The sequence below is a fragment of the Ornithorhynchus anatinus genome, chromosome 17 (assembly GCF_004115215.2).
Source record: "Ornithorhynchus anatinus isolate Pmale09 chromosome 17, mOrnAna1.pri.v4, whole genome shotgun sequence".
In the NCBI taxonomy this organism is placed as follows: domain Eukaryota; kingdom Metazoa; phylum Chordata; class Mammalia; order Monotremata; family Ornithorhynchidae; genus Ornithorhynchus; species Ornithorhynchus anatinus.
This window is the reverse complement of record NC_041744.1, coordinates 40,143,887-40,268,639: the sequence shown is the minus strand read 5'-3', so window position 1 is coordinate 40,268,639 and position 124,753 is coordinate 40,143,887. Positions and strand designations below refer to the sequence as shown.

The following is a 124,753-nucleotide window of genomic DNA, read 5'->3' as shown; positions in this document are numbered from 1 at the left end:
TCCACTCAACCATGGGGAAGCTTTTCTTCATCCTTGACCTGTTCCTGACTGGTACTTCTCACTGGGTACTATCTCACTGTAGAATAGTACTTCTACACTGTTCCTTCTCGCCATCACTGAAACCTGGCTCTCCCATTCATTGATTCATTCAATAGTATTTATTGAGCGCTTACTATGTGCAGAGCACTGTACTAAGCGCTTGGAATGAACAAGTCGGCAACAGATAGAGACAGCCCCTGCCGTTTGATGGGCTTACAGTCTAATCGGGGGAGACGGACAGACGAGAACAGTGGCAATAAATAGAGTCAAGGGGAAGAACATCTTGTGAAAACAATGGCAACTAAATAGAATCAAGGCAATGTACAATTCATTAACAAAATAAATAGGGTAATGGAAATATATACAGTTGAGCGGATGAGTACAGTGCTGTGGGGATGGGAAGGGAGAGGTGGAGGAGCAGAGGGAAAGGGGGAAAAGAGGGTTTAGCTGCGGAGAGGTAAAGGGGGGGTGGTAGAGGGAGCAGAGGGAGAAGAGGAGCTCAGTCTGGGAAGGCCTCTTGGAGGAGGTGAGTTTTAAGTAGGGTTTTGAAGAGGGGAAGAGAATCAGTTTGGCGGAGGTGAGGAGGGAGGGCGTTCCAGGACCGCGGGAGGACGTGGCCCAGGGGTCGACGGTGGGATAGGCGAGACCGAGGGATGGTGAGGAGGTGGGCGGCAGAGGAGCGGAGCGTGCGGGGTGGGTGGTAGAAAGAGAGAAGGGAGGAGAGGTAGGAAGGGGCAAGACTCTTGAAGCCTAGAGTGAGGAGTTTTTGTTTGGAGCGGAGGTTGATAGGCAACCACTGGAGTTGTTTAAGAAGGGGAGTGACATGCCCAGATCGTTTCTGCAGGAAGATGAGCCGGGCAGCGGAGTGAAGAATAGATCGGAGCGGGGCGAGAGAGGAGGAAGGGAGGTCAGAGAGAAGGCTGACACAGTAGTCTAGCCGGGATATAACGAGAGCCTGTAGCAGTAAGGTAGCCGTTTGGGTGGAGAGGAAAGGGCGGATCTTGGCGATATTGTAAAGGTGAAACCGGCAGGTCTTGGTAACGGATAGGATGTGTGGGGTGAACGAGAGAGACGAGTCAAGGATGACACCGAGATTGCGGGCCTGAGAGACGGGAAGGATGGCCGTGCCATCTTATCTGCTTCAATTCTTCACTCTCGCCTGACAATAATATTTCTAATTCACTCTTATACCCACTGCCCCCACCAGCTGTTCCTGACACTGAACTCCCTCCTCAAACCTCCTGTCGCCCTGCCTTCATCATCCCTTTCCCCTAATGACCTGGCTACCCACTTCATCAACAAAATTGAAACCCCCCTAAAATCTCCCCCTCGTCCTCTCCAATTCCCCCCCACCACACACACACCCCTCAACTCTCCTTAATTGGTGCAGTAACTCTCTTCTCTTTAAATCTACCCCACCACCTGTGCTTCTTCCTAGTAATAGTACAGCACTTTGCTCACTGACTCCAATGCTCACCATTTCAAACCATTAATTTCCTTCTGAAAGGTCCAGTGCCCCTACCTCCTCCTCCCTCACAAATACCTGAAACCCAGGACAACTACACTGTTGTTCAAAAAACAACAACCCCAAACTCTTCACCTCTATGCTTCATTTCCCACATCAACATGCTCCTCTTTTCCAGCTGCATCTGAAAAGGAAGTGTCCCTCCTGCTCTTCTAATCTAGCCCCAGTATCGGTGTCTTGGACTCCACCACCCTCATTTAATGATGATGATGATAATAATAATAATAAATTGATAAGTGTTTAATCTGGCCAGATACTGTATTAAACTGTAGTCCTCTAGACTTTAGCTAATTTTGGGCAAGTAACATGTCTCCTAATTCTGTTATATTGTACTTTCCCAAGGGCTTAATATGGAGTTAACTGCAAGATACTCAGGTCAAACACTGTACCTGTCCCACATGGGACTCACAGTCTAAATAGCAGGGAGAACAGGTATTGAATCCTCATTTTACAGATGTGGACACTGAGGTACAGAGAAGTGACTTGCCTGAGATCACACAGCAGGCAAATGGTAGACCTGGTATTAGAACCCAGGTCTTCTGACTCCCATGATCATTTTCTTTCCGTTAGGCCATGCTCTTAAAAACACTTGTCCCTAGTTTTCCAATACTTAATAATAATAATAATAATAATGCTGGTATTTGTTAAGCGCTTACTATGTGCCGAGCACTGTTCTAAGCACTGGGGTAGACACAGGGGAATCAGGTTGTCCCACGTGGGGCTCACAGTCTTAATCCCCATTTTACAGATGAGGTAACTGAGGCACCAAGAAGTTAAGTGACTTGCCCAAAGTCACACAGCTGACAAGTGGCCGAGCCGGGATTCGAACCCATGACCTCTACTTCCCTTCTGCTTTCAAAAATGGTTATGTTTCTCCTCTTCTAAACCAGCCTTCTCTGGATGCCACAGCTCCCTCCAATGTTGCTCCATCTCCTTGCTCCTATTTCTGTTGTATTCTGTTGAATGCTTTCAATTCCTCCTCTACCAACCTCTTTTTGATGCACTGCATTCTGATATGCATCCCCTTCACTTTACTGAGGTTTCAACTCACCAAGATTCCCAGTTACTTCCTCTTAGCCAAGTCCCAATCCTCTTTGACTTCTTGGTTGCTTTCAACATTGCTGACCACTCTCTTCTCCTAGAAATGCTAGCTGATGTTGGTTTCACCAACACATGCTCATCTTCCTTTTTTCCCCTGGCCTTTTTTCTGCCTCTCATCTTTGATTATATGCTCTGTTTGGGGCTATTATTATATTCATTAAGGGCTCTGTACCAAGCACTGTACTAAGTGCTGGGGTAGACACATGATCAACAGGTTTTTTTAAGGTACTTGTTAAGCACTTAGTATGCACCAAATACTGTACTAAGCACTGGGGTAGATACAAGATAATCAGGTTGAACACTGTTCATGTCCCACATGGGATTCACAGTCTTAATCCCCATTATACATGTGAGGTAACTGAGACACAGAGAAGGCAAGTGACTTGTCCAAGGTCACCCAGCAGATAAGTGGTAAAGCCAAGATTAGAAGCGAGGTCCCAGGTCCAGGATCTTTCCATTAGGCCATACTGCTTCCTTACACTCTCTTGTAGAGCTCCTCAGCTCACATGGCTTCATCAACCACCTCTACATGGAGTTCTCTCAGTCCCAACCAACCGCTCACCTGCTTTACCATCTCATTCCTCTTCTTGCCTCCAGGATATTCATTCATTTATTCATTCATTCAATAGTATTTATTGAGTGCTTACTATGTGCAAAGCACTGTACTAAGCGTTTGGAAAGTACAATTCAGCAACAGATAGAGACAATCCCTGCCCATTGATGGGCTTACAGTCTAATCAGGGGAGACAGACAGACAAAAATAGCAATTAATAGAATCAAGGGGATGTACATCTCATTAACAAAATAAACAGGGTAAAAAAATACATACAAATGAGCAGATGAGCACATTGCTGAGGGGAGGGGAAGGGAGAGGAGGAGGACCAGAGGGAAAGGGGAGGAAAGGGAGCTTAGCTGAGGGGAGGTGAAGGGGGTGCAGAGAGGCAGCAGAGAGAGCAGAGGGAAAAGGGGAAGCTCAGTCTGGGAAGGCCTCTTGGAGGAGGTGAGCTCTCAGTAGGGCTCTGAAGAGGGGAAGAGAGTTAGTTTGACAGAGGTGATGAGGGAGGGTATTCCAGGACAGCGGAAGGACGTGGGCCAGGGACAGACGGTGGAATAGGCGAGAATGGGGGACGGTGAGGAGGTGAGCGGCAGAGGAATGGAGCATATGGGGTGGGCAGTAGAAAGAGAGAAGGGAGGAGAGGTAGGAGGGGGCAAGGTGATGGAGAGCCTTGAAGTCTAGAGTGAGAAGTTTTTGTTTTGTGCGAAGGTGGATAAGTAACCACCGGAGGTTTTTAAGAAGGGGAATGACATGCCTAGAGCGTTTCTGCAGGAAGATGAGCCGGGCAGCGGAATGAAGAATAGACTGGAGCGGGGAGAGACAGGAGGAAGGGAAATCACAGAGAAGGCTGACACAGTAGAAGAAGAGTAGAGTAGAGAAGCAGTGTGGCTAGAGAAGCAGTGTGGCTCAGTGGAAAGAGCACGGGCTTTGGAGTCAGAGGTCATGGGTTCGAATCCTGGCTCGGCCACTTGTCAGCTGTGTGACTTTGGGCAAGTCACTTAACTTCTCGGTGCCTCAGTTACCTCATCTGTAAAATGGGGATTAAGACTGTGAGCCCCACGTGGGACAACCTGATTCCCCTGTGTCTATCTCTTACCGATTTGTACATTCCAAGCGCTTACTATAGTGCTCTGCACATAGTAAGCGCTCAATAAATACTATTGAATGAATGAATGAATGAATACCCCAGCGCTTAGAACAGTGCTCGGCGCATAGTAAGCGCTTAACAAATACCAACATTATTATTATTATTACAGTAATCCAGCCGGGATATTATGAGAGACTGTACCAGTAAGATAGCCATTTGGGTGGAGAGGAAAGGACGGATCTTGGCAATATTATAAAGGTGAGACCGCAGGTCTTGGTGACGGATTGGATGTGTGGGGTGAATGAAAGAGCTGAGTCAAGGATAACACCAAGATTGCGGGCTTGAGAGACAGGAAGGATGGTCGAACCATCCACAGTGACAGGGAAGTCAGGAAGAGGACAGGGTTTGAGAGGGAAAATAAGGAGCTCAGTTTTGGACATGTTGAGTTTTAGGTGGTGGGCAGACATCCAGGTAGAGACGTCCTGGAGGCAGGAGGAGATATGAGCCTGAAGGGAGGGGGAGAGGACAGGGCAGAGATGTAGATTTGTGTGTCATCTGCATAGAGATGACAGTTGAAGCCGTGGGAGCGAATGAGTTCACCAAGGGAGTGAGTGTAGATGGAGAACAGAAGAGGGCCAAGAACTGACCCTTGAGGAACTCCTACAGTTAGAGAATGGGAGGGGTAGGAGGAGCCTGCGAAGGAGACCGAGAATGACCGGCCAGAAAGATAAGAGGAGAACCAGGAGAGGATGGAGTCCGTGGAGCCAAGGTGAAATAAGGTGTGGAGGAGAAGGGGATGTCTATAGTGTCAAAGGCAGCTGAGAGGTCAAGGAGGATTAGGATAGAGTAGGAGCCATTGGATTTGGCAAGAAGGAGGTCATGGGTGATCTTTGAGAGAGCAGTCTTAGTAGAGTGGAGGGGATGAAAGCCAGATTGGAGGGTGTCCAGGAAAGAATTGGAGTTAAGGAATTCTAGGCAGCGAGTGCAGATGACTCATTCTAGGAGCTTGGAAAGGAAGGGTAGGAGGGAGATAGAGCGATAACTGGAAGGGGAAGTGGGGTCGAAAGAGGGTTTTTTTAGGATGGGGGAGACATGGGCATGTTTGAAGGCAGAGGGGAAGAAGTCATTGGAGAGTGAGCAGTTAAAGATAGAAGTTAAGGAGGGGAGGAGGGAAGGGGCGATGGTTTTTATAAGGTGAGCGGGAATGGGGTCCGAAGCACAGTTGGAGGGGCTGGCACTTGCGAGGAGGGAGGAGATCTCCTCTGAGGATACTGCAGGGAAAGATGGGAAAGTAGGGGAGAGGGTTGACGGGGGGGAGGCAGAAGGGGGAGGGGTGACTTTGGGCAGCTCAGACCTGACTGTGCTAATTTTCATGTTGAAGTAGGTGGCCAGATAGTTGGGGGTGAAGAATGGGGGAGGGGGAGGAACAGGGGCCCTGAGGAGAGAATTAAAGGTCCAGAACAATTGGCGGGGGTGACGGGCATGGGTGTCAATAAGGGAAGAAAAGTAGTTTTGCCTGGCGGAGGAGAGGGCAGAGTTAAGGCAGGAAAGGATACAGTTGAAATGGATGTTTGTCTTGGTGCTTGGACCTTCGCCGTAGCGCTCAGCAGCTCGAGCATAAGAGCGTAGGAGGCAGACAGAGGCAGTGACCCAGGGCTGCGGGTTAGTGGAGCGAGAGCGGCGGAGGGAAAGGGGGGTAAGTGAGTTGAGATGAGTAGAGAGGGTGGAGTTGAGAGCGGTAACCTGATCATCGAGAGTGGGAAGAGAGGATAGAGAGGCAAGGTGGAGAGAGATGCTTTTGGAGAGAGGGATGGGATAAAGAGAGTGGAGGTCTCTGTGGGGGAGTAATACAGATTTGCAGGGGGAAAGAGTGTGAGAGAAGAGGCAGGTGAGAAGGTTATGGTCTGAGAGAGGAATTTCAGAGTTGGTGAGGGAGGAGATAGTGCAGTGGTAGGAGATGACGAGATCAAGGGTGTGACCAAGTTGGTGAGTGGGCAAGGTGTGGTGGAGCAGGAGGTTGGCAGAGTCAAGGATTGATAGCAGGAGGCCGGCAGAGGAGTCACTGGGTACATCCATGTGGATGTTGAAGTCTCCGAGGATCAGAGTGGGCAGAGAGAAGGAGAGAAGGAAGGTGAGAAAGGGGTCAAGGTGGTTGAAGAAGTAGGTGGTGGGACCAGGAGGGCAGTAGATGATGGCTACAAGTATCTGGAGGGGGTGGTAGAGGCGAATTATATGGCTTCAAAGGAGGGGAAGGAGAGGGAAGGAGGGAGAGGGATAGTGTGGAAGCGGCATCGGGTGAGAGAAGGAAGCTGACGCCTCCTCCCTTTTCGGTGAGTCTGGGGGAGTGGGAGAAGGAGAGGCCTCCGCTGCAGAGAACAGAGGTGGAGACCGTGTCTTCAGGAGTGAGCCAGGTCTCCATAAGGGCAAGGAGGAGGAGAAAGTGGGAAAGGAAAAGGTCAAGGATGAAAGGTAGTTTACCTGTAATGGGGCGGGGAGTCCAGAGGCCACACTTGAAAGTAGCTGTGGGTGCGGGGGGGAGGGAGGAAGGAGCGCGGGGAGGGGAGGGTTTGGATGGGAATGAGGTGGTGGGGCCCTGGACGGGGAGAGGGAGAAGAGGGATGGGGGTGGGACAGGAGGACTGGGATGGGGCGTGAGTGGGGAAGAGGGAAATGGGAGGGTGGGAGGAGGGAGTTTGGTGGGGAGGAGCGGAGGGGGAGGGGGAAGAGGGGTGGCGCTGGTAAAGTGGGGTTCTAGGGCGGGGGAGGGGAGGAAGGGAGGAGGCAGAGGAGAGAGTGGGAAAGAGCTGGCCGAGAGAGGGGAAGGGGAAGGAGAGGATTGGGAGGGGCAGATGGGAGGAGGGGGGGGTGGAAGGACATGGTGAGGCCAGAGAGGCACATGAGTGTCCTCATCTCCCCTCCGAAACCTAACTCTTCCTAACTTCCCCACTTCTATTAACAACACTACCATCCCCCACCCCCAAATCCACAACTTTGATGTCTTCTCCATTTGTCACTAAATCCTGCTGTTTTTTCTCCCTCCACATTTCCTTAATCTGCCTGGTCCCCTTCAACCAAAATGACATTACCCTGGTCCAGGGTCTCTTGACAACACTTCTGAATCAATCTCTTTACTGTGTCTTCCAATCAATCACTCAACCATTTATTCATGGTACTAAGTGCTTTAGAGAGTTCAACAAGAGCAAGATTGCCCTCTGCCCTCAAATGGGGGAAAAAGACAAAAGTATTTAAGATAGTAAATGCTGAAGGAAAAACAAGTATAAAAAAGGAAGCAGTAACCTCAACAGAAACAGCTGAACAAATAATGGCATGTACAGATAGATTTATAAATATATACATTCTTAAATGAGTACTGATAATAGAATCAATCGGTGTAATTTATTAAGCACTAACTGTGTGCCGAGCACAGTACTAAGTATTTGGTAGAGTGCAATACAATAAAGTTGGTAGATATGTTCCCTGTCCTCAAGGAGCTTACAATCTAGCTGGGGAGACAGACATTAAAATAAATTACAGCTAGGGGAAGCCACGTAACACTTCGATGTTACATTCGATCGCATTTACTGATTCAATCGTATTTACTGAGCGCTTACTATGTGCAGAGCACTGTACTAAGCGCTTGATGTACATAAGTGCTGTGGGGCTGGGGGACGGCTGAGCATCAGTGTATTCAAGGGATACAGGCCCAAGTGCATAGGTGATGCAAAGCTGAGGGAGAATAGGGTGGGGAGATGAGGTGTTAGGAACGATTTCTTGAAAGAGGTATGATTTTAGTAGGGTTTTGAAGATAATAATAATAATGTTGGTATTTGTTAAGCGCTTACTATGTGCCGAGCACTGTTCTAAGCGCTGGGGTAGACATAGGGGAATCAGGTTGTCCCACGTGGGGCTCACAGTCTTAATCCCCATTTTACAGATGAGGGAACTGAGGCACAGAGAAGTTAAGTGACTTGCCCACAGTCACACAGCCAACAATTGGCAGAGCTGGGATTCGAACTCATGAGCCCTGACTCCAAAGCCCATGCTCTTTCCACTGAGCCACGCTGCTTCTCCTGGGGAGGGTGTCAGTTTGTCAGATATCAATCAATTATTTATTGTGTTAATAATGTTGGTATTTGTTAAGCGCTTACTATGTGCCGAGCACTGTTCTAAGCACTGGAGCACTGTTCTAAGCGCTGTGCACAGCCTTGTACTAAGCAGTTGGGAAAATACAATATAACAGACATGGTAGACATATATCCTACCCACAAAAACCTTACAGCCTAGGGGGAATGGGAGAGAGTTCCAGGCCAAGGGGAGGATGTGAACAAGGAGTCAGTAACGAGAAAGGAGAGATTGAGACACAGAGAGTAAACTGGCATCAGAGAAGCAAAGTATGCAGGCAGGGTTACAGAAGGAGATTAGCAAAGTTAGCTATGGTAGAACTGATTGGGGGCCTTAAACACAGTGTTAAGGAGATTTTGGTTGATGAGGGGCGTGATGGTCAACCACTGGAGATTTCTGAGGAGTGGAGAGATGTACAAAGCTCTAGACTGTAAACCCATTATGGGCAGGGGCTCTCTCTCTTTACTGCTGTACTGTGCTTTCCAAGAGCTTGGAACAGTATTCTGTACACAGTAAGCACTGAATAAATACAATTGAATGAATGAATAAAGCAGTCTTTTGGGGAGCAGATTCTACAGCTGTGAAAGAAGGATGAGCAAGATGTGGTGACACTGAATAGGTGGGTTGAATGAGAGTGATGAGCCAAGAATAATGCCAAGGTTATGGGCCTTTGGGACAGGGAGGATAATGGTGTCTACACTGATGGGAAAGTCAAGGGGAGGACAGAGTTTGGATTTGTTTGGACGTGTTAAACTTGAGGTGTTCATGGGACAACCAAGTAGAGATGTCTGGAAGGCAGGAGGAAATGTGAAATTGCAGAGATCAAGGCTGGAGAGGTGGTTTTGGGAATCGTCTATATGGTAGTTGAACATATGGGAGTGAATGAGTTCTCCAAAGGAGTGAGTATAGATGGAGAATAAGAGGGGACCCAGAAATGGATCTTGAGGGATTCTCACAGTTAGGGGGTGGAGGAAGAAGGGGAGCCAGTGAAATACTCAGGAGTGGCCTAAGAGACAGGAGAACTAAGAGAGGATAGTTTCAGTGAAGCCAAGGTTAGGTATGTTTCTAAGAGAATGGGGTGGTCCATGGGGAGCTCTTTTGGGAGGGGATGGGATTTTAGGAGGGTTTTAAAGAGGGGGATAGATGTGGTTTGGAAAATTAGGAGGGAAAAGGGGAACAGCATGACCTGGGGGTTGGAGTTGGGAGTTACTATGTACCAAGTACTGTTCTAAGCACTGGAGTAGATACAAGTCAATCAGGTTAGACAGTCCCTGTTCCACACTCTTAATCCCCATTTTTACAGATGAGGTAACTTAGGCCCAGAGAAGAGAAGTGACTTGCCCAAGGTCACAGAGCAGACATGTGGTGGAGCCAGGATTAGAACCCATTACCTTGTGACTCCCAAGCCCATGCTGTATTCATCCCACGTGAGCGTGGCTCAGTGGAAAGAGCCTGGGCTTGGGAGTCAGAGGCCATGGGTTTGAATCCTGTCTCTACCACTTGTCAGCTGTGTGACTGTGGGCAAGTCACTTAACTTCTCTGTGCCTCAGTTACCTCATCTGTAAAATGGGGATTAACTGTAAGCCTCACGAGGGACAACCTGATTAGCCTGTATCTACCTCAGCGCTTAGAACAGTGCTCTGCACATAGTAAGCGTTTAACAAATACCAACATTATTATTACACCATTTACTCCTAGAATGGCATTTGGACCATTTGTCAGCTGGTCTGCCCCCTGTCCAGTACAAATAAGAAACTGGATGTCTTCATATCCTGTAATTTGATTTTCAGCACCTAGCCTCCCTCCACCTCAACTCTTGAAGTCGAAATCCCCAGTTCGAAAGTGCTTTCCGATAAGGCAATACAGTGGCTCAGGGGTGCCCCTGCAGAAACATCCTCGATTTAGCTGGATATCAAAATGTTGTAGATGGTATCCTTAGGCTACACTTGGTCCACAGCGTAACACACACAGCATGACCAACCAGGGTTATGATGTCCTGGTATTTTTGTAAATTGTCACTGTCCACTCTATCCACCCCTTCCAAGTTCACTTTCTCAATATGAGAAAGAGGGAGAGAGAGGGAGGGAGGGGGAGGGAGGGGGAGGGAGAGAGGGGGAGAGAGGGAGAGAGAGGGAGAGAGAGGGAGAGAGAGGGAGAGAGAGGGAGAGAGAGGGAGAGAGGGAGAGAGGGGGAGAGAGGAGGAGGGAGGGGGAGGGAGGGGGAAGAAAGGGGAGGGAGGGGGAGGGGGGGAAGAGAGAGGAGAGAGAGAGACGCATGTGCAATGGGCGTCATATCTCCCGGAAAGAAAAGCGCATGCGCGATAAAGCTGTCTCCCTCGCTGGAGAAGCGGCGCATGCGCTCACCTAGGGCGGTCCGAGTAGTTGATACTCGGTTGAAGTGGGGTGGAGCTGCGGGAGTATGGCGGCGACCAGGACCGCATTGTTTTGGAGGGGACGGAGCCGCTGGGACTGGGCAGCGGGGTGTTTCGGGCGGCATCCTAGCGTGCTTTTTTCCCGGAGCCCCGGGGAGCAGCTCCGGCCACTCCCAGGTCAGTGACTGGGACCGGGGACCGAGAGCCCCGCCTGCCCGTGCTCCCCAAGGACCGGCCTCAGCGGCTCCCTGCCCCCGTCGATGCCCCCGCCCCCGTCCCCGCCCAGCCCCTCAGGGCGGCCCCGCCCCCAGGCCTCGTCGCGGGCCCGCCCAGGTCCTCCTTGCGACCCCGGGCCCCCACCCGGTCCCTCATCGCGGCCTCACTCAGCCCTCGGCCAATCCCTCCTTGTGACTCCGGCCCTGACCCTGTCCAGTCCTTCGTCGGGCCCCCTTCCCCCGGCCTCCACCCCTTCTTCGCTCCTCGTTGCGGCCCCTCCGCCCAACCTCTCCTCGCTGCCCTGTCTTTGTCTAGCCCCTCGTCGTGGGCCCGCTGGCCCGTGAACTCCTTCCAGTCAATCCAGCAGGGATATTGCTGGAGTATGAGATTGATGGAGTGCTTACTGTATGCAGAGCACTGCACTAAAGCCCCTGGGAAATAACCGTGCTATCTCTGCCCGCGAGGAGTTTACAATCTAAAGGGGCCGACAGACTATCCAACCTGATTTGCTTGTATTGACCCCAGTGCATAGTACAGTGCCTGGCGCTTAGTAAATGCCCAACAAAATGCCACATTACAATCAACTAATAATAATAATAATGTTGGTATTTGTTAAGCACTTACTATGTGCCGAGCACTGTTCTAAGCGCTGAGTGGCAGAGTATGAATAATAATAATGATGGTGTTTGTTAAGCGTTTACTATGTACCATGAATTCTTCTAAGCTCTGGGTTAGGTAATGAGGTTGTCCCACGTGGGACTCACAGTCTTAATCCCCATTTTACAGATGAGAAAACTGAGTCACAGAGAATTTAAGTAACTTGCCCAAAGTCACACAGCCGATAAGTGGCAGAAGTGGCATTAGAACCCATGACCTCTCACTCTCAAGCCCATGCTCTTTCCATTAAGCCATGCTGCTTCTCACTTAACTTCTCTGGACCTCAATTACATCATCTGTAAAATGCGGTGTGACCTTGGGCAAGTTACTTTACTTTTCTGGGCCTCAGTTACCTCATCTGTAAAATGAAGATTGAGATTGTGCGCCCCAGGTGGGTCAGGGACCGTGTCCAATCTGATTTGTTTATATCCACCCCAGTGCTTAGTACAGTGTCTGGCACACAGTGAGTGCTTAATAAATGCCACAATTATTTTTCTTATTATTATTATCACTATTATTATGAATCCCCATTTTGACAGTGAAAAACAGGAGAGAAAGAACATTGATTCTTTTGAAATGTGGTGTTGGAGAAGACTTTTGTGAATACCATGGATTGCCTGTAAAACAGATGAATGGATTTTGGAACAAATTAAACTGAAAGGTCTTTGGAAGGCCAAATAACTCGACTTAGATTAGCATGTTTTGGACACTTAATCCGGAGGACTAATTCACAGGGGAAGACACTAATGCTAGTAAAAGTCCAGTGAAAACAAGGAATAATACTAATAATATTAATAACAACAGTATTTGTCAAGTGCTTACTAAGTGCCAAGCACTGTTCTAAGTGCTGGGGTAGATACAAGGTAATCAGATTGTCCCACGTAGGGCTCATGGTCTTAATTCCCATTTTATAGATAAGATAGAGGAAGAGGCAGACCAGCAGCCAGATAGAAACCATAACAATGATAACGAAAGAACCATTAGAAAGGTTGCGGATTGTGGCAGAGGACAGGACGTTCTGGAGAAAGTATATCAGTGGAGTCTCTATGAATCGGAAATGACTTGATGGCACTTAGTAATAATAAATAATAATCCCCATTTTACAGATGAGGTAACTGAGGCCCAGAGAAGTGAAGTGAGGCCCAAGGTCACACAACAGACAAGTGTCAAAGCTGGAATTAGTACCCAGGTCCTTCTGACTCCCAGGCCCGTGTTCTATCCACTAAGCCAAGCTGCTTCTCTGTGGGTGTGAACCCCATGTGGGACAGGGACGGTGCCCAATCTAACTATTCTGTAGCTACCCCAACACTTAGTACAGTGCCTGGCAAGACTGAAGTGAAGAGGTGACACAGACTGAGGGCAAATAGGGGAAGTGAAGGCTTAACTGGGAAAGCCTTCTTCCCCTTAGTCTTTAATCATTTTGATCCCTTTCTCACATTCCTTCTCTCTTTCCCCATGCCCACATTGATCCTTGGGGACTTAAATATCCACATAGATGTTCCTGATGAGCCTTCTACTGACTGCCTACTATCATTCCTCAACTGCATTGACCTCCTGCTTCACCCCACCTCCCCCACTAACCAACTTAGACACCCGCTAGAGCTCATCATCTCTATTGCAAAATCTCTACCCTCACAAACTCTTAAATCCCTCTCTCAGACCATAACCTTCTCACTTGCCTCCTCTCCCATGTACCTTCTCCCCATAAATCTGTACTTTTCCCCATCAGAGACCTCTGATCTTTTAACCCCATCCAATTTTCTCAACTCATCATGCCCCAGTTAGCCTCCATACCCAAACTACCCTCTCTTGATGGCCAAGTAGACACTCTCAACACCACCCTCTCTACTGAATTCAAATCACTCGCTCCCCTATCCCTCCATCATTCTTGTACCATTAATCCACAGCCCGGAATCACCTGCATGGTTCCCCTCCTTCACTCTTGTGCTCGAGCCACAGAGCGCTGCTGGCAGAAATCTAAATATCTGGCTGACATCATCCACTTCAAGTTTGTCCTCATGTACTTTAACTCTGCCCTCTCTTCTGCCTGGCAAAACTATTTCTCCACCCTAATTGGCCCCCCATTCCCTTTGCCAATTGTTCCAGACATTAAACTTGTTCCTCAGGCCCCCGTCCCCCTGCCTCCCTCATCCCTTGCCCCCAGTGACCTGAACACCTACTTTATTGAGAAAATTGACAGGCATGAGCTCCCTAAAATTGCCCCTGCCCCTCTTCAGTCCCTCCCCCTTCTGAACCCCTCTTCAACTTTCCCATTCTTCCCAGCAGTATCCCTAGAGGAGATCTGCTTCCCATCCAAAGCCACTCCCTCCACCTGTGCATCCGACCCCATTCCTTCACACCTTATCAAAACTCTTGCCCCTTTCTTCCCTCCCTTAGGCCATCTTCAGTTGTTTGCTCTCCACTGGCTTCTTCCCCACTGTTTTCAAACATGCCCATGTCTCCCCTATCCTAAATAAAAAGTTCTCCCTTGACCCCATGGCTCCCTCCACTTATCACCCCATCTCACCCCTACCGTTCCTCTTCAAACTCCTTCAACAAGTTGTCTACACCCACTATCTCAAATTCCTCTCCTCCATTCCCTCCTTGACCCCTGGCCCAATCTGGCTTCTGTCCCATTCACTCCACAGAAACCACCATCTCAGAAATCACCAATGATCTCCTTCTTGCCAAATCCAATGGCTTCTACTCCATCCTAATACTCCTCGACCTCTCAACTGCTTTCAACACTCTGGACCACCCCCTTCTCCTGGAAATGTTAAACAACCGTGACTTCACCGACTCTGTCCTCTCCTTTTCTTACATTCATTCTCTCTTTCCCCATGACCCATGTGAGATCAGGACTGGAGGTGGAGATTTGGGTATCAACCACATAGAGGCATGCGGAGGCAAGAAGGAGATCATTGGTGATTTTGGAGAGGGCGGTTTCTGTGGAGTGAAGGGGACAGAAGCCAGATTGGGCCAGCGGTCAAGGAGGGAATTGGAGGAGAGGAATTTGAGATAGTGGGTGTAAACAACTCGTTCAAGGAGTTTGAAGAGGAATGGTAGGATGAAGATGGGGTGATAACTGGAGGAAAGTAGGATGGGCTCTACTCTTATCCTTTGTGGGCTCCTCCTCTGCCTCCCATCCCCTAATTGTGGAAGTCCCTCAAGGTTCAATTCTGGGTCCCCTTCTATTCACCATCTACACCCACTCCTTTGGAGAATTCATTTGCTCCCTTGGCTTCAACTACCACCTCTATGTGGATGATACCTAAATCTCCACCTCCAACCCTTATCTCGCCCTCTCTGCAGTCCAGCATTTCCTCTTGCCTTCAAGACATCTCTACTTGGATGTCTTCCAGTCACCTCAAGCTTAACATGTCCAAAACAGAACTCCTTATCTTCCCACCCAAACCCAGCTCCTCAAAAAACTCCAGTGGTTGCCCATCCACGTCTGCATCAAACTAAAACTCCTCACCATTGGCTTTAAAGCATTCCACCACCTTGCCCCCTCCTACCTCACCTCACCACTCCTTCAACAACCCAACCCGCATACTTCACTCCTCCAGTGCTAACCTTCCCAACTGTGCCTTGTCGGTCATGCCTGTATCACTCCCGACCCCTGGCCCACACTCTGCCTCTGTCACCCCAAATCTCCCTCCTCAAATCTGACAGACAATTACTCATTCCCCACCTTCAAGGCACATCTCCAGGAGGCCTTCCTAGTCTAAGCCCCCCTTTCCTCTTCCATTCCCTTCTCCATCACCCTGTCTTGCTCCCTTTGTTCTTCCCCTTAGCCCCACTGCACTTATGTACATATCTGTAATTTATTTGTATTGATATCTGTCTCCCCCCACCCCCAGCCCCAACAGTGTAAGCTTGTTGTGGGCAGGGACTGTGTCTGTTTATTGCTGTATTGTACTTTCCAAAGCATTTAGTACAGTGCTTTGCACAGTAAGCATTGAATCAATGCATTTGATTGAATTGATTGAATGGAAGACCTCTTGGAGGAGATGAGATTTTAATAAGGCTTTGAAGGTGGGCAGAGTGATATGGAGGGGGAGGGAGTTCCGTGCCAGAGGCAGGATGTGGGCAAGAGGTCAGCATTCATTCTTTCAATAGTATTTATTGAGCATTTACTATGTGCAGAGCACTGTACTGACTGCTTGGAATGTACAATTCGGCAACAGATAAAGACAATCCCTGCCCAATGACGGGCTCACAGTCTAAACGGGGGAGACAGACAGCGAAGCAAAACAGAACAAAACTAAAAACAATATTATCAAGATAAATAGAATCAAGGAGATATACACCTCATTAAAATAAATAGGGTAATAAATAATACATACAAATGAGCACAGTGCTGAGGGGAGGGGAAGGGGGAAGAGCCGAGGATTGCAGAGGGAAAGGGGGGGCTCAGTCTGGGAAGGCCTTCTGGAGGAGGTGAGCTCTCAGTAGGGCTTTGAAGAGGGGAAGAGATTTAGTTTGGCGGATGTGAGGAGGGAGGGCATTCCATTCATTCAGTAGTATCTATTGAGTGTTTACTATGTGCAGAGCACTGTATTAAGCGCTTGGAATGTACAATTCAGCAACAGATAGAGACAATCCCTGCCCAATGACGGGCTTACAGTCTAATAGGACAGCAGTAGGACATGGGCCAGGGATCGACGGAAGGATAGGCATGAACGGGGGACAGTGAAGAGGTGAGCGGCAGAGGAGCCGAGTGTACAGGGTGGGCAGTAGAAAGAGAGAAGGGAGGTGAGGAAGGAGGGGGCAAGGTGATGGAGAGCTTTGAAGCCAAGAGTGAGGAGTTTTTATTTCGTGCTAACATTGATAGGCAACCACTGGAGGATTTTGAGGAGGGGAGTGACATGCCCAGATCATCCGTTTCTGTAGGAAGACGATCCGAGCAGCTGAATGAAGAATAGACTGGAGTGGGGAGAGAGACAGGAGGAAGGGAGATCAGGGAGAAGGCTGACACAATAATCCAGTCAGGATATTATGAGAGCTTGTACCAGCACGATAGCCATTTGGATAGAGGGGAAAGGGCAGTTCTTAGCAATACTGTAAAGGTGAGACCGGCAGGTGTTGGTGACGGATTGGATGTGTGGGGTGAATGAGAGCTGACTCAAGGATGACACCAAGGTTGCAGGCCTGTGCGACGGGAAGGATGGTAGTGCCGTCCACAGTGACAGGGAACTCAGGGAGAGGACAGGGTTTGGAAGGGAAGATAAGGAGCTTAGTTTTGGACATGTTGAGTTTTAAGTGGCAGGCAGACATCCAAGTGGAGAAGTCCTGAAGTCAGGAGGAGATATGAGCCTGAAGGGAGGAGGAGAGAACAGGGAGGAGATGTAGATTTGGGTGTCATCTGCGTAGAGATGATAGTTGAAGCCGTGGGAGTGAATGAGTTCACCAAGGGAGTGAGTATAGATGGAGAACAGAAGAGGGCTAAGAACTGACCCTTGAGGAACCCCTAAAGTTAGTGGATGGGAGGGGGAGAAGGAGCCCACAAAGGAGACCGAGAAATAAAGGAGATCTAGGTAAAGTGAGTAGGTTGACAGGGAAGCAGAGTGTTCAGTTTCTGGGTTGTAATAGGAAATCAGTGAGGTAAACTAGGAGGGGGAGAATTTATATGCAGAATTCCATTGACAAGAGGACTTTTGCTTTTGAGGAAGCTCTAAACGACCTAAATCAGAATAGAGGAACCAGGTACCATCCTTAATCGAATCCATTAGGCATCTTGCCTCTGGTTATTGAAAGCTGTAAGCCTCCATCCGTCCCTCTTTTGTTTGTAAATCAATTACTCAATGATATTTATTGAGTACTTACTGTGTGCAGAACACTGTACTAAGCTCTTGGGAAAGTACAATGCAATGGAGTAGGTAGAAACTGTCCCTGCTCACAAAGAGTTTACAGTCCAGAGGGGGAGACAGACATTAAAATAAAGATAGGAGAAATGATAGTTTTAAAAAATATGTTTCATAAGTGCTGAGGTTGGGCTGGCTGTCAAAGTGCTTAAAGGGTATAGACCCAAATGCTTAGGCGATGCAAGAAGGGAGGGCAAATAGGGCGATTTAGGAGCAAAGTCAGGCAAATCCTGTTGCAGGAGATATGGTTTTAGAAGCACTTTGAAGATGGGGAGAGTATTGGACTATAGGATATGAAGTGGGAGGGTGTTCCAGGCTAGAGGGAGAATGTGAGCAAGAAGAGAAGCAGCATAGCATAATGGTTAAAGCATGGGCCTGGGAGTCAGAAGGACCTAGGTTCTAATCCTGGTTCCTCTGCTTGTCTGCTGTGTGACCTTGGGCAAGTCCCTTCACTTTTCTGTTCCTCAGTTACTTCATCTTTAAAATGGGGATTAAGACCTCATGTTGGAAGGTCCCTCAAGGTTCAGTTCTGTTCCTTGTATTCTCTTCTATTCTCTATCTACACCCACTCCCTTGAAAAACTCATTTGCTCCCTTTGCTTCAACTACCACCTCTATGCGGATGATACCCAAATCTACATCAACACCCTGATTTCTCTCCCTCTCTGTAGTCTGACATTGCCTCTTGCCTTCAAGACATCTCAACTTGGATGTCCTCCCGTCACCTCAAGCTTAATATGTCCAAAACAGAATTCCTTATCTTCTCACCCAAACCCTGTCCTGCCACTGACTTTCCCATCACTGTAGGCAACACCACCATTCTCCCTATCTCACAAACCCATTACCTTGGCGTTATCCTTGATTCATCTGTCTCATTCAACCCACATATTCAGTCCATCACTAAATCCTGTCAGTCCAACCTTCACAATATTGCCAAAATCTGCTCTTTCCTCTCCATCCAAACTGCCACCACGTTAATACAGTCACTCATCATGTCCCCCCTAGATTACTGCATCGGCCTCCTTTCTGACCCCCCAGCCTCCTGTCTCTCCCCACTCCAGTCTAAGGACTGCTACCCGGATCTGCCCGGATCATTTTTCTACAAAAACATTCAGGACATGTTACCTGGCTTCTCAAAAAACCTCCAGTTTTTCACTTCTGCATCAAACAAAAACTCATCACTGGCTTTAAAGCACTTCATCACTTTACTCCTTCCTACCTCACCTTATTAATCTCTTACTACTACAGCCCAGCCCGCACCCTTCACTCCTGTAATGCTAACCTTCTCACTGTTCCTCGCTCTCACCTCTATCACTGCTGACCCCTGACCCACATCCTGTCTCTGGTCTGGAACACCCTCCCTCCTCAAAAATGACAGACAGTTACTCTCCCCACCTTTAAGGCCTTATTGAAGGCACATCCCCTCTAGGAGGCCTTCCCTGACTAAACCTCCCCTTTCCTCTTCTCCCACTCCTTTCTGCCTCACCCTGACTTGCTCCCATAGTTCTTCCTCCACTCCCAGTCCCACAGCACTTATGTACATATCTGTAATTATATATATTATTTTATATAATAAAGCGTGGCTCTGTGGAAAGAGCATGGGCTTTGGAGTCAGGGCTCATGAGTTCGAATCCCAGCCCTGCCACTTGTCGGCTGTGTGACTGTGGGCAAGTCACTTAACTTCTCTGTGCCTCAGTTCCCTCATCTGTAAAATGGGGATTAAGACTGTGAGCCCCACGTGGGACAACCTGATTCCCCTATGTCTACCCCAGCGCTTAGAACAGTGCTCGGCACATAGTAAGCGCTTAACAAATACCAACATTATTATTATTATATATTATTGTCTGTCCCCCTTCTAGACTGTAAGATCATTGTGGGCAGGGAATTTATCTATTTATTGTTGTATTCTACTCTCCCAAGCACTTAATACAATGCTCTGCACACAGTAAGCACTCAATAAATACGACTGAATGAAATGAGTGAATGTGAGCTGTGGACACAGTTAAAAAGTGGGAATGCACAGTGAACGTGTCTACCAGCTCTGTTATATTGTACTCTTCCAAGTGCTTAATACAGTATTCTGAACACAGTTAAGTGGTTAGTAGGTGAGATTGATTGACTGGTTGAAACCGAGGAGGAGCCAGTGATAGGCACCGGGAATTAGCTGTCAGAGAGATAGGAGAACCAGGAGAGGACAGTGTCAGTGAAGCCGAAGTTGGATAATGTTTCCAGGAGAAGGGGTGATCCACAGTGTTGAAGGCAACTGAGAGGTCAAGGGAGATTAGGATGGACTAGAGGGCAGTGTATTTGTCAGAAAGGTCATTGGTGACTTTAGAGAGGGCCATTTCTGTGAAGTGGGCAGGATCCAGATTACACAGCGCTGAGAGAATTGGAGGAGCAGAAGTGGAGGCAACAAGGGTAGACAACTTGTTTGAGGAGAATTTGGAGAGGAATGATAGGAGGAGGATGGGGTGCTTAAGTAGAGGGAGCCATGGTGTCAAGGGAGGGGTTTTTTTAGTGTAGAGACAGATACATGGACAGGCTTGAAAGCAGTGGGGAAGGAGCCTTTGGAAAGTGAATGATTGAAAAAGGAGATCAGCGAGGGAAGCAAGAGGGAAAATTATAGTACAAGGGTCATTATTGTTTTTTACAAAAGAGCCAAAGAAAATGAAGACTTTGAGCAATTGCAACAATCGTACCAGTTAAGCATGTGCTAATCAATGATATTTATTGAGCACTTATTGTATACCAAACCCTGACCTATGCCTTTGGGAGATTCCAATACAACAGTTATGATATAACTTGCTTCATTATAGAGATGTAATAATAATAATAATAATAAAAATAACGGTATTTGTTAAGCGCTTACTATGTGCAGAGCACCTTTCTAAGCGCTGAGGGAGATACAGGGTAATCAAGTGGTCCCACAATGAGGCTCACAGTCTTAATCCCCATTTTACAGATGAGGCAACTGAGGCACAGAGAAGTAAAGTGACTTACCCACAGTCACACAGCTGACAAATGGCAGAGCTGGGAGAGAGAGAGAGAGAGACCCCTTAATTTGGCTGTTTTGTTGTTTTTATTGTGGATGTCAGAGTTGCAAAGCAAGCTATTTCTCTGTTGAACAGACTTGCGAAAGCATTGCTGTTTAGGTGTTACCTCTAACAACTTCAATCGGGATTTTGCTGTCATTTTGCCGGCTTTAATTTGAAATAACATCCGAAGCCCTCAGTGGGAGGAGCAGGGGTTGCTCCACTGAATGGGAGCTGGAGGGGAGGCACAGCCTTGGAAGGTTAGGTTATAAGGGTGCAGAAGAACCTATCAATCACAAACACCTCAAAGCAGTGCCACATGGTGATGGGGGCAGAGGGAGGGAAGGATATAATTCCTTGGAATTGAATGCTTCCTTTCCCTCCCCAGGGAATAACTGGAAAAGTTATTGCCCAGCTCCTGCTGTCCCTGCACATGCCTGCCAAGCTCCAGTGTCTCTGCCTTGCGGAGACTATTGAGCTCAACAGCTTGGGCCCTGGTATGTGCTGGGGAGGGCATGGGAAGGGCAGCATACCTTTCTCTTCACCAGCCCCTGTGGAGACTCCCAGTTGTGCACCTGGCACAAGGGATGCCTTTGGAATAAGCTATGCAGTCTGTTGGAAAGAGCCCAAGACTGGGAGTTGGGGGAACTGTATTCTAATAATAATAATTGTGGTATTTGTTAAGCACTTACTGTCTTTCAGCCACTGTACTCAGTGCTGGGATGGCTACAAGCAAATCAGGTTGGATGCTATCCTTGTCCCACATGAGGCTGACAGTCTCAATCCCCATTTTACAGATGAGGGAACTGAGACCCAGAGAAGTGAATTGACTTGCCCAAGGTCACACAGCAGACAAGTGGTGGAGCTGGGATTAGAACCCATGACCTTCTGACTCCCAGGCCCATGCCCTATCCACTACGCCATGCTACTTCTCTAATCCTGACTCTCCACTTCCCTGCTGTATGACCTTGGGCAAGGCACTTAACTTCTATGTGCCTCACTTTTCTCATCTGTAAAATGGGGATGAAATATTTGTAATCCTTTACCCATAGATTGTGAGCCTCTTGAGGGACAGGGACTACATTTGTTTAGATTGTGTTGTATCTGCCCAAGTCATTGGAGCATAGTAAGTGCCTAATAAATGCTATTATTATTATTACTCCCAGCCCCAGCACCTTTGGGATTGAGCAGCCTCTTTATTATGACAGTATTTGTTTAGCACTTTCTATGTGCCAAGCACTGTACTAAGCACTGGGGTAGATAGAAGATCATCAGGTTGGACCCAGTCCCTTTCCTTCTGGGGCTCATAACCTAAGCAGGTGGGAGAATGGGTATTGAATCCCCATTTTACAGATGAGGAAACTGAAGGACAGAGAAAGTTCAGTGACTTACTGAAGGTCACAGAGCAGGCAAGTGGCAAAGCTGGGTTTAGAACTCAGGTCATCTGACTCCAGGCCCATGTTCTTTCCACTAGGCCACACTGCTTCCCTGCCTCACCTGGAAAGCCAGCCACAGCACTGTTGCCACCTTCAGATAGCGCAGTGGTTGGGAAGGTGAAGGGTGAGGCAGGAGACTGCTTACCACTGAAGACAAGGATTGGTTGCCTTCAGATAGGCAGTCAAGAGATGGCTCAATCTGCTGCTAGTGCAGACATTTGGAGCCCCACCAGTCCCTGGGCCAGTGGAGCTGGGTTCTTAAATCAGAGAGGAGTGAAGTCTTTATCTTGGCTTCTCCAGCCCAGGAAGTGGCCCAAATGTTGGTGGTGTTGCCTTGACCCTGGGGGCCTGAACTCCAGCACCACATTTGCTTCTGGGAAGTGCCAGATTTGGTTCGGCCCCTGCGGTCAGTCATCTATTAGGGCACTTAGAAAAGACATTGATGTTTGAAAGCCAACTGGCTTCATTTCAGCACAGTAGTTTGGTTCAATAAAGTCTGGTGAACTAATGGCAATTCAGACAATCAATGGTATTTACTGAGCACAGAGCATTCTCCCCAAACAGAAGGAAGCAGTGTGGTTCAGTGGAAAGAGCACGGGCTTGGGAGTTAGAGCTAATGGGTTCTAATCCCAGCTCTGCCTCTTGTTTGCTGTGTGACTTTGGGCAACTCACTTAACTTCTTTGTGCCTCAGTTACCTCATATATAAAATGGGGATTAAGACTGTGAGCCCCACGTGGGACAACCTGATTACCTTATATCTCCTCCAGCACTTAGAACAATGCTTGGCACATAGTAAGCGCTTAATAAATACCATTATTATTTTTTAATAGAAAAAATGACCAAAATACCTTGGAGAAAATAATAATAGTTGATGATACAGTATTTTGATTTCCCTTTATTAAGTTGAGTATTTATCTATTATAAACATTGTGTGTCGTATGTGCTAAACCATTGACTTTGCCCTCACAGCTTTTTGGACAGACCTCCCCGTGCCATAGGTACCAGAAAGGTACCTCCATCTCCACATCTTGCCTCTGATAGAAAAATTCCCCCCTGGTCCAGCCATGGGGCAGGAGCCTACTCCCACCTCAACCCCACTGTCTATTTGGGAAAACCTCCTGGAGGCTATTTCCATTGGCATAAAACAGTCAGTCAGTAAGCCAGTCATTTAATATCATCCTCAATATTGTACTCTCCCAAGTATTTAGTACTGTGTTTGGCACACAGAATATATGATTGGTACCAGGAGGCGGAGGGACCCAGGGGCAACTCTTGTCACCACAACCTTGCCTTCTCCTCCCATGCAGTTTGCACTTGTGAGCCCTGATTGTGTCTTTTGAGCCCGGGGTGTGCTGCATCCAAACACACTCATGTTGTTGGATGAACATTCCTGAATTCCCTAATCATAGTCCATCTGAGATGCAAACCGGGGGTACAGATTATGGCCGAACTGAGTATTCCTAGATGTTCATAAGCCATATAAATCCATAGCCAGATAATATTAGTCTCATCAACTCACTTTCTGACATCTCAGAATTCCATTTATATGTGTAACTCTTTTCAGGGGTCTTGAGAGCCCTTTGTCACGATGTGTTTAAATGTTTTTTATTGCTTTTTTCTCTAGTTGGCAAGCAGAAGGCAACGTTGTCTTTCCTTAGTCGACCAGATTTGCCAAACCTGGCATATCAGAAACTAAAGGGCAAGAGCCCTGGACTTATTTTCCTTCCCGGCTATATTTCAAATATGAGTGGTACCAAAGCCCTGGCACTTGAAGAGTTTTGCAAATCTCTGGGCCATTCCTATGTAAGGTAGGAACAAAAAATGTGTGTTAAATTTCTGTGAATATTTTGGTTAGTGATGGCCACATGATAATGTTGATTACAATAGCAATTTTGCAAGCATAAATTGAAATAAGATCCACTGCTTCTTTGTCCATTAATTTCAACAGATCAGCAATATAGAGGTTTCATCATGTGAGCTAGAAGGGTCAGCATCCTTTGCAAAGGGAAGAATGGGTTGAGCTAAAGTTCATTGAGCCAAATAATTTTCTCCATTCACCAGTCTCAATATTTAAATAGTGAATGCAATAGCTCTTAACATTGCATGTTGCCTTGTGAAATATAATGAAGGCTCTCCTGGCTCTTGGGACACTGCACTTTATTAAGTCATTTGATCCTCAAGTGCTTCAAGTCAAATCTGAAACCAGCTGGGTGTAGAGAGTGTATGGGGACAAAGTTTCTATTGGCTAGAAATCAGCTTCTGGTATTATAATCTGGCTCTGTTAATATGGGATCTCACTAAATGGTAATGGAGGTGTGCCTCCATCTAAATATTTGAAGTACATTATCCCCCCTCTTACTCTGTCTTTGAGCCCCATGTGGTTCAAGAACTGCACTACCTAATTTAACTTGATTTAACTAATTTAACCCCAGTGCTTAGAACAATGTCTCACACCTAGCATTAAACAAATAACACCGTAATAATAATTCCAGTGCTCCTTGCAGGTAGGGCACATGCATTCTGTTTCCCTTGTACTTTCCCGAATGCTCAGTATGGAGCATTGCACTCAGGAGGGTGCTAAGCAAATACGGCTGCTACTGTTTCACTCTCCAGGATTACACTAAGAACCAGAATCTGCCTTCTGATCCATTATAGAGTACTAAATTTGAGGATATTGGACCTACAGTTTTTGTCTCCTGTCAATACTTTCTCTTTTTCCACTGTACTTGTATTTTACTGATTGCCAAGATAAAAATCGCACCTATTTATAGTCTGGTAACTTTTCATATGCAAATCAGTATTAGTAGTGATGAGTAGTGCTTTGTGATGTCTAATACATTTTGGGGCCTCACTAGGAAAAGAGGGATTTGAAATTAGTCTCTGACTCTGAAGAGAGTCTCCTGCTGCATTTTGTTAAAGGACTCCTGGCCCATGAAGGTCAAAAAATAATGAACTGGTACTTTTTTGATGACTTTCTTTTTGACCGAGAATGAATCTCTTTGTCTTGAAATGATTAGATACTGCATAACTAATCTTTCAAACAATTAGATCCAGATATCCTTCCACGAGGGGATTGTGTTCTGGTGAAACCGTAGGTTCAGGATAATTCATGCTGTAGTCCTCAACTTTTCCAACGCTGTATGTGCATTCATAGAAACAGTGTCTTCCAACACATGATGCCCTAGATCCAAACAGGCTCATGGTGTCAGACAGATGCTCCCCCAAATCCTCTACATCCATCTAGCCAAAATGCAAAGTGACAGTGTGTTTTAGGGCAGAACTGAGTGAATTAAATTGAAACCAACCATGGAAGGCTTTGAGAACCAATCATTTACTAATGCTGAGGGAAGACCTTGACAAGGTTTTGAAGGCGTGTAAAACAGATTTCTAGATCAAACAATTTTCACTATTGGGTTTTTTTTTTACAAGAATGGTTTTTCTATAGGCCTGTATTCCCAGAATGTATCACAACCATTTTAATTATGTTTACATCTCATTTTACTATGAGGCACATAATACAGTGCTTTGCACTGTATGAACTCAATAAATATGATTGAACAGGGAAATTGACTGTCATAAAATAAAATAGTGGCAGAATTTCCAAAGAATTTATTTGAATGCCTTCTGTGCATAGAGCACTGCACACTCAGTTCATCCATATTGTGTGTTTTCACTGTGTGTTTTACGATGAATAGGAATGTATCCAAATTAGGAAACTTCAGAATTAGACACAGGTTGTTGACAGAACAGTCCCTATTTGGATAGAATTCTTGCTATATCTATTAAGTAGTTGCATATAAAATGAGTTTTCCTTAATATCGGGTGTGTCAAAAATTTAACACCTACATTATAAGAGAGCTGACTGGACTAAATCTGAGGGGATATAAAGAAGTCAGTTGAGATCTCTGTCCTCAAGAAATTTAGAGTGTACAGGCATATTCCGGGTTCCAAACACCCACAGTATGTAAAATCTGGCGTTCGTCATCATCATCATCGTAATTGTGATAATCTTAAAACACTTACTGTGTGCCAAGCACTTTACTAAATTCTGGGTGGATACAAGATCATCAGGGCACACACTGGTATCACAGTTTAAGTAGCGGGAAGCAAAGTACTGAATCCCTATTTTACACATGAGGAACCTGAGGCACACAGAGGTGAAGTGACTTGCCCATGGTCACAGAGCAGGCATATGACAAAGATGGGATTAGAGCCCAGGTCTCCTGACTCCTAGGCTCATGCTCTTTCCACTAGGCCTTACTGCTCATACATTGATCACTCGTGTGCCCCAGGATTTGCAAGTCTTCCTTGCCCCCCAACATTACATGCAATTACAACCCATATGTTACCTAAAGCCGTATGCACCAGCACCATGGCTCCTTTTGACTCTAAAAGTCACACACGAATGCGGCCAGGTTGAACATACTTCCACCCTCAGCTCTATGTGTGAGCGCCAGCCCTCTCGCTGTGATCACCCGCTAAGTGGCCTCATCTCCCTGTTCCCACTTGCAGCCCCATCTTCTTCGCTTCCCAGTTCCCAGGGACTGGGAGTGATAGACTGGGACAGACTGGAGGCAATAGCTGTTGCTGTGGTGCAGCTGCCAGTTGTTGACAGGCTGCCCTTGCCCAACCCTCCCATTTTCCTTATCCTTCCCAGTTGGGGTGAGCAGTTGGGGAGAGCAGAGGAAATGTGATGAAATTAGCCATGTTAGCAGGAAGGGGTTGGAGAGATGGAAGATGGAGGAGGGGGCCATGCACAAGCAGAAGGACATTCCCGAAAAACGGGGGAGGGAAATAAACATGGGTGGAGGAGAAGGATTTATAGGGAAATTTTTTATTTATTTCTAGAGTCTAGCCATCATGTCAAGATTGGTTCTGGAAAGGAGCCAACAAATTGCATGTAAGGCTTTGAGATAATGTACAGCCATTTATATTACATCCTATACACACTCTCTCTCTCCCTCTTTTTCTTTCTCTCTTCCCCCTCCTCCCTACCCTTTACGTGGCTATCTTGCCAACACTTCCAAAACTGAACTCCTCGTCATCATTCCTAAACCCCCTTCTCCCCCAACTTTCATTTCACTGTGGACAACACAGTCACCCTCTACATACCAGAAGCCTGCAATGCCTCTTTCTCCTTTAACGCAGATATCCAGTTGTTCTCTAAATCTTATCAATTCTATCTCTACAACTTTTCCATAATTCACCCCTTCTTCTACAACCAAACTGCAACCAAGTTGGTTGCAAGCTCCTCTCTGACCTCACTGCCCCCAGCCATCCAATCCATACTTCACTCTGCTGCCCTGGTCATTTTTCTAATGCATCTTTCTGCACATCTCCCCATTCCTCAAAAATTCCAATGGTTCCCCATCCATCTCTGCATCCAGCAGACCCTCCTGACCAGCTTTAAGGCACTTAGCTCTCTCCCTACCACTTACCCTCTCTCCTCTTCCACTACAAGTCAGGTGGCACACTTTGTTTCTTTCAGACTAACCTCCTATGTTTTTATTTCTCTCCAACTAAGCTCTTGCTCACACCCTCCCTCCTGCCTAGAACTCTCTCTCCTGTCGCATCTGACAGACCACTGGTCTCCCCATGTTTAAGGTCCTTCTAAAGTCAGATCTCTTCCACGAGGCCTTCCCTGATTAACCTCTCACCTCCCCAACCTATTTATCCCACTATTGCCAATTCAGCACTTTTATGTCCTTTTTTTATGGTATTTGTTAAGCACTTACTATGTGCAATACATAGTACTAAGCCCTGGGGGAGATACAAGCTAATCAGGTTGGACACAGTCTATGTCACACATGGGGCTCACAGTCTTAATCCCCATTTTACAGATGAGGTAACCAAAGCACAGAGAAGTTAAATGACTTGCCCCAAGTCATACAGCAGGTAAGTGGCAGAACTAGGATTAGAGCCCAAGACCTTCTGACTCCCAGGAGTATGCTCGATCCATTAGACCATGCTGCTTTTAAGCCCTTGGGAACTTACCATTCCTCCTTCCCATAGCACTTATGTACTTATCTTTACATTTTATTGCTGCCCCTACTTGTAGTTTGTTTTAGTGTCTGTTTTCCCCACTTATTTTTTTAATGGTATTTGTTAAGCACTTAATGTATGCCTGGCACTGTTCTAAGTGCTAGGGTAGATACAAGATAATCAGGATGGACACAGTCTGTGTCCTTCATGGGGCTCAAGGTCTTAATTCCCATTTTACAGATGAGGTAGCTAAGGCAGAACGTAGGTGACTTGCCCCAGGTCATACAGCAAACAGGTGGCAGAGCTGGGATTGGAACCCATGTCCTTCTGACTCTCAGGCCTGTGTTCTATCCACTAGGCAGTGCTGCTTCCCACTAAACTGTAAAATTCTTGAGGACAGGGATTCTATCTACTAATTTACTATACTCTTAGTACGGTGCTAATCGCGTTTCTCTCTGTAGAGCAAGCGCTAAATAGATACTACTGATTGAAGGTAATAGTGATAGTGAAATTCACCTACAAATGTCTGTGAAACCAACAAGTGTTAGCCCCTCTGGTGCCAGTAAGCTAAACTCAGTGCTAGTCAGCTAAGCTCATTAGCCTGGCCAGGGTGTGACCAGTCATCAATAGATTTCTTGTCTGTCTGTCTCCCCCGATTAGACTGTAAGCCCGTCAGACGGCAGGGACTGTCTCTATCTGTTGCCGACTTGTTCATCCCAAGCGCTTAGTACAGTGCTCTGCACATAGTAAGCGCTCAATAAATACTATTGAATGAATGAATAGATGGACAGAGTATTTGTCCTTTGGACTCAGAGACACAGCAGCCTGAAATTTTTTTTATGTCTGGCAAAAGTTGGGGCCAGGTGAAGTTTGAGACACTAGCAAGACACCCAGATGGGTTGTCCTGATGGCAGAAGGAAATATGAAATTATAGAGCCAGTGAGATATCCTCCCATCACCTCAAACGTAACATGTCCCAAACTAAACTCCTTATCTTCCCACCCAAACTCCATCCTTCTGCTGACTTTCCCATCACAGTAGATGGCGCCATCCTTCCAGTCTTCCTGAATCACAAACCCATAGCCTTGGCATTATCCTTGACACCTCTCTCTTATTCAGTCCATCACTAAATCCTGTCAGTCCCACCTTCACAACATCACTAAAATCCACCCCTTCTTCTCCATCCAACTCTACCAAGTTAATACAGTCACTCACCCTATCCCGCCTGGATTACTGCATCAGCCACCTCGCTGATCTCCCAGCCTCCTATTTCTCCCCACTCCAGTCTATGTACTGTTGCCCGGATCTGCCCAAATCATTTTTCTACAAAAACATTCAGGATGTCAGTCTGCCTCTCAAAGAACTCTAGTGGTTGCCCATCCATCTCCAAATCAAACAAGAACTCCTTACCATTGGCTTTAAAGCACTCCACCACCTTGCCCCTTCCTACCTCACCTCGCTACTTTCCTTCTACAACCAGCCTGCATACTTCGCTCCTCTAGTGCTAATCTTCTCACTGTGCCTCGGTCTTGCCTATCTCACCACCGACCCCTGACCCACGTCCTGCCTCTGGCCTGAAATGTCCTCTGTCCTCAAATCTGACAGACAATTGCTCCCTCCCAACTCGCCTTCAAAGCCTTATTGAAGACAAATCTCCTCCGAGAGGTCTTCCCAGACTAGGCCCCCCCTTCCTCTTCTCCCACTCCCTTCTGTGTTGCTCTGACTTTGTCCCTTTGTTCTTCCCCCTCCTGCTCCACTGCACTTATGTACATATCTGTAATGTATTTGTATTGATGTCTGTCTCCCCTCTCTAGACTGTAAGCTCGTTGTGGTCAGGGAATGTGACTGTTTATTGTTGTATTTTACTTTCCCAAGCACCTAGTACAGTGCTCTGCATACAGTAAGCACTCAGTAAATGATTGAATGAAGGAATGAATGAATGAATATCCTGACTGGAGATGTGATCTTAGAGCCATCACTGAAGTGTGGTAGGTTGAAATAATGTGAACAAATGAAAGAGGGATTGTAAAAGTGAGAAGAGCAGACAACCCAGAACTGAACCCCTGTGCAGCTCTCCCCCACTCCCACCCTCCCACAGTTAAAAGATAAAAAGAGGCAGCAAAGAGACTGAGAAGGGGCAGCCGGAGAAGTAGGGTGAAATTCAGGAACAGGTCCGGTGAGCCTTGGATATCTTTACTGATCACCTGAAACATACTGGAGTTGTCTGCCCCAAACCAGCATGTTTTTGAAATCTGTTTGCATCAGGATATTAGATTTTGTGCCCAAATCTGTATGGAACAAATCCTACTCTGTGTCAATTGGCAGAGATTTTTTTTTTAATGGTATCTAAGTGCTCAGTATGTGCCAGGCTCTGTACTAAGTGCTGGGGGCGATACAAGATAAGCAGGTTGGATGTATCCATGTCCCACATGGAGCTCACAGTCTTTAAAGCCTGATTTTACAGATGAGGTAACTGAGACACAGAAAAGTGAAGTGATTTGCCCAAGGTCACACAGCAGACAAGTGGTGGAGCCGGCATTAGAACCCAGGTCCTTCTGACTCCAAGGTCACACTGCTTCTCAATTTTCAATCTCTTCTTGGAGAGATACCTGCAAGCCAAACAAGCCCAATGTCTTCAGAATCACAAACCATGAATCGCCCCACTGAGTCCATTTGGAAATGCTGATTTTCATCCCATTCAGGCTTTTCCATCCCTCCAGCCCATTACCATCCCGAGTGACTTCGGGGTAAGTTCAGTATCCAGGCCAACTCACCATTGTGAGGTTGGGAGCCCAGGATTGCCAATATCTCCTGGACAGGAGCCATCACCTGGGGTAGCTCCAAGTTAGTCAGGAAGCACAACCTTAGAACTCAGTCCTCAACCATACAGCTGTCTGAAAAATACCAACTGATCATATGAATTGCAACAAACAAGACAAAATAACAAATCTCCCTATCATAGTTGCCTGTAAGGCCAGTACCATTAGTATCACGGTTACCATGAAGATTCAGGCTGACTCTCTGGCTTTTACCAACTGTAGTCTGGTTTGCTCCATGAAGTCCTGTGTGCTGTATGTTAACTGTCCAAGGCATCTTGGAGACAAAAGTGCTTTTGCGTATTCCTGAAATGAGAATCAGAACCCATAGAGTTTGTTTCCAGTTTGGCTGCAATTTGCTGAGTGAATTTGAGTTTTTCTACAGTGGGAAGAGCATCAGTGCTTCTGTATTTGCATTCCAAGGCAAATTATTGAATGGAAAAGTGGAAAAGAATAATTAAAGCTCTTTGAGATCTTCAGAGATCTGTTCTATTTTCAGTAGGAAGAAGAGGAGGGAGATTTGTCAAAATGTATTTTTAGATTATCCAGTCATAGCCTTTTTATTTAATGCTTTCACATCGAAATATTGTAATCAGTAAGATTAGTCATGGCAACTAAATTCTTAAAATGCAGTACAGTGTCACTAGGCTCTATTAGTGAGCTTAAGTTTTAAAATGAGAGTTGTACAGTTTCTAACCCCATCTTTTTCTCTGCCCCAGTCCCCCAGTCCTCCATTTGAGTCCTGGAAAAGCATATTCTAAGTGAATCCATTTATGAGGAATTATTCTCCTGGCCACAATAACCCCCAAAGCCTTTGTAGAAAGCTTCATTTACCTGAAAATGTCCACAGGATCTTCAAGCCTTCAGATTTTTCCTTATGGTGGTCTGCATGTATATGAGCAATATGCACGTAATGTGGATGCAGTTATTCATTGTTTCATTCCTGAGAAATTTTAGATAGCTACACTCATTTTATAATTGAGAATTTGAAAAGTGATTGACGGTAACTTGAAATTCCAAGTGATCTGCATTGTTAATTAATATCAGCATTCTGCCCAGCGTATTATGGAATTAGCCTAGTGGTTAAATGAACCAATAAGAGAATTAATAATGTGGGAACATGAGTTAATATCCAATTCTTTGATCTCAAAAGAAACTGGTTATTAAATTGTAACTGTAGAAATGATCCTCGGAGACTTCAACATCCACATGGATGGTACCCAGTGACTCTGCCACCCGCGTGCTATTGCTCCTCCACTCTGCCGACCTCCTGCTCCACCATACCTCACCCACTCACCGACTCGGTCACACCCTCGATCTCGTCATCTCCTACCGCTGCACTGTCTCCTCTTGCACCAACTCTGAAATCCCTCTCTCAGACCATAACCTTCTCACCTGCCTCATCTCTCACATTCCCTCCCCCTGCAAATTTTTGCTACTCCCCCATAGAGACCTCTGCTCTATTGATCCCATCCATCTCTCCAAAAGCATCTCTCCCCACTGTTTGCCCCCCATCCTCTCTTCCCACTCTCGATAATCAGGTGCTCTCAACTCCACCCTCTCTACTCATATCAACTCTCTCGCCCCCATTTCCCTCCGCCGCTCTCGCTCCACTAACCCACAGCCCTGGGTCATTGCCTCTGTCCCCCTCCTACGCTCCTATGCTCGAGCTGCTGAGCGCTGCTGGCGTAGGTCCAAGCACCAAGCCGACCTTATCCATTTCAACTTTATCCTTTCCTGCCTTAACTCTGCCCTCTCCTCTGCCAGGCAAAACCTCTTTTCCTCCCTCTTTGACACCCATGCCCGTCACCCCCGTCAATTGTTCCAGACCTTTAACTCTCTCCTTAGGCCCCCTTTTTCGCCCCCTCCCCCATCCCTCACCCCCAGTGATCTGGCCACCTACTTCATCACAAAAATTAACATAATCAGGTCTGAGCTCCCCAAAGTCACCCCTTCCCCTCCTGCCTCCCCCCTGCAACCCTCTCCCCTACTTTCCCATCCTTCCCTGCAGTATCCTCAGAGGAGATCGCCTCCCTCCTCGCAAGTGCCACCCCCTCCACTTGTGCCTCGGACCCCATTCCCGCTCACCTTAAAAAAACCATTGCCTCTGCCCTCCTCCCCTCCTTAACTTCTATCTTTAACCACTCACTCTCCAATTGCTTCTTCCCCTCTGCCTTCAAACATGCCCATGTCTCCCCCATCCTAAAGAAAGCCCTCTCTCGAGCCCACTTCCCCTTCCAGTTATCGCCCTATCTCCCTACTACCTTTCCTTTCCAAGATCCTAGAACGAGTCGTCTACACTCGCTGCTTAGAATTCCTTAACTCCCATTCTCTCCTGGACCCCCTCCAATCTGGCTTCTGTCCCCTCCACTCTACTGAGACTGCTCTCTCTGAAGTCACCCATGACTTCCTTCTTGCCAAATCCAATGGCTCCTACTCCATTCTAATCCTCCTTGACCTCTCAGCTGCCTTTGACACTGAGGACCATGCCCTTCTCCTCCACACCTTATCTCATCTAGGCTTCACGGACTCCATCCTCTCCTGGTTCTCCTCTTATCTCTCTGGCCGGTCTTTCTCGGTCTCCTTCGCAGGCTCCTTCTCCCCCTCCCATCGTCTAACTGTTGGGGTTCCCCAAGGGTCAGTTCTTGACCCTCTTCTGTTCTCCATATACACTCACTCCCTCGGTGAATTCATTTGCTCTCACGGCTTCAACTATCATCTCTATGCGGATGACACACAGATCTACATCTCTCCCCCTGTCCTCTCCACCTCCCTTCAGGTTTGTATCTCCTCCTGCCTCCATGAGGACTCTACTTGGATGTCTGCCCGCCACCTAAAACTCAACATGACCAAAACTAAGCTCCTCATCTTCCCTCCCAAGCCCTGTCCTCTCCCTGACTTCCCTATCACTGTGGATGGTACGACCATCCTTCCCGTCTCTCAGGCCCGCAACCTCGGTGTCATCTCTGACTCGGCTCTCTTGTTCACCCCACACATCCAATCCATCACCAAAACCTGCTGGTCTCACCTTTATAATATCGCCAAGATCCGCCCTTTCCTCTCCACGAAAATGGCTATCTTACTGTTACAGGCTCTCGTAATATCCCGGCTAGATTACTGTGTCAGCCTTCTCTCTGATCTCCCTTCCTCCTCTCTCTCCCCACTCCAGTCTATTCTTCACTCCGCTGCCCAGCTCATCTTCCTGCAGAAACGCACTGGGCATGTCACTACCCTTCTTAAAAACCTCCAGTCGTTGCCTATCAACCTCTGCACAAAAAAACTTCTCACTCTAGACTTCAAGGCTCTCCATCACCTTGCCCCCTACTACCTCTCCTCCCTTCTCTCTTTCCACTGCCCACCCCGCACGCTCCGCTCCTCTGCCACCCATCTCCTTTCATTCATTCAGTAGTATTTATTGAGCGCTTACTATGTGCAGAGCACTGTACTAAGCGCTTGGGATGAACAAGTCGGCAACAGATAGAGACAGTCCCTGCCGTTTGACGGGCTTACAGTCTAATCGGGGGAGACGGACAGACAAGAACAATGGCAATAAATAGAGTCAAGGGGAAGAACATCTTGTAAAAACAATGGCAACTAAATAGAATCAAGGTGATGTACAATTCATTAACAAAATAAATAGGGTAATGGAAAACTCACCTATCCCGCTGTCTACCCCTGAGCCACGTCCTCCCGCTGTCCTGGAATGCCCTCCCTCCTCACCTCCACCAAACTAATTCTCTTCCCCTCTTCAAAACCCTACTTAAAACTCACCTCCTCCAAGAGGCCTTCCCAGACTGAGCTCCCCTTTTCCCTCTGCTCCCTCTCCCGCCCCCTTCACCTCGCTGCAGCTAAACCCTCCTTTTCCCCCTTTCCCTCTGCTCCTCCCCCTCTCCCTTCCCATCCCCTCAGCACTGTACTCGTCCGCTCAACTGTATATATTTTCATTGCCCTATTTATTTTGTTAATGAGATGTACATCGCCTTGATTCTATTTATTTGCTATTGTTTTAATGAGATGTTCGTCCCCTTGACTCTATTTATTGCTATTGTTCTTGTCTGTCCATCTCCCCCAATTAGACTGTAAGCCCTTCAGAGGGCAAGGACTGTCTCTATCTGTTACTGATTTGTACATTCCAAGCCCTTAGTATAGTGCTCTGCACATAGTAAACGCTCAATAAATACTCTTGAATGAATGAATGAAATGATGTGATAGGCTTCTTTGAACAAATATGAAGAGCAGTTTCTCTGCCTGTGCCCCAGGTTTAAGGAATTAAACTGTCATTCAAGTGGTCTCTGTTAGCGAAAATAGGGGTGCATATTCCTTTGATTTGCCTTTTGGGGCTCCATATGGCTTAAATCTAATGCATTCATATGCCTACTTAGTTTCAAAGGCTGAAGGTTTCAGACCAGTGAAAATTTTTAATGCTTTCAGTTCTGGGGTAGAACTGAAGGGCCAGTACTTATAATAATAGCAGTAATAGTAACTGTGGTATTTGTTAAGCGCTTATTATGTGCCAAGTACTGTTCTAAACACTAGGGTAAGTACAAGGTAATTGGGTTGGACACACTCTCTGTCCCAAATGGGGCTCACAGTTTTAATCCCCATTTTACAAATGAGGTAACTGAGGCACAGAGAAGTGAAGTGACTTCCTCAAGGTCACACTGCAGATGTGTCAGAGCTGGGATTAGAACCCACGTCTTCTGACCCCCAGGCCCATGCTCTTTCCAACAGGCCAAGCTGCTTATCTAAGGGGGTTGCACCCAGGTCCCAAGCCTCTAGCCTAGGATTGTCACTTGTCCCTGAAGTCAATATGGCTTCTAATCCAGCTGTCCCAAATCCACAACCACTGTCCCCTCTGCACCTTGTCTTTGCTCAGAAGAGCAGGGTACCAAGCTTTAGTAGCCTTTGGTGGGAAAGCGGCACATGTGGAAGCAGAAACACCATGGAACCCCTCAGCTGTAGGAGGCGGGCAGCTTCTGAGTAGCAACATAAAATTGGTTCTCTGTCACTGGCCCATGCCCCTTCTCCAGCCCCCTGCCACTGTAGCCCCTCCACTTACAGCCTGTTTGCAATTGTCTAACAAGAAGCAATTGGCCTAGTGGAAAGAGTACAGACCTGGATTCTAATCCTGGCTCTACCACTTGCCTACTGAGTGACTTGGGGTAAGTCACTTCACTACTCTGTATCTCAGGTTTCTTATCTATAAAATGAGAGTCAACACCTGTTCTCCCTACCCCTTACACTGTGAGCTCCATATGGGTGAGAGAGTGTGTCCAACCTAGTTATCTTGTATTTACCCGGTGCTTTGGAACAGTGCTTGGACCATAGTAAACCCCTAACAAATACCCCAATTATTATTATTATTATCGTTATGAAAGTTGCTAATGCCTGCTTTAGAAAGTTTTCTCCTTTACAGATGCCTTTTTGGTGCTTACTTTGTCTCTCCCTAATTAAGGACTACCAGGAAACGTACTAAATTTGTGTGCATCTTTCAGTGCCAAAACTTATTCAGTTGTAGGATATATGTGTCCTAAAACAGTGTAGGTTTAATTGTCCATCTAGAAGCAGATTTCTGAAAATTCCATCTTTGAATTTTACCTCCCCTTCACCTTCTTCCCTGTGTTTTCCCTCTTCTTTCTGAGTCACCTCCATTTCCTCTTCTTGAGGCTCCTTCACCTCCCCCCCCACCCTCCAACTGGGTCCTCTTTCTCTCTCTCTCTAACCCCTATCACTTTCCTTCTCTGGTTTCTTCCTTATTATTTTTTCCCCTCATTCTTTTCCTCATTGACTTTTTTTCCATTTTCTCCACCAGTTCCAATAGAGTCATCAACTTGAACAGAGAGCACCTGTTCAAGTTCTCTCTTCTCACTAAGAGATTCAAATGCACATAGGTTTGAATTTTGACACCTATTCCATTTTGTGACTGGCAGTGAGAGTTGATTCCCTGTCCTGTAAAGTTTTTAAAAGAGATTAGGAGAAGAAATAAATACTTGGTTCCATTAATCTGCATTGTAGTTCAGTAAATGCAGACTATTTTTTCTTCATTTTAGAGTGATATCTGCTGCATCCTACAATTCCCCATCTAGTATTAATTTGAAAAAAAGGTCTTCTTTATAGACTTTTTTCACCCTAGTTCCTCTTGCTATTGCAAAGGAGAAAGAACAGAGGGCCTCTCAGTTGGAATTTTCACAAGGAATCCATTTATTAAATATGTTCTGCCAACCCAAATATGCCCTTTCTTAATAGGTTTCATCATTGAATATTCTTATTTTCATGCATTCAATCATATTTATTGAGTGCTTACTGTATGCAGAGCACTGTACTAAGCGCTTGAGAGAGTACATTCCAACAATAAACAGAAACGTTCCCTGCCCACAATGAGCTTACCATCTAGAGAGGGGATACAGACATCAATGCAAATAAATAAATTACAGGTATTTACATAAGTGCTGTGGCACTGGGAGGGGGGAACAAGAAAGGGAGCAAGTCAGGACAGTACCGAAGGGAGTTGGAGAAGAGGAAGTGGGGGGCCTAGTCTGGGAACATCTCTTGGAGGAGACGTGTCTTCAATAAGGCTTTGAAGGCCGGGTGGACAGGGAGGAAGTAATTGTCTGTCAGATTTGAGAAGAGAAGGCATTCCAGGCCAGAGGCAGGATGTGGGCCAGGGGTCGGTGGTGAGACAGGCAAGACAGAGGTCCAGTGAAAAGATTAGCACTAGAGGAGCCAAGTGTGCAGGCTGGGTTGTAGAAGGAGAGTAGTGAGGTGAGGTAGGAGGGGGCAAGGTGGTGAAGTGCTTTAAAGCCAATGGTGAAGAGTTTTTGTTTGATGCGGAGGTGGATGGACAACCACTGGAGTATTTTGAGGAGTAACATGTCTTGAATATTTTTGTACAAGGTGATTAAAAGTGAAGTGCTTTGAGGCAAATGGTGAAGAGTTTTTGTTTGATGCTGAGGTGGATAGACAACCACTGGAGTATTTTGAGGAGTGGGGTGACATTTCTTGAATCTTTTTGTAGAAAGTGATCCAGGCAGATCCTTGCAGGGGAGAGACAGGAGGCTGGGAGGTCAGCAAGGAAGCTGATGGAGTAATCCAGACAGGACAAGATGAGTGATTTATTAAGGTGGTAGTTTGGATGGAAAGGAAAGGGCAGATTTTAGCGATGTTGTGAAGGTGGCACTGACAAGATTTAGTCATGGATTGAATTTTTGGGTTGGATGAGAGAGACGAGTCAAGGATAACACCAAGGTTACGGGTTTGTGAGCCAGAAAGGGTAGCGGTGTTGTCTACAGTCATGGGAAAGTCATGGGGAAGACAGAGTTTGGGTGAGAAGGTAAGGAGTTCAGGTTGGAAACCATCTCCTTACCTCAAGTAGAGAAAGAGAATTGCTCTTGTATTTGTGAGTGACAAATTATGGGGGTGGGGGAGAAATAACATGATTAATCTATGGTATTTATTAAGAAAAGTACATTAGAATAAGTAGACAAGTTTGCTGCCCTCAAGGAGCTTACATCTAGTGGGTACAGTCTAGAGACATTAAAATAAATTACAGGTAGGGAAAGCAAGCAAGTACAACAATATGTACCCTAAGCGCTGTCAGGGTGGTGAGTTGAATGGGTGCCTAAGTGCTTAATGAGTTAATGACCCAAGTGCATAGGGGACACAGTAGATAGGGAAATGAGATGGGATGTTGAGATATTAGTCCAGGAAGGTTTTCTGGAGGAGATATGATTACACTCAATCGATCACTGGTATCTGAGGGCTTAGTGCCTCCAAAAACTGTAATAGATACAATACTGCAGTAATTATTGTATTTTATTATTTTATTTTATTTTGTTAATGTGTACATCCCCTTGATTCTATTTATCTTGATGTTGTCTTGTTTTTCTTTTGTTCTGTTTTGCTTTGCTGTCTCTCTCCCCCGTTTAGACTGTGAGCCCATCATTGGGCAGGAATTGTCTCTATCTGTTGCTGAATTGTACATTCCAAGCGCTTAGTAGAGTGCTCTGCACATAGTAAGCGCTCAATAAATACTATTGAATGAATGAATTAATGAAGTACAATACAATAGAGTTGGTCCCTACCCACAAGGAGTTTAGAATGTAGAAGGGGAGACATAGAGAGGGGGAAACAGCAGCTTGTAAGGTTATATACCTAAGTGCTGTGGATATTTCAGGAGACGTTCTGAAGACATAAAGTGGAATGGAGGCAGGAGGCAGACTGTAGGCAAAAGAAGTAAAAGTAAGGCTCAGTGAGGGGGTTGGTATTAGAAGCAAACAGGCTTATTGGTCAGAATGCATTCAGAGTTTATCCATGTGTGTCCTGCAAACTCTCACCACATCACCATGGTGTTCCCTGGAGGCAGCCCTGCCCTGTGAAGGAGCAGGGGTTGCATGGCTGTACAAGTCCACAGGGTTTCCACCGCATTGCTCAGCAAGTTTCTGGGATCTGCTCTGTCAATTTCCAATTCCCAATTTCCATTCATGGAAAGCACCTCAGAGACACTAAGGACCCTTCTTTCAGATAATTATCCTTGCATGTACCTGCAACAGCAAAGTGGCCAACCTAATGCTGGATATATCAGGAAAGGGAGAGGAAACAAAACAAAAAACAGGGCAGAATTCTGCAGCCAGGACTGCAGAGGTTAGGGATTATTAGAAAGTTCATCTGTAAATGTTAGATTGTCAAGAAAGTCAACCATCAAGCTCCATTCTGTTGCCACTGTTAGAGATATAAGGTCTTTCATCTGACCTAGTAAATGCCACCATCATCCCAGCTCTGCCACTTGTGAGCTATGTGACTGTAGGCAAGTCACTCAACTTCTCTGTGCCTCAGTTACCTCATCTTTAAAATGGGGATTAAGACTGATAGCCTCACGTGGGAAAACCTGATTACCCTGTATCTACCCCCAGTGCTTAGAACAGTGCTCTGCACATAGAAAGCGCTTAACAAATACCAACATTATTATTATTATCATCATCACTACTCCTACTACTCTCCCCTGTCCATGCCTCCCAGTAAGTGGCAGGGGCACATGAGAAGCAGCAGATGTCCCTGTGCTGGTCATGGGAACCTAGGGAATGTGACAGATTGGTGCTTTAGGAACTCCAGACATCCACCCCCTTTTCCTGAGTCCCTGTGGGCCAGAACCCTGGAGTTGATGGAGCCCCTGAAAACAACACCAAAATCCAGGATTCTTCCCACCACTTTATTTGCCAAGGGTGGAGAAGCAGCGTGGCTCAGTGGAAAGAGCCTGGGCTTGGGAGTCAGAGGTCATGGGTTTGAATCCCGGCTCTGCCACATGTCAGCTGTGTGACTGTGGGCAAGTCACTTCTCTGTGCCTCAGTTACCTCATCTGTAAAATGGGGATTAAGACTTTGAGCCTCATGTGGGACAACCTAATCACCCTCTATCTACCCCAGCGCTTAGAACAGTGCTCTGCACATAGTAAGTGCTTAACAAATACCAACATTATTATTATTATTTAGCAGGAGGAAATCTCCAGAAATCTGGGTAGATGGTATGATTAAATCAATTGTATATATTGAGCGCTCACTGGATCCAGTAAATCAATCAATTGTATATATTGAGCGCTCACTGGATGCAGAGTATTGTACTAAGTGCTTGGGAGAGGACAATATAACAGATTTGTTAGACACATTCCTTGCCCACAACAAATGCCCTTCTGTTTAACCACAATTAAGCAGTGTAACGTGGAGAAGGAAGAGGAGAGTTCCTTTGAAAGGTCACATTATAGAGTGTGTTCATGTTCCTTCATTTTAATAAGTGGTTTTCTGTTTATATTTGAAATTAGTCCAAAGTATAGTGAAGGACTTCAGTGTTCCTAATTATAATCAATCAATTAGTGGTATTTATTCAGCACTGACTGTGTGCAGAACACTGAACTACCCCTTGGGAGAGTACAATATAATAGAGTTGGTAGACATGATCCTCACCCTCAAGAAGCTTACAATCTAGTAAGCATTGGGGCTGGTCAAGTCACTTAACTTCTCTGTGTCTTAGTTACCTCATCTGAAAAAAAAAATGGAGATTAAGAGTGTGAGCCCAAAGAGAGGACAGGGACTGTGTCCAACCTGATTAATTTGTATATTCTCCAGCACTTAAAACAGTACTTAGCATATAGTAAGTGCTTAATAAGTACAATAATAATAATAATAATTTAGTGGGGGAGATAGACATTAAAATAAATTACAAAAAAGGGGAAACAACAGGGCATAAGGAGAAATATATAAGTGGTCTGAGGCCAGAGTGATAATTGCTTAGATCATCATGGAAGCAGTTTGGATGGAGAAGAAAAAGCAGATTCTAGAGATGTCAGGAAGATAAAAGTGACAGGATTTGGTGACAGGCTGAATATGTGGCTTGAATGAGAGAGAGGAGTGGGATACTGCCAAGGATCATGGGCTTGTGAGACAGGATGGTGATGTTGTCCACAGTGATGGGAAAATCAGGGTGAGGAGATGGTTTGGGTAGGAAGATGAGGAGTTCTAACACTAAGTTCTTGATTTTAAAGCTAACGAACTTTTATAAATCAGGTTTCAAGAAGGGAAATCAGGTAAACCAGGGTTTAAATATCAAAAACAGCTGTGAAAATGGGAAAGATCTGGCAGATAGATGACATCTGACTAATATTTTTGTTTTGGTTAGTTATTCCTGCATTTGTTGAGACTTTGTGCAATAAAAGAACATTAAATACCTATTTGATGTGGTCTCGAGCCTTCCCATTTGAACATTTTAGGAAATATTAATATGTCCTGCTTCTCCTGAATAAGAAATTGTCAGCTCTGCGCCATGTCAAGTAATGGCTAAGAGCCGATTTTTAAGTCCAAGGAATAAATTTTAGTTCACCAAGCACTTGAGTTGTTTAGTTCAATAAGGTAGGAGTTTAATATATTATATGCCTTTTATATTTTGGCATGCTGAATCAGAGTTGCCTAAATGATATTTATACCCACTTTCATCTTGGTTCCTTTTCAGATTTGATTATTCTGGCTGTGGAAGTTCAGATGGTAATTTTTCAGATTCTACAATAGGAAAGTGGAGGAAAGATGTCCTGTCTATAATTGATGATCTGACAGAAGGACCACAGGTTATCTTGTGCTAATTCCATTTTGTATATAGATTGTATTGAAACTCTGTATTGCCTGGTTTTTGGAACATGATTTTTCCCCTAGACCTCCATTCATGTTCCCCTACTCCTGGCCTTCTGCAGAGGAGGAAGCAGAATAAACTAGCAGCTCGTGGGAGATTTCCCAACAGGCTGAATTTAATAGTAATTAACAGAAGGGGGGCCCTCAGGGAGTGCTGTGTGAAAGCCATCTGGGAGCAAGTCCTGCTGAAGAAAACAAATTAAGCTGCTCCTGGGGCCTGCCCCTGATCAGACTCCTCTTTCTCGAACTTTGGCCACCACCTACAGTCAAAGAAGCAGGCTTTTGCCCACCCTGTTTCCCTCACCTCTAGATCAGGGATACAGAAATCCCAGTGCCCTCATTTCATTTTTCACATTCAGTCCCTTATTTTAAAGGCACCTGTTTTTTAAGTAATAGAATACGTGTCAGAGTGTTCATTCCCACCAGATTTAAACTAACATTTGGCTCTTCATTCCTTTCACAACTGCTGGAGGTGTCAGTGGTTTAAGAAAAGGTAACAGTTAAAGTATCAGTTTAAAATTCAGGAGTGACCATTTATATCAGAGAAGGACCAAACAAATCTGTTTCCTTGGTGGAAAAAACAGTAAATCTCCTTTTCTCTCTCTCTTTTTAAAACTGTAGATACTAGTTGGATCTAGCATGGGAGGCTGGCTAATGCTTCACGCTGCAATTGCACGCCCCGAAAAGGTCGCTGCTCTGGTCGGTGTGGCTACAGCTGCAGATTGTATAATAACCAATTTTAATCAGCTTCCTACTGAGGTAAGTCCAGAGTAGGTCTATCCAATCAGTGTAAATATGAGTGCCTTTATTTAAGCTTACCTTGTCATGGATATGACTACCACCTCCTCTCTTCTTTCCTTTCATGTTTTCATAGATATAATTGTTCTCAGTAATAGTAATGGTATTTGTTAGCTGCTTACTGTGGGCAAGCTCTATACTAACCACTGGGGTAGATACAAAGTAATCAGATGCAGTTACAGTCCCAATCCCTCATCAGGCTTCCAGAGGGAGAGAAGAGCAAACATTGAACCCCCATTTTACAGATGAGGAAACTGAGGCACAGAGAAGTTAAGTGACTTACCCGAGGTCACACAACAGGCAAGTTTCAGGAACCCTTGAATCCATCCCTTCCTTTCTGCCTTGATAACTATAACTCCTGAATGTGTGTGAACTAGCTTTTTCTGCAGTGATTCCCTCCTTGTTCCTTAATCTTTTTTCTTTACTTTTCCAAACTTTCCTGCCCAAATCATCTTCTTCTAGGCCCACCCCCATCAAATTTCTGCCATGTCATCATTCTTTTTCCTACCAATCAATCATCTTTTATGGTCATATTCCTTATGCCTCCTCTTATTTCTTTGGGCCTTTTCTATTTTACACAGGATGTTGTCTGAGCACCTTCTGACCCCTTTCCTACTGAAGTTCTACCTGATTTCTTATTATCTACTTGCTATATTTGTGATGTATAAGCTATTTTGCAGGCCTTAGTTAGGCAGACAAGAGGAGAAGATCTGGGGGAAGGCAAGTCCATTTTCAGATCCCAAGGTGCTTTTCCTCATTATCCTTCCTCAGGTGGGTGGTTTCCACCACTATCAGATTAGGGAGGTTATAGCCAGGGCCCCTTTTGGCAGCAGCCAATTCTGGCTGGACCAGGAAGCCACCCAGGGCTGAAGTCAATGGGACAGAGGTTTATTCATCAATTCAATTGTATTTATTGAGCACTGTACTAAGCACTTGAAGCTTAGTTCGGAGCCTCTGGCATGCACCAAGGCATTTGTCATAGCAAAAGAGTTTCATTCCATTTGGGATCCTTGAGGGGATCCCAGGTGCTACCATTCTCAATGAGGTGTAACGAAGAGTTGGGAAAGTCACTTTACTTCTCTGTGCCTCAATTTCCCCATCTGTAAAATAGGGATTGAGACTGTGAGCCCCACATGGGACAGTAACTGTGTCCAAACCAATTTGCTTATATCCATCCCAGTGCTTAGTACAGTGCCTGGCACATAGCGCTTAACAAATATCGTTATTATTATTATTATTATTAAAACACAAAGACCATATCTCACTCCAAGTCAGGCACCTGTAATCCTCCTCCCTCCCAGGAAGTGTCAGCACATGACCACCAGTCTAAGGAATGAGCCATCCAGGTGTTGAGTGTGGGCCACTTCCCCAGGTCGGTTTTAATACATTCGCTTATTTGTATCAGCCCTCCCCTGACTGGCACAGTCAGCTCCCCTTGACCGTCCCAAAGATGCTCCTTATGAGTGAGCCCTTATTAGTCCCCAGAGCTGCCAGTCAGGTCCCATGGCTTCCTGTTGGTAGCTGAGCAGGAAGTTGGCATCCCTCAGTCTCCAAATGGTCCCTGTTCATCACTCTTAGTCTCTCCTCCAATCGTTCGTTGGTCTCTACTTCATGGCTCTATCCATTGCCTGGTGGGGGAGGCAGGGGACACCCCCAAAATGCCAAGCCACTGGGGAAACACGGGGCATTAGGGTCAGTCCCAAGATGAGCTAGGGCAGGGCTTGGAGGTATCCCGCAGGGGCAGCAGCATCAGGAGCCACTGTGGGCTGCACTCCGAGACTAGGGCTGGGAGAAGCATTGTTAAACCTTCGTGTTGAGGTGTATGTGAGAAGCAGGTGGTGGTCCTGGGCCTTAAGCCGGTCAGACAGAGGAGCCAGGCTGTAGGACTGGTAAGGGGTGGGAGAAGGAGCCACTACATGTGGGCACAGAAGCACCTACTGTACACTGCAGAGGCTCTCCGGAGTGACTGCTACTCCGATTCTCAGTAGAAGGTGCAGATAGGATGGGGGAGGGGAGAGGCAGTGTCAGCTCACGGCCTTCTCTGGGCTGAGGGGCCACTTTGGACTACGGGGACAATGACAAAGCTTGAATCTCCCACCTCATACTGTGGGGTTCAACCCAGACCATGGTTTGGAGCCATGGAGGGGAAGGAGCAGAGGAGAGCATCTTCCATGGCAGCAGAAGCATTTTGAGTGGGGCTCCAAGTTAGAAGTAGCTCATGGCTTATCTCTCTGCCACAGAGACCGAGCCCCTGGAAGGCAAGGATAGCACCAGGTTCTTTCGAAGAGGGACCCCATCTGTGACAGACCCCTAATCTAATGAGGTTTCTTCTGAGATCTTGGGAGCTAGGGATGACTGAGGCCAAGTTATTGTGATGGGCAGAGTCTCCCGATATGACATCAAAGCTCTGCCGATCCCATTCCAGACCAAATGGAATGTGAGCAAACTGGCCCAACCTTAAGTGGTAGTGAATTAGAGAGACTGAATAACTTTTAGCACAGTGCTTTGAACTCCCCAAGAGCCAAGTTAGCTGTCTCTGTCCTGAAAGAGAGGAATCAATTTACGGAGCTCCAACCTCATGGGATCTATTACCTGCTCCCTCCTTTGCTCTGACTGTCCTTGGCTCCTAACCTGGCACAGGCAAGGGCCAATGATGGTGGCATTTCATTGATCATCCCTAGTGATTGATCATTTTAGGATTAGAGCCCCAGCATCCCCAAGTCACTGTACATGAAAATAGAGTACCTCCATCCTAATCTTTAGAGTGGATTTCAGCCTCAGCCCCAAACCCTAATCCACAAGACTATGTGGTTAACAGGAATGTTCATTTCTGTTGCCACAATTTCAAGCAACGATAGGGGAAGGTGCAACAGGAACTCAACTCATGTACTCTGTTTATGAGGATAATGAAGATACTGGGGGTCAGAGGGATTGACATTGGGTCCCAAGCTGCAAGGGTAAAGATGGGGAAAGTTGCAGTCCTTCAGTGCTCTACGAATTACTGGGTGACAGTCAGGGATTCCCCTCTTCTTCCTGCCCAATTACTTACAAGCCTCTCTAGGCATCCCTTTTTGAGCATCTGACTGGAACTCTGCCATTTGTGCTGAACCCTTGCCGGCAGCTCCTGGTTTTCTCTTGGTACAGTGAACTCCCAGTATACTGAGAGTAAGTCCTTAGGAGTTCAGTGTCTCCTGGCAGTGATACCTGGTGCTACCCATTTTCAGCATTTTGGAATACTTCTAGATGTTTCTTCTCACTGTACCTCGATCTCCTCTATCTGGCCGCTGACCTCTCACTCACATCCTCCCTCTGGCCTAGAATGCCCTCCTCCTCATATCGGCAGATAATTGCTCTCCTCCACTTCAAAGCCTTAATGAAGGCACATCTCCTCCATGAAGCCTTCCGTGACTAAGCCCTCCTCTCCTCTTCTCCCACTCCCTTCTGCACAACTCTTACTTGCCCCTTCATTCATATTCATCCTCCCTCCCATCCCCACAGCACATATGTAGATATCTATAATTTATTTATATATTTATTTATATTAATGTCTGACTCCCCTTCTAGACTGTGAGCTCATTGTGGGCAGAAATGTGTTATTCGCTGTTATATTGCACTCTCCCAAGCACTTAATACAGTGCTTTGTACACAGTAAGTGCTCAATAAATACGATTGAATGAATGAATGAATGAATGTTTTTACTATAAAGCCTTCTACAAGGAAACTTCCCAGTTTTCTCTATGGTCCTGAAAAAACATTACTCAACTAGAAAGTCCTAATAAAAACTTCTGGGATATGGGTGCGTTACACTGGCATCATTTCAATAAAAAAAATACTTAGTATAACTCCTCCCACCTCTTGTGCTAATGAACCATGAGATTAAATCCTTGCCCCTGGATAGTGGATTTAGAATCAGGCATAGAGGGGTTTTTCACTAGTGAGGCTTTTACCTGGCTGTAAAACATCAACTGATAGATCAGGCTTTTAAATTAGAGTTTCTGAGAAATTAAAAACCCCAGGTGTTAGAAGTTTTTGGACAATTCCGTTCACATATTGAAGAGAAATATTTACAGTTGAAAGTATGAATTCTGTATCTTTCTACTCAACACTGTAGACTACCCCCTTCTCCTGAAAACATTATGTAATGTCATTTTCACCAACACTGTCCTCTTCTGGTTCTCCATCTATTTCTCTAGCCGCTCAACCTCAGTCTCTTTTGCCAGCTCCTCCTCTGCCTCCCAACTGTGGGAGTCCCTCAGGGCTCAGTTTTGGATTCCCTTCTATTCTCCATCTATACTCACACCCTTGGAGAACTCATCCAATCCCATGGCTTCAACTACCACCTCTATGCATATGACTCCCAAATCTACTTCTCCAACCCTGATCTTTCTCCTCTGCAGTCTTGTATTTCTTTCTGCCTCCAGGGCATCTTTATTTGGATGTTGCACTGACATCCTAAACTGAACATGTCCAAAGCAGAACTCATCTTTCCACCCAAACTTTGTCCTCCCCATCTTTCCCATCACTATAAACAGTACCATTATCCTCCTGATCTCACAAGCCCTTCACCTTGGCATTATCCTCAACTCCTCTCTCTCATTCAACCCACATATTCAGTCCATCACTGAATCCTGTTGGTTCAACCTTCACAGCATTGCTAAAACCTGTCCTTTCCTCTCCATCCAAACTGCTACCATATTAATCCAAGCACTTATCCTATCTCTCCCACTTTGATTACTGTATTAGCCTTATTGCTGACCTCCCTGCCTCCTCTCTCTCCCCACTTGAGCCCATGCTGCCGGGATCATTTTTCTACAGAAACCTTCAAGCCATGTTTCCTCACTCTTCAAGATGCTCCAATGGTTCCAATCCATCTCTGCATCAAACAGAAACTCCTTTCCATCAGCTTTTAAAAAAATCAATCACCTTGTCCACTCCTATCTCACCGTACTACTCTCCTACTACAACCTGGGCAGCACACTTCGTTTCTCTAATGCCAGCCTACTCACTGTACCTCGATCTTATCTATCTCACTGCAAACCTCTTGCCCACATTCTGTCTCTGGCCTGAAATGTCCTCTCTTATCATATCCAACAAACAACTACTCTCCCCTCCCTCAAAGCCTTATTGAAGACACTTCTCCAAGAGGCCTTCCCTGAGTTAAGCCCTCATTTCCTCTTCTGCCACTCCCTTCTGCATTGCCTAGCCCAACAGCACTTACATATCCATTAGTCTGTCTCCCCCAATAGACTGTAAGCTTGGTGTGGGCAGGGAATGTGACTGTTATATTGTTGTGCTGTACTCTCCCAAGCGCTTAGTTACAGTGCCTTCCACACAGTAAGTTCTCAAGAAATATGATTGATTGCTTTACCTCAGTCAAGCCATTGACTATTGAAGGACATACTAACATCCACATACTAACATCCTGGATTAAATTTTCAATTTTTTTTCCTAGCCTCTCATCTTCAAATATTATGCTATTTAGGTAGCAGAAGCCAGTGATCCTATCTCTTGTATGGTAAATGGAAACCTCTGTGTTCAGAACTTGCCATCCACAGAATGGAACTTAACCTTAGCCTTCTTTAGGTTGTCCATCTGAGACACTTCAAAATCATTTGCAAGCCAGGTGTGCTTCTTGAACTTAGTCTATACTCCTTAAGCACTTATATTCATTCCACCCCCCATTTTCCTTCCCTCTAATATATTTGTATGCCAGTCAAACAAGCGTATTGAGCACTTACTTTGTGCAGAGCATTGTATGAAGCTTTTGGGAGAACTTGGGATAGTGCAACAGAATTAGCAGACACATTCCCTGCCCATAATGAGCTTACCGTCTAAGGGGGGAGACAGACATTAATATGAATAAATAACATAATATATCATTTAAAGTACAAACCAGATTTTGACAAGAGAACAGAATATATATATTTTTTAAATCTGATATGATGAAAACCTTGCTCAAGGGACCAGAAAAATGTTCTCACAGCAACTTCCAAGGTTTCTATTGCAACCCCAGTGCCAGCAGTATTGATTATGGAGAACTCTTTCAATTCATGCCATGTTACATCCTCCAGGAACTTCTATGTGCTGATGACAGTCATAATCAATCAATGGCATTTTGACTTGCCCCTTTGACTTGTCAAAAGCTTGTTTTTGTTCCCCATTCCTTTCCTATCAGTCAGTCAATCATATTTATTGAGCACTTACTGTGTATATAACACTGTACTAAGTGCTTGGGAGCGTACAATATAACAGAATTGGTAGACGTATACCCTGCCCACAAACAGCATACAGTATAGAGGGGTAAACAGACATTAAAATAAATTATGGATATATACTTGAGTTCTATGGGGCTGAGGGTGGAATGAATAAAGGGTACAGATCCAAATGCAAAGGTAATAGGAGAGGGGAAAAAAGGGCTTAGTTGGAGAAGGTCTCTTGGAGCATATGTAATTTTAATAAGGCTTTGAACTTGGGAAGAATGATGGTTTGTTGGATATGTAGGAGGTGGGAGTTCCAGGCCAGAGGGAGGGCATGGGTGAGGGGTTGGTGGCCAGATAGATTAGATCAAGATACAGTGAGTTAGTTGGCATTAGAGGAGTGAAGTGAGTGTGCTGGGTTGTAGAAGGAAATCAGGAAGGGAAGGTAAGAGGGGTCAGGGTGATTGAATGCTTTAAAGCCAATGGTAAGCAGTTTCTGTTTGATTTAAAAGGAAAGTTCTTGAAGCATAGGGAAACATTGACTGAACTGGACTGCCTCAGTTGGGTTGATATAGTAAAACAGTAACTTCCTTCCACTGCCCTGCCCTATCACTTTCTCAGGTCCACAATACTTCTTCTGCCAGTTGACACATGAATGTACATTTTTCTCCTTTATCAATTTTTCTCCAACAGGCCAAGAAAGAAGTGGAAAAGAAAGGTGTGTGGAAGATGCCAACCAAATACAATGAAGATGGATATCATTATTTCCCATACAGTTTCCTTAAAGAAGCAGAAACTCACTGTTTACTGCATAGCCCCATTCCTGTCAGTTGCCCAGTCAGACTCCTCCATGGCATGAAAGATGATGTCATCCCATGGCAGGTTTCCCTGCAGGTAGCCGACCGGGTGGTCAGCACAGATGTTGATGTCATCCTCCGTAAAAATGGAGATCATCGAATGAAAGAGAAGGATGACCTCAAACTTCTGGTGTACACTATTGATGATTTAATTGACAAACTTTCAACCTCAGGGTCACTGGCATAGGGGCTCAAACACGTAAGCTTTGTCATTCCACCCACTTGACTGATTTAACCAGCACCCCCACCCCCCCATTCAGAATTGGGGTGGGGATCCACTGAACCAAGGACATGAGGAGTCCCAAGGGCAGACCCTGGAGTTTTTCTGGCTTTTCTCCTACCTCTATTTGGAAAATTGCCCATATTTTTCTACTTTGCTCATAAGGTAGAAATGAGGGGGAAAATGAGTGCTGCTATTAGTTTGGAAACAGTTTTCTCTTTCTACGCAAACCTCTAGTCTCTTTGTTTCTCTGTAATATGTTTCTGACTATTTTTTTTATCAAGAGAAGTCTATCTTTCATATATATTGATGCCAATTGTTCCTTCTATTTCTGTTTAAATTGTATTTTGGAACTTGGGTTTTCCTTTAGCGCTTGTTGGTAGCATATGCAGGTTTGTAAAAGCACCAGAAAGGGCTACTAGTTGAATTGAGTGAAAATGTCTCTAGCCTAAATAAAAATGATCAAAATATATAATATTGTGGTTTCTACCAGCCCTGGGCCTTCCCTGTGGTCTTTGTAGATCATGGGATGCTTTTCTGCTTTAGTTTCCCCAGGTATTTTGAGGTTATAGGTAAGTGTAGTTTTTGTATGTACAGTGTAGGTCAAATGTAATTTTTTTATTGACATCTCATTTGTTTCATAAATATTTTTTTCTCTTTCATTTTATCCGCTAGGTTAAGAAGTAAATTTTCATCTGAGTTTATATGAAATGAGTTTTTAGAGAGGATTTTTTTCACTTTTGTTTTCCTTTGTACCCTGAATCTGCACCAGCCCAATCTAACACCTGGCCCTGATTCATTCCCCGGGAAAGCTTGTGTAGTCATGTTCTGCCTGTTCTGTCTCTGACCTGACACTCACTCCCCCCTCCCCACGTGGTACCCCTCCCATCAGGCCACCCCAGGGAACAGTTTATATTGCAAGCTCTTCCATCCCCTCCCCAATCAATTAGAGACCTTTCACTGATCAGTGAGGGAGGATGGGTTCTGACCTTGGAGACAGCTGGCAACCGAAAGCTACGAGCATCTCCATCTGCAGATATCAGTTAGTCCCAGAAACCCTCACTACAACAGACTGACACACAGTTTCCAGCCCACTCCAACAATTACAACATAGAAAAATGGTTTTGAGTTCAACCCTGGTTTGCATCTATTGCGTGAGGCTGCTTTATTCTTACTGTTTGAATTTGGAATGGCTTTGAACCAAGTGAGTTTTTGATTTTCCCCATACTGACTTGGTTGTTGTGGATTTTAAGGCAGTACATTTAGTCCTTTGAGATCATTGTACTATAAGCAAGTAAATGAAATTCAGAGAGGAATGAATCTAGTACCATTACCAAAGCATTAATTTAAGACCAATCAGTACTCCTCTGTAGAGAATTTCATTTTCAATTCAGTAAGTGTTCAGGACAGTACATTCTCAAGTATGTTCTTAGGCAAGTATTAATGAGTTCAAAGGTAACAAAATCTTTATCCTTTTCACCAGTAATGATTAGAAAAGCAGCCATGAGTAAGCAGTTACCAAAAGAGTAATCCTTTATGGTTAAAATGCTTTTTTAAAATAGCAACCAGAAAGTATCAATTCTAAACTTCATCACAAATAATTTGTTTTTCCTTGCTTGTTCTATTCTCCAACCCACCATCACCTTTCTTCCATTCCAAATTTAGTGTAACATTTCAGTTTGAAGAATTCTTCTTTGGTGAAAAGGCTTACATTACTTCAGCTTTGAGCTTGCCCATCTTGCAGCAGTTTGGATTATATATCCTTGTGCTCATTCATTATTGACTACACAACAGATTTACTCAGGCAAGAAGGCTGTTCTGTTCCAGCTGTCCCTATCCAAACACACTTGGGACCTTTTCCTGGAGAAATGCAGCTGGGAGACCCTGCTGGTTGAATTAAAATTTAATAGCTGCATTAAGAGCACTACATAGGCTTTCTTTGGGATATCCTCTGACATGAAATTATTTATAATTTGTTCCCTAATCAGAAGACATTTTTCTGTCCTTAAAGATAAAATTAAGGATAAAAATAAAATAAATACAATAAATAAACTTTAAAAATAAAAGTTTTTAAAAATCACCAAACAGCTTAACAAAATGGGCAAAACAACAGCGTTTTGGATCTGTGCACTGCAGCTCTGACTTGACATGGCTTCACATGCATTGCTCATTTATTGAATAATTCAAAATTTTAAGTTCTCACCTAAGCAAGAATTATCAGCCATGTCTGCATGCCTCCAGAAGTTGGCTATGGGGGGATGTGAAGAAGTAAACCAAATTCTGAATCAGTGAGTTCTGGGAGTCTAGGAAAAAAACTTCCATAAAAACCAAAAAAAAAATGTTTTCAGGTATGGGTAAAGCATAAAACTCACTCTGTGGGTTTAGAAATGGCAACTCTAGAGCAGAAAACTACAAGCCCTACTCAGGGTGAATGAGATGAGCCAGGCAAAAATAATCTTTCCATGTTCTGTGTGGTGTGGATCATCAGTCACAGAGTTCTTTCCAGGCTGATTACAAGCGTAAGTGCATCTCACTGACTGATTGTATGTATAGTATGTCCTGGATCTTTTGATCGGTAGGAAAGACACCAGGTAATAACTGAATAGACATATTTAAGGGGCTTTTCTTAGATGGACTTTTCTAAAGAGGGGAATTTGTAGAGGTGATAGGAAGGAGATAAAATTTATTTCCTATCAATCAGTGATATTTATTGAGTGCGCACTGTGTGCAGGATACTCAGGATACCCCAGCAGTCTGCAACGGTCAGCTTTAGTGAATGCCCTAGGGCCGACAGATCCTGGCCTGAGTGGGAGAGTGCATTTCTAGAAACAAAAAAATCAAGTGAATGTCCTATTGACAATAGGATAGTTCTTCAACTCTGCCACCTTCAAACTTAAAAGTCCTCCTCACACAGGCTATGTTTATGGACCCTGAAGAACTTAGAGACAGTATTCCAAACTAGTCATGGTCACAACTCCTGTAGGCAGGCTGTGTGTGTCTAAGCAGTGTTGCTCAATGGCAATAGCCAGGGCTTGGAAGTCAGAGGTCATGGGTTTGAATCCCGGCTCTGCCACATGTCAGCTGTGTGACTGTGGGCAAGTCACTTAACTTCTCTGTGCCTCAGTTACCTCATCTGGAAAATGGGGATTAAGACTGTGAGCTTTACATGGGACAACCTGCTTTCCCTGTATCTACCCCAGCGCTTAGAACAGTGCTCTGTGCATAGTAAGCACTAAACAAATACCAACATTATTATATTAAAAAAAGCAGTTTAAAAAGAAGCCACCTGTATAAGTTTTTTTTGCTGTTGTTTTTTCACTGGGAGCAATGGCTTGGTGGCACCCTTATGAAGCCATGCACTTTTGGTACATGCAACGGTTGCCCCAGGGGAAGTATTATTTTTGAGAACTGCTAATTACATTGATTCAGAAATGTATTTTGATCCATTTATTCTTGGCCTTCAAGTTTGAAAACAATGCAGCTTAATGATGAAAATTTCATCATTGAAATCGTGGCCAAAGAGACAGTTTCTTCTAAGTTGTCCACTTGTAAAGACAGCAAGGCACTTTTCCTAGCGTTTGTTTGATGTGGGCCAAAGGGGGCGTTTTTAAGGAGGCTAGGTGTTTAGTACAGTGCTCCCCACATAGTAAGCACTCAATAAATACCATTGATTGATTCATGAGCTGAAGGTACTGCTGTCTCTAGCAGTGGAGGGCTAGGTGGTGCTGCTGCCTGTGTGTGGAGGACTTTTAAGTTTGAAGGTGGCAGGGTTGAAGAACTATCCTATTGTCAATAGGACATTCACTTGATTTTTTTATTTCCAGTAATCCACTCTCCCACTCGGGCCAGGATGACGGCCCTTGGGCATTCACTGAAGCAAACCATTGCAGACTGCTGAGGACAGCGTAGGTTTCTTTGGGTCCCCCTGTACCTATTGGCTGTCTCTGAATTGGGGAATGCTGGTCTGAACTTAAATTGCACCCTTTATTCACCCCTCCTTCAGCCCCATAGTGTTTATGTCCATAGTTTATATTAATGTCTGTCTCCCTCTCTAGACTGTAAACTTGTTGTGGAGAGGAAACATGTTTACCAGCTGTTAAAGTGTACTCTCCCAAGCGCTTAATTGTATTCTCCAGTAAGCACTCAATAAAATTATTGCTAGTGGAGGCACATATGGATGCAGAGGTGTGTGTGGGAGGGAGTGATGCAGCCAGCTAAACCATGCCACCTCACAGCAGTGAGCCACCTCAGAACAGTGACTTGGGTCTCCAACACCACTGCAGCCCAACCCTCTCAGAGTCATGTGGGCTGCTGGAGATCCTTCCATTCTGAATTATGGGGTTTAGTAGAACCGGGACCTTTGTAGAAGGAAACTTTATTGTACCAGGAGTCCCAGGGTCTGCAGGGTTGCTTGGTACCCGGTCCAGCCTTGCTGCTCCCTGCCACAGTTCAGAAGCCACATTCCCTGCCTTTGGAGCATTCCCACCCTGAGCGACAACAGCAGCAGGGACCCTATGCCCCACCTAGCTTGGAAACTGTCTCTAGATGTGATGTTCAGAATGGCTTAGAATGGGCAGAAAAGTCTTTTCCTCTTTCTTGAGGAAAACAATGAGAAGCAGTGTGGTCTAGTGGATAGAGCACAGGCCAAAGAGTCAGAAGGTCATGGGTTCTGATCCCAGATCCACCACTTGTCTGCTCTGTGGCCTTGGGCAAGTCGATTCACTTCCCTCTGCCTCAATTCCCTAATCTATAAAATGGGGATTAAGACTGTGAGTCCCAAGTGGGACAGGGACTGTGTCCAACCCTATTTGCTTGTACACATCCTAGCCCTTAGTGCAGTGACTGGCACATAATAAGTACTTAACAAATGCCACAATTATCATTAATAATAATAATCTCCATTTTACAGATGAAGTAATTGAGGCACAGAGAAGTTAAGCGACTTGCCCAAGATCAGACAGCATACAAGTGGTAAAGCCGGTACTAGAACCTAGATCCTTCTAACTCTCAGGCCTGTGGTCTATCCGTTAGCCCAGGCTGCTCCCCGCCCCCCCTCCACCCCGCCCCCCCCCCCCACTTGCTGCTTCTCTTCTTCTGGTTGTTTCCAGGGGCAGTATACAGGGGGAACTGGTGAAAGAGATGACAAGACACAGCCTCTGGACTGGGTAGATAAGTCAGTCAATCAATTAATGTTATTTATTAAGCGCTTACTGTGTGCAGAACTCTGTCCTAAGCGCTTGAGAGAGTGCAAGACAATGGACTTGGTAAGCACTATTGCTGCCCACAAGGAGTTTACAGTCCTGAGTGGAGATAAGATGGAGTTAAAGTGGGCTGAGTGAGAGTGGGCCAAGGGTTTCCATCTGGAGGGACTAGGGGAGATTTTTTTTTTTTTTTTTACTGGGCTTGGGGGTTGTGTCGCTTTGTTCCAGGATGGCCAAGATCTCTGTCCGGCCCGACCAGTTCCCCTCCTTCCTTCCCTACCTCCCTCCCTGCCTGTCCCCTGTCCCTGCCTCCTTGGCTGGTTCTGCCCCTGCCGCCGTCTCTCCCTCCCTGTTCTCGACCCTCTCTCACCGCCTGCCCCCGCCCTCCCCTGCCTGTTCCCACTTTCTCTCTCTGCCTGCCCCCACCCGCTCCTCCCTGCCCCTGCCCCTGCCCCTGCCCCTGCCCCTGCCCCTGCCCCTGCCCCTGCCCCTGCCCCTGCCCCTGCCCCTGCCCCTCTCTCGCTGGCTTGCCCCGCCCTCCCTTGACGGCCCCTGCCCCTCTCTCACCTCCTGCTCCCTCTCTCCCCTGCCTGCTCCGGCCCCTCTCTTTCAACGTGACCATCCGCCCTCCCTGGACGCCCCCCGCCCCTCTCTCGCTGCCCGGCCTCGCCCCTCCCGAAGTCCGGAGCTAATCTCCCCGGGGATGACGCGGGTCCTCCCCCCGCCCTCTCCTCTCCGCCCCCCTCCCCGCCCCCGCCCCGGCTCCAGCCGCAACCGTCGTCATTCCTGGCTCCTCCGGGCCGGGCTGGGCTGGGCTGGGCTGGGCCGGGCTGGGCTGGGCTGTCCGCTCGAAGCTGGGGCGGTGCGGGGCGGGGCGGGGCGGGATGGCGAACCGCGGTCCGAGCTACGGGCTGAGCCGGGAGGTGCAGGAGAAGATCGAGCAGAAGTACGACCCGGAGCTGGAGTCGCGGCTGGCGGCCTGGATGGTGCTGCAGTGCGGGGAAGGGGCCGAGCCACCGCCCCCCGGCCGGGAAGCCTTCCAGCGCTGGCTCATGGACGGGACGGTGAGGGCGGCCGGGCGGCCGAAGGACGGAACGACGGACGGGACGACGGACGGATGGGGGAGGCGGGGGCGGGGGCCTTGGCGGAGCAGGGTAGGGCTGGGGTAGGGTGCGGGGGCTAGGGGGGCCGGCCCAGCCCCTGGACGCGGTCGGTCATGGAGGCGGGCAGCGGAAGGTCGCTCTCCCTGGTCCTGAACCTGACCAGGCCCCGCTCGGGTCCGTCCGTCCCTCCCTCCCACCCAGCCTCCCCTCTCCCCTAACCCTCTTCCTTCTCTATCCTCCCTCTTTCTTCTCCCCGTCTTCCCCGTCCCTCCATATTCTTCCCCTCTCCTTACTCCCCCACCCCTTCTCCATCCGCTCCCATACTACCCTTCACCTCCTCCTTCTCCGCGTGATTCTCACTGTTAGCCCTCCTCTAGCTCCCTCCCCATCCTCTTCCCACTCCTTCCTTCTTCTGCCCCTTTAACCCTCATCCGTCTATACTACCCCCATTCCTCCCCCGCCTTATCCTCCTCCATACCCTCCTCATCTTCCCCTGCTCCTCCCACTCTTCCCCCTTCCCAATCAATTCTATTTATTGAGCCCTTATCCTCCTCCATATCCCCTCTCCCCTCCTTCCCTCCTTCTCCCATTCCTCCCTCCTCTTCCTTTACTCCCCCTTCCCCTTCCTCCACATTCATCCCCTCCCCACCCACACCCCCCCAATCTTCCCCTCATACTTCCCTCCTCTCCGCCCCCGGATCATGAGTCCACCTACTGAGCTCGGGGGGTTTGGAAGTGAGGTGCGAAATCCGGACCAGGCTTGCCCCTGCCCCACAACTCCCACGGCCTCCAGGTGGGAATGACTTTATCGGGGGGCGGGAGGGATAACCCAGGGATGCACCCCCTCCCGGTGGGGGTGTCCGGGGGAGCAGTGCCCCGGAAAGGTTAAAGGGCGGCTGCACCTCCCACACTGGACCAGGGTCCCCGGGATCCAGTTCCTAACAGAGACACCCCCTCCCCCGGACGGCCAGCCCACTCTGATCCCCTCGGGGCAGGGGGGGAGGTCTTCAGTCCACTCCTGCAGCCTCAGCTTGGCGTTCAGTTCCACTGACCAGGAGCTAATGACCTCAAAGACAATTCTCCTCCTCCTCCTCTCCCTCCTCCTCCCTTCCTCCCCTTCCTCCTCCTCCTCCTCTTCCTCTTCTCTTCCCCTTCTTCCTACTTCTCCTCTTTCTCCATCTCTTCTCCTTCTTTTTCCCTTCTCCATCTCCTTCTCCCCTACCGGCCCCGACCATCCATTCCTTCTTTATCCTCTTCCTTCTCTCTATCCTCTTTATCTCTTTCTTTTTCTCCTCCTTTTTGCTCTTCTTTCCTTCTCCATCCTTTCCATTCTCCTCCATGTTTGCCACTTTCTCTTTTTTCCTCTTCCTCCTCTTTATATATCGTCTGCATTGCCTATGTACTTGGATCTGTACCCTTAGGCACTTAATATTCACGTCACTCTCAGCCCCACCGCACTTATGTACACATATGAAATTTATTTATATTAATGTCTGTCTCCCCCTCTAGACTGTAAGCTCGTTGTGGGCAGGGAACGTCTCTACCAAATTCTGTTGTGTTGTACTCTCCCAAGTGCTTACTACAGAGCTCTGCACACAGTAAATGCTCAAAAAATAGCATTGATTGATTGATTAATCTTCCTCCATTTCCTTGTTCTCTTTCTTTATCTCTTCCTTCTCCTTATTTGCCTCTTCTTCCGCTTTCTCTTCATTCTCATTTCTCTCATTTTCTCCCTTTCTTCTCCTCATTCTCTTCTTTCTTTCCTTTCATCGCCCTCTTCATCATCCTCTCTTTCTCTTTCTCCACCTCCTCCTAATTCTCTTCTCCTCTTTATTCTTCTCCTGATTCTTCTCTACCTTTTCTTTCTTCATCTACTTATTCTCCTCCTCCTTTCTTTTTTTATTCCTCCCCGCCTTATTCCCATCTTTCTTCTCCTTTCTTCTTTTCTACTCCTTTTCTTTGTCCTCCTCTTCCTCTTCTTTATCCCCCTTCCTCTTTTTCTCTTCTTCCTCCTCCTTATTCTCCTCTTCCTTATCATCTTTTTTATTGTCCCATTCTTCCTTATTCTCTTCCTTAATTTCCTCTTCCTCTTCTTTCTCCTCCTAATTTTTCCTTTCTCCTCCTTTCCCCTTCTTTTTCCCCTTTCCCTCTTCCTCCTTTCTCTTATGCTTCATCTTCCTCCACCGCATTCTCCTTTTCCTCTTGTTTCTCCTCCTCTTTATATTCTTCTTCCTTTTCATCCTCCTCAATCTCTTCTTTCTTCTCTTTCCTTCTCCTTTTTCTCCTTTTCTTTATCCTCCTCATCCTCTTTATTCTCTTTTCCTTCTTTTCCTCTTCCTCCTCCTCTTTATTCTCTTCCTTAATCAACCATATTTTCTTTATCTTCCTCCTTATTCTCTTCTTTATTCTCCTCTTCCTCCTCTTTCTCCACATTCTCTTCTTTCTTATTCTCCGTTTCCTATCTCTCCTTCTCTTTCTCTTCTTCCTCTTCCTCTTTCTCCTCCTCATTCCCCTCTTCCTCTTCTTTATTCTTCTCCGAATTATCCTCTTCCTCCTCCACTGCCTCTTCTTTTTTCTCCGCCTCTTTATGCTCTTCCTCCTCCTTCTCATCTAAATTCTCTTCTTTCCTCCTCCCACTCTTCCTCCTCCTTCTTCTACTTAACCTCATCTTCCTCCTCTTCATTTCCTCTTTCTCCTCGTTATTCTCCTCTCTCTCTTTTTCCTCCTTTTCTTTATTGCCCTCTCCTCTTCCTCCTGCTTATTCTCCTCTCCCTCCTCCTTTTCCTCCTATTTATCCTCTTCCTCCTCCTCTGTCTCCTCTTCTTTATTTTCATCTTCTTTCTCTTTTCCCTCCTCATTCGTTTTCTCCTCCTCCTCTTTTCTCATTTCAGATATTGTGCAAGTTGATAAACAGTTTGCACCCAACAGGACAAGAACCTGTCCCGAAGATCTCAGAGTCAAAAATGGCTTTCAAGCAGATGGAGCAGATCTCTCAGTTTTTAAAAGCGGCTGAAACCTATGGAGTGAGGACGACAGACATTTTTCAGACAGTGGATCTTTGGGAAGGTAAAACAGAGTGGTGAGGACAGTTTCCTCATTTCTCTCTGGATCTTGTGCATGCTAACCCCCTTCCCCTCTGGACTCCCAGAATATCACTTGGGGACTGACTGTGGCCATAACCTGGAGATTCCTGGTTGAAAGGTAAAGCCAGAGAAGTTCTCCAACACATCTTTACTCACCAAACTAGGAAGGGGCAGGCAGAGCTAAAATGGACATGAGATTCCTGAGGGGGCAGGCCTGAGAGTGTCTGGAGGTGAGGAGGGTTTGAGGTTTGATTATGTTTGTGAGGTGGTGGTGTAGAACATGTGTTTGTGGATGTGAGATGAGGAGGTAGAGGGTGTGTGGGGAGGTAGAGGATGGAGTTGTATAAGTGTGTAGGGAGGGGTAATGATAATTTTGTTTAAATTGAAGGCAAGAAAATCAGCTCTGCCCTTGTCCCTGTCCCACATGATGTTCCCAGTTTAAGAGGGAGACCATGTATCTTACCCCATTTTACAATGAGGAAGCTGAGGTCCTGAAATTTAAGTGATTTACACAGGGTCCCACAGTAGACCTATGCCAGAACATAGACTATAACCTGTGTCTTCTGAGTCCAAGTCCCATGCTCTTGCCACTATGCCACACTGCCTTCCAATGGTGTCTGAGTACGCGTGTGCGACGGATGAGGTGGGTGTACAGAGTTGAGTTTGGTGGTGATGGTGGATGTGTGTACAGCAAAGGCAGTTTAGTCAACCACCCACTGATGGTTGTCTCCTGAAGGAAATCCTGTGTACAATTTATATCTTCTGCTGCTGTACTTCAATCCTCCATTTTCCATCACAAGATCCTGCCCCAGCCCCATCCAGCCAACCTTCAGCCCAAGATCTAGCTCAGCACCTGCCTAACTCTCTAACCTAGCCACAGCCCAGCCACAGTCTTAGCCAGAGCCACAGCCATAATAATAATAATCATATTTGTTAAACACTACATGCCAGCCACTGTTGTAAGTGCTGGGGTAAGAAGCCATAGCCATAGTTGCAGTCACAGCCACAGCTACAGACATAGTCAAAGCCACAATCACAGCCACAGCCACAGCCCATAGTCATAGCCCAGGCAAAACCATAGCCATAGTCACAGCTATGATCACAACCACAGACAAAGTCACAGCCCAATCACAGTCACAGCCACAGCCATAGTCACAGACACAGCTATGACCATAGTCACAGCCATGATCACAGCCACAGGCACAATCACAGCCCAGTCACAGTCACAGACACAGCCATAGTCACAGCCACAGCTATGACCACAGTCACAGCCACAACAGCCATATTTATAGTCACAGCCACAGTCACAGTTCAGCCAGCTCTAGGCAAAACCTCTATTCCTGGCCAATACAACTTGCTCAGATCCCACAGAGTCCTCCAAATGCCTGTAGATGATCCAGGAGAGATTGTTCAGTCTCTGGATCTCCAGATGGATGCTTGTTGGCCTGCAGTGTTGGTCGTGCCAATGGGAGAGCTTACTCCATGGATTCTGGGCTGGAGTGTCATGTTTGGGGTTTCCCACTCAGAGTGTAGTATATGGGCTGATTCTCCCACGGTAGAGGAGAGGCAGAGCAGTTTGGCAAGCCTGTCAGTCAAGGAAGAAGGACTCAACGTCTCACATAGAAGCTTTCACTTAAGGAGGTTTCTCTCCTGTAGGTATCAGGCTGGACCACTCCCCTAAGATAAGGGGATGAGGACTCCACCACAGTGAATCACCCAGCTTGGGGTGAGGGGAAACCCAAATCTTCCTCCTTCTCCATATCCCCTTTCCACTCTTTATCCTCTGCCCACTCTCCCTCCTTCTCTTTTCCCCAGGGTCCTGGAGCAGCTGCAGTGACCTCACTGGGGGTATGGGATAGCCGGCCACAGTGACTCAATCTGAGGTCTGGCTGGGGGTAGCTACAGTGGTCCAGGAACCAGTGCAGTGACCCAAGCCAAAGTATGGATGCCACTGCTCTGGCCCTAGCAAAACCATAGTCACAGCTATGATCACAACCACAGACAACCAGACAACAAATTGATATGAATTGGCTGTGACTATGGCTGTGGCTGTGACTGTGATTGGGCTGTGATTTTGTCTGTGGTTAGTCCAGGGGTTGGCCTGGAGCAGCTGCAGCACACTGGGAGAGAAAACTGGGTGGACCAAGCCAGATCCTTGTGCTTGGAGCAAGGACGCAGGCCAGGGCTCAGGGTCTGACCATCACGACTGTCCCAGTCCAGACCCCAGGAACATTTTCCTACCCCACTGGTGATGGCTGTACACAAATTTGGGTGGACAACCACTGCAGGGGTGAGCAGGGGAGACAGCAAAGTGAGGACTGAGACTGGGGACCAGCCAGGAAATGAAAATGCTCAGAACAGGGGGAAGTAACAGGGAAAGTGAAAGTGGGAGTGGAGTAGTGCAAGGGGATAAGGGATAAGGAATTGATTTCTCAGCAATTACTGGATGTAACTTTGGGGGTGGGATTTGCAATCCTGGGGCAGGTCAGCAATTATGCAGGATCTATCTCTGGTTTGGGGGTATCTAGGATGGCTGAAGTCACACTAGAGAATCATTGCCTCCCTAATTGAGACCTTTCCTCTCCCCTCCCCACCAGCCCTGGGCTCCCATCCAAACAGACCCATGACCAGCTGTGTCCTGGTGGCCCTGGGATGGGGCCTGAGCTCAGAATTGTCCATCGAGACAGGTCCCTCCCGGCTTGCAACCCCTCAGCCACTAAGTTGGTCAATCAGTTAGCCAGACCGGGCTGCCACTCTGCCACTGACACAGTGATCTTTTCCACTGGGTCAGAGCAGGTATGAGACTGACAGTCCCTTTCTCCCTGCCCCCACCACCCCGGGGCCATTTCCCAACTGGTTTCCATTGCAGGGAAGGACATGGCAGCAGTACAGCGGACCCTGATGGCCCTGGGCAGTGTGGCAGTCACCAAGGATGATGGCTGTTATCGAGGGGAGCCCTCCTGGTTTCACAGGTGACCTCCAGACCTGAGTCCACAAATCACCCACCTCCCAGATCCAACCCCACCACTAGCAACCACTCTAATAGTATATTCACCAGTACCAAGCTCCTGACCCCCAATTTTACACAGCCACTGACCCCAGCCATCTCTCCAGCCCTTAACCTCCCAATTCCCAATCCCCCTGATCCCGGTGGAAATATGGCTTCTCAGAGGGGAGGTACTTGGAAGTTTTGGTTCTGTGAATGTCCTGTTGGTCTCAAGCAAACCAACTCTCTGTCTGGATGGAGGAAGGGCCCCTCCCAACTGGTTAGCCCTGAGGACAGGCACAGCTCACATCACCAGGCCACCAGGGCTGTTTTCCAAATGAAGGCTAGGTGAGTGCGTAGGGGAGAGGGGAGCACCTAGGTAGAGATTGGCCAAGGGAGGGGGGAATTGTGGGTGGGGACTGGTGGGGAGGCAATGGACTGGGGCAGCTGGGAACCCTTTGGACCCAGGGACTTCCCAGAAGGAAGAGAGATTGTCCAATTATGAGTCTCCAAGTCATGGGTATAGGAGGTGGCTAGAAGGGTTTAGCGGATCACAGCCAGCTCCCAGGAGTGAGGAGGTATATGGCAGGGGTCAGCTGTCACTGAACCACCTGAAGACTAGACTGGACTATCATTATTATCCTCCTCCTCCTCAATGGTATTTTATTGAGCACTTACTATGTGAAGAGTACAGTACTAAGTGCTCGTGAGAGTACAATGCCACAGAGTTGTCAGACACATTCCCTGTGCCCAGTGAGCTCACAGTCTAAAGGGGGAAATACATTTAAATAAATAAATAATATATAAATTAAAGTGCTATGGGGTTGAGGATGGAGTGAATAATCAATGCCCAAAGGTCACAGATCTGGTTTCTCCTCACCCAGGAAAGCCCAGCAGAATCGGAGGGGATTTTCAGAGGAGCAGCTGCGGCGTGGGCAGAGTGTCATCGGCCTGCAGATGGGTAGCAACAAGGGAGCATCCCAGGCCGGCATGACTGGCTACGGCACCCCCCGGCAGATCCTGTGAGCTGGCCCACCTCATCCACAGCCACGGAAATAGCTAGTCACCTTTCAACCCTTCTCCAGCCTAGCGCCATCCCCTTTCCTGCCAGTATTGTCGGATTGCAACATTTCAGCAGGCAGTGGGCCTGCCTCCTCTCTCCCCACTGCTATCTCCCAGCCTGACCTTAGTGCACACTGTTGCCACCTAGTGTTCGCGCTAAACTATGCAAATATCCTGCCCCCAGCCCCACCCTGTCCCATTCTCCCCCTTCCTAGCAGACCTTCCCCATACTCTCTAGCTCTCCATCTAGCCACCTACATATTGGCCAAATTCACCTCCTGACCTGACAGTGCCAACTAATAAAAACTGACCTGCGCCTCACGAGGCAGCTCACTCTATCACAGGGAGGTGGGGGGTTGGAGGGCAATGTTGACGTGGGAGGAATTTGGGGAAGGCATAAGGAAATACTTCAAAACAATGATAGAACACTTTTGACCCTGACTACCTCACTCAACCCCATATCATGAACATCCACACCACTCTGAAGCGGACCTAGTAGAGCCTCCTCCAGCTGCTGGTGGTAGTAACAGATTTGCCATTACTCCCTCTATCAGTTAAATAGGTGAACTTCAGGAGGGGTGCAGGGTGACTTGACTGCTGGGGGCAGAACTGGTGAGTTTCATAAGATGGCTAGATGGGATACCAGAAGTGGGCGAGGAAAGAGTGGTATTTGTTGTCCTCGTTGGTATTAGTGATATAGGAAGGATTATCATTGGAATCCTGGAGGCCTGAACTTAAGTGGTGAACACAAGATGAAGATAAGGAGTGGTTAGTAGCATCCTCTAAAGAAGTGTCCAATTCCCTGCACAGGGTCTCAGTGATGGCATAAACGCAGCATCTCAGTGTGTGGGTGAAAGAGTGGTCCAAGAAGGAAAGTAAGATATCCCACGATCTGGGGGACTGGGCCTCTAGTAGCAGGTGGAAATTTGTAAATAATGGACAGGGATCACTTGAATAAAAATGGCATCATTTGCAAGCCCCTAAGATGAAAAAGAGTACTTTCTAAACTAAAAATTGAGGGAAAGTCAAGAAGTGAAGAAAAACATGAGACCCAGATAAACTCAGCTTTTGGGGAAGTCAGGGTCAAGGTCAAGATCTGGAGAGTGGCTCAAAGTCAGAGGGAATTGAAGGGATCACTGCAGGAAAAGGATACAACCACTGAGATGGTCCATTAAATAGGGAGGCTGAAGGATGAGGAAATTGGCATTAAAAGCCAAAGCTGTTTATATCAACACTTCTCACTTTTGTAGTACTTTTAAGTTAAAGCTTGTGAATCCTTACTGACTAGTAGGAGCCTTGACATAATTGGCATTTCTGAGATTTGATGAAGAAAAAACAAGAATTAATAGCAGCAGCAGCAATAGTAATATAGAAATAGTAATGGGATTTATTAATTGCCTAATGTGCTGCACAAAGCACTTTGGAAGTACCACATAAGCACAAGACACATCTCCTACCCATAGGAGCTTATACTCTGTATGGAAGATAAATATTGCTCAATAAAGATGATTGAATGAATGAATATAGAAATACAAGCAGTGAAATTAAAATAAATAAAATTGAATGTTCACTTTAATGTCCATATATGCATAGGAACTGAGGATAGGCATAAATAAATTCATAGCCTGAAAAACAGTCTACTGGAAAGAGCATGGGACTGGAAGTCAGAGGACCTGTGTTCTCTGCTTTGTGGCTTGTCTGTGGCATGACAAATTCTCTGTTCCTCAGCTTCCTCACATATAAAATGGAGATTAAATACTTGTTCTCTCTTCTTCTTAAAGTGTGAACCCCTTGTGGGACAGAGTGTGTTTTACCTAATTATTCTGTATCTACCTCAGCACTTAGAACACTGCTTGGCATACAGTAACATTTAACAATTATTACTATTATTATTATTACAAATATTCATGCATGCAAGAGGCATTTGAAAGGCTGATTAAATTTAGGGTTTGAATAATTAGTCAGGGAAGGCTTGTTAGAGGTGGGGTTTTAAGATGTCTTTGAAGGTGAAGAGGATTGTAGTCAGGTGGATCTGGGGGAGAGGGGAAGACTTGGAGACAATATGAACAAGAGATCAAAGGCAGGCAAGAAAAGTTTGGGAAACACCCAGGATATGTGCATGGGAGGGCTCCCCCATTTCACTGAGTCACTCACCAAATCCTGTCACTCTCTCCTCCACCTCATCTCCAGGTTCTCCCCTGTCCTCTCCCTTCAAACAACCACCATGCTGGTTCAGGCACTGAAGCTTCCCAGCTGGACAACAGCATCAGGCCCCTCACTGGTCTCTGAGCCTCCTTACTGGTCTCCTTGCTGGACTACAGTCTTTTCTTTCTCCACACCACTTTTCATTCTGCTCTTTGGGTTATTTTTCTGCTATGTTGATCTGTATCTGTCCTTCGTCTCTTCAGAAACCTCCAATAGTTACCCATTCTTCCCCATGTATCATCTGCCTCTACCACCAACTCCAGTCACCTACTGCCCCCCAGACCCCAGTTCCAACTTTTTGAATAATTTTGATCCCTTTCTCACATTTCTTCTCTCTCTCTCCATCCCTATATTAATCCTTAGTGACTTTGATATCAACATAGATGTTCCTGATGACCCTTCTGCTACCCGCTTTCTGTCACTCCTCAACTCCACTGATGTCCTGCTCTACTCTAGCTCTCCCACTCACTAACTTGGACATACATTCGAACTCTTCATCTGTAGTCACTGTACAATCTCTATTCTCACCAACTCTGAAATTCCTCTATCTGACCACAACCTTCTCACCTCCCTTCTCTCCCAAACACCTCCCCCCAAAAATCTACTCTGTTCCCCAACAGAGACCTCCAATTTTTTGATTTGATCCAATCTTTTCAAGTCATCATGCCCCATTTAGCCTCTTTAACCAAACTATCTTCTTTTGTTGACCAAATTGATGTGCGCAAGTGAACTCAACTCACTCTCTCTACTGAACTCGACTCTTTCACTCCTCTATCCCTTTGTTAATCTCTTACCACTAACCCACATCCCTGTATCACCTCCAGCGTCTGCTTTCTTCATGCCTGTGCACAAGCCACACAAAGTTGGTGGCAGAAACGTAGATATCAAGTCTACTTCATATAACTCCTAGCATGCTTGAATTCTTCCATCTCTGCCTAGAAGAATTATTTCTCCAACCTTATTGACACCCATGCCCATTGCCTCACCAGTTGTTCCAGATGTTTAGTTCCCTCCTCAAACACCTGTCCCCTGGCTTTCCCCATGCCTTGCCCCTATTGACCTGGCTACCTACTTTATTAAGAGAATTGACACAGCTGGGCATGATCTCCCTAAAATCCCCCCTGCTTCTCTCCAGTCCCTCCCTCCTCTTGCCCCTTCTTCAACTCTCTCATTCTTCCCAAGAGGGAACCTAATGCCTTCTCTCAAAAATCCAACCCCTTCACCTGCACATCTGACCCTAACCCTGCTCATGTTTTCAAAACACTTGCCCTTTCCCTTCTCCCCTCTCTAACTGCCATCTTAAAATGTTCACTCTAAGGCCTTCTTTTCCACTGTTTTCAAACATGTTCATTTCTACACGCTCATTTCTTCCCTATCCTAAAAACAAACAACCTCCTTTGACCCCACAGCTCCCTCCAGTTTTTGCCCCAACCTCTTCCTACCATTCCTTTCCAAGCCCCTTGAGTGAGTTGTCTACACCCATTGTCTCAAGTTCCTCTCCTTCAATACTCTCCTTGACCCTATCCAATCTGGCTTAGGCCCCTTCAATCTACACAAACTGCCCTCTCAAAGGTCACAAACAATTTCCTTCTTGCAAAATCAGATGGCCTCTACTCCATCTTAATCCTCCTCGACTTCTCAGCTGCCTTGGACACTGTCAACTGCCCTCTTCTCCTGGAAACAACCAATCTCGGCTTCACTTCCACTGTTCTCTCCTTGTTTTCCTCTTATCTCTCTGACAGCTCATTCTCAGACTCTATCATGGGCTCTTCCTCTTCCTCCCACCCCCTAACTGAGGGGGTCCCTCAAGTTCAATTCTGGGTCCCCTTCTATTCTTCATCTCCCTTGGAGAACTCATTCACTTCTGTGGCTTCAACCACCACCTCTATGGCGATGATACCCAAATCTACACCTCCAGCCCTGATCTCTCCCTCTCTGCAGTCTCAGATTTCCTCCTACCTTGAAGACATCTCTACTTGAATGTCTTCCTGTCACCTCAGGATTAACATGTACAAAACAGAACTCCTTATCTTCCCAACCAAACCTTGTCCTCCCCCTCACTTTCCTATCACTGAAGATGGCACCACCAACCATCTTGTCTCACAAGTCCATAACCTTGGTGTTTTCCTCAATTCCTCTCTCGCATTCAATCCACCCAATCTATCACTAAATCCTGTCCATTCCACCTTCACAACATCTCTAAAAGTTTCCCTTTCATCTCCATACCAACTTGTCTTGTCTTATACTGTCAAGTTGTGTCCCACCCATAGTGACTCCAAGGACACATTTCTCCCAGAACACCCCACCTCAATTTACAATCGTTCTGGTAGCATATCCATAGAGTTTTCTTGGTAAAAATACAGAAGTGGTTTACTGTTACCTTCTTCAGTGCATTTAACTTGAGTCTCCACTTTTGACTCTTTCCCACTCTGCTTCTACCCAGCACAGGTAAATTTTGACTTGTTACATTGCCTTTCTCTCACTAGCCACTTCTCAAGCTAGGAATACAGTGGAATACCTCTGCTTGACTCTCCCTCCCATAGCTAAGACTGATAGAGAACTGGAAATTCTCCAGGTGCCATCCTGAGAGGGAACCATCCAAACTGCTACCATGTTCAACCAATCACTTATCCTACCCCACCTTGATTACTGTAGCAGCCTCCTTGTGACCTCCCTGCCTCCTGTCTCTCCCTACTCTAGTCTATATTTTACTCTGCGGCATGGATCATTTTTCTACAGAAACCTTCAGGCCATGTTTCCCAACGCCTCAAGAAACCCCAGTGGTTGTTCATCCACCTCTGCATCAAACAAAATCTCTTCACCATTGGTTTCTAAACAGTCAATCACCTTGCCCCCTCCTACCTCATCTCACTCTCCTTTTACAATCCAGCCTCCACACTTCCCTCCTTTAATGTTAATTTTCTATCTGTACCTTGATCTCATCAATCTCACCTCCGACCCCTCCCCCACGTCCTGCCTCTGGACTGGAATGTCCTCCTTCCTCAAATCTGAAAGACAATTGTTCTCCACCCCTTTAAAGCTTTATTGAAGGCTCATCTCCCCCAAGAGGCTGTCCTTGACCAAGCGCTCCTTTCCTCCTCTTCACTCCCTTCTTCATCACCCTAACTTGCTCTCTTTATTCATCCTCTCTTCCAATCCCACACAGTTGTACACTGTTTATTGTTGTATTGTACTTTCCCAAGTGCTCTGCACACAGTAAGTGCTCAAGAAATATGATTGAATGAATGATTATCTGTTATTTATTTATTTATATGGATGTCTGTCTCCCCTTCTAGACTGTAAAGTCACTGTGGTCAGGGCATGTTTCTGTTCATTGTTACATTGTACTCACCCAAACATTTAGTATAGTACTCTGCACACAGTAAGCGCTCAATAAGTACAATCAAATGAAAGAATGTATGAAAGAATGGAAACTGCCCTCTCGAAGGTAACAAATCATCTCCTTCTTGCCAAATCCAATGGCCTCTACTCTCTCCTAATCCTTCTTGACCTCTCAGCTGCTTTGGACACTGTCAACAATATTCTTCTCCTGGAAACACTATCCAACCTCTTCTTCACTAACTATCCTTTCCTGCTTCTTCTGGTTCATGGGCTCCATCTCTGCTTCCTACCTCCTAACCGTTGGGGTCCCTCAAGGTTAAGTTCTGGATCCTCTTCTATTCTCCATCTGTACCTGCTCCCTTGCAGAATTCATTCCTCCCATGCCTTCAACTTCCACCTTTATGCGGACGATTCCCAAATCTATATCTGCAGCCCTGATCTCTCTCTCTCTCTCTCTCTCTGCAGTCTTGCATTTCCTACCTGCCTCTATTTGGATGTCCTGCCATCACCTCAAAATTAACATGTCCAAAACAGAACTCCTTATCTTCCCACCCAAACCCCTGCCCTCCCCCTGACTTTCTCATCATTGTAGATAGCACCACCATTCTTCTTCTCTAACAAGTCCGAAACCTGGGCTTTGTCCTCGACTCATCTCTCTCATTCAACCCACATAATCATTCTGTTACTATATCCTGTCAGTTCAACCTTCAGAACATCGAATAAATCTGTCCTTTCCTCTCCATGCAAACTGCTATCACATTAATACAATCACTTATCTTATCCCATCTTGATTACTGGATTATCAGCTTTCTTGCTGACCTCCCTGCCTTCAGTTTGTCCCTAGTCCTGTCCATACTTCACTCTGCTGCCCAGATAATTCTTCTACAAAAGCATTCAGTCCACATTTTGCCACTCCTCAAGAAGCTCCAGTAGTCGCCCATCCACCTCCACATCAAACAGAAACTCCTTACCATTAATTTTAAAGCACTCAATTACCTTTCCCCCTCCTACCTCACCTTGCTACTCTCCTACAACAAGCCAGTCCACATACTTTGCTCCTCTAATGTCCACCTACTCATTGTACCTCGATCTTTTCTATCTCGCTGCTGGCTTGTCACCCACATCTTGCCTCTCACTCTCTGTTTCATATCCAACAGACGATTTCTCTCTCCCTCTTCAAAGCCTTATTGAAGGCACATCTCGTCCAAGAGGCCTTTCCTGACTAAGCCCTCTTTCCTCTTTTCCCAATCCCTTCTGCATTTCCCTAATTTACTCCCTTAATACACCATCAACCCCTGCCCCACCGCCACGCCCCCAACCCCCTCCACTCTTCAGCTCCACAGCAGTTAGGTTCATATCCTTTATATGTTTATTTAAGAATATCAGTAACTCATTAGTATTAATGTTTGCCTCCCCCTCTGGACTATAAGCTCATTGTGGGCAGGAGATGTGTCAGTTACATTGTTGTGTGTACTCTCTCAAAAACTAAGTACATTGCCCTGCACACAGGAAGTGGACAATAAATACAATTAATTGATTGAATAATCAAGCAGAAATTCCTGATTGTTGGCCTAAAGACACTCAATCAGCTTTCTCCCTCCTACTCATCCATTCTCTACTCCCGCTGTATCTCAACTCAGAGTTTATTTTCTCTCTTGCTAGCCAATACAGCATCTCTATTTTGTCTCTCCCTCTGCTAACCTCTTGCTCATCAGTCAGTAAACCAATCAATCAATCATATTTATTTATTTATTACAGTGCACTGTACTAAGCACTTGAGAGAGTACAATGTTGATAGATACAGTCCCTGCCCATATAGGGCTTATAGTCTAGAGGGGGAGATGGACATTAATGTAAATAAATACATTTTGTATATTTACATAAGTGCTGTCAGACTGAGGAAGGGGTGCATAGGGAGTGCAAATATGAATGGAAATATATCACAGAGGGGAATTGGGAGAGGGGAAATAAAGACCTAGTTGAGGAAGGCCTCTTGGAGGAAATATGATTGTCAGTTGGATATGAAAAGGGAAGGTATTCCAAGCCAGAGGCAGGATGTAGATGAGAGATTTGTGGTGAGGTAGATGAGGTAGAGAGCGTGGCTCAGTGGAAAGAGCACGGACTTTGGAGTCAGGGCTCATGAGTTCGAATCCCAGCTCTGCCACTTGTCGGCTGTGTGACTGTGGGCAAGTCACTTAACTTCTCTGTGCCTCAGTTCCCTCATCTGTAAAATGGGGATTAAGACTGTGAGCCCCACGTGGGACAACCTGATTCCCCTATGTCTACCCCAGCGCTTAGAACAGTGCTCGGCACATAGTAAACGCTTAACAAATACCAACATTATTATTATGTAATGAGTAAGTTGGTCTAGGACTCCCTCCCCTGTCAAATATGACACAGCACTGTTCTCCTCATCTCCACAACCCTTCTGAAATCACATCTCCTCCAGGAGTCCTTCCCCAACTAATTTCTAACTCTTTGCTGCTTGTATCCTCCTGACTGCCACTTCAGGATTGTGCCACCTAAGCACTGAAATACTTGTAACTATCCTTAGTACTTATGTACATAGCTTAAATTCCCTCTTAATGAAGCACTAACTTGGGTCTGTACACCTTTTTCTTCCTTCCTCCTATCTGTAATTTGTTTTAGTGTTTGCCTTAGGCTGAACTGTAGGCTCCTTGAGGGCAGGTATCTTGTCTACTATTAATATTGTGCTCATTCATACATTCAATAGTATTTATTGAATGCTTACTATGCGCAGAGCACTGTACTAAGTGCTCGAAATGTACAATTAGGCAACAGATAGAGACAATCCCTGCCCATTGATGGGCTTACAGTCTAATTGGGGGAGACAGATGGACAAAAGCAAGATAACATAATCACGATAAATACAAGCAAGGGGATGTACACCTCATTAACAAAATAAATCAAATAATAAAAATATATACATATGAGCACAGTGTTGAGGAGAGGGGTAGGGAGAGGGGGAGGAGCAGAGGGAAAGGGGGCTTAGCTGATGGGAGGTGAAGGGGGAAAAGGGTAGGGAACAGAGGGTGAGGGGGAACAAAGAGGGAGCAGAGGGAGCAGGGAAAGGGGTAGATCAGTCTGGGAAGGCCTCTTGGAGGAGGTGAGCTCTCAGTAGGACTTTGAAGAGGGGAAGAGAGTTAGTTTGGCAGAGATGAGGAGGGAGGGCATTCCAGGACAAGGGTAGAACGTGGGCCAGAGGTCGACGTTGGGATAGGCGTGAATGGGGGTGAGTGGCAGAGGAGGGGAGTGTGCAGGGTGGGCAGTAGAAAGAGAGAAGGGAGGTGAGGTAGGAGGGGGCAAGGTGATGGAGAGCCTTGAAGCCCAGAGTGAGAAGTTTTTGTTCCGTGTGGAATTTGATAGGCAACCACTGGAAGTTTTTAAGGAGGGGAGTGACATGCCCAGAGCATTTCTGGAGGAAGATAATCTGGGCAGCGGAATGAAGAATAGACTGGAGTGGGGAGAGACTGGAGGAAGGGAGATCTGAGAGAAGGCTGACACAATAATCCAGCCGGTATATTATTTATTCATTCATTCATTCAATAGTATTTATTGAGCGCTTACTATGTGCAGAGCACTGTACAATGTGCAATGTGCAATGTGTGGAGCAGGAGGTTGGCAGAGTAAAGAAGCGATAGCAGGAGGATGGCAGAGGAGTCAGTGGGTACATCCATGTGGATGTTGAAGTCTCCAAGGATTCAGAGTGGGCAGAGAGAAGGAGAGAAGGAAGGTGAGAAAGGGGTCAAGGTGGTTGAAGAAGTCAGTGGTGGGACCAGGAGGGCGGTAGATGATGGCTACAAGTATCTGGAGGGGGTGGTAGAGGCGAATGATATGGGCTTCAAAGGAGGGGAAGGAGAGGGAAGGGCGGGGGAGGGATAGTGTGGAAGCGGCATCGGGGTGAGAGAAGGAAGTCGACACCTCCCCTCTTTCTGGTGAGTCTGGAGGAGTGGGAGAAGGAGAGGCCTCCGCTGGAGAGAGCAGTGGTGGAGACGGTGTCTTCGGGAGTAAGCCAGCTCTTCGTAAGGGCGAGGAGGAGGAGAGAGCAGGAAAGGAAAAGGTCAGGTAGTTTACCTGTAATGGAGCGGGGATTCCAGAGGCCACACTTGAAAGTAACTTTGGGTGCGGGGGTGCGGGGAGCAGGGGTAGGGGAGGGTTTGGATGGGAACGAGCTGGCGGGGGCCCTGGATAGGGAGAGGGGGAAGAGGGGTGGCGGTGGGACAGGAGGACTGGGATGGGCTGTGGGTGGGGAAGAGAGAAGGGAGGGGGAGGGAGTTTGGTGGGGAGTAGCATAGGGGGAGGGGGAAGGGGGTGATGCTGATAAAGTGGGGTTCTAGGGCGTGGGAGGGGAGGAGGCAGAGGAGAGAGCGGGAAAGAGCTGGGTGAAAGAGGGGAAGGGGAAGGAGACTATTGGGAGGGGCAAATGGGAGGAGGAAGGACGTGGTGAGACCAGAGAGGTAGGTGGCAGCACTGAGAACAATTAACAGTACTATGCGAAAGAGGTAATATAGTAACATGATACAATAAAATATTATTAATAAGCGGGTAATGACCAAGGTCGGGCGTTGACTTGACTAAGGGTCGACTTGATCAAAATCAAAGTCAAAAGGCTAGCGGCAAGGAGAGTCCTGGGGTTGAAGGTCCAAATGTCTCTGAGGCGGCGGGGGGAGCCCTGAGGATGTCCGATGTGGGTTGCGGGTGTAGGTGGTGGCTAAGGTAAGGTAACACAGTGAGAATTAGGACACTGTTGCCCGGGGATGGGGGAGAGGAAGGGTGGCGGGGAAAATCAGTCACCTCACGGGAGAGGAGGGAATGAGGGCTTTCCAAAAAATGGTCGCTTCCGGGTGGAGTGGAGGGAAGGCTGTTGGGGAGCACAATGTCCCGAGGCCCAAGAAGGGGAGCACAGTTTTCCAAGGCCCGAGCAGGGGAAGCATAATGTCCCACGACTCTGGAGGGGGCGGGGTGGTGCTGGGGAGAATAGAGTCCTGCGGTTCGGGTTTGCTACCAGGACGGGCTACGAGATTCAGGGAAAGTTGTGGGGAGGTCTGGGAGCTACTCGTGGATCTGGTGGCTGTAGAGTCTGCGGTGGCATGGGGGGGGCGGCAGGGGAGGAGGGGGGATCCTGAGTGTCGGAGTCCTTGAGCGGGGGTGCAGAAGTCCAGGTTGGAGAGCTGACCATAAGCCCGGGGGTAGGTCATTGAATCTGATAGCGTGACTCCAAGGAAGCAGAGTCCCGAGTCGACCAAGCGGCGATGACTGGAGGAGAAATATTCAGCCGGGAATAGGGACCAGCGGTCCAAGGCACGGCTCCAAAGGAGAGGCCGTCCCGGCGCAGATGTGTCAGCGATTGGAAGCCAAAGAGCTAGCCGGGAATAAGGGACGGGCGGTCCAAGACGCAGCTCCAAGGAAGCAGAGATCCCAAGTCCATGTGGCAGCGGATTCAGCTGGGAATAAGGGGTCCGGCAGTCCAAGGCGCAGCTCCAAAGGAGTGGAGATCCTGAGCCTACGTGGCGGCGGGTTCAGCCGGGAATAGAGCTTGTACCAGTACGATAGCCGTTTGGATGGAGAGGAAAGGGCGGATTTTAGCGATATGGTAAAGGTGAAACTGGCAGGTGCTCTTCCAAATGCCCTCAGTGCTGTCAACACAGGGGGTGCTTAAAAAATACAAGTGATGGATTAATTGGGAGGATTGAAAAGTGTGAGCTAGGAGTAGTGAGTGAATGAGAAGAACTAATTGAAGTCAGGAAAAAGGATTTTGATGTGGAGGGAAATTTCCAACCATTGGATGATTTGGACAAGAGAGAAAATTTGATGGAAAAGAGAAAGCCTGAAAGGGTCAAAGATCGCCATAGGAAAAAGGTCTTCTTTTCAAAGTTGGTTAACTCTTTTGAGTGAAGAAAACAGGGAAGGCCATGAACAGAGGCAAACAGGAAATTAGTTGGCTGAAAATAAATTTTGTCAGCACCTTTTAAGGGATGCTAAAGCTGGTAACTCAGGATTCTTCAAATATGTCAAAAACTAGAAGCCATCAAGCCACCTAGCCATCTGGGGCTTCTTAATCATCATGGAATGAAAAGTAGAGTATATTCAGGAATGGCACTGTGCCAATTGAGAGACTCAATTATTTCTTTAGCTTAGTCTTTCCTGAAGATTTTAGAGAGATGATTTGTAGTAGACAGGTCAGAACTAGACCAGACTTGGGTGACCACACGACATCCTTCTGACTAAATTGATTCACACTTGATGTAAACAGATCAATAGGATCAGAGTGGCATTACCCAGAATTCCAAGGGAACTTCTGAAGGGAAGTTACTAAACTACTGGTGAGAGAGTGTAACCTACTATACCAGTAATTCAACTGGAAGACTTGGTGGCTTCTCAATGTAGCTTCCATCTATATAAAAAAAATAAGGTTCCAGAGGTGATCCTGGGAATTATACACTGGTAAATCACCCTCCTATCCTAGGCAAATGAGTAGAATTGGTAATTAAATTTAGGATTAAAAAGTACTTAGAACCCCACGAACTGTTGGAAGAAGTACAAAATGTTTTCTTCAAGGGAAAACTTTACCTTCTCACTAGTAGTAAGAGTAGTAATGGCTTTTATGGAATATCCACAGGGCCCAGTGCACTGCCCTAAGCAGTTGGGGAAGTACCAGAGAAACACAAAACACATTCTCTGTTCACAAGTGGCTTATGCTGAAATGGGATAAACAAAGGTAAAAATAATTACAAATAGTGGAATCAGAATGATTCTTCAGGCCTTTCTCAATATATGTTTACTTTCCCTAGATCATGTCCTTCCTCAGCACATCTGTGCTAACTCTAAACAATACACATGCCCCATAGCATTTCTATACAGAGAAGCAACATAGCCTAGTGGCAAGAACACAGGATTGGTAGTTCAGAAGTCATGAGTTCCAATCCTGGCTCTTCCACTTGTCTGCTGTGTGATCCTGGGCAAGTAATTTAATTTCTCTGTGCCTCAGTTACCTCATCTGTAAAATGGAAATTGAGACTGTGAGACCCATGTGATAGAGGGACTGTGTCCAACCTTGTATCTACCCCAGCACTTAGAACAGTGCTTGGCACATAGTAATGCTTAACAAACCATAATTATTATTAAATATATTCACTTACATATCCTTCTAGTGAATCAGTCAATTATTCAATGAAGAAATAGAGATTCATTGATTAGGTTGGTGTTAGAAGAACTAAGTGTGAAGACTGGATTGTAGTAGGAAATCAGTGAGGTGAGGTAAGAGGGGGCAAGTTGATTGAATGCTTTAGGGCATCTACTGAACTTCTTTAAGACAACAAAGTGAAATTAGGACTGCAGTGGTGAGAGACAGGAGGCGGGGAGTTCAGTGAGGAGGGTGATGCATTAATCAAGGTAGAATAGGATAAATGATTGGTACCATTTGGAATGGTAAAGAGAAGGTGGATTTTAGCAGTGTTGTGAAGGTAGAACTGACAGAATTTGGTGACAACTTATTCACTCCAAATTACGTTTTTCCTTTTTCTCTTCTGTAAATTATTTAGATCTATCTCTGCCACTTAAAGTATGAGTTCGTTGAGGGCAGAGACCATGTCTTTTAGTTGTTGTTGTTATTGAATTTGTTAAGCTCTTTCTATGTGTCAGATACTGTACTGAGTTCCGGGGTAGATAGAAGATGATCAAGTTGGACACAGTCCGTGTCTCACATGAGGCTCACAGTCTTAATCCCCATTTTGCTGATGAGGTAATTGAGAGACATAGAAGTAAAGTGACTTGCCCAAGGTCAGACAGCGAACAGGTGGCAGAGTCAATACTAAAATCCAGGTCCTTTTGACCCCCAGGCCCATGCTGTTTCCACTTGACAACACTGGTTCTCAATATTTTCTTATTAAAATGTTTTCCAATTCTCTTGTACTCTTCAAGTCCTTAATACAGAGCTTTGCACAGAGTATCTATTCCTCAAATACTGACTGATTGATTGAATTTGGAAGGCTTCCCAATTTTGGAAACTGCCTAGTTCTCTGCTTAGTCCTGAGCATACCTGCTGAGTCCAGGTGCCCTTCCAGGGAGCTTCTGGTAACCAGTCTTGTGCAAACATGTGGAGCAGTCTGGTTTGCAGACATAGAACTCCTGCCAACCTGGCACTGCCCCTCAAGTGATAACTCAGCTGGCAGTCACAGTGCATTGGTGGCAGTCAATCAATCAATCAATCAATCAATCAATTGTATTCACTGTTTACCATTGCAGAGCAGTGTACATAGCCTTGAGGAGAATACAACACCACAAAGTTGGTAGGCATGATCCAAGGAGCTTACAGTCCAGTGGAGGAGACAGACTTAAAAATAAATTACAGATAGGGAAAGTGACAGAGTACAGGATATAGGGGCATGGGGAGTATCAAAGTGCTTAAAGGGTACCCAACCATTGTTTGACTATACATTGTGCTGAAGGGTACTTTGCCTCCAGGGAGTTGGTTTCTCATCTTGGAGATATAGAAGGGCCCTAGGAGATCCATTCTGGAATATGAGGCACACAGAGGACCAGAATATTCTGGCCCAATTTTGTCTGGCCCATCATTACGTAGATGAGCATCTCGAGGAAGTGCTGGGGTTGGAGCCCTGGCCAATGAGATGACTTGGGCCCTGCTTGACTCTCTAACCCCAATGCAGTATCCTGGGTTGTCAGGTTTCAAGTCAGGGCCTGAGATGCCAGCATCCTTCTCTTTTCCTCCTGCCATCGAACATGCTCAAGTCTTCCCTACACTGAAAAAAATGGCCCAATTTGCTGACTATTCCCCCATCATCTTGACCCATTTTTGTCCAAAATCTGTGTGTCAATTGTCTGTGCCTGGTACCTTAGTTTCATCTTTCCCAACCCACTGCTATATGGTTGTTGATTCATTCACTCCACTTGGACCACAGGCCCCAAGGTCACCAACAATCTTCTTGCAGCCTGCTGTGGGCTCCCTAGCAACTTTTGATTTTACTTTTCTCCTGTAGGCCATGATTTTGTTTGGAGCTTATCTCTTCCTCCAGTGACCGAAATGCAATGGCTATAAATGCTCCAGCCTCTTGGCTGACTGTCACTAGAAATCAATCAACTAATCCAAAGCAAAGCACTACATAAGCAGTTGGGAGAATACATTAGCATCAGTAGTCCTTATCCCCGGCCTCGACGAGCAGGAATAACATAACCTTCCAGCCTTCCTCCACTACCCCTTTGCCACCATGGAAGCCTGGAACACAGGAAAGTCTGGATGTTTCAGTCACTCTCTCTTCCTGGTTGAGGTGGCCTAGGGCCACAAGGGCAGTTAGAACTTCTAAGGTTCTTGATATTCCTTACATTTCCCATATTAGACACACACCACAGGGCTTTAATAGCAGCTTTTCTGGACAGAGGTCCAGAAACTACAGATTTGTCACTCCTGACTGCATCTCAGCCATCAGCCCTGCAAGACATAGGGGACAGACCTTTGAAAACAGGTGACTGAATAAATGAATAGACTGAATAAAGTGCAAGAGGAAAGGCCATAAAGGTGCCGAAATACAAGGACCATATCCTGCGGCGGGCGAAACCCCTTCCTCCAGCTCAGTGACTCAGAGACTAAGGCCTGTGGATGGTCAGTGACCCATGAGTGAGAGGAAATTAGACCCTAGTACTTTTTCAGAGGTGGCCTGCCAATTTGACCCACTTCCCCAGAGTTAATACAGCCCACCCATGTCCCAGATGGGAAATGTCAGGCCTATGTCCCTCAGGGGTTTGAAAAGTATTTTGCAGAATATCATCTGCCTGACCTTTACCTTAACTGAACCTCTTGGCCAGCTCTCTCAAGCAGACACCCTATCATATCCCTTCTGCTCTGCCTCCTGAAGCTGGGGCTTTCTGAAGACACTTCCCAGAGAGTGACTCCAACCAGCCCTGAGGGCAGAGGAGATGCTTCAAGGTCTGGGGGAGGACCTGAAGGGTCAGCCCCAGTTGGAGGCCCCCAAGGTCCTACAGGAACCTAAACCCACCTCTCCCCTCTTGAGCCCAGAGCAGCTGTGCCAGGCCTGGAGTTGACTAGGATTGAGGAGGGACCTGTAGATGGTTCCAAGAACTCACAGCAGGGTCTGCCTATAGGCAGGGAAACCCCAGAAACCCGTTGTCTCTGAGACTGTGGACTGGGAGCACAGCACGGGACAGACAATGGGGAGCCTGTTCATTGATCCCTGTTGGGTTATTCTTCCCACCTGTCACTGGTTTCCAGGACCTGGGTTCAGTGCTCCAACTTTCACCCCCAGTCTGAGCTGGGGTGAAACAGTCCAGTCATGCCCAGCTGATAAGAATGCAAGAGTCTTTATTCAGTCACTTGCTTTCACAGTTCCAGAGAAGCAGGAACATGCACAGAAAAAATAAGATTACCAACTCCCAACACAGTGGCCCACTGAAATTGCTCATAGTTGTCCCATTCACTGGGTAGGCACCAGGTTTCTATGAGTACAAACTCCAGTGATAATACATGGAACATAGCTTCCAAAGGGGAGAGAACAGAAAGTAAGCTTCTTGTAATCCACTCCTGAGAGTAATGCAGATAACATCAAATATCAGGTCTTAAGGGACACATTTATAGGTCAGTCATGTACTTCCAGACCAAGGGGGACACCTAGTTCTATTCTAGGTCAACATCAGGGAAAACTCATATTCCCAGTGGGTTCCTCATGGGATTATCAGGGCCAGCTGTCACAGAGTGGGCATCCAACATTCTGTGTAGGGGTGAGTGCTAGATCAGATAATAACACTCTCATCCCACTACAAAGAGCTAACTCCTGGGTGCTGATTTTATAGGGTATCGGGCCCTTTGGATTTTCTGCTCAGGGTGGAGAGATAAAGGAGCATTCTCAGCTAATTGGGACAGGTGTGGACGAATACCACCTTTCTGGGGACTTTCCCCTCGCTGTAAGGAATACTGGCTGAGGGTTGCTCCACCAGTCTGCTGACTGTGCCTGTGGAGACACATTACATAATAATAATAATGATAATGATGGCATTTGTTAAGTGCTTACTACTTGCAAAGCACTGTTCTAAGTGCTGGAGAGGATACAAGGTGATCAGGTTGTCCCAAGTGGGGCTCACAGTCTTAATCCCCATTTGACAGTTGAGGGAACTGAGGCACAGAGAAGTTAAGTGACTTGCCCAAAGACACACAGTTGACACGCGGCAGAGCTGGGATTTGAACCCATGACCATTTACATCCCATTTAACTAGAGACTTTTCCACTAGCTGTCAGCAGTACCAGCCAAGGGTCACTCCACTAATCTGCTGACTGTGCCTGTGGGACTTAATGTGCTCGTGTTGATCTAATGGCAGTTTTGGCCAACATGATCAAGTCTGTCACAATGCCTTCCCAGCTTTCCCCTTCCTGGGAGGGGAAATTTCCAGCCCTTTTCCTCACCGTGATCTCCAGCAACTTACTGGTGCTGCAATTTCCCATCCACTGGATCCAGAATGCATGCATTCCCAGTGGAAGCATAAGATTGGCAGAGCTGTGCACATTCTCAACCTTTGAACACTTGAGACAGGGTTGTGGTTTGGCCTGGATTAACCTGTGAGGAGTGGAAGAGACAAGGATTGTCTCTCCACCAGATAGGAAGAACTAGTACCGCTGCCATGGTCTTTCCCATAGGTTACAGACTGTGTACCATGTAAGTTCCTCTGCAGAACCCTCACCTTTACAGGACAACCCCTCTGCAGAATGACCTCTAGGCAGACACCACTCCCCCACCCCTGCAAAAAACCACCCAATCTTATAACAAGGCTCACAGTGATGTTGGTTATTTCTCTTCCCACCTATATAGGCTCAGTATGTGCTTGACATGACTATTTAAATTAGTCATTTGTGACATAAAAATCGTCTTTGTTTCTGCCCATGTTTGGTCGACATAGTGAGGTGGTAGGTCAACTGTAGGTAGGTAGTTTTGCCAGGATTCCTGAACACAATATGCTTTAGTGACCATAGTTTGGGGAGCTGGTCACAATGGAAACCCAAACTTTCCCACCAGGGTCCCTTCAACATTAATGCTTTTATTCTCCTACACCTAGGTTTCAATTATTGAGGCCCTTGCCATCGCCCACCCAAAGAGTCAGATGGGGTAGACTGCAGGCAGATGCCAAGGCCTGGCCTCCCCCGATTAGACTATAAGCCCATCCAAAGGCAGGGACTGTCTCTATCTGCTACCGATTTGTACATTCCAAGCACTTAGTACAGTGGTCTGCACATAGTAAGCGCTCAATAAATACTATTGAATGAATGAATGAATATAATGTTGTACATGCCTGGAGGCCATTTTGGGAAGGTTTATATCAGTTACCACCTTCATAATATTTCAAATAACAGTCATGTTGGTGAGGTTAAAAGGGGGAGTGATTTCTGGGGGGTGGGGGCAGCTGGGTCCCCATTAGCCCTAGGCTCTTGGGCTGCAGCCCCTTAGCCCCTGCATTCATCCAGCCCTGGTGGCTGCCATTTCAAATTTCTCCTCTATGTAGTAGTAATAGAAGTAATAACTATAGTATTTATTAAGTGCTTACTTTATGCAGAGCACTGTACTAACTGTTGAGAGAGACTACACAGAGAGGAATTAGATATGATCCCTGTCTCTCAGGGGGCTCACAATCTCAGAGTATATTCGGGGAGAAGGGACTGGAGACAGACACATCAGGAATGATGAAACACATAGAACTCAATATAGACAGATATACAAAATATAAACAAAATCAGTAGGGTGCTGTGACTAGAGGAACAGAAGTTCAGGCTTCTTGAGGCTCAGAGTTTAGGGCACACCCACAGTCACAGGGACCTGTAGAACAGCCACAAGTCTTCCTAGGCTTCTTCCTGCTGTGGGACCTTTTCTCTTTCCCAATGGGGTGGTGTAAGGTCAAGATGGGATGGCGTCACCTCCTTGGTGTGGAGGAGGGTAGCGAATGCTGGTTCCCAGTTTGTCTGACTGTCTGGTGTGGAGGATGCCTAGAAAATGAGGTTGCAGCTTTTATCCCCTATTCAGTGGGCAAAGAACATGCTGGAAGCAGGGGCCTCGGGGGCAGGAAGGAGGGTAGCAGGCCTTCCCTGACTAAGTGCTCCTTTCCTCTTCTCCCACGCTCTTCTAGGTCACTCTGACCTGTTCCCTTTATTCATCCCCCCTCCCAGCCCAATAGCACACCTGTAATTTATTTATTTATATTAATGTCTATCTCCCCCTCTGGATTATAAACTCATTATGGGCAGGGAATGTGTCCGTTGTTGTTGTACTCTCCCAGTGCTCTGCACATAATAAGTGCTCAATAAATACAACTGACTGACTGCCTGACTTTCCTCGGGCACGGAGAATGTGGTTTAAATGAAGAAAGCTGGGGATGGAGAGACGGTGTGGACCCTCAGTCCAAGAGCTGAGTTCTGGTCCCCTTGCACAGTCCTGGGCTGACCCCAGCTCTTATATAGCCACAACCAGCTCTCCGCCGGTCGAGGCCCCAGGGACAGGGCAGCCCGAGCTGTTGGATTTGGCTTTCGCCGGGTAGCCTGTCTGTAACTGCTCGGCCTGGGCTCTAGGTGGACAGAAAGGCCACACGAGGGAAGAGCCGGCCTGTCTTTGCGCTCAGGTAAGCAGCTACATCCCTGCGGGAGCTCAGCGAAGCCCTGCTTCCTAGCCGGAGCTCAGAAAAATCGATTGCCCCTCAGGGAAATACTCTGCGAAGCCGTTACTTGCCGGCGGGAGCTCCGCGGAGCCCACGCCCCACTGCACGCTCTCGGCCGAGCAACTGCCTTCCCGTGGAAGCTCTGCGGAAAGGCTGCCTCCTGGTGGTAGATGGCCCTCACTGCACTCTCGCTGAGCAGGGTGTGACGGTACCCCGCTGAGCGCTAATAGCCGGGCCCCTTGAAACACTGGGACTGGGCTGGGGGTGAGGCCCCTTCCCCACCATCTTCGCCTTCTCCTCCTAAAAGATTTTGATAAATACAAATAGGTGCTGTTCCTCATCCCTTTCCCAGTCCCTAGCTACTCATTTTTTGGGGGGGGGGCGGGGGTAGAGAGAGAGAACCCTGGGAGTGGGGAAAGTTTTCGATTTTCTGGTAGAGGGTGTTGATTTAAGCAGAGAGTGATTGGGAGGAACAGGAAGAAATGTCGGAAATGTCCCACCACAACCGTAACTTTGGCCATTTCCGGGCCGACTGGCTCCCTGGCGGCGCAGCTACTGACCAATGGGGCAAGAGGGAGCGGGCGGAGGCACCCCTTACTTGCTGGGACACAGGACAGTCACTACCTCCACCGTCCAACACCCCCAGAGTGCCTCCCAGCTGGCCCTGGCTGCAAGGACGGGCTGAGGGTGTTTTTCCCTCCTTGTCCTCGACCCTGGTTCCCTCCCCACCCTCTGGATACAAACACAGAGTGATTTGTGTGCCGATGTGTGTGTGAACGCGCATGCACTTCACATTGGGGTGCTGCCTCACCGTGGTGCCAACTGTCACCACACCTGGGGGGAAGGAGAGGAGGTCCTCTCCACTTTTGTTCGCAATGTGGAGACCTCTCAATCAAAAGGCCACCCATCCCCAGATACCTGCTTGGACTTCCCCCGAAAATGGAGGCTGTCCACAATCAATCAGTGCTATTTATGGAACACTTACTGTGTGCAAGGCACTCTACTGAATCCATGGAAGAATACAACAAAATAGAGTTGGTAGACACGACCCTGTCATCAAGGAATTTATGGTTTAGTGGGAAAGGGGATGGGGGCAGACATTAAAATAAGTATTCCAGCTCCAGTGCCACTCTGGCTAGAGAGGTGTAATACTGAACAATGACACTGTTACAGGTCACTATGCGTGGCATCATACTGAGTTGTGCACAAAAATATAGTGTCCAAGTCTTACATACCAATAGAGTCAATTAGGGACAGGGATGTGGTGGGGGTGGGGGTGGAAGGCTCGTGACTCAGCTTTACTGATGGAGTATAAACCACAACATTCAGTATCATGGATGAAAACATTTATTAATATACAGAAAATCATTCAGAATTAAGGATCTTGTTTCTGTTAAACCCTCAATCCAGGGGCAATGAGATCTCTAACTCTATTCAAGCCTTTAACCCAGAGCCATTTAGAATTTCCTGTTGCTGGATGATCAATGCCATTCAGTGTTCACGTTCTTAATGAGCCGGACCAGCAAGGGCAACCCCGGCCTAAGAGGTTCTTTGGCCAGGGCTCACTCTCAGCTTTCCTTTGGAGTACAGTGAGCAGCCATGACAGGTGTTTGCCTCAGGCTTTTATACTATGCTTGTTGACCTTTACATCGAGCTTCTTCCACTTAATTATTCTAATCTATCACTTACAGTTCCTTTGTGTTCCGTCCTTAGAAGGTGTCTCTCCTGGGGATCTGCGGGTGTGTCTTCACATGGAGCCTATCTGGATGGCCAGGTGGAATCACAAGAAGCAATATACCAGAGGGCATTAAGTTGTTAATGCATGGTGCAAAATGCACACTTCAAAATTGCATCCTTGGCAGGGGCTCACAGGATAGTTCAGCCATGAGTCTTGGTTTGGAGTAATCCCACCCTGCTGATGAGGCTTTGCTCTTGCCACTCTCCCCTTTGGTGATGCTATAGCCTGCCTCATCCCACCTCTGACATGATGTCTATGTGGCCACCAATTTAGAAAGGTCTCCCTAATAATGTTGGTATTTGTTAAGCGCTTACTATGTGCCAAGCACTGTTCTAAGCTCTGGGGTAGACACAGGGTCATCAGGTTGTCCCACGTGGGGCTCACAGTCTTAATCCCCATTTTACAGATGAGGTAACTGAGGCACTGAGAAGTGAAGTGACTTGCCCAAAGTCACACAGCTGACAAGTGGCCGAGCGGGGATTCGAACCCATGACCTCTGACTCCAAAGCCCATGCTTTCCACAGAGCCAAACTGCTTCTCAGCAGCCATCTGGACTGTAAGCTTGTTATGGTCAGGGAAATTGTCTGCTAATTCTGCTGTACTCTCCAAAGCACTTTGTACAGTGCTCTGCACATAGTAAGTGCTCAATAAATGCCACTGATTGATTAAATGATTCATCTAGTGAATGCCCTTGGCAGTCACCATCTGGCAAGGGTCAAATGGCAAGTGGTCACCCAACATTACTTGTCTTCTTGAGATGACCACCTGACTTGCCCTCTTGTCTGAGAGTCTAGAGTAGATGAGGTGGATTGGGGGCTCAGAGGAGTGGGGCTCAGAGGGTGGAAGGGACTCCTGCTGATACCCAGGGCACTTAGGCCAAGGAGGGGAGGATAAAGAACCCTTCCATCCCCAAGGGGCCATTGCTAGGAGGGGGCGGGGGGGCCACAGCAGATCTAACAAGTGCTGTGCTGTGCTGTGTGGCTCAAGCTGGAGGCGGAGCTCTACATCAGGTCCTAGCTGCAGTGTCTCTGAGGCCATCACAATCATCTGTGTCCATCCCTCGTACTGCCCTCTTGACAGCTGCCTTTGCCTGAGGAGTGCTACTGTCTCGTGGGGCCTGGCCACCAGGAAACAGGGCATTGCAGTAAGCACATGCTTCATGGTAGGAGAGACAACCATGAATTCTGGAGTCCAAGCCCCACCTGGGATGCCAATGTAGATCTGTCAAAGTGATGCTGTCATCTGGAATGCAGGGACAGGATGTGGTGCATCTTCAGCAGCTTCAGGGAAGGCAACAAAGCTACCCAGCCTAGTTCTCCTTCTCCTTCCCCTCAGCTTCTCCCTCTTCTTCCTACTCTTAGGTTTCTCTCTGACAATGCCCTTTCCACCACACACACATTCACACATCACTTATTCCACTGCTACTTCCCACCCCCAACAGTTGATGGGCGGGGAAAGATAGGAAAGCTTCTTTCTGAAGTCCTGCCTAGTTGCCCAGGTTGGCCTTCCCTTGGGAACAGGTGTGTGTGTGTGTGTGTGTGTGTGTGTGTTTCTATCACCATGCCTCCCCTATTCCCTTCTCTCTTGACACCCACTCACCCATCCTCTCTTTCTCTCTCTCTCTCTTCCCTTGTTTTCTATCCTACTTGGAGCCCCCCTCACCCAAGGCCATACCAGCCCCTTTATTTGGGGTTTGTGGGTCCACCCACAATCTCATGCAGTCAGTTCTGCCTAGTTGTACCATCCAATCAGAAGGCTAGAGCTGGTCCCTGTCAGCAACCCCAGATCTCTAGTATTTTGCACCTGAAGAAACACCCCAAACCCCATTTTCTTCAGCAGCCCAACAGGCGTGTGGAAGGAATGTGGGAAACAAGGAATATTTCCCAATTACCTGGCAGGATTCCTGTATAAAGTGAGGTTAATGTCCCTTAGAATCCAAAAGAAAATCCATTAAAGCCAAAAGATTTCAAAGTTTTGGCAATTTGATTGTATATCACCAAACTGTACACTACTTGAGGGCAGGGATGCCTACTAATGTTATGCTACTCTTAGCTCCTATTCAGTGTTCTGCACACGGTGAGTACTCAGTAAATACAATTGAGTGACTGTAAGCTCCTTGAGGACAGGAATCATTACTACTTATTCTATTATACTCTCTAAATCATGTAGTAAAATACTCTGTACACAGTAAGTGCTCAATAAATAAAATTGCTTGCTTGAGTGATTGATTTGATTGAGATTTCAGCTTCATTTTAGATTAAATAAGAAAAGACAAGGGATTCCAAGTTTGGTTCAAGCAAAATTCTTATTCATAGTGTAAGATCTTTTTCAAACACAGAACTCTCAAGCTTCAACCAAAACTTTTCCACTGCAAATACTCTGAGTCAAATATACCCAATAACCTTAATAACAATAATGATAATTTTGGCAGCTGCAACTTAATAAAGGCCATAAAAGGAAATGTTGGCTGGCCATGTTTAAAATGCCGAGAGGCAAACCAGATGTTCACCAGCTGGAAAAGAATATTTGATTGTTGCCTTGCCCTAGGACTGGGCACTGGCCTGAGAGGGCCAAATTTGGGTCTTGGACGAATGTAGAGCTGAGGCCCCCTCCACCCTTCCCAGCCCCCATTATGACAGCTCTTGGGTTTCTGGGAAACCACCCTGGGCTGTAAAAACTGTTTTAAAAGGGTGTTCAACTCTCTGACACCTTCCCAACTTTGTCCAAAATTCTCTGCTTTCTACAGAAATCTAGCACCAGGCTGCCTAAACAACTCTCTCTGCTGCAGAGTCAAAGAGTCATTCAATCTTACTCAAATAGGCCACTGTCGCAAGCCCTGTGGGCCCCACTGGGGGTCCAAGTGATGAACAGATGGAAGGTACAAGGGATTCCCCAGCTTTGGGGAGGGGAACTGTGGGAAGATTTCATTCCCCATTACTTCATTCCAGACTTGGCAGACATGCTGCCAGACATCTTTAGTCACCATGAGACTTCCCCAGCCCAGCCCAGTCCACCTGTGAGGCCTGCCCAGAGACAACATCTGTGGCTCTTCCTCTGTAGAGGAGGAGATCCTCTGTAGAAGCCCCCATGACTCAGCTGCTCAAGATTCAAAGGGAGGACCTCCACTCCACTGCTTGAATATGGCTTCAGAGACCCAAGAGCCCATTGGACAAGAGATGTTGGGGATCCCCTGATCTGATCCCAGATCCCATCCATGGTGAATCTTCAAGTCATTCATTCTTGGAACTGGCCAAGTGAAAGGCCTGACTCACTTGAGGTTTCCCTCAGAGAAGGCCCTGAGAGTCTCCACCCAATCTCACCTGGCCCCACCTCTGGGGAGAGAGAGGTCTGGAGGGTGGGTGGGGGAACTAGCCTCTTACAGCAATTACAAACGGGAGAATGAAATGAAACGCGAAAAAGCGGGCTGCAAGAACTGCTTGGGAAGGGCACAAGAAGCTGAGAATGAGGAATGGAGGCCAGAGGCCTAGGACGTGGCGCCTCTCCCCCTGCTCCCCCAGCAACAAAGTAGTTGAGCCGCTCTAACTGATAATGGGTTTGCCTTCTAAAATGAGCCAGATTTTCTCCAGGCATCTCTTCACATTCTGCTGGAATTCATTAAGGTTCTGGCCAGAGGAGCAGGAAATGTTGAACTGGAGAGCCTCCTGTTCCACTGAATATGCAATCCCAAAGCCACTGGGCACTGCTGGTGGAAACACTCCTGCATTTAAGGAGGGGCTGGCCAGCAGGCTGGTGGCCAGGATGTTGTGATTCAGGTGACTGTAGGATGAGTCAAAGAAGAAGTCTGGTAACCAATCCCCTTTGGTCGTTGCCAAGCGATGTAGAGCCCGTAGGTGTCCGTCAAAGCCATGGCCTGTGGAGAAGACACTCTGTCATGGACACGGGAAGATTTATCTAAATCCCAAATCCCCAGCATGTAGAAGGAGAGAAAATAATGAAAATCAATCCAGGATTCTGGAAAGCAGAGGCACTGGCCAATGATCAGTGTCAATTCTGAGCTCATTAAAGATCAGAATATCCTAAGTTCCCAGAAGCTCCAAAGTTCTCAGCAGCTCTCAACAACCTTATCTATCTCCAGGTGAGAGCCAACCTTCCCTAGGTCAAGGCAAGGGGCACAAGGAAGGCATCTGTCCTGGTTTCTGGGCTGGATGCCTGAGGGGGCTGAGGAAGCTGAGGTAGGTCTGCTGCTTATGTACAGCCACAAATTAGGAGGAATCCATCCATCAAGAATATTTACTTAGTGCTTACTCTGTGCCAAGCACTGAACTAAGCACTGGGGAGAGTTCAATAGAGTTAGTAGACACTATTCTTGCACTCAAGGAATTAAACATCAAAAGGGGAAGACAGACATTAAAATAAATTACAGGCAGAAGACAGGATCATGACCTAGTGAGAAACAGCATGGTCTAAATGAAAGAGCACAGGCCTGGGAGTCAGAAGACCTGGCTTCTAATCCTGGCTCTTCCACTAGTCTGCTGTGTGACCTTAGCCAGGTCACTTTTCTGTGCCTCAGTTTCTTCATCTGTAAAATAGAGATTAAGACTGTGAGGCCCACATGGGACACTGCCTGTGTCCAACTTGATTTGCTTGTATCTACACTAGTGCATATTACAGTGCCTAGAACATAGTAAGTGCTGAACAAATACCATTTTAAAAAAACAACTGTCCAACCTGATTAGCTTATATCTGCCTCTTCCTCAGACTGTGAGCCTGGTGTGGGACAGAAGCAGTGTCTGACCTGATTATTCTGCCTCTACCATAGTGCCTGACACATAGTAAGTGCTTGACTGTGAGCTCACTTTGGTCAGGTTTGTCTACTAACTCTGTTATATTGTACTTTCCCATGTGCTCAGCTCAGTACTCTGCACACAGTAGGGGCTCAGTAAACACTACTGATTGATGGATTAATAAATTCCATGATTATTATTGCTCCACAAGAGCCAGTTTGCTTTCTGAGTAACCTGCAGGAGCTGCCAGAAAGGACCTCCTTATCTTTCCTCCCAAACCTTATCTTCACCTGAACTTTCCCATCACTGTAGACGGCACAACCATCCTTCCCGTCTCACAAGCCCATAACCTTGGTGTTATTCTTGACTCAGCTCTCTCATTCAACCCACATATTCATTCCGTCACCAAATCCTGTTGGTCTCACCTTAACAACACCGCTAAGATCCACCCTTTCCTCTCCATCCAAACTGCTACCATGTTAGTACAATCATTCATCCTATCCTGCCTAGATTACTGCGTCAGCCTCCTTTCTGACCTCTTAAAACCTCCTGCCTCCACTTCACTCCACAGCCCAGATTATCTTTCTACAGAATCGTTCAGGGCATGCCACCCCTCTCCTCAAAAATCCCCAGTGGTTGCCTATCCACCTCTGAATCAAACAAAAACTCCTCACTATTGGCTTTAAAGTCCTCCATCACCTTGCCCCCTCCTATCTCACCTCCCTTCTCTCCTTCTATAACGTGGTCTGCACACTTTGCTCCTTTGGTGCTAATCTTCTCACTGTACCTCCATCTCATCTGTCTAGCTGCCGACCACTGGCCTATGTCCTACCGCTGGCCTGGAATGCCCTCCCTCCTCAAATCTGCCAGACAATTACTCTCCCACTTTCCCTCATCTCCTGCTCCCTTTGCTCTTTCCCCCTCTCCCTGCCCCACAGCAGTTATGCATATATCTGTAATTTTATTGATTTATATCGATGCCTGTTTACTTGTATTGATGTTTGTCTTCCCCCCTCTAAACTGTGAGTTCGTTCTGGGCAGGGGTTGTCTCTCTTTATTGCAATATAGAACTTTCCCAAATGCTTCATACAGTGGTCTGCACACAGTAAGTGCTCAATAAATACGATTGAATTGAAATGAATTGAATAATAATGTTAATAATGTTGGTATTTGTTAAGCGCTTACTATGTGCCGAGCACTGTTCTAAGCGCTGGGGTAGACACAGGGGAATCAGGATGTCCCACGTGGGGCTCACAGTCTTAATCCCCATTTTACAGATGAGGTAACTGAGGCACAGAGAAGTTAAGTGACTTGCCCACAGTCACACAGCTGACAAGTGACAGAGCCGCGATTCGAACTCATGACCTCTGACTCCAAAGCCCGTGCTCTTTCCACTGAGCCACGCTGCTTCTCTAACCCTCAACTAATAGAAGGCCCCTCCTCCCCCAAGCCCCAACAGCCAACTCACCAGCTGTGGCTTCCCTGATCAATTTCACATGGTGACGGGAGCAGTCAGCAATCATGCTCTGGAATTCGCCTACACTGTGTTCAAAAGGTTTTCGGATGAAGGCCTCCGCACACCTCTTGGTGTGGATGGAAGCCACGTGGAGGGTCTCTGTGCGGCCATGTTTGAAAGCTGCCGTGCTGCAGGACTCTGTGGTTGGAACCGTGGCATTATATTGCCCCAGGAAAGCCATCTGCAGGGAGAGCTGCATCACAGCATCGGGACTCACCCTCTGATTCTTCAGAAACTTTTTGCCTCCCTGCTGAAACTGACAAAGCCGGACAGCCAGATTCTGTGTCAAGGAATTGAACCGCGCTCTGGCCTGAAGTATTCCTGCTTTCAGGGAGTCGTCTAGTATAAAATCGAGCTTCTTCACAGGGGCCAGGAAGTAGTCTGCTTCTGTTTTCCGCTGGCCCCAGGGAATGACAGCCGGGGAGTTACTGCTGTCTTTGAAGATGTATTCCAAGAACCGAAGATGGGTTGTGGCATCACCCCAGGAGCGCTCAAAGTGAACGGCTGCCTGTCCATCCTGGGTCAGGATGAGGTTGAAAGACTTGTCAAACCAGCGGTTCATGCCATCACCATGCAGCATGTTGTGAGACAGGTGGTCAGGGTTCTGGATGGGGAAGTCATCCAGACACAGGCAAAACAAGGCCGTCTCCACTTTCTTTAGTGTGCTTCTATTGCCACTGGCCTGGAGGTTTTGCCTCAACTGGGCCCAGGTGTCTCGGTTTTCGCTGGTCAGGTAGGCCAGAGGGAACTCAGGAATGGGGCAGTCGTCTGCCAGAATGTACCCCAGGCGAGACTGGATCTCAGCTGCCTTCACTATGTTACCATCACGGTCCAGGACATCAAAGACATAGAAATTCCCTCTCCTTAGGACCAGCAGGTGCCGTGCCTTCTCGTCGGTGTGAAGTTTGTCTTTATAGAACTTAGGCAGGCGTGTTGTGCTGAAAAGCCTGAAATTCTGGGACATGTCCATGGGGTAAACATTGACAATGGAGGCAGCAGTGCACACCAGAGCTTGAGGGACCCATCGGATGAGCTTCTTAAACCGCTCAGTGTCCGTCTTCTCTGGGTAGAGGTGCAGGACCTCGGGCTCAAGGTAGCCGTCCCTGAAAGTCTTGAGGAACCGGAGGGCTGAAACGGTCAGGTTCGTTGCTCGGATGAGTTGGTTGTTGTGGCTGGGGTTTGGGTCTTGATGGAAAGCTAACCCTACATTAGTGCTGAAGGCAAGGGGGCTGCGGAGAGTTAGGTATGTATCCATCCACACACCTGGGAAGAAAGGATTGAAAAGTGATGAGAGGACAACCCTGGGACTCAAACCACCCATGTTTGTCCTCAACTTGGAGTTACCCTACCTCAACCTCTTTCAGCCCATGGACTCCTTGTCTCCACTGGTCCCTTTCCCGCTGAACCCCCCAAACCTCTAGGAGCCCCTCTTCCATCAGCCTTAGATGAAAGCCTCATTCAGGATGGGAAATGTGTTCAATCCGATTATTGATATCTTCCAGAGCTCAGTACAGGGCTTTTGCACATAGGTAGTATTGATTAAAAATCTTAATTAGCGGTACAAGAGAAGCGGTGTGGACTACTGGAAAGAGCCCAGAGGAAGTGGGCTCAAATTCCAGCTCCACCATTTGTCTTCTGTGTGACCTAAACTTATTTGTGCTTCAGTTTCCACATCTGAAAAACAAGGGTCCAATACGTGTTCTTCCTCCTGCATGAACTGTGAGTCCTTTGTGGAACAGAGACTGTGTCTAATCCAATTTGACTGTATCTACACCAGCACTTAGAACATGCTTGACTCATAGTAAACACTTAACAAAGCCATAATAATTATTACTAATTACAGTGTGCATGGTAGGCTCTCAGAATGGCACTCTGTCTCAGATAGGTATCAATGCCAAGCCACGAACTCAGCTGATGCCTAGAACAGTGTTTTGGACATAGGAGAGGTTAGTGCCCCATACATTGCTTCTCAGTCAAAAGACATTCAATATAGTATTCTGCATCTAGTAGACATGTAGTCTGCTCAGATAATAGTATTTTTTAAGTACTTACAATGTGCCAAGCACTGAGTTAGACATATGATAATCATATCAGACTCAGTCCCTGCCCCAAGGGTCTCACAGTCTAAGAGGGAGGGAGAACTGGTATTTTATCCCCATTTTAAAGATGAGGAACCTGAGGCACAGGTTAAGCAATTTACCCAATTTGTCACAGCAGAAAAGCAGAAGTGCAGGGACTATAATAATAATAATAATAATTATGGCAATATGGCATTATGTGCCAAACTGTGTTCTAAGCATTGGGGTAGATTCAAGTTAATCAGGTTGGATACAGTCCCTGTCCCACACTGGGCTCACTCTCTTAATCCCCATTTTTTACAGATGAGGTAACTGAGGTACAGAGAAGTTAAATGATTTTCCCGTCACAGAGCAGACAAGTGGAGTACTCAGGATTAAAACCCATGAGCTTCTGACTCCCATGCCCCTGCTCTATTCACTAACTACAGTATGCTGCTTCAGGTCCAGCTTCTAGAACCATGCTCTTTCCATAATGCCACTTGGCTTCCTGAAGCCTGTGTGATTTGCACAGAGAACACTAATACTGTTTTCAGGGCACTGTATTAGGCATCTCTGCAAACAGTAGGTAGCCTAGTTAAAGGTCTGCAACCAGGTGGTTCAGAAGACAGTTTCTGCCCTTGGTAGAATCCCAGCCTGACTCTCACCCTCCAACTGTGGGGGTCCTTCAAGGCTTAGTCCTGGTTCACTTCCCCTCAGAACAAATTCTGGTGTAGACTCTGTAACTACACCAACTTCCTGGGAGAACTCAGTCACTCCCGTGGCTTCTTGTCAATCTCACATTTCCTTCTGCCTTCAAGATACGTCTGCTTGGATGGCCCACTGACAACTCAAAACGTAAAATATCCGAAACAGAACTACTCATCTTCCCACCCAAAACCTGTCCTTCTCCTGACTTTCTCATAGTTGTAGACAGCACCACCATCATCCCTGTTGCACAAGCTCATAATCTCACTTTACATATTAAATCTGTCACCAGATTCTGTCGACTCAACCTTAACGACATTGCTAAAATCTGCTCTTTCCTCTCCAAACTGCTATCACATTGATCCAAACACTTAACCTATCCTGCCTTGATAATTTCATCAACTTCTTGCTGACTTCTCTACCACCTATCTATAATCCCCACTTCAGTCCATTCTTCATTCCGCTGCCTGGATCATTTTTCTAAAAAAAATGTTTAGCCATGTTTCACCATGCCTCAAGACTCTCCAGTGGTTCTCCATCTCCCTCTTCATCAAACAGAAACTTCTTACCATTGGCTTTAAGGCACTCAATCTCCTTGCACCATTCTACTGATTATGTACTAAATCCCAGCATGTTCATTTCACTCCTCTAACACTGACCTGTACCTCAATCTCACTATCGCACCACTGACTTGTTGCCCATGTCCTGCATCTGCCCTGGAACTCCCTTCTCCTTCACATCCAGTAGATGATCACTCTCCCAATCATCAAAGCCATATTAAAATCACATCTTCTCCATGAGGCCTTCCCTGATGAAATCTTTATTTTCCCTACTCCCTCTCCCTCTGTATCACCCTTGCACTTAGATTTGTACCCTTTATTCACCCCACCCTCAGCCCCACAGCATTTATGTACATATCCATAATTTATTTTAATGTCTGTCTCCTTCCATAGACTGTAAAGTCTTTATGAGTAGGGAGCTTACAATATAACTCATATTGTACTCTCCCAAGTGCTTAGTACAATGCTCTGCACACAGTAAATGCTCAATACTGTTGATTTATTGAACCCCATACAGTGATCTGACAACAGGAGACAATCAGAACAGTTTTCGGCAAACGGTAGGCATTCAGTAAATGCCATTGCTTGATTTATTGTCAGACAAAAGTGCCATCACAGTGGCTTCACAACCACACTGTTGTAGAAACCCAGCTGTGAGCTCCATGTGGGACAGGGACTGGGTCCAATCTGATTGTAAGATACCTTCCATAGTGCTTGGCACAGATGAAATGCATAATAAATATTATCAATGACTGGCCCAGAAGCTGAACAGATAGACGAAACTAAGCACATTGTGATTGATTTTCACATTGTGAATCTCAATCAATGATGTTCACTGAGTGCTTACTGTATACCAAGCACTGTACGAAGGGCTTGAAAAAGAACAACACAGAGTAGGTAGACAAGTCTCTGACAAAACACAGTTTTTATTTACTTTACTCTAGGTACTGCCTAAGGAGATTATATCTACTTCACATTCTTTTCAGGGCATTAATAATAATAATTGTTGCACTTCTTAAGCGCTTACTATGTGCCAGGCACTGTACTAAGCACTAGGATAGATACAAGATAATCAGATTGGACTCAGTCCCTGTCCCACAGCAAGCTCATAGTCTAAGGGGAGGGAGAAGAGGTATCTCATCCCTCTTTTCCAAATGTGGAAACTGAGGTTCAGAGAAGTGAAGTGACTTGCCCCAGGTTCCACAGGAAGCTAGTGGCAGAGCTGGGACTAGAACTCAAGTTCTCTGACTTCCAGGCCTGTGCTCTTTTCACTAAGCCACACTGCTTATTACTCCCATCAGAGCTTTCTATAGTTCAGAAACGTGTCCTTGCTTCATAGAGCCCACCACTTGCCAGAGCAGGACTAGAATGTTTCCTTCCCTCCTCCTTTTTTCAGTGGAATTTGTTAAGTGTTGATTATGTGTCAAACTGTTGTAAGCACTGGGTAGATTCAAGTAAATTAGATTGGGCACAGTCCCTGTCCCTTAGGGCTCAAAATTTAAATAGGAGGGAGAACAGGAGAAATGAGGCACAAAGAAGTTATGTGACTTGCCCAAGGTTGCTCAGAAACCAATTGGCAGAACCAAAATTAGAACCCAAGTCCTCTGACTCCCAAGCCTCTGCTCTTTCCACTAGACCATACTGCTTCTCAAGCATTCTCCTACTTAGCCCATCCTACCTGAAATATAGCTTGTATGTTTATTCTTTTTATCCTGAGAAACCAGCATCTTTTGCAGTTCTTTCCCAATTCCAGTCTTAAAACTCCGTGAAAATCCTTCCGTTTGCCTACAATAATAAGAAAGGAAATCATGATATTGGTATATTACTGTCAGGTAATTGTTACAGTTAACAACTTAAGTGAAAACGACCAGACAAAATCTATGGAATAAAGCTCTGATTTTGTGTTGCTCTAATTGGGATGCCTGGACTCCCTGATAGCCAGTCTTTTGGAACACCAAAAACCAGAGGGATGGAGGAAACATATTCTGGACCCAGAAAAACAAAGCCTCAGTAAGTGCTGCATCTCAGCTACAAACTGGAAGACAACTGTAGCAGACAGACAAGAAAACAGGGCCTTTTTTTGAGCTTAAGCTCCAAGAGGACTGGGAGGCAGAGAGTAAAAGAAAAGCATTGTGAGGTGCTGCGTTAAGCACACATGGCAGCCCAACAGTGGTTTATACTGGATGACTGTTGGCTGTTTACAACTAAGACACTGCCATAGACAAACTTCACATTTAGTATCAATTTCAAATGTGTGAGTGCGCTTGTGAGTGTGAGAGTGTTTGTGTGTGTGAGCATCTTGTATGCATGTGTGTGTGTGTGTTTTGTACCTGAATTGTTCCTCACTTAAAAGAGGCTTCTGGGCTTGCAGGTATCTCTTAACTGAATCTTCTAGTTTGGGAATAGGAAGTCTGACAAAAAAAAAGATATCGTTATTAGAATTGGCGCATGAATAATGGGCATTTCTAGCAGTCTCTTGACCATTCTAAAATAAGTAGAAGGGTTCAGATAACATTGCTGTTAGCTGTAGTAGATTGCAAACCCCTTGAGGGAAGGGATTGGATCTACTTATTCTACTGTACTTTCCCAAGAGCCTGGTACTTTGCTCTGAACAAGTAAGCACTCAATGAATTTCATGGACAGATTGAAAAAACAGTGCTCCAATTGCTTCAACCTGCAAATAGGCCAATGGAATTTGTCCCCTAACAAGAGATGTGGAGGGTACATCTGGGGAAAATCCCTGGAGACCTTCAGGGAGGGGTGGAGAATGAGTGTTTGGGGTGAGAAGGAAAGTAAAAATATTAATGAAAACATTAATTGTGGCTTTTGTTAAATGCTTACTCTGTGTCAAGTCCTGGTCTAAGCACTGCAGAATGAGAGGGCTATATGGTAAATTTAATTAATATCCGGTGTCCTGCCTGGAGAATGAGACATTTTTGCCAGCTATGTCAGGCTACATGCCCCACTGGCAAGATTGTCCTGGCCCCAGTCTTGTTGGCTTTTGCTTGCCACTTCCCCTGGTGCCTGCCTTCCCACTGTTTTGTTTTCGTTTTTTTAAAAAATGTATTTCATTCATTCATTCATTCATTCATTCATTCATTCAATCAAATATATTGAGTGCCTACTGTGCATAGCACTGTGCTAAGCACTTGGGAGAGAACAATATAACAATAAACAGACACATTTCCTGCCCACAGGGAGCTTACAGTATAGAAAAGGGGGGAGACAGACATTAATATAACTAAATAACTTGCAGAAATGTACTTCAGTACTGTGGGGCTGGGAGAGGGGAAGAACAAAGAAAGCAAGTCAGGGCAACACATCAGCATTTTTTCTGACCTCCCAATCTCTTGTTTCTCCCTACTTCAGGCTTTACTTCACTCTGCTGCCCGGATTATCTTTCTACAGAAACATTCTGGGCATGTCACTCCCCTCCTCAAAAATCTCCAGTGGTTGCCTATCAACTTCCATATCAAACAAAACTCCTCACTCTAGGCTTCAAGGCTCTACATCACCTTGCCCCTTCCTACCTCTCCTCCCTTATCTCTTTCTACTGCCCATCCCGCACGCTCCGCTCCTCTGCCGCCCACCTCCTCACCGTCCCTCGGTCTCGCCTCTCCCGCCGTCGACCCCTGGGCCACGTCCTCCCGCGGTCCTGGAACGCCCTCCCTCCTCACCTCCACCAAACTAATTTCTCTTCCCCTCTTCGAATCCTTACTTAAAACTCACCTCCTCTAAGAGGCCTTCCCAGACTGAGCTTCCCTTCTCCCTCTACTCCCTCTACCAACCCTCCTTCACCTCTCTGCAGCTTAACCCTCTTTTCCCCCCATTTCCCTCTGCTCCTCCCCCTCTCCCTTCCCATCCCCTCAGCACTGTACTCGTCTGCTCAACTGTATATATCTTCATTACCCTATTTATTTTGTTAATGAAATGTACATCGCCTTGATTCTATTTAGTTGCCATTGTTTTTACGAGATGTTCTTCCCTTTGACTCTATTTATTGCCATTGTTCTTGTCTGTCTGTCTCCCCTGATTAGACTGTAAGCCTGTCAAACAGCAGGGACTGTCTCTATCTGTTGCCGACTTGTTCATTCCAAGCGCTTAGTACAGTGCTCTGCACATAGTAAGCGCTCAATAAATACTATTGAATGAATGAACAAAAACTCCTCATTATTGGCTTCAAAGCTCTCCATCAATCTTGCCCTTCTCTTTCTACATCCCAGACTGTGCACTCCACTCCTCTCATGCTAACCTTCTCAATGTGCCTCGTTTTTGTCTGTCCCACCATCAATCTCTGGCCCACATCTTACTTCTGGCCTGTAATGCCCTCCCTCCTCAAATCTGCCAATCACACTCCCCCATTCAAAGCCCTACTGAAGGCTCATATCCTCCAGAAGCTCTTCCCAATCTAAGACCCCCTTTTTCCTCAGCTCACCCTTCCCATCCCACAGCACTTGTGTATATGTATATATCTCTAATTCTATTTATTTATATTAATGCCTGTTTACTTATTTTGATGCCTTTCTCTCCCCTTCTAGACTGTGACCCTTTTGTGGGCAGGTATTTTCTCTCTTTTTTGCTGAATTGTACTTTCCAAGGGCTTAGTACAGTGCTCTGCACACAGTAAGTGCTCAATAAATACGATTGAATGAATGCAGGAGAACATGGGAGTAGAGGAGGGGGGGCTTAATGAGGGAAGGCCTCTTGGAGAAGATATGCCTTAAATAAGGCTTTGAAGGTGGGGAGAGTCATTGTCTGGTCCAAGCGTTTAGCTAATCCTGCCTCGTCGACTGCTTGAGCAAGGAAGCTAGTGCAGAGCCTTCTTGCTGACCTGTCTCCAGCTTCCCAGGTCTCCAGTCCATGTTTCGCTCTGATGCCCAAATAATTTTTCTAAAAAAACTTTCAGTCCATATCTCCCCATGCCTCTAAATCCTCCAAAGGTTGCCCATCCTTCTCTACATCAAACCAAACCTCTTCTCCATTGGCTTAAAGTGACTCAATCAGCTCCTAACTATTCTTGCTTCCCAACTACTACAACGCAGCTCTTCTCCAATCAATCTACTCACTGGACCTGGATCTTGTCTCTCTTTTGCAGCTGACTTTTTGGTTCCACCTTCCCTTCTGCCTGGAACTCCTTTTTCTTTCACATCTGACAGACAACTGTACTCCCCATCTTCAAGACCCTTCTTAAATCACATCTCCAGGAGGCTTTCCCTGATTAATCTCTCATCTCAGCTCAACATCTTAACCTACATCACTCCCAACTGCCACTTCAGAATTTCCATGTCACCTTAAGTACTTAAGGTACTCACACTCCTAGAAGCACTTAACTACATGCCTTTACTATCTTCTGATTCCCCCATCTATAATTAATTTTTAGTAGCTTAAAAACTCCTTGGGGGTAGGAATCCTCTCTACTAACTTCAGTGTAACCCCCCAAATATTCAATAAATAAGATTGATTGATTGATTGATTGAAATTGAGAGTTGGGAGGAGTGACCTGGGCTCAAGGAGACCATCCTTACCGGGGCAGGCTCTTCTGGTAGTGCAGAGTGTTTACGATGCTCTTGTGCAGGTAATTTCTCGGTCTGCAGGTAGAGGACGCAAAGCCTCTGAGAGAATCCAGGCTACCTGGAGGCTCTTGGAGGCGAGTTGTGCTCACCGCCACTCTGGCCACCCTAATCTCTCTCTGTGCCAGGGAAAAAAGCAGGTACCTGGCCATGGATGCTGGCAAGTGGGCTGCTCTGGGCAGCCTCAGAGCCTCTAGAACTTGGGGACTCCCAGCCCAACAGGAAGTGAACAGCTCTGCCTTCCACAGAAATAACTGCCAGAAAATATGTGGTGAGGCTGACCATGAGGTCCTCCAGATGTTTCCCCAGCACAGTTCAGCCTAGGCTCAACTGTAGCTTAGTCTCCACTCCTAGTCTCAACTTCTTGCCCCAGGCTTCAGTCCCAGGACCCAGTTCAGTCCCAGACACCAGGCCCAACACTAGGCCTGAGGCCTAGGCCCTAGGGATCCTAAGCAAGGCTCACCTGTTTGATGTGGGGGGTCAACTTGGGGATGGAGCTTTTGAGGGGGTGGGGTTTGGGGCAAAACCTTGAGGGTGCTAGGTACAAAGAACACAAAGGAAAGGAGAAAAGGGGAAAGGAAGGAGCAAGGAACACAAAGGAAAGGGGAAAAGTGGAAAGAAAGAAGAAATACAAAGCACAGGAGGAACACTTCCTCCTTCTCTACCACCTCCCCTTTGATCTTCCCAGTGTCCCAGGCCCAGGTGACAGGTGCTTCCTTTGCCACCCCTAAGAGCTACCCGACTTCTGCCTCACCCCCTTCTGATTGCCCACCCCAGAATCCCACAAGTCCTGTTGCCATGGCAACCTCAGTGGCGCTATGGCTCTGGAATTTTCACCCCAGATATCACCCAACTGCTGCTGGTTTTGCTGAGGAAAGTTTGTGCCCACCTCCCACTTGAGCTGTTTTTTCTCCAGCTCCTGCTTGGTCCTGAGGAACATTTGAGATATGGGAACTACAACTCCCATTCAAGCTGTGGAAACCCCAGCCCATGTCCAGTCCCTGGGCCACCTGCCAGGACCTCAGCCCCTGAAAATATGGGTAGATCAAGCTATTTAAGCTTCCCTTCTTGCCCTCCAAAATATGGGGGCAAGGTTAATGGAGTCACACTCCTCAGCATCTAAAAAAATTGATACCTAAGGTCCCAAGTCTAAGTTTGCAGCCTTCTCTGCTACTGTGTGTGGTGGCGGGGGGGGGGGGGGGGATTGCCTCAATTCTAGGTGCCTGGAGAATGGGTTCCTCCCACAACTTCAATATAAACCCTTTTGCTCACCACTACTAGTGAGGCTACCCATGACTGACTGATCCCATATGCTCTTGCAGGGTTTGTCTGAGCCTTGTTCAAACCCGCTCTACTGGGAAGCAAAGGATCTATGTGATGGAGTCACATGGTGGAGTTCAAAGAGCCTGAACCCAGCTGAACCTGAGCCTTTACCTCCCAGTTCTGACACTTGCCTACTGGGCAATCTTGAGCAAGTCACTTAAGTTCTCCTTGCCTCAGTTTCCTCATCTGTAAAATGTATATTAATAAACTTTCCCTCCCCTAAAGACCATGAGGTGGGACAGGGGTGGAGTCTGAGCTGCTTAACACAGTGCTTGTCACATAGTAAGTACCGAATAATATTATGGAGGACAGCAGGGGCATATGACTGTCTTCCAGACTGCCCACTACCAGGCTGCTATTGGTGCTTCTCTCTGGAAAATTATTCTGTGGAAACAAATCTTTGAAGGTACCCCCCACACCTTGATTGGGGTGCAAGGGTGCTGAGAGCAGAAAGCATCCTTCTGGGACAGCTACTCAAGCAGGAGCAGGTTGGAGGAGGCAAGAAAGATGAGGGCTTTGAAATGTAGAACCTGCCACATTGTCTCCATCTCTGCTAGGGTGGTTCTATTCCATTACAAAGCTGTGGCTTGGCCAGGGCCCTCACATCCTCACTACAGGCCACAAGCCTTGCATCTCTTCAAGAAGAAGCACTCAGGTTCTTTCCAGAGCCTTTGAGCCTTTGAGTCAATGCCAGAAAAGACACGAAAGTTCTGCCCCGTGAATGCCAGAAGAAGCATCCAGGCACTGCCCAAAGTTCGTAAGACTCTGGCGGAAGAGATGATTGGACTCTGTCCACAATCCATATGTCAATGTCAGAAGAGACACCCAGGCATAGCCCACTGGCTCTGCATCAATTCCAGAAGAAGCACCCAGTCTCTGCCCCCATCCCTAGGTCAATGCCAGAAGTGGCCTATAGACTTAGCTCACAATTCCTGTGTCAGTGCCAGAAGAGTCACTTAAGTTCTTGGCCACAAACCCTGAGTCTCTGCCAGAAGTGCCTGGGGCTATCCACAGCTCTCGTGTCATGACAGAAGAGGCATCCAGGCTCTGCCCACAGGCCATATATCAATGCCAAAAGAAAGGTCCAGGCACTGCCAAAAGTCCCCAAGACTTTGTCAGAAGAGGTGTCCGGGTGCCTCTTTCTCTTGAACTCCACACCAATAACAGAGGAAACAGCCAGTCACTTCCTATAGTCCCTGAGTCACAGCCAGAAGAGGCACCCAGGTTCTGTTCATAATCCCTGTGTCAATGCCATAAGAGGCACCCAGTCTCATCCCACACCTCCCCGTGTCAATACCAGAAGAAGCACCCAGGTACTAACCACAGCCCCTGAGACTCTGACAGGAGAGGTGCCATGGCTCTGTCCACAGCCCATGTGTCAACGCCAGAAGAGGCACCTAGGCTCTGCCCACAATCTCTGCATTAATGCCAGAAGAGGCTCTTATGTTCTGCCCATAGCCCCATTTCAATGTCAGGAGAAGCACCCAGGCCTCCTGAGATTTTCCCAAAAGAGTTGCCCAGGTTCTGTCCGAAGCCCTTGTCTATATGCCAGAAGCAGAACCCAAGCTCTGCCCACAGCCAGCTTATCAACACCAGAAGAGGTACTCAGGGTCTTTCCACAGTCCTTGTGCCAATGCCCGTTTTCTGCAAATCACACTGATCAAATCTCACCTCTTGGTTCAAGCATGAGATCGCAAATGTACTCTGGTAGAAGGTTCAAAGTTTAAGCATTTAATTTAGCATTTAATCTAACCCTAACCCTAGCCCTAGCACTAACCCTAGCCCTAACCCTAACACTAGGCCTAGCCCTAACTTGAAGTCTAATCTTAACTCTAGCCTTAACCCAAATTCTAAAGCTAGCACCAATCCTATCACTAACCTTATCCCTAGGGCTATCCCTAACCTTTATGCTAACACTAACCCTATTCCTAACTCCCCTGGGTTGTGGAGGCACTTTTGGTTGTCTGTGTGGGTAGGTTCTTCTATCCCTGAGTACTTCATTCATCATGCAACTCTCCCAAACCAAAGAGTAGCCCTAACACTATCCCTAGCCCTCATTCTTACCCAAAGCATAGCCCTAACCTTAATTCTACCACTAACTGTAACTTTAACACAAACTCTAATCCTAGCCTTAGGCCTAGCCTTAGCCCTAGCTGTAGCCATAACCTTAACCATAACATTAACACTAACCCTAACAGTAATTCAAGTACTAGCCCTAACACTTATCACATCTCTAACACTAACCCTAACTGAACACCTACCACTAACCCTAAGTCTAACCATAGCCTAGGTCTAACCTAAAACCTAATACTAACTCTAACCCTAAATGTAACCCTAACTCCTAACCCTAGGGACAAACATAGGCCTAAAATAACCCTATGGACTGGAATGGGGAGACATAGGAGGCTGGGAGATCAACGAGGAGGCTGATGCAGTTATCCAGAAGAGATAGGATGAGTGATTACATTAACATGCTATTAGTTTGGATGGAAAGGACAGATTTTATTCATTCATTCAATAGTATTTATTAAGCACTAACTGTGTGCAGAGCACTGTACTAAGCACTTGGAATGTACAATTCGGCAACAGATAGAGACAATCCCTGCCCAATGATGGGCTTATAGTCTAATCGGGGGAGACAGATGGACAAAAACAAGACAAAATAATCACGATATAGAATCAAGGGGATGTACACCTCATTAACAAAATGAATAGGGTAATAAAAATATATACAAATAAACACAGTGCTGAGGGGAGAGGGAAGGAGCAGAGGGAAAGGGGGCTTAGCTGAGGGGAGGTGAAGTGGGGAAGGGGGAAGGAGCAGAGGACGGAGGGGGAGCAGAGAGGGAGCAGAGGGAAAAGGGGAAGCTCAGTCTGGGAGGGCCTCTTGGAGGAGATGAGCTCTCAGTAGGGCTTTGAAGAGGGGAAGAGAGTTAGTTTGGCAGAGGTGAGGAGGGAGGGCATTCCAGGGTAGAGGTAGGATGTAGGCCAGAGGTCAACGGCGGGATAGGTGTGAACGGGGGATGGAGAGAAGGTGAGCAGAAGAGGAGCGGAGCATGCGGGGTGGGCAGTAGAAAGAAAGAAGGGAGGGAGGTAGGAGGGGGCAAGGTGATGGAGAGCCTTGAAGCCCAGAATCAGGAGTTTTTGTTTCGTGCTTATGTTGATAGGCAACCACTGGAGGGTTTTAAGGAGGGGAGTGACATACCCAGAACATTTCTGCAGGAAGATGATCGGGCAGTGAAATGAAGGATAGACTGGAGTGGGGAGAGACAGGAGGAAGGAAGATCAGAGAGAAGGCTGACACAATAATCCAGCCGGGATATTATAAGAGCTTGTACCAGCACAATAGCCATTTGGATGGAGAGGAAAGGTGATCTTTACAATATCTTGGTGATATTGTAAAGGTGAGACCAACAGGCGTTGGTGATGGATTGGATGTGTGGGGTGAATGAGAGAGATGAGTCAAAGATGACACCAAGGTTGTAGGCTTGAGAGATGGGAAGGATGGCCGTACCATCCACAGTGACAGGGAAGTCAGGAAGAGCAATGTTGTGAAGGTGAGACTGACAGGATTTAGTAATGGATTGAGTATATGGGTTGAATGAGAGAGAGGAGTCAAGGATAACACCAAGGTTATGGGTTTGTGAGACAGGAGGGTAAGTGCTGCCATCTACAATGATGAGAATGTCAAGGGGAGGATAGGATTTGGGTGGGAAGATAAGGAGTTTTGTTTTGGACAAGTTAAGCTTCAGGTGTTGGAAGACAGCCAAATATAGAAGTCTTGAAGGTGGGAGTAAATGCAAGACTGCAGAGAGGGAGTGAGATCAGGGCTGGAAATGTAGTTTTGGGTATCATCTGCATAGTGGTGGAAGTTGAAGCCATGGGAGCAAATTATTTCTCCAAAGGAGTGGGTGTAGATGAGAATAGAAGGGGACTCAGAACTGACCCTGAGGGACTCACACAGCTATGTGGTGGAAGGCAAAGGAGGAGCCCACGAAAGAGACTGATATTGAATGGCCAGAGAGCAAAAAGGAGAACCAGGAGAGGGCAGTGTTAGTAAAGCCAAGGTTGGATAATGTTTCCAGGAGAAGGGAGTGCTTGACAGCATCAAAGGCAGCTGAGAGGTCAAGGAGGTTTAGGATGGAATGGAGGCCACCGAATTTGGCAAGAAGGAGATCATTGGTGACCTTTGAGAGGGCAGTTTCTGTGGAGTGAAGTGGATGGAATCCAGATTGGAGAGGATCAAGGAGAGAATTGGCAGAGATGAATTTGAAACAGCAGGTGGCGACAACTCACTCAAGGAGTTTGGAGAGGAATTATAGGAGAGAGATGGGGCCATAGCTAGTAGGGATTTTTAGGATAGGGGAGACATGAGAATGTTTGAAAGCCATGGGGAAGAAGCCATTGGAGAGTGAACAGTTGTAGATGGCTGTTAGGGAAGGGACAAGTATTTTGATAAGGTGTGAGGGAATGGGGTCAAATGCACAAGTGGAGGGGGTGGATTTTGAGAGAAGAGAGAAGATATGGTTATATGTAGGTGTAGAGCTAGGTTTAAGGCTAGGTTTAGGGTTAATATTAGAGTTAGGGTTAGGGGTGTGGCTAAGTTTGGGATTAAGGTTAGGGTTAGAATTAGGTTTAGTGTTAGGTCTAGGACTAGCTCTAGGGCTAGGGTTGGGTTTGGATTTAGAGTTAGATTTAGAGTTAGGTTTGGGTTTAAGGATATACTTAGATTAGGATTAGAGTTTAAGTTAGGTCTAGGTCTCCTGTAAGGGTGAAAAATAAGGCTAGGGTTTGGGATGATGTTAAGGCAAGGGCTAGGGCTAGACATAGTGCTAAGGTTAGGGTTAAGGTTATAGTTAGTTTTAAGGTTAAGGTCAGGGATACAGCTAGGGGTAGGGGTAGGTTTAGGGTTAGTGTTAAGGTTAGGGTTAGGGCTTGCATGAGGGTTGAGGTTAGGAGTAGGGCTAGTCAGTGCTAGGATTAATGTTAGTGTTAGCATTAGCATTGCGGTTAAGGTAATGCCTAGATTTAGGGTAAGAACTCGTCCTAGGGTTAGAGTTACAGTTAGGGATAGGGATAGGGATAGTTAGGATTAGGGACAAGTCTAGTCCTTGGGCTAGGGTTAGGGTTAGGGTTATGGCTATGGTTGTGCCTAGGTTTAAGGTTAGGACTCATCCAAGGGTTGAAGTTTCAGTTGGGATTAGGGCTAGGCCCAGGGCTATGGTTAGGGTTAGGTTTTGGGGCAGTGGTATGGTTAGGGCTAAATTTAGGGTAGGGTTAGTTTTATCATTAGTGCTAGGGCTAAGGTTAGGGTTAAGGTTAGGATTAGGACTAGTAATAGCACTAGGGCTAGGGTTAGGGGTAGGGTAGGCATAAATTAGGGTTTGGTTTTGGGATAGGGTGAGATTTGGATTAGGGTTAAGGTTAAATTTACGTTTTGGATTATGGTAAAGGTTAGAGTGAGGGTTAGAGTTAATGTTAGGCTTAGAGCTAAGGTTAGGGTTAGTGTTAGGGTTTGCCCTAGGGTTAGTGTTAAGGTTTTGGTTAGAGATAGGGTTAAGTTTAGGGTTATGGTTAGGGTTAGGTTTAGATTTAGGTTTAGGGTTAGGGTGAGGGCTGAGGATAAGGATAGGGGTAGGGAATGACCTATGGCTAGGGTTAGGGTTATAGATGGGATTTAGGGTAGGGCTAGGGTTACGGTGAGGTTTAGGATTAGAGTAACAGTTAGGGTTAGGGTCAGGGCTGGGGCTAGGGTTATGGGTAAGGTTAAGGTTAGGCTTAGGTTTATGGTTAGGCTTAGGGCTAGGGTTAGGGTTAGGTTGAGGGTAGATTTAAGATTAGGTTTAGGGTTAGGGATTTGGCTAGGGGTAGTGGCTAGACTTAGGGTTAAAGTTAGAGTTACAGTTAGGTTTAGAATTTAATGTTAGGGTGAGTTTTAGGGTTAGGGCTATGGTTTTGACTAGTTTGAAAGTTAGGATTTGGGTAAGGTTTGGTGTTAGGGTGATGGGCTAGATTTAGGATTTGCACAATTCATTCACCTAGGAGAGTTGCAGAGTGAAAGGCTGAAAGAGCACCTCGACACAGGCTCCCAAATATGCAGGCCTTTGGCTAGAAATAGGGCTAACGTTAGGTTAGCATTAAGGTTGGAGATAGAGCTGGGTTTGGGTTAGGGTTAAGGATAGGGTTAGGGTTTTAGTTAGAACCAGGGCAACTCCTAGGGCTAGGATTAAGGCTAGGTTTCTGGCTAGGCTCTAGGGTTGTGGCTAGGGTTATGGTTAGGACTCAATCTAGGATTAGGGTTAGGCATAGGTTTAGGGTTAGGGTTAGTTTAAAGTTAGCTCTTGGGCTAGGGTCAGGGTAGGACTAGGGTTAGGATTATGGTTAGTCACAGGTGTAGTAAGCCTGGGCCTAGGGCTAGTCTTTGGGATATGGTTGGTGTTAGGTTTATGGTGAGGTTTAGTGTTATAGTTGGGGTTAACACTAGGGCTAGGGCTAGGATTAGATCTTGGGGTAGGGAATAGGGTTAGCAATAGTTCTCAGTTTGCGCTCACTTTTAGGGTAAGGGTTAGGTTTAGGGTTAGGCTTAGTGTTAGGATTAGTTGAAAACTAAGGCTAGGCCTGCGGCTAGGGTTTGGGTGAGAGTTAGGGCAAAGTTTAGGGCTAGTTTTAGGATTAGGTATAGAGAAAGGGTTAGGATTGGGGTTTGGTTAATGGTAAGGTTTAATGTTATGGTTAGGATTATGGTTGGGCTAGTGCTAGGAGTAGGGATAGGGTTAGCATTAGGTCTAGGTTTGGGTCTACTGTTAGGGTTAGAGTTACGGTTAGTATTGAGATTAGAGCTAGGGTTAGTTTTAAGGTTAGTGCTTTGATTATCTTAGAGTTAAGACTAGGCCTAGGGTTAGCTTTAGGATTAGATGTAGAGATTGGGTTAGGATTGGAGTTCAGGCTATGGTGAGGTTTAGTGCTATGGTTAGGGTTAGCAATTAGGCTTGGGCTAGGATTAGAGATAGGATTAGCGTTAGGTCTAGGTTTGGGCTGAGGGTTAGAGTTAAGGTTAGGGTTAGAGTTATGGTTAGGGTTAGAGCTAGGTTTAGGTTTAGAGCTAGGGTTAAGATTAAGGTTAGGTATAGGGTTAAGGTTAAGGTTAGGTATAGGGTTAGGGTAAATGTTAGTGTTAGGGCTAGGGCCTTGGCAATGGCTAGTGTTAGAGATAAGGGTAGGGTTAAGGTTGGGGTGGGGTCTGAGCTAGGATTAGGGGTATAGATAGTTTTGGGGTGAGGGTTAGGGTTGGGGTTAGTGTTAGGGCTAGGGCTAGCAGTAGTGTTAGGGTTTATGTGTCTTTTATGGTTAATTTTATGCCTAGGGTTAGGCCTAAGGTTAGGGCTAGGGTTTGAGTTAGATTCAGGGTTATGAATAATGTTAGAGCTATCTATTGGTTTGGGAGAATTGCAGGATGAATAAAATACTTGAGGATAGAAGAACCTACCCACATAGGCACCCAGAAATGTTTCCACAACCTGGGGTAGTTAGGAATAGGGTTAGTCTTTGGATAAAGACTAGGGATAGCCCTAGGGATAGGATTAGGATTAGGGTTAGGGCTAGAGTTAGTGTAAAGACTAGACATATCCCTAGGGATAGGGTTACTTTTAGGATTAGTGTTAGCTTTAGGGTTAGGGTTAGGATCAATTTTAACGTCAGACTTAGAGTAAGGGCTAGAGCTAGTGTTAGGGTTAGCGTTAGGGCTAGGGTTAGGGTTAGGTTTAATGCTAGATTTAAGGTTAGGATTAGGGTTAGGATTAGCAATAGGGTTAGGCATAGGTTAATAATAATAATAATAATAGTAATAATGTTTGTATTTGTTAAGCGCTTACTATGTGCAGAGCACTGTTCTAAGCACTGGGGTTGATAGAGAGTAATCAGGTTGTCCCACATGAGGCTCACAGTCTTAATCCCCATTTTACAGATGAGGTAACTGAGGCACAGAGAAGTTAAATGACTTGCCCACAGTCACACAGCTGACAAGTGTCAGAGGTGGGATTCGAACCCATGATCTCTGACTCCCAAACCAGTGGTCTTTCCACTGAGCCATGCTGCTTCTCAGGGTTATCTCTCCTTCTCCCTGCCCACTCTCATCCTCGAAGACTTCAACCTCCACATGGATGTACCTGTTGACTCCTCCGCCGCCCGCCTTCTATCACTCCTTGACTCTGCCAACCTCCTGCTCCACCACACCTCGTCCACTCGCCAACTTGGTCACACCCTCGATCTCATCATCTCTTACCACTGCACTCTCACCACCCTCACCAACTCTGAAATCCCTCTCAGTGACCATAACCTTCTCACCTGCCTCCTTTCTCACACTCCCTCCCCCTGTAAATCTGTATTACTCCCCACAGAGACCTCCACTCTCTTGACCCCATCCATCTCTCCCAAAGGACCACACCCTACCTTGCCTCCCTATATTCTCTCCCCAATCTCGATGATGGGATTACTGCTTTCAACTCCACCTTCTCCACCCAACTCAACTCATTTGCTCCCTTTTCCCTCTGTCGCTCTTGCTCCACTAACCCGCAGCCCTGGATCTCTGCCTCTGTCCGCCTCTTATGCTCGAGCTGCTAAGCACGGCTGGCAAAAGTCTAAGCACCAAGCCAACCTTGTTCACTTTAAATTTATCTTTTCCTGCCTCAATTCTGCCCTCTCCTCTGTCAGGCAAAACTTTTTTTCTTCCCTCATTGACACACATGCCATCACCCCTACCAATTATTCCAGACTTTTAACTCTCTCCTCAGGTCCCCTGTTCCTCCATCCCTCACCCCCAACGATCTGGCCACCTACTTCATTATGAAAATTAACACCATCAGGTCTGAGCTACCCAAAGTCACACCCCCCCCTCTCCTTCCCCTCTGCTCTCAAGCCTCTCCCCTACTTTCCCATCTTTCCCTGCAATGTCCTCAGAGTAGATCTCCTCCCTCCTCACAAGTGCCACCCCTTCCACCTGTGCTTTGGACCCCATTCCCGCTCATCTTGTAGAAACTATCTCTACAATATCGCCAAGATCCGCCCTTTCCTCTCCACCCAAACGGCTACCTTACTATTACGGGCTCTCATTATATCCCGGCTAGACTACTGTGTCAGCCTTCTCTCTGACCTCCCTTCCTCCTCTCTCGCCCCGCTCCGGTCTATTCTTCACTCCGCTGCCGGCTCATCTTCCTGCAGAAACGATCTGGGCATGTCACTACCCTTCTTAAACAACTCCAGTGGTTGCCTATCGACCTCCGCTCCAAACAAAAACTCCTCACTCTAGGCTTCGAGGCTCTCCATCACCTTGCCCCTTCCTACCTCTCCTCCCTTCTCTCTTTCTACTGCCCACCCCGCACGCTCCGCTCCTCTGCCGCCCACCTCCTCACCGTCCCTCGGTCTCGCCTATCCCGCCGTCGACCCCTGGGTCACGTCCTCCCGCGGTCCTGGAACGCCCTCCCTCCTCACCTCCGCCAAACTGATTCTCTTTCCCTCTTCAAAACCTTACTTAAAAATCACCTCCTCCAAGAGGCGTTCCCAGACTGAGCTCCTCTTCCCCCTCTACTCCCTCTGCCATCCCCCCTTTACCTCTCCGCAGCTAAAGCCTCATTTTCCCCTTTTCCCTCTGCTCCTCCACCTCTCCCTTCCCATCCCCACAGCACTGTACTTGTCCGCTCAACTGTATATATTTTCGTTACCCTATTTATTTTGTTAATGAATTGTACATCGCCTTGATTCTATTTAGTTGCCATTGTTTTTACGAGATGTTCTTCCCCTTGACGCTGTTTAGTGCCATTGTTCTTGTCTGTCCGTCTCCCCCGATTAGACTGTAAGCCCGTCAAATGGCAGGGACTGTCTCTATCTGTTGCCGACTTGTTCATCCCAAGCGCTTAGTACAGTGCTCTGCACATAGTAAGCGCTCAATAAATACTATTGAATGAATGAATGAATGAACTATCGCCCCTTCCCTCCTCCCCTCCTTAACTTCCATCTTGAACCACTCACTCTCCTATGGCTTCTTCCTCTCTGTCTTCAAACATGCCCGCGTCTCCCCCGTCCTAAAAACCCCCCTAAAAAAACCTTCCTTGACCCCACTGCCTCCTCCAGTTATTGCCCGGTATCCCTCCTACCCTTCCTTTCCAAATTTCTAGAACTAGTTGTCTACACTCCCTGCCTCGAATTCCTTTCCTTCAACTCTCCTGGACCCCCTCCAATCTGGCTTCCATCCCCTCCACTCCACTGAAACCGCCTCCTCAAAGGTCACCAATGACCTTCTTGCCAAATTCAATGGCTCCTACTCTATCCTAATCCTCCTCGACCTCTCAGCTGACTTTGACACTGTCGACCATCCCCTTCTCCTCAACACTTTATCTCACCTTGGCTTCAAGGACTCCATCCTCTCCTGATTCTCCTCTTATTTCTCTAGCCGTTAATTCTCGATCTCCTTCACAGGCTCCTCCTCCCTCTCCCATCCACTAACTGTAAGGGTTCAGTTCTTGGCCCTCTTCTTTTCTCCATCTATACTCACTTCCTTGGTGAAATTCGCTCCCATGGCTTCAACTATCATGTCTACACAGATAATATCCAAATCTACATCTCCTCCCCTGTTCTCTCCCCCTCCCTCCAGGGTCATATCTCCTCCTACCTTCAGGACATCTCCACCTGGATGTCTGCCCTCCACCTAAAATTCGATGTCTCTAAGACTCATCTCCTTATCTCCCTCCCAAACCCTGTCCTCTCCCTGAATCCCTGTCACTGTGGATGGCACTACCATCCTTCCCATCTCACAGGCCCGTTTAGGAGTCAGAGGTCATGGGTTCTAATCTCGGCTCTGCCACCAAGTCACTTAACTTCTCGGTGCCTCAGTTACCTCAACTGTAAAATGGGGATTAAGACTGTGAGCCGCACGTGGGACAACCTGATTAACCTGTATCTATCCCAGCACTTAGAATAGTGCTCAGCACATAGAAAGCACTTAACAAATGTCAACACTATTATTATTTTCCTTGACTCTGCTCTCTCATTCACCCCACACATCCAATCTGTCACCAACACCTGCCGGTCTCACCTTCACAGTATCGCCAAGATCTTCCCCTTCCTCTCCATCCAAACTGCTACCTTGCTGGAATAAGCTCTCATAATAACCCAACTGGATTATTGTGTCAGCCTCCTCTCTGATCTCCCTTCCTTCTGTCTCTCCCCACTCCAGTCTATTCTTCCTCCTGCTGCCCGGATCATCTTCCTACAGAAATGCTCTGGGCATGTCACTCCCCTCCTGAAAAACCTCCAGTGATTGCCTATCAACCTTCGCATGAAACAAAAACTCTTCACTCTTAGCTTCAAAGCTCTCCATCACCTTGCCCCCTCCTACCTCACCTCCCTTCTCTCCTTCTACTGCCCACCCCATACACTCCTCTCCTCTGCTGCTAACCTCCTTATGGTCTCTCATTGGCTCCTGTCCTGCTGTTGACCCGGCCCACCTCCTCCCACTGTCCTGGAATGCCCTCCCTCCTCACATCAACCAAACTCTCTTCCCCTCTTCAAAGCCCTACTGAGAACTCACCTCCTCCAGAAGTCCTTTCCAAACTGAGCCTCCCGCTTTCCCTCAGTTCCTTCTTCCCTCCCCATTCCCCCTCTTCCTGCCTCTGCTCTTCCCCCTTCCTCTCCCCACAGCAATGTGCATATTTGTATATATTATTCATTATTCTATTTATTTTGCTAATGATGTGTATAAATCTATGATTCTATTCATCTTGATGATATTTATGCCAGACTGTTTGTTTTGTTTTGTTCTATTTTTTTTGCTATCTGTCTCCTCCTGTGAGCCTGTTTTTGGGAAGGGATTTTCTCTATCTGCTGCCGAATTGCATATTCTAACCGCTTAGTAAAGTGCTCTGCACATAGTAAGCCCTCAATAAATACGATTTAATGAATGAAAGAATGGTAGGCTTAAAGATAGTCCTAAGGCTATGGTTAAGAGTTTGGGTTAGGGCTACATCCAGCACTACCATTAAAGGGATGTTTAGAGAGAGGGTTAGGGTTAGGATTAGGGTTATGGTGAGATTTAGTGTTGTTGTTAGGGCTAGCACTAATGTTAGGGGCTAGGTTAGGTTTAGGATTAGGTTTTGTTTTAGCTTTAGGGCTAGGTTAGAGGTTAGGTTAAGGTTAGGGTTAGGGTTAATGTTAATCTTACAGTTATGGTTTGTTTAGTTGTAGGTTAAGGCTAGGCATAGGGCTAGGGTTAGGGTTAGGTTTGGGGCTAATACTAGGACTTGGGTTCAGATTAGTATAAAGAGAGGATTAGGGTTTTGGTAAGGTTTAGAGTTTATGATAGAGTTAGGATTAGGGTTATAGTTAGGGTTTAATTTAGGGTTAGGGTTAGGGTTTGAGCTAGTGGTAGGCATAAGACTAGGCCTAGAAGTAGGGTTAGTTTTAGGGCTAGGAATAGGACTAGGGTTAGGATTAGGTTTAGAAAGAGGATTAGGATTTTGGTGAGGGTTAGGGTTAGGGCTAGAGTTATGGTTATGGCTATGGTTAGGGTTAGGGCTAGGGTTAGGGTTAGAGTTAGGGTTTGGGTGAGGGTTAAGGTTAGAGTTAGGGTTTGGGTTAGGGTTAAGGTTAGAGTTAGGTTTAGGGATTGGCCAGAGCTAGGGCTCATGTTAGGGAAAGGATTAGGTTTAGTGTTTAGTTAGGGTTAGGGGTAAGGATAGGGTTTGGGCTAGTGTTAGTGTTAATGCTAGGGCTATGTTTAGTGTTTTGGATAGATTTAGGGTTTGGTTCAGGTCCTGGACCTGTGTTAGAGGTAGAGTTAGGATTAGGGTTGGGGTAATGTTAGGCTTAAGGCTAGGGCTCTGGTAAGGTAAAGCATAAGTCTAAGGTTAGGGTTAGGGTTAAGGTTAGGGTTAGGGCTAACATTAGGGTTAGGTTTGGGGATAGGGTTTGCATCTAAGTTAGCCTTAGGGTTAAGCTTTGCTTTAGGATTAGGGCTATGGATAGATTTGGATTTGGATTTGGGTAAGGGTTATGGTTTTGGTTAGTTTTAGGGTTTGGCTTAGGTTTAGGGCTAGTCCTTGGGTTAGGGTTAGAGTTAGAGTTGGGGTTAGTGTTAGTGTTAGGGTTAGTGTTGGGGTTAGAGCTAGATTTTGGGTTAAGGCTAAGGTTAGGGTTTGGGTTAGGGTTAGGGCTAGTGTTAAGGTTATTGTTAGGGTTACAGGTAGATTTAGGATTAGAGTGAGGGTTTGGTTTAGAGATAGGGTTAGGGTTAGGCATAGGGTTGGGGTTAGGTTTAAAGCTAAGAATAGGGTTAGGCATAACATTGGGGTTAGGCTTAAGGTTCGGGTTAGCATTAGGTTATTATGTTGTCCTGGAAGAGTTACAGGGTGATTGACATTTTTGAGGCTGAAACTTTTCCCCGCACAGCTCTGAGGATTTAGGGTTAGTTTTAGTCTCAAGGTAAAGGTTAGATTTAGTTTTAGTGCTAAGGTTATGTTTAGGGTTAAGATTAATATTAGGGTTGGGTATTAGGTCTAGGACCAAGGTTGTTAGGGTTAGGACACTCTGCTGCCCTGGAAGATCAACATTCTTGGGGATGAAAATTTCCACCCACACAGGCCCCCAGATACACTTCTTGGAGTTAGGGTTACATTTAGGGTTAGGGTTGGGATTAGGTTTAGGGTTTACAGATCTGGCTAGCTTTAGTGTTAGGTTAATTTGTTACCCTTGAAAATTTGCAGGGAAAATGTCATTTTCAGAGTTGGAAGAGCCCACTCACATGGACTCCCAAGCTCACTTCCACAGCCCTGGAGAATTACAACTAGGGTTACTGTTAGGGTCAGGGTTAGGTTTAGGGTTAAGGTGTTGGTTAGGGTCAGCACACGGTCTCGGACTAAGGTTAGGGTTAGAGTTAGGGCTTAGATTATGGTTAGGTAGTAGGGTTATGGTTAGGATTAGAAGTAGCTTTAGGGTTATGCCTAGGCCTAGAGTTAGTGTTAGGGGAAGAGTTAGGGCTAGGGCTAGGGTTAGGGTTAGGGTTAGGGTTAGGGTTAAAGTTAGGTTTTTGGTTAGGGGTAGGGCTAAGGATAGGGCTAGACCTCTCAAAGGTCACCAATGGTCTCCTTTTCAAATCCAATGACCTCTACTCCATCCCAATCCTCCTTGATCTATCAACTGCCTTCAACACTGTCCCTTGACTCTATTTATTGCCATTGTTCTTGTCTGTCCGTCTCCCCCGATTAGACTGTAAGCCCGTCAAATGGCAGGGACTGTCTCTATCTGTTGGCGACTTGTTCATTCCAAACGCTTACTACAGTGCTCTGCACATAGTAAGCGCTCAATAAATACTATTGAATGAACCACCCCTTCTCTTGGAAATATTATCCAACCTTGGCTTCACTGACACTGCCCTCTCCTGATTCTCCTTTTTGCTCTCTGGCCATTCAGTGTTAGTCTCCTTCGTGGGCTCCTCCTCCACCTTCCAGCCCCTAGCTGTGTGAGTCCCTCAAGGTTCAGTTCTGGATCCTCTTCTATTCTCCATCTACTCCCATGAGTTCATTGGAGAACTCATTCGCTCCCATGACTTCACCTTCCACCTTTATGCAGATGATATGCCAATATACATCTCCAGCCCTGATCTTGCTCCCTCTCTGCAGTCTCACATTTATTCTTGCCTTCAAGACATCTCTACTTGGATGTCCTTCCATCACCTCAAGCTTAACGTGTCCAAAAAAAACTCCTTTTATTCCCACCCAAACCCTGTCCTCCCCCTGACATTCTCATCAATGTAGATAACAGCACTGTCCCTCCTGTCTCACAAAGCCATAACCTTGTCGTTATCCTTGATTCCTCTCTCTCATTCAACCCATATATTCAGTCCATTACTAAACCCTGTCGGTCCCATCTTCATAACCGCTAAAATCTGTCCTTTCCTCTCCATCCAAATTGCTACCACGTTAATATAATTACTCATCCTATCCCTCCTGGATTACTGTATCAGCCTCCTTGCTGATCTCCCAGCTTCCTGCCTTTCCCCACTCTAGTCCATTACTTCATTCTGCTGCCCAGATCATTTTTCTACAGAAATGTTCAGGACATATTTCCCCATTCCTCAAAAAACTCTAGTGGTTGCCCATCCATCTCTGCATCAAACAAAAACTACTCACCATTGACCTTAAAGCACTCAATCACCTTGACCCCTTCTACCTCACCTTGCTACTCTCCTGCTACAACCCAGCCCTCACTCTTCACCCTTCTAACGCTAACCTTCTCACTGTACCTTGATTTCATCTCTTTCACCATCGACCCCTTGCTCACATCCTGCCTCTGGCCTGGGATGTCCTCCCTCCTCAAGTCCAACAGACAACTGCTTTTGCCACCTTCAAAGCTTTATTGAAAGCACATCTCTTCCTAGAGGTCTTCTCTGACTAAACCCTCATTTCCTCTTGCCTCACTCTCTTCTGTGTCACATTGACTTGCTTCCTTTTTTCTCCTCCGCCACAGCTCCACAGTACTTATGTAGATATCTGTTATTTATTTATTAATTTATACATATTAATGTCTGTCTAGCTCACTGTGGGCAGGGAAAGTGTCTGTTTATTGTTGTATTGTACTATCCCAAGCGCTTAGTACAGTGCTATGCACACAGTAAACACTCAAATACAATTGAATGAATGAGAGAATAGTTAAGATTATGGTTAAAGTTATAGTTAAATTTATGGCTTGGGTGAGAGCAAGAGTTAGGGTTAGAGTTAGTGTGAGGGTTAGGTTTAACTATGGGGCTAGTTGCAAGGGTTAGGGTTAGGGCTAGTAGTAAGGTTACGGTTAGGGTTAGGGTTAGGGTTAAGTGCAGGGGTTAGGTTTAGTGCCAAGGTTAGAGTTAGTGTGAGCACTACAGTATGGATAGGGTTAGGGTTAGGGCTAGGGCAAGGGCTAGGGTAAGGTTTAGGGCTAGGTTGAGGGCCAGGGTTATATTTGGGGTTGGGATTGGGGTCAGAATTACTGTTAGTGTTAAAAGCTAAGACTAGGGCTAGGGTTAGGGTTAGTGTTAACATTGGAGTTATTTCTAGGTTTAGAGTTATGGTTAGGGTTTGGATTGGTGTTAGGTATTGGGTTAGGGTTAGGGTTAGTGTAAGGGCTAGGCCAGTGCTAAGGCTAGTGTTAGGGTTAAGGACAGGATTAAGGTTAGGGTTAGGGTTTGAATTAGTGCTAGAGCTAAGGTTAGAGTTATGTCTATGGATAGAAATAGGTTTAGGGCTAAGACTAAGGTTAGATTTAGGATTAGGTTCAGGTTTTTGGGTTAGGATTAGGGTTAGGGGTAGGAGTAGGGGCTGGGTAGGGGTAGGAGTGAGTCTAGGGTTAACATTACGTTTGGGTTAAAGTTAGGCTAGGGTTATGGTTAGGGCTCAGGCTGGGATTAGGGTTAGGGTAAGGGTTAGGACTAGGATTAGGACTAGGTTTAGTGTTGGTGTCAGGATTAGGGTTATAGCTAGGGTTAAGGCGAGGATTAGGGTTAGGGTTTTGGTTTGGTTTAGGGCTAGGGTTAGGATTGTATTTAGGGTTAGGGTTATGATTAGTAATTTGCATTAGTGTTAGGGTTTAGTGTTAGGGTTTAGGGTTAGCAATAGGGCTAGGGATAGATTTAGGGGAAGGGTTAGGCTTAGAGGTAAGGTTAGGGTAATTGCTTGGCTTAAGGTTAAGCCTAGGTTTAGGATTGGTGTTAGACATAGCTCTTCTATGTGTCTGCTCTGTGACTCCGGGCAAGTCACTTAACTGTTCCGAGCCTCAGTTACCTTATCTGTAAAATGGGGATCAAGACCACTATTCCCTTGTGACACAGGGACTGTGTCCAACTTGATGACCTTGCATTCATTCAATAGCATTTATTGAGTGCTTACAATGTGCAGAGCCCTATACTAAGCATTAGGAATGTACAATTCAGCAACAGATAGAGATAATCCCTGCCCAATGACGGGCTCACAGTCTAAATGGGGAGTCAGACAGCAAAGCAAAACAGAGCAAAACAAAAGCAAGACAGCATCATCAAGATAAATATAATCAAGGAGATATACACCTTATTAAAATAAATAGGTTAATACATAATAAATACAAATAAGCACAGTGCTGAGGGTAGAGGAAGGGGGAAAAGCAGAGGGTTGGGGGGAGGGGAGAAGGAGCAGAGGGAAAGGGGGGCTCAGTCTGGGAAGGCCTCTGGTAGGAGGTGAGCTCTCAGTGGGGCTTAGAAGAGGGGAAGAGAGTTAGTTTGATGGATGTGAGGAGGGAGGGTATTCCAGGACAGTGGTAGGATGTGGGCCAGGGGTTGACGGTGGGATAGGCATGAACAGGGGACAGTGAGGAGGTGAGCAGCAGAGGAGAGGAGTGTATGGGGTGGGCAGTAGAAGGAGAGAAGGGAGGTGAGGTAGGAGGGGGCAAGGTGATGGAGAGCTTTGAAGCCAAAAGTGAGGAGTTTTTGTTTCATGTTTTGTTTTTGATAGGCAACCACTGGTGTTGGTATTTGTTAAGCGCTTACTATGTGCCGAGCACTGTTCTAAGCGCTGGGGTAGACATAGGGGAATCAGGTTGTCCCACGTTGGGCTCACAGGTGGTTTTTGAGGAGGGGAGTGACATGCCCAGAGTGCTTCTGTAAGAAGATGATCCAGGCAGCAGAATGAAGAATAGACCTGGAGCAGGGAGAGACAGGAGGAAGGGAGATCAGAGAGGAGGCTGACACAGTAATCCAGTTGGGATATTATGAGAGCTTGTACCAGCATGATAACAGTTTAGATGGAGAGGAAAGGGTGGATCTTGGTGATATTGTGAAGGTGATGGATTGGATGTGTGGTGTGAATGAGAATGCTGAGTCAAAGATGACACCAAGGTTGCAGGCTGGAGAGACGGGAAGGATGGTAGTGCTGTCCACAGTGATAGGGAAGACAGGAAGAATACAGGGCTTGGGAGGGAAAATAAGGAGCTCAGTTTTAGACATGTTGAGTTTTAGGTGGCGGGCAGACATCCAGGTGGAGACATCTTAGAGCCAGGAGGAGATATGAGCCTGGAGAGAGGAGGAGAGAACAGGGGAGGAGATGTAGATTTGGGTGTCGTAGGTACTTGTATCTACCCAACTGCTGCAAACAGTACTTGACACATAGTAAGTGCTTAAAAAATACCACCATTATTTATTATTATGATTATTATCATCATTATTATTATAAAGGGTTAAGGTTAGTGATAGGTTTACAGCTGGGCCTAGGGCTAGAGTTAGGGTGAGGGTCACCGTTAGGGTTAAGGCTCAGTTAAAGGATAGTGTTAGATCTAGAGTTGGAGTTTGGATTAGGGTTAGAGTTAGGGTTAGCGTTATTTCTAGAGCTAGGGTCAGGGTAAAGGAATAGAAATATAGTTAGGGTTAGGGCTAGGGTTAGGGTTAGAGTTCTGGCTAGGGTTAAGGTAAGGCCTAGGGTTATGGTTAGGATTCGATCTAGGGTTGGATTAGGGTTAGGGTTAGGTCAAGTGTTAGGGCTAGGTTCAGGGTTAGGGTTGTGGTTTGGTTTAAAGTTAGCTGTGGGGCTAGGGCCAGGGTTAGAGTTAGGCTTAGCACTAAGTTTGGAGTGAGGGGGAGGGTTAGGCCTAGGGTTAGAATTATGGTTAGTCACAGCCTTAAGGCAAGGCCTAGAGCCAGGCTTTGGGATAGGATTAGTGTTGAGTTATGGTGAGGTATAGTGCTAATGTTAGTGTTATCATTAGGGCTAGGGTTAGGCTTAGGTCTTGGGTTAGGGTTAGGGATAGGGTTAGTGTTAGGTCTAGGTTTGTGCTTACCTTTAGGTTATTGGTTACTGTTAGGGTTGGGTTTAAGTTTAGGTTTATGATTAGTTGTAGACTTAAGGCTAGGCCTAGGGCTAGGGTTATGGTTGGGTTAGGGCAAGACCTAAGGCTAGCTTTAGGATTAGGTATAAAGACAGGGTTAGCATTGGGGCTTGGGTTATGGTGAGGTTTAGTGTTATAGTTAGGATAGCAGTTGAGCTAGGTCTAGGGTTAGAGATAGGGTTAGTGTTAGGTCTAGCTTTGGGCCTAAGGTTAGGTTTAGGGTTAGGGTGAGGATAGGGTTAGGTTGAGGGCTAGGTCTAGGGCTAAATTTAAGATTAGGTATAGGGATAATGTTAGGTTCGGCATTTAGGTTATGATGTCTAGTATTAGCCATTGGACTAGACCTAGGTTTAGGGATAGGGTTAGTGTTAGGTCTATGGTTGCACCTAGGGGTAGGGATAGGTTTACAGTTAGGGTTACCTTTTAGGTAACAGCTAGGGTTAGGATTAGATTTAGGGTTAGTGGCTAGGGTTAGGTTTAGGGTTAGGGTTTGCATTGGAGATGGGGTTAGTGTTAGGGCCAGTACTTGCATTAGTGTTAGAGTTAGTGTTAGTATTATGTTTAAGGTTTATGGGTACATCTAGGGGTAAGGCTAGGCCTAAGGCTAGGGTAAAATTAGCCTTAGGGTAAAATTAGGGTTAGGGCTAAGCTTTGTTTGAGAATGAGGGTTAGGGATGGTGTTAGGGTTACTTCCTGGTTTGGGAGAGTTGCAGAATGAATGAAATGCTCAAGGATAGAAGAGCCTACATGCACAAGATCCCCAAATGCTCCCACAACCCAGGGGAGTTGGGAATAGGGTTAGTGCTAGTGAAAAGGCTAGGGATAGCCCTAGGGATGGGGATAGGATTAGTGTTAGCTTTAGGGTTTGGGTTAGGGTTAGAGTTAAGATTAGATTTAGTTAGAGTTAAGGCTAGACCTACTGTTATGGTTGGGCTAGGGTAACTGCTAGGGCAGGGTTAGGCTTAAATTTAATGCAAGATTTAAGGTTAGGATTAGGGTAAAGGTTAGTCTTAGGGTTAGGTGTAGGTTAAGGGTAATGGTAGGTTTAAGGATAGGCCTTGGGTTATGGTTAGGGTTCTAGTTAGGGTTTAGCCTAGGTCTACCTTTCACCCTTCTAGTTGCCCTAGGCCTAACCCAAACCCTAACCTTAATTTAACTTTATCCTTAACCCCAACCCTAACTCTAAAACTAACTCTAAATCCAAACCCAACCCTAGCCCTAGAGCTAGTCCTAGATCTAACACTAACCCTAATTCTAACCCAAGCCTTAACCCCAAACCTAACCACAGCCCTAACCCTAACATTAACCCTAAACCTAGCCCTAAACCTAGTCCTACACCTACATAAAACCAGATCTCCTCCTTTCTCTCAAAATCCACCCCCTCCATTTGTGCTTTTGACCCCATTCCCCTGCACCTTATCAAAGAACTTGGTCCCTCCCTTTTTGCCTTCATCTACAGCCATCTAAAACTGTACACTCTCCAAAGGCTTCTTCCCCATGGCTTGCAAACATTTTCATGTCTCCTTTATCCTAAATATATCCTCCCTTGACCCCATGGCTCCCTCCAGTTATCTCCCCATCTCCATCCTACAGTTCCTCTCCAAACTCCTTGAGTGAGTTGTCTCCACCCGCTGTCTCAAATTCCTCTAGTCCAATTCTCTTCTTGACACCCTTCAATCTGGCTTCCATCTCCTTCACTCCACAGAAACCGCCTCTCAAAAGTCACCAGTGAACTACACTGCCAAGTCCAATGGCCTCTTCTCCATCCTAATCCTCCTTGACCTCTCAACTGCCTTTGATACTGTCAAGCACTCCCTTTTCCTGGAAGCATTATCCAACCTTGGCTTCACTAACACTGCCCTCTTCTGGTTTTCCTTTTTGCTCTCTAGCCATTCAGTGTCAGTCTCCTTCATGGGCTCCTCCTTTGCCTTCCACCCCCTAGCTGTGTGAGTCCCTCAAGGTTCAGCTCTGAGTCCCCTTCTAATTCTCCATCTACACCCACTCTTTTGGAGAACTCATTCGCTCCCATGGCTTCAACTTCCACCACTATGCAGAAGATACCCAAATCTATATCTCCAGCCCTGATCTCGCTCCCTCGCTGCAGTCTTGCATTTACTCCTGCCTTCAAGACTTCTGTATTTGGATGTCCTTCCATCACCTCAAGCTTAACTTGTCAAAAATGAAACTTCTTATCTTCCCACTCAAACCCTCTTCTCCCTCTGACATTCTCATCAATGTAGGTGGCAGCACTGTCCCTCCTGTCTCATTAACAGAGAAGCAGCGTGGCTCAGTGGAAAGAGCACGGGCTGGGGAGTCAGAGGTCTTGGGTTCAAATCCTAGCTCTGCTGCTGGTCAGCTGTGTGACTTTGAGCAAGTGATTTAACTTTTCTGGGCCTCAGTTACCTCATCTGTAAAATGGGTGTGTGGACGACTCTGAGCCCCACGTGGGACAGCCTGATCACCTTGTATCCCCCCAGTGCTTAGAAAAGTGCTTTGCACATAGTAAGGGCTTAACAAATGCCGTTATTATTATTGTTATAAACACATAACTTCGGTGTTATCCTTGACTCTTCTCTCTCATTCAACCCACATATTAAATTCCTCACTAAATCCTGGGGGTCCCACCTTCACAACATCAATAAAATCTGTCCTTTCCTCTGCATCCAAACTGCTACCACATTAATATAATCACTCATTCTATCCTTCCTGGATTACTACATCACCCTCTTGGCTAAGCCCCAGCCTCCTCTCTCGCTCATCCCATTCCAGTTCACTCTGCTGCTTGGATTATTTTAATACAAAAACATTCAGGACATGTTTCCCCATTCCTAAAAAACTCACTGTTGGCCCATCCACCTCCACAAAATATAAAAAGCACTCACCATTGGCTTGAAAGCACTCAATCACCTTGCCCCCTTATACCTCACCTCGATACTCTCCTACTACAACCCAGCCTGCATACTTTTTTCCTCTAATGCTAACCTTCTCATTGTGCCTCCATCTCATCTATCTCATTGCCCATCCCTCGCCCACATCCTGCCTCTGACCTGGAATGCTCTTCCTCCTCAAATCTGACAAACAGTTGCTCTCCCTCTCTTCAAAGCCTTATTCCAGGCAAATCTCCTCCAAGAGGCCTTCTCTGATTAAGCCCTTATTTCATCTTCTCCCACTCCCTTCTGCAACACTCTGACTTGTTCTCCTAGTTCTTCCACCCTCCCAGCCCTACAACACTTATATACATATCTGTAATTTATTTATCTATATTAATGTCTTCCCCTCCCCTCCCCTACCATCTAGTCTTTAGGCTCATGCTGGTCAGCGGAATGTATCTGTTTATTGTTGTATTGCACTCGCCCAAGCACTTACAGTGCTCTGAACACAGTAAGTGCTCAATAAGTGCTATTGGATAAATCAATGAATGAACTCTAAACCTAACCCTATCCTAACCCTTATAGGAGTCCTAGCCTTACACTGATCCAAACCCTAACCTAAACCTTACCTTTAACCCTATGATCAACCCTAATCTATAACTCTAAATGTAAACCTAGGGCTAGCTCTAATGTAACCTTACCTCTCAACCTAACCCTCACTCTAAACTTAGACATAGGCCTAGCCATACCCCTTACCCTAAAATAACCCTAACCCAAACCCTGACCCTAATCTAACCCTAACCTTAACGCCAAAGCTAACCCTAAAATTCACTCTAGTTTTAGCCCTAGTTCTAAGCCTCCTACTAACCCTAACCCTAACCTATCTAACAATAATAATAATAATAATAAAATTGTGGTATTTATTAAGCACTTTCTAAGTGCCAAGCATTGTTCTAAACACTGGGGTAGATACAAAGTGATCAGGTTGGAATCAGTCCCTGTCTCACATGGAGATCACAGGCTTGATCCCCTTTTTACAAATCAGTTAACCAAGGCACAGAGAAGAAAGTGACTTGCCCAAGGTCAAAGAGCAGACATGTGGCAAAGATATCTTTAACACTAATCCTAACCCTAGACTGAGCCTTAATCCTAATACTAACCCTAACCCTTCCCCTAAACCTAGCCCTTGTCCTATTGCTAACCCTAAACCTAATCCCAAAATAAACTCTAACCCTAACCTTAATTAGCCCTGACGCTAGCCATAAACCTAAACCAACCCTAAATTTAACTATAACCTTAACCCTAATCCTATCTCTAGGACTAGCTCTAGCCCTAGCCCTAGTGGTAACACTAATCAGGGAAACAGTGTGGCTCAGTGGAAAGAGCACGGGCTTGGGAGTCAGAGGTCATGGGTTCGAATCCCGGCTCCGCCACTTGTCAGCTGTGTGACTGCAAGCAAGTCACTTGACTTCTCTGTGCCTCAGTTACCTCATCTGTAAAATGGGGATTAACTGTGAGCCTCACGAGAGACAATCTGATTACCCTGTATCTACCTCAGTGCTTGGAACAGTGCTCTGCACATAGTAAGCGCTTAACAAATACCAACATTATTGCATTATTATTAATTAGACCTGACCCCATCTCTAGTCCTAGCCCTCATGTTAACCTTAACCCTAACCATAACTCTAATCGTAACACTAACACTAATACGTAACCCTAACCCTCACCCTAAACCTAGCCCTTACACTAGCCCTAAACCAAAACCTAACTCTAACCCCAATTCTTACCCTAACCCTAGCCATTACCCTAGCGTAACCCTAAACCTAACCCTAATCCTAGTCATAACCCTAACCCTGATCCTATCCTTATCTCTAATACCCGCCCAAGGCTTTGCCCTAGCCCTAACACTAAAACTAGCCCTAACCCTAACCCAATACCTAACAATAACCCAACCCCTAACCTAAACCTAGCCATAACTCTAACCCTAGCTCTAGACCTGGTCCTAGCCCTTAATACTAAACCTTAATTCTAACCCCAACCCTAACCCCAAACTTAACCATAGCCCTCCACCTACCCTGACACCAGCTC

General features: G+C 46.5%; 3 protein-coding genes across 4 annotated transcripts; 2 read left to right on the top strand and 1 right to left on the bottom strand.

Moving 5' to 3' along the window:
• Positions 1–10,785: 10,785 nt before the first annotated feature.
• On the top strand, positions 10,786–50,757 carry ABHD10 (abhydrolase domain containing 10, depalmitoylase). Its single transcript, XM_029081626.2, has 5 exons — positions 10,786–10,977; positions 23,633–23,816; positions 41,802–41,913; positions 42,596–42,733; positions 49,663–50,757. The coding sequence occupies exons 1-5, from the start codon at positions 10,848–10,850 to the stop codon at positions 50,011–50,013; spliced, it is 915 nt and encodes a 304-aa protein (XP_028937459.1). The 5' UTR covers positions 10,786–10,847; the 3' UTR covers positions 50,014–50,757.
• A 5,341-nt stretch (positions 50,758–56,098) lies between these two features.
• TAGLN3 (transgelin 3) lies at positions 56,099–63,802 on the top strand. Its single transcript, XM_001510385.5, has 4 exons — positions 56,099–56,311; positions 59,242–59,416; positions 62,303–62,405; positions 63,304–63,802. Exons 1-4 carry the CDS (start codon positions 56,132–56,134, stop codon positions 63,443–63,445), a joined length of 600 nt encoding a protein of 199 aa, XP_001510435.1. The 5' UTR covers positions 56,099–56,131; the 3' UTR covers positions 63,446–63,802.
• Positions 63,803–86,735: 22,933 nt separating this feature from the next.
• LOC100093378 (carnitine O-palmitoyltransferase 2, mitochondrial-like) lies at positions 86,736–100,192 on the bottom strand. 2 transcript variants are annotated; one of them, XM_029081720.2, is made up of 5 exons: positions 99,558–100,192; positions 96,363–96,443; positions 95,711–95,817; positions 90,663–91,973; positions 86,736–88,320 (listed from the first exon to the last, which is right to left on the bottom strand). In XM_029081720.2, exons 1-5 carry the CDS (start codon positions 99,752–99,754, stop codon positions 87,989–87,991), a joined length of 2,028 nt encoding a protein of 675 aa, XP_028937553.1. In that variant the 5' UTR covers positions 99,755–100,192; the 3' UTR covers positions 86,736–87,988. The 2 variants fall into 2 exon arrangements, with proteins under 2 accessions (XP_028937553.1, XP_039770513.1); XM_039914579.1 differs by lacking the exon at positions 96,363–96,443.
• Positions 100,193–124,753: the final 24,561 nt, after the last annotated feature.

What these genes read in the sequence shown, in the direction of transcription:
- ABHD10 (XM_029081626.2), top strand. Translation starts at nt 10,848, where the DNA reads ATGGCGGCGACCAGGACCGCATTGTTTTGGAGGGGACGGAGCCGCTGG. An exon ending in GCAGCTCCGGCCACTCCCAG is followed by an intron (nt 10,978 to 23,632) that starts GTCAGTGACTGG and finishes TTTTTTCTCTAG; the next exon opens with TTGGCAAGCAGAAGGCAACG. An exon ending in TTAATCAGCTTCCTACTGAG is followed by an intron (nt 42,734 to 49,662) that starts GTAAGTCCAGAG and finishes TTTCTCCAACAG; the next exon opens with GCCAAGAAAGAAGTGGAAAA.
- TAGLN3 (XM_001510385.5), top strand. Translation starts at nt 56,132, where the DNA reads ATGGCGAACCGCGGTCCGAGCTACGGGCTGAGCCGGGAGGTGCAGGAG. An exon ending in GCTGGCTCATGGACGGGACG is followed by an intron (nt 56,312 to 59,241) that starts GTGAGGGCGGCC and finishes TTCTCATTTCAG; the next exon opens with ATATTGTGCAAGTTGATAAA. An exon ending in GACAGTGGATCTTTGGGAAG is followed by an intron (nt 59,417 to 62,302) that starts GTAAAACAGAGT and finishes TTTCCATTGCAG; the next exon opens with GGAAGGACATGGCAGCAGTA.
- LOC100093378 (XM_029081720.2), bottom strand. Translation starts at nt 99,754, where the DNA reads ATGGCCAGGTACCTGCTTTTTTCCCTGGCACAGAGAGAGATTAGGGTG. An exon ending in TTAAGTGAGGAACAATTCAG is followed by an intron (nt 95,818 to 96,362) that starts GTACAAAACACA and finishes TTATTATTGTAG; the next exon opens with GCAAACGGAAGGATTTTCAC. An exon ending in ACATACAAGCTATATTTCAG is followed by an intron (nt 91,974 to 95,710) that starts GTAGGATGGGCT and finishes CTTTCTTCCCAG; the next exon opens with GTGTGTGGATGGATACATAC.